General features: G+C 39.4%; 4 protein-coding genes across 5 annotated transcripts; 2 read left to right on the top strand and 2 right to left on the bottom strand.

Moving 5' to 3' along the window:
* The first annotated feature begins 15,951 nt into the window (after positions 1-15,951).
* TMC3 (transmembrane channel like 3) lies at positions 15,952-36,578 on the top strand. The gene is made up of 22 exons (XM_066558725.1): positions 15,952-16,079; positions 17,344-17,487; positions 18,766-18,841; positions 21,381-21,462; positions 21,856-21,962; positions 22,874-22,972; positions 23,065-23,207; positions 24,666-24,813; positions 26,094-26,137; positions 26,275-26,422; positions 27,180-27,289; positions 27,445-27,523; positions 27,981-28,208; positions 29,761-29,889; positions 30,554-30,621; positions 30,915-31,043; positions 31,886-31,996; positions 32,377-32,502; positions 33,840-33,918; positions 34,116-34,158; positions 34,399-34,696; positions 35,419-36,578. Exons 1-22 carry the CDS (start codon positions 15,970-15,972, stop codon positions 36,257-36,259), a joined length of 3,342 nt encoding a protein of 1,113 aa, XP_066414822.1. The 5' UTR covers positions 15,952-15,969; the 3' UTR covers positions 36,260-36,578.
* A 695-nt stretch (positions 36,579-37,273) lies between these two features.
* STARD5 (StAR related lipid transfer domain containing 5) lies at positions 37,274-42,284 on the top strand. Its single transcript, XM_066558922.1, has 6 exons — positions 37,274-37,400; positions 37,495-37,544; positions 37,646-37,778; positions 39,136-39,253; positions 40,252-40,345; positions 40,872-42,284. The coding sequence occupies exons 1-6, from the start codon at positions 37,311-37,313 to the stop codon at positions 41,017-41,019; spliced, it is 633 nt and encodes a 210-aa protein (XP_066415019.1). The 5' UTR covers positions 37,274-37,310; the 3' UTR covers positions 41,020-42,284.
* Positions 42,285-44,163: 1,879 nt separating this feature from the next.
* On the bottom strand, positions 44,164-70,263 carry IL16 (interleukin 16). Of its 2 annotated transcripts, none has more exons than XM_066558752.1 (20): positions 69,918-70,263; positions 62,176-62,312; positions 61,400-61,508; positions 59,814-59,907; positions 59,219-59,361; positions 57,348-57,458; positions 56,832-56,946; positions 56,554-56,627; positions 56,247-56,460; positions 55,084-55,201; positions 53,798-53,930; positions 52,983-53,070; positions 51,801-52,276; positions 50,113-50,254; positions 47,791-48,880; positions 47,110-47,293; positions 46,815-46,916; positions 45,874-46,126; positions 44,868-44,993; positions 44,164-44,622 (listed from the first exon to the last, which is right to left on the bottom strand). In XM_066558752.1, the coding sequence occupies exons 1-20, from the start codon at positions 70,227-70,229 to the stop codon at positions 44,429-44,431; spliced, it is 4,215 nt and encodes a 1,404-aa protein (XP_066414849.1). In that variant the 5' UTR covers positions 70,230-70,263; the 3' UTR covers positions 44,164-44,428. The 2 variants fall into 2 exon arrangements, with proteins under 2 accessions (XP_066414849.1, XP_066414848.1); XM_066558751.1 differs by having other exon boundaries at positions 61,376-61,508.
* Positions 70,264-94,861: 24,598 nt separating this feature from the next.
* CFAP161 (cilia and flagella associated protein 161) lies at positions 94,862-101,337 on the bottom strand. The gene is made up of 7 exons (XM_066558622.1): positions 101,240-101,337; positions 101,039-101,128; positions 100,635-100,870; positions 99,941-100,025; positions 98,925-99,083; positions 98,188-98,261; positions 94,862-97,262 (listed from the first exon to the last, which is right to left on the bottom strand). The coding sequence occupies exons 1-7, from the start codon at positions 101,300-101,302 to the stop codon at positions 97,085-97,087; spliced, it is 885 nt and encodes a 294-aa protein (XP_066414719.1). The 5' UTR covers positions 101,303-101,337; the 3' UTR covers positions 94,862-97,084.
* Between the last annotated feature and the right edge of the window lie 42,842 nt (positions 101,338-144,179).

The following is a 144,179-nucleotide window of genomic DNA, read 5'->3' on the forward strand; positions in this document are numbered from 1 at the left end:
CCATCATTTTGAAGATGAATAGCATGAAGTTTTTCTTTTTCACAATAAACAGTGCAACTCCTGGTTAAACCTGGAACATACAGTTATTTGTACAGAATGTAGACACATGAAAATATTTGTAGAGGAAGGGGGAAGATTTTTATTCTTTTGCTGATTTGTTGGCAATCTCTTCCTGGCTTTTTTTTTTTTTTAATGCAACTAAGGTTGACAAGAAAAACAGCCTTTTGTAGCTGAGGAGGCAGCAGGAAAAGGAGTTGCCAAAAGAGCCATCAAAAGTCTCCAAGTAATTGGATGTGTGGAGAAAATATGTCAAAATTATTGCAACTGCATATAGTACAAGTTTTTTAGAAGGAAGTTAGATGCTCCACTATGCCTGGGATGCCCATAGAGACCACTCTGGCCTTATCACTGTTTTTTTGGAAAAGAGTGAAGATGAATGGTGGGAAAGTGAGGACACTTCTTGACTTCTTCTCTTCTCTGCTTGTAGTGGAAATCAGCCAAAACTCCAGCTCATATGCCAAGAAAGCCCAAATGAAGAGATGAGTGGAAAATACCAGATGCTTAAATTTGTCTTGGATTTTCTCAAAACTGCTAAGACTGGTTTTCTCCTTAATTAGCCAAATAAGGGATGGAGTGCATTTCTTTTTCATGTACAGATATTTCTTGCATCCGATGAGTTAACCACCTCTAGGGCACGGCTGTCCCTGTCAGAGGAGGTGACCAATGTGGCTACAACCTGAAGAGATGAGTGCTGCAGAGGACATCCCATCCTCCCCACCCACAGCACTGCCACCCTGCCAGGATTCCCCCAAGACTGAGATTCCTGGGAATGCCGTTGCCTGGAAGTCAGTTTACATTTCTGTCCTGAGAAGGAATTACTCTCAATACATGATTTTTTTCCCAACTAGTCAAGATTTATTTTTGGTCCGAGAGTTGTCTTTTGTTCAGTGCTTATTTTGTTGTGTCACTTGAAATGACTTCAGTAATGTCTGGAAAAAGAGATAACTAGAAAAGCCTACAGCACTTGATTATTCTGCTCAGAATATCTGATACAGCCCCTTCAGACAACAGATGTAAGTGGTATGAATGCATACAATTTCATAGTAATCTTAATATTCCAGTTATTTCCATAATTTTATACAATATACAGATACATTCATATTAATGTCACACTTAGAAAAATGAAATACTTGCAGGGTATTTTATGGTTTAAAACAAATTATTTTAAAGGTAATGTTTATATTCATAATATATTTTAATAATCATTTCCTGCTAATATTTAAAATCCATGTGTCATCATTTGGAAAAGAAATCCTACTCCAGAATGTAAAATATTCTAAAAATTTTTGGTTCATCACTGATTGAAAATGCTTGTTATGTATTTTATATATATATACATATATATATAATATATGTATGTACGTATACATATATATGTATGTGTGTATATACATATATATAAAATAAAATTGTTTCTCAGCAGGTTTTTTTAAACTCTCCAGTCAACCACTACAGAACCTCAGTGAAAGGGAGAAAACAGTACTTTTTTGAGCAGGGGAAGTAAATCTTTTTTTATCCATCATCTGCTGTTACAATTTCTTCATATCTGTGTGCTTAGTGATAAATTTTTCTTTTACAGCTTCCTTTGTTTCCAAGACTGGAAAAAAAATTATAACTGCTTTGAAAAATCTTAGAATGTTGCAGCACACTTTGTTTCACCTCAAAAGCTGATTTTTGAATTGCACATGAAAGTGCTCCATGTTTTCATATTAGTTTTTTAAGATTTAAAGTTTCCACAAATATTTACAACTACCTACTCTTTTCTCACAACTAAGAAGTATAGATATAAAAAAAACACCCCTTCTGTTTTCACACTCTTTATCACATATTGAATTAAATTAGAAGGGAAAATGGAAAAGAGATTAAATTGCAATTATATTACTTTCTTCAAATGATCATAATTTGATTTAATTTCAAATAAAATATTAATAAAGTGCTAACTTGGTGGGAAATGCCATTAATGGAACAGTTTCCCAGGGAAACAGAAGCAAAGTGATTAACTGTCCTTTCTGCTTCAGTAATGAGATCTTTCTAAAATAAACAGTTTTGCCTGGTTTAGCATTTGTCTTATACATTTATGCCCAGTTCTAGAACCTCAACCTATACATGGCATTGTATAGGTTCTGGACCTTGTTTGAGGGTTTCTGTCTTAATTGTCTTAATTGTCACACTTTTTAGAGGTTGTAAATAGCAAGCTGCAAGAGAATCCTTTTTAGATTCTATAATTAAAAATAGGGGAACAAATCGTGTACATGTCTAATACATGTCTAATTTCAATGACCCAATGACTGAAAGTATTTTTAAACAATAAATGTGAAAGATGTCTATGTGCAAGTTCTCATGAAAAGATTCAGAGGCTCAAAATTAGATAATTTTAATGTACTCTTATGGTTGGTTTTCAGTTAGAAAATTGAACCCCAGAAATGTCCCCCTGGCTAAATGAGGCTTTTGCAATGTTGATATTAATCAATCAACTCTCCAATAAGAGCCAAGCCTCAAATCCACAAGCATGAAACAACAGCTAGTAATGGCCACGTGAATTGATTTCAGAAGGTTAAATGTGCACATTTGGGCTTAGAACAAAGTCTTTGTGGCCTTATCCAGAGGGGATATCTGTGTGACTCACATACTTTGCATACACTGTAATAATGAAAATTAAGGGACTGGGTTTAGATGAGGCCATGAAGGTTTATTCATGGTCAAAATTTAGACCAGAGTTTTTTTTTTTTTTTCCCTGATGAACAAGGTCCATAGAAGTCTGACACTGAATAATTTTGTTCCCTCTAGGGGCAGAAAAAAAAGGATGTAAAAAACCCCAATGTACTAAATATATGTGTGATGGCAGATTTCTTTTTTAATTGGTTAATGGTTGGGCACATTCAAAGGATAAAATTGGTTGTTGGCTTCTATGCTGTGGTTGTGGCTGAGGCTGGCATCAATTGTTTGTTTAAACTTAAGAAGAACAGTTAAAAAAATGGTTTCATGGTAAAAATGGGGATGTAAATCTGTAAGTGATCATGCCTAAAGATGGGCTGGGTAGAAGTAGGTAGGCTTTGGTTTACTGTTTAGCCAAAATTTTCTCCAACATTGGCATAATTAATGGATTTGAACAAGTATAGCTATTCTGAACAGCAGAGAAACCTGACAATGAGCCAGGGTTCAACCAAGGGTGGGATAGAGATGGATTTGGAGAAATCATATGTAGGTTTTTACTGTGGGACTTTCCAAACTAAGGCTGTTATTAGATATGGGCTAAGAAAGGGATTCTGGGTTGACATTTAATACCCATTACAGAAGAGGTTTCCAGGCTAAAATCAGCACTGTGTCCTTCAGACCCCAGAAAATTACAATTCTCATAAGGGCATGTATCTGTCCCTGGACTAAAGTGTTTGTGTAACCCATCTGTCTGTTTCAGACAGATGAGGTAGAACTTGGATTTCAGCTGCTCACACTCACAGGGAGTGGGAGTCCTTGGCTGAGGCTGCTGTTTAGGTGCTGTTGATCTTCCTTGTCAGGGCAACATTTCCAGGGCTAGGTGACCAGCCAAGCTTTTCCTGCTCAAGCTTGTATTTAGAATTATGCATATGTTCCTCGGCTGAATTGGAGCTTAAGACCCACAGCTGGTGTCAAGCCAGGAAATGGCATGGCCAGTTAGCAAAAAATCCAAAATGAAAAGGAATGGGGGGTGGTGTGAACAGGCACCATGAGCAGGGAATGGCAGCCAAGCATGGGGGAGACGGAAGGTTTGGCAATCATTGTAATTAACACAAAAAGCCTAATTGCTGAAAACAGAGATGCAGAAGCTTCAAAAGAAGTTCCCAAAAAAGGATTGATTTCAAAAAAGCAGAAAGAAAAAATAATCTGATGCTAATTATTTGAATTGTGTGGAGGATATAACCAAAAAATGAGCAGAACAAAATGCCAAACAGGAAGGGGAAAAAAAAATCTAAAAACCAGAAAATTTATTAAATGCAGGTTGTTGGGTTTTTTTAAATCATTTTTAATGATGTTTTGACAAATGTCTCAAGGATTTGCATTTTTGAAAGAGGAACTTCTTGCAGTGCCACATGCATTTGAGGTACTTTGAGCCCTGCAGCTGCGGGCTGTGCGTGCTCGCTGCGATGCCACAGGCTCTGCAGCCATCTCGTGGGGACACTGTGCCTGGCCACCCAGCAGAGCCAGCCTGGCACACTGAGCTGGGCAGCAGCACAGCCTGCCTGGCACAGGCTCATCTCCAGGCTTTGCTTCCTTGTCACAATCAATTTTTTCTGGGGCACAGTAGGCAGAGTCCTACAGCACACACTGGTGAGTAGTGACTGCACGTACTGGTGGGTGATTTCTCACCTGCATTCAAATCCTGGGCACTTTCCCCCTCCCTCATCATCACAGACTTACTACAGCATGCAGAGCCTGGGGCACTGGCTGCAAAGCAGGAAAGGTCCCTTTCAGGCTGAAGTTCCATCTCTTGTGTCCTGGCAGAGCACACAACTTCCCAAAGGAGCTGTGGAAGGGCTGGCTGTGTCTGACAGCAGCACCAATAGGCTGCAAGGCTGAACAATCTATTTCTGTTTCCTCTTCCAGTCGGCTCAGATGCATTCTGTTCTCTCTGATTATACCCTTTCTGATCCCATCCTGCCAAGTCAACCAGCCAAATTCAACTTGGGGATGGTATTTCCTTTTTCATAACTGTTTGGCTGTCTTCCTCTCTCTATCTTCTTGGCAGTTTTTTGCTTGGCAAATCAGTGAAAGAAAGACTGCTCATTTCACTGGAAATAGCAATTGTTTTCCTGAGGGTTTTGTTTATTCAGCTTACAGAAAGGCAGAGACCAAGCAAGCTGATTTGTCCTGACAGGATGAAGTGATGGAGGTAGAGACCATTCACTTCATGGATTCCTCTCCAAGGACTATTAATGCCTTTTGACTATGCTCATCCCACTGCCAGCAGTCAGCCTGTAGCTCCAGAAGGTGCTCTTAAATATTCCAGGAGAAGCTTCCCCTTCTGCTTCCAGTGATTCACCAGCAGCTTGGGACACAAAGCTATCAAAGATTGTCCACCCAGCCAGGTAGAAATATGTTCACCACACTGAATACAATGTCTTTGAATCCTCAGGGGAGGTTTCTGCAGATTCTAGCAAGCTGGCCCACCACCACCATTCCCAGGTGAGCTGACCATGTTTAGCCATCCACTCTACAATGGGAGGATTCCAGTCCTCACATTTGGTTCTTAATGACCTTGTTTCCTTGGCCTGGTGGGCAGAGTGGAAATGATTTCTTGGTGACAAGTGGCTGTGTTCTAAATGTATGGGAGGCCATGGCAAAAGGCTTTGTGAAGAGCTGAGTAGCTGTAGAAGCTGTAGCCTTTACTGCCTTTCTAAAGTCTCTGGCCTTGGTCCCCCACTGAAGTTTTTCTCTCAACTGTGCTTCAGTTGAAAAAAAAACCCCAAAACTAAAACTAGTTTTCTTGCAGTTTGATCAGGGAATTGCAGTTTATTGTAGCACTCATTTAAATGCTCAGAGACTATTATCCCCAACAGATGCATGAAAAGGATTAAACAGCCAAACCACCTATGTTTGTGTAAAAATCACCAAAAATTGATTAAGCAGTTGTCTACCAGATCTGATATGTGGGATGAGTTATGAGAGCAAAATAGAAGTGTAATTTCCAGAGGTGTAGTAACTAATGATGTGGCTACCTGGGTTCTCAAAAATGTTCATTACTAAAAGAAAATCTTCAGACATTTCAATGTTCCCCCTATAACTTCTGTTCCTAGAAATCTCTCAAGAATTTTCCTAACCTGATAATTTCTCTTTATGTGTCACTCATGTTGTTTGCTGAACCACACATGGTCCATGAACAACCAGTGAAACTCATTGCTAAATGATCTTTCACATATTCTGAGATCTGGACATTTGGACAGCATCTGTTTATCCCAGCAGTGTGTCAGAAGAATCCCTGTCAGCCTGGTTTGGATGTGGGGTGACTCAGAGCATCCTGGGTTCCAGCACTGGGTCTGATGAAACCTGTTCCCCTCAGTCCCTCCTGTTGCTGTCTGGTTGTTGCCCTGCTACATTTCCCACTTCTGTCAAGTTGTATTTTGCAGACACTTCCCCTAATCAGGGGACAAATGTTTTAGGCTTTGCTTCCATGCCTTGGTTTTTCTTTCCACTATGGAATTTCTTGGAAGGTGCTGCACTGGCCACAGGGAGGATGTGGCCTTCAGGAATGGGTGCTTGAGAATTTTCACCTTCTAAAATTGAGATTTATGATCCAGTGACTTGAACCTTTCCCCTTCAGGTAGTCTTGGTTTCTAATTGATCTGCAGCAAATCACATTGATGTTAAATGTTCCAGGAAATCAGTGTATGTCATCTCAAATGATAGAATCTTGTTTAGCTACATTCATCTCAGATTCCAGTTGTTTTGTTTCTGTGCATGTCTGTGGATTTATTCTGTTGGGGATTTTTTCCTCAAAGAAGTACAGGTTCCTAATCTCATTGATTTGGTTTCTTCATTTTAGGTTATGTTACAAATTTCAAATCAGGTTACAAGAAAATCAGATTAGTTTCTTGTGCTTAAACAGAGCACTTAAATGTCTGGACTTGGTACTTAAAAACTTATGTTTTACAGAATTTGTCTGTTGTGGGTGTGCAGGAGGAGCAGAGCACTCAGTATTGAATGCACCACCCTTTGATTTTATTTCAAAGAGCCTTTTCACAATAAGTAAACAGTGGATTATACTAATAGTCTGAGAAAGTAATTTTCAGAATTATGCTCTGGCAGTTGAAATATCAGTGCTGTTTCAACTGTTTCATTTACCTTCTACAAAAAGCACCATGAATGTGACAAATGACATATTCTGCACTCCAAGCTTGTTTTATGTTCTGACACTTCCAATATATTGATTTTATTATTCCTCATTATGAGAAGAAGAGATTAGTTTTATGAAAATTAGAAAATGGAGCCACATTTCTGGGAAACATTACTCATTAGCATCAAATGCCTCCCTTCACTATCAAAACCATCTAATTATTTAGGAGAACTTCACCTTTCAGCAGATGTTATTTCTCTAAATGGGAGCCTAAATATCCCTTCTTTTTGATTGTTTTGTTGATAAATGTTAATACCAATAATATTTATTTTTCTAGTCACCTGTGGATATTCAGCACTTAATGTGGCACTGAATATTTATGCTATATGGAAGAAGCAGTGCTTAAAAAGTTCACTAAAGAATTAATTAAAAAGGTTAAAGTAAAAAAACATTCTATTCTTAATGCTTCTTATATTAAAAAGTAAAGAAAAAAAACCAACCAACTCTAAGTGAAAAAGTGGTGCAGTTTGTATATCTGATAGAGGAAGAAGGATGATAGCATTTTGCATAATATATAGGAAGATCTTTTTCCTGATTAGTTGCTCACACCCTATTAACAAATGGAAAGAATGGTCTTTGATTTTTAAACTCTGATATGGACTTTGAGTGGAGATTTAACTTTTACATCATTTTCCCATGACTTTAGTGCTCATTGGATTGTAGAGCCGTCCAGTGCTCTGCAATTGAACCAGATACATGTGACTGTATCTGGAGAATTTACTTGAGGGGTATTTTTTTAGCTGAAAACACCTTCTTTCTGATGTTTTGCTTCTTTCCCAAGAATTAATCTAAATTTTCTTGGCGGTAAAGCACCATTCCCAATGCAGCCGTGTAGAGGGAGCAGCTTGGCCACACGGTGGAGCGTTCGGATCTCTCTGCAGGGAAAAATCCAAACGCTGCCTGCCTGCCCGGATCCTCCAGCACAGAGGGAGGTTGCAGGTCCTGTGGGTTCTCCTGGGAGCACCGATCTTTATGGTGATTTATGTTCATAGGTGCAATAAGGATGGTGGGAATGGCTTTTGCCCCCGCCCAGGTCTGGAAGCAGCACCTAATGGTGAAATTAATTCCCAGGGTGTTTAATTCCGGCAGCAAATCCAGTTTGCCTTCAGCATCAGGACTGCAGCATCTTATCCTCCTGTCACACGCAGGGGTTCATTTGATGTCCTCCTGCAGGTGAAGGGGTTCTCATCCAACTGATCACCCCTGGATGCACCAAATTGTTCCCACAACCACATTTATGGTACAGACAGGGGCAGGGTGCTGTCCTCACCCTGCTCCCCTACAAAGCTCACGATGTGCTTTGCCTTCCTGCAGGCTCATCTTGGGCCGTGCTTGACTTGGACCACACAGAGGGGACAGGCTAAGGACAGGCAGCAGATGCAGGAACTTTGCTTAATAAATTGTTAATGCACCCTCATTAACATAGAAGCCCTCCCAGAGTGGATATTAAGACAAAGATTTTGGCATTTGTGCAGAGTTAAGGGAACATCTGTGTTTGTGGTGGCAGAAGATTCATTGTGTGATAATAGAAACGGAGCCTCGAAGGAAAATCCTTTTATTCATAAAAAGTAAGACTTTTTATAAGGCCTTTCACTCATGTTCTTTTTGGGGTTTTTTCCCAGTTGTCACCACTTTCATAACTTTTCTTTCCTATTGATAGACATGTTATCTATTTAAAAACAAGTGCACATCCTGAAAGGACTAATTAAACCATAAACCAATATTTTCAGTAGTTTTTTCTTGTTCACCTTTATGTGCTTTGAAATAGAATACAAATCTAAAGGTCTGCACAGGCTGAATTAAATAGCTTCCTATTTTGGAGCTAGTTTAGTTTAGTCCTTTGAGCATTTAAACCAGTTACCCAATTAAACAAATCAGGATTAGTTACAGCTAAGATGATTTACAAGTTGCAAAGAGATTGCACTCATTTAATTAAACCTAAACAAATTTATTCAATTCTTGTGATATGTTTTCTGCATTTAGGTGTCACCTTAGAAATATTTTTAAATAGTGAAGAACTGCACATCTTAAAACCTTGAGAAGAATATATGGTGTTGTTTAGAAGTATGAAAATTAAACACTGTAAAGAGAACTTAATGATTATACCATGAGCAGGAAATACAAGAAAGTGGAGAGAAAAAAAAGAAATCAGACTTAGTTTGTTGTGTAATAATAATAAAAAGCTAAATATTAATGATAGGTTGTGAGTCATAATTTTCTTATTAAGATTTAAACTGTTTTGCTTGAGCTGAGCCTTAGAGGCTGCTCATATGCATCTTCATAACACATCTCAGATCTTAGATGGGTTAATTTAGCAAAGCCCATGCTGGCTATTAAAGAGCTTTCTCAAAACATTCCACCTACAGAGGAAATAAAATGTACCATGAGACCAGTGAACACAATAGATGAACTTCCAAAAACCAGCATGTGTTTAATGTGTGCTGGCAGGAAGGAGATCATTACCACAGTGACTAAGAAAGTCTCTTCACTGCTTTATGATTTGAGGCTTTTCTTGTAACTTTTGGCCTCAAACACGTGATGTCCATAAGCTCAGTGATTATTAATTCAGCAGCAGATAAAGGTATTTGCATGGTGAGATTCTGGGAAGAAAGGACTGTTTGAAATATATATATATCAAGATTTTGTTAGTGTTTACCTAATGTTTGTAAACTGCATTTTGTATTGTTTTTTAATGCTTTTGCACTGAGGGTAGCACCCATAAAAGCCCCCCAAATGCAAGCAACAAAAACATCCAAGATCCTCACTTTAAAAAGTGGGTTAGGAAGGGATCCTCCCTTGAAGATGTGAGCGTTCCATGTGGTCCCCTGGGACCTGGGCTATGAGCAGTTAATGCAAAGGCTGTGGGGCTGACTTACCATCCACTGAAGGCAGGGGGAAAAATGTGATTTTATTCATCATTGCAGTGTTCCCACTGTTCAGCTGAATCCCATCAATCCAGAACTCTCAGAAGTTCCATAGCTGTATCTTTTCCTTTTGAGACTGAAAAGCCATTATGAGAACACTTGTTATATTGAAAAACCAAGGGTGCTAATGGATTATTAAATGTCTGGGTTAACCTTACTAGAGATGTTTTCATTGGGATAACTCAATTTAATATAATATAATAGAATTTTCTAGTATATGTGAAAGTCCAAATGGTGATGTGTAAAAGCAAAGATGAAAAGTCCCTTTGAGAAATCTGTTTGAAAGCTGATTATTTGAAATTGCTGTAACCTTCTAACTGCTTGTCCTAGTGATGAGATAATGATATAATTTAGAAGTGGGAGGCTTAGTGATATATGTTTCATTTAGATTCCTCCTAATAGGTGACATTTGTTGAAAGCTGACTCTTGAACTGTGCTGCATGCCTTTGCTATCTATCTGCCTTGGAGCTGTTGGAGAATGTAATTGCATTTTGCTTCATTTCCTGTATAATTTATGTGAAAATCCCTCAGTGGTAGGAAAGTACAAAGCCCAGATAATGAGTAGGTGATGATGTATAAGATTTAGGATGGTTGTTTAGGCTGCAGCTTGAACTGCCCATGACTCAGGCACTTTCAAGGTCATCTGATATTCAGTAAGCTCAGGCAGCACAGTGCTTCTGAGACTGCATAAAATTAATAATATTTTGCCTACTTTTAATAAACATCAGTTTGAACATCATTTTTTTAAGCTTCTGAGGTGTGTCTTTGGGGTAGGGTAAGAAGAAATGACCAATTTTATTGCATTGAGTTATTGCAGTATTTAGAGCACACTTTTTTTGTGAAGAATATATAAAGTAATTTTCTGCAAGGGTGTAATATTTTGAGGTCTCCAAGTCTTTTCTTTATGTTTTTTTACCCTTTCAGAGTTTTTTCCTCATAGTTTCTTGATCTATTTCTAGATCTTTTTTTTTAACTGATGTGTTAGGTGCTGAATTCAGGTGATCATGTATCCACAGCCTGGTACTCCCAGCTTTCCCAAGCACGGTGTTGATGCAATATCCTGGAGAGCAAGAGGAATAAGCTCATCTCTTTGCAGACAGTAATTTGAGGAGCTGCATTTGTGTGTTTTTTCTTGGACAAATGATGATTACTGTTTGCTAATGAGTTAAGTATTGTGTACCTAAACAACCTCCTAGGTTTTAATAGAATTACTAACATTCTTTATGCAGTGAATTAGGCTTATTTGAATTTCCTTGCCTATTTTTATGAACATCTCCTTTGTAAAGATGTTAGCCAATAAATGTAGTATTAGTATTAGTATTCCAATGCCAAACCCTTTAAAATTAGGGTGGGATTCTAGCCTGGGAAATTGAATGGATGTTACAAAACCCAAGGAAACCAAAAATAGGTTTTTATGGCTGTCTGCTCCAGATACATCCCACCTCTTCCAGGCTTTTGACTAACAAGGTTGTCCCAAATATCACCACTCTGGAAAGTCCTGGCTATTCACTTACTTTCTGCCATTGCCAGTTCCTGGAATTTTTCCTCTCCTCTTCTAAAATGAGAAATTTCTTCTTTTTTTTTTTTAATTGATTTATTAAATAGTCTAAAATTATCTTCTTTTTCACTGACTCCTAGGTCTGGCTTGTAAGGACTCATGCAAGTCTGGAAAATAATTTGGTTACAGGGCTTTCAAAAAGGTCTCTGGTGAAATGCACACGTCCGTGGGATGCACGTCAGACTGCTGGCAAAGAAAATACTGATTTCATCATTAGGCTAAGAAAATACTGATTTCCTCATAGCAGAAGAAGCTGCAGATCATGTATTATTCTTGAAAAATCAGTTTTCTGATGGCATCCAATTGCTTTTTTGCCACCTGAAAGTACGAGTCACAAGTCCCAGGGGCAGTGAGCCAGGCATGAAGCCAAGGCATCAGCTGAACTGGCTGTAAAAGCTTTAATGCCTGTTCTGCCCCTCCTTGGGTGTTTGGCTTGGCATGGGGCTGTTTCTGTTTGTCTTCAGCCCCTTTTCTTCCCCTGGTTTTCTTCCTTACCCTGTCTTAGCACTGTTCTCTAAAACACTCCTGAAAATTTCCTGATTTCAATATATTTTCTTTTGAGTTGTACTGTCACAGAAATGTATATTTTAATAGTCATGAAACTCATCCAAGAATAAAAATAGTCATCTCATGATGCTGTGAGATCAGTTAACTGCACAGGAGGAGCTTTTTAAATGGAATATTTTTTTATGTGGGATGTGAATTCACAAAGAAAATTGAACTACAATGGGAGCATTCCCCTTGATCCAAGTGTGATAAATGTCAGCAAGAGTTATGAACATGCTGAAATTGAAGAGCAGAACCTACTGTATGAAATTAGGCTGTCCAAACAATCTTAGGAGGAGAGAATGATTTACCAGAGCTCAGTAGATCAATTTTATTCTCAGTAAGTGAAAGCAATGGCTTTGGCACTGTTACCCTGGAAATCCCATAACTGCTCTTATGTCCAGCTGCATATCTGGGGACTAAACAGGTGAACTGAGATTGCAATTTGAGAATTAAATGTTTGTCTTTGAAGTCTAAGTGAAGTCTGACTTTTGGTCTTAGTTCTTTCAGCTCTACAAGTCAAGGTCCTCTAGCTATGAGGAGCTTCAATGTTTTCACACAAACCTGGATGCTCTACAGCATCATTACCTATCACTGGGGTCTGTGAATGTTTTCAGCACTACTGATAATTACTTCACTTAAAAAGCTGTCTTGGTCAGTGTTTCCAAATGCTTTTCCCCCCCTTGGTTTTCTGTACTTTAGGATGTGGAGGGATAATATTCTCTTTTTCTTACAAAGATGATTGGAAAACTTGTCCCTTTCTTAATTTTTTTACCTTGAAATTGATGTCAGGAATGTTCTGAATCTCCCAAGCAGAGAGATTTTGAAAAGGTCCTGAGTTGAACTGCAGTGCTGGACTGATGGGTAAAATTTAAACTCTACCTCGATGGGAATAGAGCATATGGGAAAGAATAAAGCCCACTGTTTCCTTGAATTGTCAGTAAGCAGAGTTCACCAGCCCAGCTCTTTCCTGGGTAAGCATTTGAAAATGCAAAATGATCCTATGGATCAAATGTGAGTCTTCCTATTACACACAGAGAGCTGAAAGTTTTGCAGTAAAAGGCTAATGTCCTGTTTTACATCCTGTTAGTAGCAATTGAAATCAAATCTGTAACCCCTGTAGTATTCACTCAGACTAAAACAAACCCAAGCAGGTTTCTGGATTCAATAGAGCAGATTGAAATGGGCAGCTGGGTGTTCTGGTTGCTGAACTGCTGGCTGAGTTGAAAAGCAAAACCAAAACCCTCTTTGCGGTCTGAGTTAACACTTGAATTCTTGAGAGGCTGTTGCAGGGACCATGGACAACAGAGGATATTGCCAACTTCAAGGCTAAGCCCTTGGAGCCTGTTTTCCATTTTCCCTGCATCCTTCTCTCAGATGGGCTTGGAATTCATAAGTCTCTTGCTGCTCATTGTGCTTTTAGTGTTTGGTAGTAACTTCTCATGATGTATGTGCCTCAAGCACTGGCACTATTAGAGCTGTATAAATGTCAGCATTAAATTGTCCCTTTGTTTTTTTTTAGACTCTCAGCTTTCTTCTAACAAAGGGGAACAAAATTTGTCTGCCTCGTTGACACATTAACATACACTAGCCAATTAAATCCATGTAAATCAGCAATGTTAGTGTTTTAATGGGTTTGGTAGTGCTGTAACACCATGACATGGAAGGATACTGCTTTATTTGTGAAATATCTCTAGGAACTATAGATGATAGATTTTGATCTCTCCACTGTGATTCCTTCAGATGAAAAGTAGAACATCTAAAATCTCAGGGGAAAACTATGAGGCAGGACTGGTAGTACAGAATGAGAGATATCTGTGTTTCTCTCCTGCAGAGTCTGGAGGTCTAGCTTATGTCTTCAGGGGAATTGAGGCTGTTACTGTGTCAAAACCTGCCTTTTGGGGCATTTGGCTGAGTGTTTATCTGCAACATGAGATTAACATTTATGCACATAGCTGGAATAAGCAGGGAGCTGATGGACTGTGGTAGAGTGGCCTGGCACTCATCTTCATGAGCTAAGGCAGCAGAGCCTGCCCCCAGTGCCACTGGCTGAGATGCAAAAGGAAAACAACTACAGCCAAGGAAGGACATTTGAACTAACATATTCCTGCTTTTAATTATATAATTGAAAATATATATCTTGTGGCATGTCAGAAAAAGTGGTGATGTGGGTGTGTTTGCAGTTCTGTGAGCATCAAAGCTCTAAAGGGCGTTCCTGGAATCCAGAATAGTTCTTTTGTTTTTCCAGCTAGGAAGAGGTGATAAGACTTCTAATAGAGATGTGCTTCTGGGCTGATATCTGTTCCTTTTGGCTGTTTGCTTTCACTTGATGAATGGTCTGACAGAGAGAGGGTAGTGCTATGGTTTTTTTTGTCATATAAACTGGAAGCCAAATAGGAAAGCCATTCAGAGGTTTGTGGATTTAGGAATGGTACAGAAAGACTGAGATGTCAAAGCTCTAACAGCCTTTGTTCTGCAGACTTCAAATGGAAAAAAAAAATCACAGTACAGAAAAAAGTAGATTTCTCTGTGATGCATCCATGGTAAGCTGCAAACTGGAGTCCAGAGGCTTTAGTCTCTGTTTGGGCTAAAAGAGGTGGGTGCAAGAGATGCTCAGAGTGAAGCTGGGACTAGAGAGTTCAGTTGACAGAAAAAGCCCCACACAGTAAGTGGGTTTCAGCAGGCTTAAATAGTCATGCCTATGACACATTCTGTGGTGCAGAATACAGCTGAACTCTGAATTGAGGCATTTTTTTACCATTCTGATTTGTGCTAATGGATTCCCAGATTTTGAGGGAAGCTTCACCCAGCAAGAAAACTCTAGGCTTTATTGTGAGGTACATTTTGGAAATGCAGACTCATATTTATCTGGTCCTTACTTGTCATCTCAGAAATTCAGTGAATTACACCAAATGAATTTACTCTTTCAATACTGTAACAAAAGATAAGGCTTGTGACCACTTAGCCCTTCAGTTATTTAACTGAATAAGTCTGGGACAATAGACAGTAAAAAAGTAAAACTTTTCAGCAAGTGGCAGTATTTTAGATTAATTCAGGATGGAGAGAAAAAGCAGCCTGTGCTATTCTCTACAGGAAATTTAGAAGCAAGAACTAAATGTTCTTTTTGTCGGACGCTGCAAGCGAAAGTTAACTACAACAGACCATTGATTTATGCAATCAAAATTGTTGCTGCACTGTGTGCAGAACTATTAAGGAGAGAAAATACCAAGTTAGGAACAAGTAAAAACTCTCTTCAAACTCTTCCTTTCACACCCACTTTCTGAGCATCAAATTATGGCTGCAGGAACTATTAATATATTGTATTTTTGGTCTGTTTTGCTGTGTTTTAATAATGGCACCAGAATATCTGTAACTTCTATGATGGAGAAAAGCACTAAAAATTCACTTTCCTGGCCCCAGCAGAATGTGGAGCAGTTTATTCTATCCTGGCAACCAAGGCCAGCATCACAAAGATGCTGACAGAAGTTGTGTCAATGCTGACCATAGAAAGGGTGTGAGGGGACTCTCCACCACTAAAACTGGAAGCCCTGTGGGGCAATGACATTGCATGGTTCTCTGTTGCTAAAGGCCCAAACACAAACCATTTTGCTTTTCCTGAGCAAGAACCTTGTGTCAAGCACAGGAAGCAGAAACATCAACAGCACCTCCAGTGTTGGAAACACCACCCAGAGCCAGCGCGGTGCTCTGGGGGCACTCAGAGGCACGTCCCTCATCCACAACAAGGCAAATTTGGCTGTGAATTAAGCTGGGCTTTCTTTGAACTCTGCTTCCCACCTTGATCTGGCCTTGGAGGGGCAGTGGTGGGGCTGCAGTGTGCTGTGGCTTTAAGGCACTGCCAGGCAGCAGCAGCTTCTCCAGGCTGGAGCACCGGGCAATGATCCTCTGCTCCACAGGGCTCGCTGCTCTCTGCTTAATAACATTTGGCTGCTGCTGAGACGCCTGCCCAGCGAGCTGCAGGCTGCCTCCAGCCCTGCAGAGTCCCAGCTGGCTCCATGGCAGCAGCTCCAGGCTCCCCTGCACCCAGAGCTGCCAAGTCCTGCAAGAAGCAGCGCACGGTGAAGCGGCAAACTGGCATCTACACCTACCAGGAGCCTCCCCACAGGTAAGGGACCCATCCTCTCCTCAAGGGACAGTCTGCTTTGTCCAGCACAGCAGTGGGAGCTTGTCTTTTCACTTCCATGCAGACAGAGTGTGTGTCAGGCTGGGGAAGGTAGTCTGGTTTGAGTAACAGTGTGGTAGCATGGAAATGAGCCTGAGAAAAATCCTTCTCTGTATTTTAAGATGTATTTCAAACCTCTTTGTTTTTCTTTATTTTGTCAAAGACACATTTCATACTGAAACATAAACACAGTAAGTAAAGCAAAGTAACTCCAAAGAGTTCAGGGTATAGCGTGGTAAGAAGTCTCTTATTCTTTTCCTGTGTAACTATAAATTTCCCTTGAATGTCCCCTGTGACTGAAGGGACAGGACTGCAGACTAACAGATTAGTGGTCTGATGAATTATGTCCCCCAAATACTATTCCATGGCATGTTTTAGGTTATGATTTATTTCTAAATGATTAAAATTTCCCAGCAAGTACATAGCCATACAATTGGGAAGGTTCCTGGCTGGTGGTTGCTGCAGTACTTCAGATCCCTTTGTGTCATTCAGGGAGAAACAGTCACTACAGACTTTTAGACCTAAGCCTCTGTAAGAATGAATATTACTGCTGTTTCATAGACCAACAGGGAACTGCAAGAGCTGTAACTTAGCAAATGTGGTGACAGCATCAGAAAAGATGATTTAATAATCATCCACAGAAATCGGCATCAAAGCACAGGAATCTTTTCACAGGGACAAGTAATTCTTGGTATGTGGGGTCCACACCCCTGTACCCCTCAGCAGGGAACAGGATTAAATGTTGACCATGACTCAATCACCTGCTCCCCTCATTCTAACAATAATCATTATTTATCATTATTGAAATAAAAATAATGGGTATGATGAATAAATTAATGTTATCTGCTCTTTCTGGAAATGTTTAGACAGCACTGTGTTCCAGAAAAATCTACAGAGAGTCTTGTTAGCATGATGTATAAGCTGAATGGCTGGAAATGCTTGAATAAGGAAGGCTGGGATTCATGGTCAGGAGTGGGGAAAATTTATGACTGACCAGCAAGTAGCGGGGAGGGAAAGAGGTATGTCCTGGAGATGGAGAAACCACCCAAATTATTAATTAACTTTCAAACAACAAGGTCGTGTGAGTTCCCTCGTTCCTACAATGCTCTAAGAGGTTGGATCCTGCGCGAATCTGTGCTTTGCTGGGAATCCCACAGCAATAACTTGTCTCCTTTTTGCTTTTGTGGGGTGTGTGCTGGGCTGCCAGCAACTCAGAAGATGATGCTGGTGAAGAGAAGGCTGAGAGCCATGACCCAGAGCAGATCTTTCAGAACATCCAGTACCAGAAGGAGATTATGTCCAACATCCGCTGCCGGCCGTGGCCCATGAGGCAGAAGCTGAGGGCGCTCAGGTAAAGGTGCCTGTGCAGAGCTTTTCAGGCTCACTGACTGTCACAGTGCTTCCAGCCTCGGGAGGGAGCACAGGAATGATTTAGAGCTGCTAGGAAAATGTTCCATGAGGATGCTCTGGGAAGATCTGAGGGCTGGCTGAACACAGCAGCCTCTGGGTGGACAGTCTGTAAGTGAAGTTGTCTCTGGTGCATGCCTGTGGCTCCCTTTAGAAAGTCACAGCACAAAAGATAGCAAGAAATCATGCTTTGGCTATTAACTACTAAAAGAGACTGTCAGCTATTCAGTGGTCTCAAGGAAGGCTGTTGGTAATGCTCCATAATATGTTTTTAAGGTAAATTGTTTCACTGTGTCCCAAAAAGGAGAACCAGCCTGCCTTTTTAAGGTCATTACATGGTATTAGAACAGAAGCTGGTCATAGCTTCAGAGAGCATATTGTAAATGCAGCAAATACTGGACACTTGTAAGTTTAAAAAACATGGTCAGTGTAGTAAAAACATGTTTCACAGTTTAAGATTTCAATTAATATAATTCCAGATTTCCAATGAAAGAGCATGTGACTAACTCTTCGGGCCACCTGTCTAAACTGTGACAGGTCTTTCACCTCATGATCAGTGTGATGCTTGGGGTTTTTTTTTGCCCTTTTCATCTGGCATTTTTTCTCCAAACCCCGTATGGTGCTCAGATGGCAATGCAGCCATGAGGAATCCCTACCCTACCAAGAGCCCTTGTGTTATCTGGGAAGCAAAGAGAGGTTTTTCTCTCTTAGGCAGAGTCTGTAACTTCCCGTTTTCCTGTTCCTTTTAATCAGATCTTGGTGGTCCCAATCCACCTTCTACTGGGGTCAAAGACTGTGTATGACCAGATGAACATGTATGTACCTCTCACAGGACCATACCTGCAGAAGAGGTGCCAGTATCCACAGGAAATTGCCAAACTGTAAAGGGGATCTTGCTATTTTACTCATTTGGGTTCTACCATTTTAAAAGCAAGACTTTGAAACAAAAGGACAGAGAAATAAAGTAGAGGAACAGAAAGCTCTCCCTGCAGTCAAACTCTTGAATGCCGAGTTCTCTCAGACAAAAGTCTAAGTGGTTTTAAACGATCAGTAAAAAGCTCAATAGTCAGAGAAAAAAAGCATTGCCTGGGTTGGGGGCTGATGGTGGGACAGCCCATGGCTGTATTTCAGAGCACTGGAGCCCTCTGGTAGATGCTGCTTGTGCAGAAGGAGAGATGTGAGCAATGGATCATGGAGAGACTGACCTCCCCCTCTCACACAGGCAGGCCAAGGAGATCGTGCTCAAGTACGAGGGGAGGCTCACCAGAACGAGAGGGTACCAGGCTGCTGGGGCAGAGGTAAGGCTGCTTGGTCTCAAACCTCTGAAATTTCTGCTTCCCACCAATAGCCATTTGCAGTTCTGCTTCAGAGAAGTGTGTGTTTGCTCTGCACTCCTGATACTTCAGCTTGGGAGTGTAGAGGGAGAAAAAAGCAGTTAAAAGCTTCTTTATTTTTTTTCTTCTTCTCTTTTCCATTGTAATTTTAGTAATTACATTTTTGCAGACTAATTTCATGTGTTGAGGGATGAATATCCTTCTGTTAATGCAGTATAAGCTTTCTTTTCAGACAGCCTACAAATATTGATGCCTGTTAGAGGGGGTGATGTGAAAGGGATAACAACAAACATCATGCAGTATCCTCTGAAGAGCAATTTCAACAAACTGGGGCCACAGTTCAATAGCTTAGTATGAAAAATGTGTCTAGCTTTTAGTTTGGAAAACAATCCTACAATAGCTTATGTTAAATACATTATTAACGAAGGGGTTTTTCTTGCATTATACTCAGACAATTTCAATCAAATCTTAGCAAATCTATTTACACCACTGAAAATAGACACTGGCCTGAGTTTCTGCAAATTTATAATATGCAGGAAATTGTATTTAATAAGCAACCAAGAGAAGAATTCTTTAGTCATCTAAGCAGTCAAGAATACTTTTGTCATCATAACAAGTAGACTTTTAATTACTAATTTATCTTAATTCAAAAAGGCAGGGTTAGGCCAATAGAACGCCGTGTGTTTTATTCATGTGAACAAGTGAAGAGCTGCACAGCTATCTGGTGCTCTGAGATGCTGGCCCCCAGAGGCCCTTTCCAATGTTGAAAGAGCAAGTTTTCCTTGTTCTGCCTTTGCATGTGTGGCAAATGCAGTGAAGCAAAAATGCAGGTAAAATAAACACTATTTTTTGCCTTTGATATGAGTGGAATTTGGACTTTAGCTAGAAAGAAAGTGCTAAATCAAAATATCAGTAAATCAGAGATTGGGCTCGGTGCTTGCTCATATAATTCTTCCTATACAAACACAAAAGCCTTTATCTTAGAGTTCACAGTGAATAAAAGTTTATGTCCAATCTAATTGCCTCTGTTGTATTTGCTTGAAGACATTCAGCACAGGGCTGTAATTCAGCAGTTAATTAGTAGCACTCATTATGTGTAGGGATCTGTATTCTTTTATCCTAGCACAAATTAGAGGAATAGTCTTTACATTAGGGCTAAATTCAGCAACAGCAACAGAATGAGCTGCCTTTTTTGGTGTGGGTCTTTTTTTTGTTGTTTTTGTTTTTTGTTTTTTTTTTAACTGGAAGAGATTTTTTTTCCCCACGTATTTTCTTACAGAATAACATGGTGACCAAGGAGACAAAAACTGTAGCACAGCAAAACAAGCACTACATCATCAAAATTAGGAACTCAGTGGTTGAACATGTGCTAAGAAAAAAATGCAGCTACTAGGTGTATTTACATAAGATTTTTAAATTTACAGAATATATGGTGTTCATGATTGGACAGTCCACTCATGACATTATTTATGAAAATTGAAGTTAAAATACATTTTTACTATCTTGGCACTGAACGCCATTTTCTTTTTTCAATTCAATTATTTTACATTTTCTTTGTAGCTGTTTTTTGGATTTTTTTTCCCCCCTGTTAAAGCCAGATGCCCATACTCTGTGTTCTAAGAGTGTAAATTATCCATTCAACTACATAGTAGGAGGAAAAGAGATGATAGCTATCAAATGATATTTTAGTAAATTTTGCTTCACTGTGGACATCTTGTTATTATTATTTGTAATAAATTTGTAGTGCAGCTGGCACAAGGTGCTTGAGTCCTTTCTCAGCTCTGTGAACCCTGTACTGAAAGTTGCAATCCCAGCAATTCCCTTGCAGTTCCCAACATCTAAATGTCTTCAATTAAAATACTTCCCATTTGTGCAATTAAATGTCCATATCGTCATAAATATTAATTAACTTTGGCCAAAGAGACTGATTACATTTTCAGTACTTAAAATTTTATTTACTCCTCTTTAATTTTAGGAGATCAAATTATATGATAGAATATTGACACTGCTATTAAAAATGCCTAAAATATAAGGGAGATTTTAATATCTAGCTGTATTTTATAATGCCTGGAATACAATTTTTTTTCCCGTTGACGCTGTGAAGTTATCGCTCTAACTCAATAACTCAAAAACTTCTCTCACTTTTGTACAGATGGATTTTACTTTTTCTCCCCCATGTGTACAGTGCAGGAAGACCATCTGACCATGCAAAAATAGAGGTTGAATAAAGACTCTACAAAATATAACCACAGGATTTCTGTGTTGGCTGCACAACATAGAGCTGAGAATAAAGTAGTTAAATTTGCTGCTGTTGAATAAAAAAGCATATTTTTCCTCTAAGAGAATTTCCTTTGAGGCATTATGCTCCTAATAAGACCTTAGTCATCAATGTTTGCAGCAATTCTTGTGATAAAAGATAAGACACGAGAAAAATACTCAGCACTTCATTTTTAGTTTTTTTTTTCATGTGAAGAAATGTCATATTTCTCTGCTCTTTTCTCAGCTTTGGAAGAAGTTTATTCGACTTGCATACAATTTTGTGGTAATCTTTATTCCTTGGGAAATGAGAATAAAGAAAATTGAGAGTAAGTATAAAGATTTAATGGTATTTGTAAAACACTTGCTAAAATGCTGAGTCTTTTGATGTATTTTTTTAATATACTGAATTAAATATTTGGGAGGGAGTTAAATTCATATTTTCAGCAGTGAATTCTTTATTTAAAATTTTGCTTCTTCATCTTTTCCTGGTGCCTCAGAAACTGCACAGTTCTCATTGATGGTCTTAGTTGGGGGGTAACTTTTGAAAAAGTCAATTTTGTCCCTTTGGGATTCTAAAACTGAAAAAAATTCTCTAGTTTGCTGAATGCCCTCCATAAGAGAGGTTTTTCTTTTTGCCCTGTTATTCAAGTACTTCATGGATAAATGATACAAGCTTTTATAGACTATGCAGGTCACATAATGGTTTTTTGTGGTTTAAGGTCATTTTGGATCTGGAGTTGCCTCTTACTTCATCTTCCTGAGATGGCTGTTTGGAATCAATATTGTCCTTACCATAATGACAGGAGCCTTTGTAGTCCTACCAGAGGTAAGAACACACTGTTCATATTTACAGAGAAGCACTTACTGTTGAACTTCCCTTTCTCAATGGAACAAACACCACACTTCAAGTCATGCATCAGTTTGAAATGTACACTGTAAAATGAATTATTTAAAATAAATTCCCCTATGAAGAGGTTTTTCTCTGTCAAAGGACAACAGACTTTTTCTATTAGTGTTAGAGATAGTATTTTGTCAACATGGTACTAAAGTTTTTAGAGAGTATATTTTTATCTGATTACTAAAAGAACCCATTCTTAAAAGATGTAGTGGGTGTTGAGTACACTTAAGTCCTATTAGTGTCATTTCCACTAATGAGAAGTTTAAATGACACTAAGAAAAACAAAGCATCCCTCTCCAGACTCTGGATTATTGTCCATTAGAAAGCATTTCCTACAAGTTCTGAACAGCCACAACTTTGTTTAGTTCTTGCATATGAGTAAGGCAATTTGTTAACTTTGTTAAATTATTCATACATATTATTTTGCCTCACCTACCCTGTGCTTTAATAGTGTTATCTGAAAACATGGGAATACCTGATTTTATTCTCACTGCACAAAATAAAAAAGTAAACATCCCTTGAACAAATAAAAAGTAAACCAGAAAAAAAAAAAGGTATTCACATTCACTTTTTAATTTTTAAGGAAAAGTAAATTTAATCCTGAACTATCATTTTGAGATCAAACACTGCCGCATTTAATTTAAAAATGCTCACCTTGAAAGCATGGCTTTTAAAACTGGCCCAGTGCTGACACAGCACTTGCTACCCTGAGAGCACCACCCATGTGGGCAGCTCTTGATGGGTTCCACTGTGCAGCCCTGGCTCAGATGGGCTCGTGGAGCTCCTGAGACCTTCTCTCTCTTTCCCCCACGTCCTGAGACCTCCTCTCTCTCCCGCAGCTCCTGGCCGGAGCCCCGTTCGGCAGCACGCTCAGCAAGACCATTCCCAAGGAGCACATTGCATCTGCTCAAGACCTGGACACCATCTGGTCCCTCGGGGCAAGGCTCAAACTACTCCTTGTTATTTTGCTGTCACTGTTCTGTTGTAATTGTTGGTCACTGCTCTTACTGACAGGCTCTGGTCTTTGCAGGGCTACCTCCAGTACTCTGTTCTGTTTTATGGCTATTATGGCCGGGACAGGAAGATTGGGAAAGCTGGATACAGGCTGCCTCTTGCCTACTTCCTTGTTGGAATGGCTGTGTTTGCTTACAGCTTCATCATTCTTCTAAAAAAGTAAGACTGCCCATTTACTACTATTCATAAACTTGTGTGCTCAGGCAATCAGCTATGGTATTTACTCCACTTCCTCTGTATTTATTCTGTGTAGTTCTATTAACACATTCACCTCTGCTATTATCATGGAGGCAGAATGAGTTCAACCCTAGACAGCCTTTTACCTTGCTGTAATCCTCACTCTCTGTTCCATTTCCCAGCCTTTAAAAGAAGGGCAGCACAGATCATCTCTAAGCTTTGTCTTTGTGCAGTTTAAGGCCCAATACCCGTGGAAGTCCTTTCCCCTCTTTTCTGTTATAAATATTCTTATGACAGAAATTTATATTTGAAATATAATGCTTTCAGCATTATTAATATTCCCCTCTATTGAAATACAAATATAAAAGTGTCATCCTAGGTGTAATATCATTTGCATTGCTTTAGTGGGTACGTGGCATCCCATTGGAATGTAAGCTCAATTTCTTTGCTGTGGAAGGGAAGGAGTAGGAGTTACTTAGCAGAGAGAGCAAGACTGCCTGAGCTGGCCATAAATCCAGGGATGTGCAATGCTTGGAGAAGGGGCAAGGTCACTCTATCCTCTCCTGATTTGCTTTCTCTTCCCTTCTGGACACCTATTTATCTGGCACAGTGCAGTCCAGGGATGTTTTCAGTGCTGTCTGTAATAGCTCTCAGTTTTGAGGTCAAACCTTCCCTTTTCATTTATTTTTAATCTACCTACTTGTTTGTGCCAAGGGTCACTGGTATATTTGACACTGATCTACACATCTGCAATTTCTAGATAGGATCAGCTTTTCTTCTGACTTAGCTCAGTGATCCTTTGCTTAGCTGTGTACATCTCCCCTTTAACATTGTCCCTTCAGATGCCCTTTCTTTCATAAGCTATTAATCTTAATTTCATTTCCTATGTTTTGCAGTATTCTGCCACCTTGCTCACCTGACATGAGTAAAAGGGGTGTTCTTTCTTTTTCCCAAGGTCTGTAAAATGGCCCTGGGTTTCTATTTGACAGCAATATATATTTTGAGGTCTAAAATAGTACAGCAAACAAACAGACCTTGTGCACAATCACTAGTTATGCCAAACTAGATTTAATTCCTGTAACAGTGATCTTAGTGATTATATATTTCAGCTGGATCCTACCTAGAAGTTGTAAAACTGAAATAGGTGTAAGCCCACATTTAGTAAGATTTATTTGCTTTATTTGTCAGTTGTAAAGACTGTAAATATTTAAATGCTTTTCCACAGTGAGTCATTGCTCTCTAAATGTAAAGTCAAGTTCATGAGCTGCACCTCACCCTGTTTTATGTTCTTCAGAAAGCTCCCAACAGTGATACTAATTTCTGCAACCTTTGGTAGTTCTAAATGTGTAAACATCTGAAAACCATTAACCTAACCAGTGTCTTCCTTTATTACCATCTTCACACACCAGAAGCAGTCAAATACCTGTTGTTTTTTTACAGAATGGCAAAGAACTCAAGAATGAGTTTAGCAAGTGCCTCTGATGAAAATTACACTTTCTGCTGGAGACTGTTCTGTGCTTGGGACTATTTGATAGGAAACCCTGAGGCTGCAGAGAGCAAAGCTGCAGCCATAGTCAACAGCATCAGGGTGAGCAACTGACCTTTGAATTATTTCAAGTTGATTAACTTGTTAAACTGTAAGCCATGTAAGTTTTTCCAGTCATCCCCTTGCACTTCCTATTGGTTTTTTGTATTTATTTGCATACCTATTTGCTTAGGGGAGGGCTAGTATCACATCTGTGTGGTATTAGAGGCACATCATATTTGCTGACATCCCAGCAAGGCCATTGTGTCCTTCCTTGGGAGAGTTTTATTTAATGTGCCTGTATGTGTGACAAGAAGTTAGATAACTAGAAACAAATCTGCTAGTGATGAAATTCCATTGAGTGTTGGAATCAAATTGATTTGGCAGGAAAATAAAGAAATTTATAGAATGTATAATTGTTTTTATGCAAAGGAAGTGTTTTATGCCTCAGGGAATCCATCTACAACAGCTCATATTTTAGAAGATGCTTTTTTACATGATAATAATTTTTATATCTCTCTCTTTGGTTTATAACTTTCTGCACACAATTTATTGTTCTTTCTTTCTTTATTTTATCAGCTATTAATCAGGCTCCCCAGGGAAGTGGTCATGGCATCAAACCTGCTGGAGTCCAAGGAGCATCTGGATGATGCTTTTTAGTGAAATGGTTTAGTTTTAAGTATTCCTCTGAGTATCAGGAAGCTGGACTCGATGGTCTTTATGGCTCCTTTCCAACCTGAGATATTCGATGATTCTATGCTTTATTTCATCTCTCCATAACAAATGGAGGCACTTATTAGAAGTCTCTCAATATTAGAAAAATGTTAAAAATATAGATATTTTGCATCTAGAATTTAAGAGCATATGTGGTTTTATCAAAAGTAACTTATTCCCCAAATTTGGTGTACTCTCATTATCATTGAACAAAAATTACTTCAAATTGTGCCAAGGGTAAATTAATAATATTAATTTACTATGATATTTAGTTATTTCAATGACTGAGGATAACCTTTGACAGTACTGTATTATATTAGTGATGCCCAGATTTTAAAAGTACATCCTGCCAAAAAATCTGGAAGAGTAACATTCTTGCTGTATTTCCTTAAGCATGGATGGCTGAAAGTGCCCAAGTATCTGATTACTGTGTAATTGTTTCTCAGAAATCTCCCTCAGTTTTTAATATCACATATCAGTGCTACAAATCAATGAGGACCGTGGTATTTATCTGCCTACACCTCCAGGATGTGATGGTTTTTTTATTAGTATACTTTAATTTCTGTGAAAGATATGTGCATTATTTTCACTGAACATTATTAAAATGGTAATGCTGTGTTTCTTTCAAGGAAGCTATATTGGAAGAGCAGGAAAAGAAGAAAAGCAAAAACTTGTATGTATATGAGATAAGAGATACTTTTCAAAGCACTGTTTCAATGCCGATATCAGTGCTAATCTGCTTGTCTTGTGCTTCCAAACCCTGTTAGAAATTACCAAGGTGTCATAAGACTGTATAAATTTTTTTCCTAGGGCAGTGACCATAAGCTTAAGAATTATTGCCAACATCCTCGTGCTTCTGTCCCTTGCTGGAAGTATTTACATCATCTACTTTGTCGTGGATCGATCCCAAAGGCTGGAGCGCACCAAGAAGGAATTGACCCTTTGGGAAAAAAATGAGGTACACTGTCTTTATGCCACCTCTGTGTCAGAAGCAGGATTGCTGTCTGGGGGCTTTCTGTAGCAATTGTGGGCACAGAGGTGTAAATAGCAAGAGATAAGCCCAGAGAAATGAGGAATGAATGGGCAGAGTGGATCTGCCTTGGTGGACTCTACTCCCTCAGCTCTGCAGCCAGGTGTTAGTGCAGCTGAGCTGGGCAGAGTGGGGTGCAGGTGCTCCTTCCACAGACACTGCAGTTCTAGCAGGTCCCTATTTTATGAGCAAAAAACTTAATCTCTCCTGTCACTTAGAAATCTACTTTTACATCCAGGGACAGAGCTGAGCAAACACTGGGCTGATGGACTAGAAAGGAATTGATTTTGATAACAGTAACTGATTCAGTATCAGGGGATACTGCATGTTCTGTGACTATTTCCATTCAGAGGAATGAGCAAGAGTAGGAAGCGAATAGGCATGAAAAAGCCACTCACCGATTCCAGAGGAAGATGCTAGCACCATATTTCCTACATGATAACTTTTAATTTCAATTAATAAAGTAGAACTTGGAAGCTACAATATCTGGAGTAAGGATTCCTGAATGGTATTCTAATCTATAATTTTTGATCATAACTACTGTTATTACTAATGTCAAGAATAACTCTTTAAAGCATCTCCTCCAAGAAAAGCAATCACCAAAGCATGTGCCTCAGCAGTATTTCAGTCAGCCCAAGATTCCACAGAAGACCATCATCAAAGACTGCATGTTTCTGTTCCACAGGTCAGTGTAGTTGTGTCACTGATCACAATGATTGCACCCTCTGCTTTTGAACTTGTGGCAGCTCTGGAGATGTATCATCCAAGGACCACCCTTCGCTTCCAGCTTGCCAGGTATGGGCATTATTCAGTGTAAAAAAAATATGTAGAGAGAAAAGGAGGAAAGGAGAGGTGTGTTCTGGTTCATGTTTTAGTACAGCCAAACCAGAGAACATATGAGAAGTCAATGGTTACCAGTGCTGGTAATCTGTATTTCATTCTCTTTTCAGGGTTCTTGTCCTATACCTGGGAAACCTCTACAGTTTAATCATTGCCCTACTGGATAAAGTGGACAGTATGAGTGTCACTGTAAGTTTAACTTGATGTTTTCTGACATGTAATGCTAGTAGACTTCATAGACAGAATTCTGTTTATTGTAAAGTATATGAAGTTAGATAAAAATTTGTTTGAAATTTATTAAAATATTATGGGTTGATAGTTTAGATAGTAATGTTTATTTACAACTACTTATAGGGTCTTTTTGATTGTTGATATTATGAGATAAATAGATTTCTGTGCATTGCTGAACTATTAAAAAAAACCCCTCATCACTAAAGGTCAAATATTTCCACCTACCTAAATTAGCTTTTATTCCTGCCCCCTCTGGTGTTCCATCTGACTCTGTCCATTGACAGCTGTTTAACAGTTGCCTAACTGCTGCTTGGAAATATATGAAAAAATGTGTGTGTGTGTATGCTGTAGAAGATGCAGACATCTGCACTTATGAACAGTTAAAAAGTAGCTTTTGGGACATTTATTATTTCAGGACTCTGATATGAACAACAATGCAAGTAATTCTACCACCTCCTTGGCAACAAACACTCTTTCTAAGGATGACAATGTAACCATTCCTAATGTACAAATTAAGAGAAATGGCTTTGTCATGTCAGAAGAGCATCGCACCCAAGGCCTGACAGACTCACTGGTTAACCAAACAATTTCCTTTAACACCCAGAACCCACAGGATCAGTGCTGGGAGACATATGTTGGTCAAGTATGTAATTGTTTTATTGTCATCAACTTATTCCACTTAATTCACATTTGACAAAAAATTAAAATTGTGTTGTGCTGTGTTTAATTTTAGAACTTTTCTTTGTATAAATTCCAGAAATTAGCTAAGGATCATGTAGGAAGAGTAAAGACTGTGCAAAGTGCTATGGCCACAGATACAAGTTTTGGGTTTTGTTCAGTATCCACAGTATGTTTCGTGCTGTCCAAGTGTTCTTTTGCCAGGTTTGGTCTCTGTCTTCAGCTCTGCACAGGCAGATCTGTACAGATCTGTGATATGGAACCTATTTTAACAGGGTGCATCCTTCTGACCCCTACAGAGAAACAAGACTATACAGACATATAAGCAGCAACATGCACTGTGCTCAGATTCAGATTGCTGCCTCAAGAGATGGAGATGCAGACCTGAAACAAGTTGAGACTGCGCTCTTGGTCATTTGAACAGTATAAGATGTCTCTGCCCCAGTAAATCTCTAGACAATCAAGTGCTCTTCACTTTTTCAGAGGGAGGGAGAACAACAAAAGGTTTAAAAATCCCATCAGTTTATGGGAATGGGGACAGTTGGATGGCAGTACCATGTTCCCACATTTGGGGTGCAGAAAATCTGCAGATTTAATATGACACCTCTTGCTTCCCTACATGTGAAGGGTACATTGCTTGTGACTTCCAGGGGCTCTAATACATTCAGAGAGAAATTTTAATCACAAAAATGCAGATGTCACTGTGGTCTCTGACAGTGTCACAGTCATGTCTAGGCCACTGGATTAAGAACCATGTTAGTGTGCTTCTGATTTTCTGAGCTTCTTGTTCCAGAATGAGGAATATTAAAGGTCTTGTTTAAACATCAGGAGGAAAAGACCCCCTCTGAGGTTTATTAATTTCTGTTCTTGTATATCCTTTCTGCACAATCTAATAGAACATAGAGGGTTTGAATGTTTGGGGTTTTTTTTTTCCCAGAATGGCCTAGAGATGTATAGAACTGAATTTTTCTTATTTTAATTGTATATTTTTAAAGCTCAATTAAATATCAGATAACCACATTCTTTCATAAGCATGAAACAACTATTTTTTTATGGTTTGATGATCCTATGCCATTGGGTTGTGGGTTTGTCTGAATAATAAGATTTTTCTCATGGTGAAACACTTTGCAAATATGTCTTAAAAGAGTCAGCTTAATAAAAGAATGGGTGCAATACATAAAACAAACCATTTCAGTTTAGCTAGATACATTTTTTTGGACACTAAAAAGAAAGTCATTAAAAAGAAAGTTTGATACCATCATGACCAGAATTTTACTGCTGCAAGCAATAAAAAGCACCCTGGAAGCTTGATTATATTTATTCTCTTTAACAGAACAAAGACAAGTAAGGGAAAAGTCAAAGAGGAAAATTTTAAAAGGATATTATTCATATAATCAATTCATATTTTATCAGAATACTGAGCTTGAGCCAAAAATACAATTACAAATGCAAAAGAGCCATATGCAGTCCATTTGCTTTCAGAATGTCTCAGTATGTGTGAACAATGTGTATTTCAGGAGATGCTCAAGCTTTCAATCATCGACATGATTTTCACAGTCGCAAGCATCCTGCTAATTGATTTTTTCCGTGGACTGTGTGTCCGGTATCTGAGTGATTGCTGGTGCTGGGATCTAGAAAGCAAGTTTGTAAGTACAATCCTTATTTTATCAAGCTAAGATGTTGAAGATTGGTAGGCTCCTTCCCTCAGTACTAAATGTTCTTAAAGCCTTTCCACAGATGAATAATTTCTCAGTAGCACACATCTGGAAAGGAACAGCTCATACTGAGTTTAAATTGGAGGGTACAGGATAAACATTGAGATGAATGTTTTTCTCAAGCCTACTCACATGGCTCTGATGTAAAAGTTTTTGGTTTTCACAAAATAACATCATAGAGCAGTTCCCACAGTCTAAGGTGACACGTAGGGCACTTAGTTGTCGACCACATCCTCTTTTCTGCCGCTGTAATATCTTTACCTAATGTAGATAGTGGTCCAAGAAACAGTAACCAACACCACAGAGCCCTCTAAGAAAATTACAGTAGGTAATATTTGGTTAGCAAGAAGCTGTTGGCATGAAAGGCTGTGGCTGTTTCTCCTTAAAGATGTGAAGTAAACTAGAGAGGAATAAATTTGTTTAATCCCTTGCTGCAGAGATTGCTGTGTTCCCACTGCCTGCCAGCAGTTGGTATTTGATCTGGATGTTTCAGGCCATGTACTATCTGCAAAATGCTTCAGTCAAATGTGCCTTATAAATGGCCTGAAAATGAGATTAAGACAAAGGTATTCATCTTACACTGTGTTTCTTGTAGCCAGAATATGGAGAATTCAAAATTGCAGAGAACGTATTGCATTTGGTCTACAACCAAGGAATGATCTGGTATGTAGTCCTTATGTGTTTTTTCTTGTCCTTTGTTGGCTGATTGCTAAGTAAATCTGATTATTTAAATGAAACCTCTTAATATAAAAGACTACCATGTCAATGTCCTAATTAAATAGATCATCTGTTAATAGTGAGCTATTAATCTGTTTAGCTGGTGTGAGGTTTGGGGTTTTTTTTAGTCTATTCTATTGTTATGAAAATGGCTTCTGGCAACACTGAGCTCTGCCATGATATGATATGATATGATATGATATGATATGATATGATATGATATGATATGATTTTTCCAGGATGGGAGCTTTCTTTTCACCTTGCTTACCAGCATTCAATGTACTCAAGTTGATTGGACTCATGTACCTGAGGAGCTGGGCTGTGCTCACATGCAATGTACCCCATCAGCAGGTTTTCAGAGCATCTCGGTGAGTCAAAATGAGAACAAAAGATAAGGAAAAAAATCAAATGCAGGCAATGGAAATATCTTCCATCAATATGAAGAAAGTTCCAGGAGATTTTAGCTCTAAAAGCTGACAATCAAATTTCACACTACCACTGATAGCAAAGGTCTGAGGAAAAAAGACATAGTTACTGAGAAACTGAGGGTTTGTGAAGCAAGGTAGTTGAAGATGTGCAAGAATTAAAAAATATGTCAGGGAATGTTCCTAGATAGCTATTATGGCCTAACAGAAATGCTTTATTTCCATACAAATCTGACAGAGCACAATACCCTACATGTGTCAACTGTTGCGAGTCCTATTTCTTGATGTTTCTCTCTTTAAAAGCTATGCAATAACTGCTTCTGTCCATTGCATTGCACAACACATTTCCTCTTTTTTTTTTATCATGATGAGTATTTTAATTGTTTTTTTTCAAAATGAAAATAAATTTGGGCATCTTTAATTCTTAATAATCAGTTATTTCTAACATTTATTTAAGATTAATTGACTTGTGATGTTGCTTTTTTTCTCCCCCAACATGACTGGGCAGTAAGGGCAGCTTTTGTCAAAGAGTGCAGTAACCAGTTCTCTGGCTGCAGCAGTGGTATCTGGAAAGCAGTGCAAATAGAATTTTGATCATTAGGAGTCTGTTGAAGCCATCTCTGTTCAGACTTTCTAATTATAGCAGAATGATTTTAATCTTTCAGACATGTTCTTGAACATGTCCAGATCTTGAACTGGATAGGTAGATTCTGACTTGCACCTTTTATGTTGTCGCTTGTTTTCTCTGACAAGTATAATCTGAAACATGTTACACCTTCTTGCAGATCCAATAATTTCTACTTGGCCATGTTGCTGTTTATGCTGTTCTTGTGCATGTTGCCAACAATTTTTGCTATTGCCCGATATAAGCCATCCTTAAGCTGCGGCCCCTTCAGGTAAGGTATAATGGACAATGAAAATTGCAAAGATTTTATTTCACCTTCTTACAATAAACTTAGTATCATTCATAATACACAAATTACAGATGTAAATTCAAAACAAGTTGAGAGGACAATGCTTTTATGCTACCAATATTTTATTGTTTATAGTTTAATAAGGTGAATAGGTCAAAGTTCCGAGTTTATTTGCTTTATATACATAATTTAATTAGTTTCTATTTACATAATGTGCCACTGAGAAATCTCCCAAACATCACTGTCTTGTGTCTGCATTCAAGCACCCTCCACGTTTGTTTATTATTTAGTGCAACACTGCTTTAAAAATATACTCAGGATTCCTTACAACTTAATTTTTTTTCCTCCCACATCTCCTATAGTGGCCAAGAAAAAATATATGATATTGTTTCTGAAACAATTCAAAATGATTTTCCCACATGGTTCAACACAGTGATTACTTACATCAGCAGTCCTGTGGTTGTCCTCCCTGCACTACTACTGTTATTGTAAGTACTTTGGTTTTTGTAGGCAGGTTAAATTGATTGTATTAATACTGGCCTTATCTCTGGAGAGTCAAATGTAGATACTGAGGAACAAACATTGCACTGTTGTAGTTCCATTAAGCACAACTGAAACAACAGTTCCAACACTGAATGTGTGGTATATGGACCAGACAGGAATGGAAGTATGTTAAAAAAACTTTCAAAAGGTATTTCTCCTTCTGGGATACTTTGTTAGAGCACTGCATTGTGTCAAGGCTTGCAGTGCTGATGGTGCCAGGAAGTTTAAGAACCTCTTCCCTCTTAAGAGCTCCTCAGAAATAAATTTTCCATTTCTTCATGGTCATTAGTTCAGCTTCTGACAGTGAACAGGGCTCAGCCTGTTGTTTAAAGAAGCTACTCTGTCATCCAGATTTATAACAAGATGAATCAATTATGATGGTCTGCTCTTAAGTGTTAATTTAATATAACTTGCTGCAGACTCTCCAGTGGAAGTCTTTTCTTATTTGGGTTATAAATAATTGTTCACAGCTGGGAAATAATATTGATTTTGAGCTGTTTGAAATTCACTTTGCTTCTCTGAAAAGTTCTATTTTGCTTTGCTTGTATCTTTGTACCATTTTCTTCTTGTGTAAACTGCAGACAAAGGCAGAGTTTGTCCCACTGCTGGCTTTTCAAATTAGAAAGACCAAAGCAACACTTCTTACTTGTAACTTTTTCCTCTAAGGTCCCAGCCATGTAATATTTACAAATTTAAGTATTCCTTTTGACTGCTTCAAACTGACAGCTAAGCGCATATGTAATTGTTTCTGGTATGAGATCTAGCTACAAGACTTTGTCTGAAAGCCACTGCAATCCATTTTGTCAGGCCCTAATCTGCCAGGATCTGATCTCATCTGTGCCAGGGTAAACAAGGTGTTATTTCAGCCAGCCAACAAAATTGCATCGGTATGGTTGTGCAAACTCAGCTGTAACTATGGTGTCCCTGTTCTGTAACCTTGGACTGGGAAAAAAAACCACAAAACAATGTCTGTCAAAATTATTTGTCTAGAAGTAAAAAAACCAAAACAAATAAAACCAATTGGAAATGCATCCCAGGTTACACACGCAATGAAAATACCTGCAAAAAACACAGGTGAAAATTAGAACTGCTGTTAAATGTGTTTTCAGTGTCATTTCCTTCATCTATGTTTGCTTGAAAGAAGGCTTTAATCCATTATTACAATACAAGGAAATGCTACAGAGCAGCAGCTGAACTTGTACATCATTTTGACCTACAAACCCTCAAAAGAAAAACTGTGAACAATATCTGAAGTGACTCATACCACCCCTTTCACTTCTAGCATGCTAATCTACTACCTACAAAGTATTGCAAGATCATTAAAATTCACCAACAATCAACTGAGAATGAAGATACAAACAGTAAGTATGGTGAAAAGCACTTTTACATGTAGTTTGAGGGGTCTTCAGTAAAGCATGAGCCTAATTAAATCTCTAAAGTCACTTCTAGTCTTTCACAACATAAAACAAATCCTGTATTTTTCATCCATACAGAGCAGGGGATTTATTCTCTAATCCATAATAATTTAAAAATTCTCATTCTTCTGAATGTATTTTAGGAAAGAACTGAAGATAAGAAAAAGGTGGTTCAGATGGCAGTAGGTAAGTTGTGACCTTTAGAAATGCCACTATTAATAAAGCATTTGGATGTAGATGAAGTATGAAGATCTACCCCTTTATCACCAAGTCTCCCAGCATGACACCACTTTCTCTTTTATGAACACAGGGGGGTTTATTGGCCTTGGGTCCCTGACTGAAGGGGGAATTCAAGCCACTGAATTTGCACAACAGTTTCTAAATGTAGAGACCTGGAAAGTTCCTATAATAATTTCTGTTTTCCAGCCAGAATCCAAAATCTGGATGCTAATGACAAAAGACCAGAGCAAGAAACTGATATTATCAGCCAGGAGTCTTCTGCTCGCTCCTCAACACCCCGAAAGAATGGCAGTGTCTTGAACTTTGAATCTCCTGTGAGCAAAGGCACCAGAATACAAACCATTTCCCAGTCTGTGCCCCAAGGTGTGCCAACAACTGATGTTGTGAGACCTGCCAATGCAACTCCCACAACTTCGACCTCTTTAACACCAGCTCCCTCTGTGTCAAGTGTACAGAAACCAAGAAATGATCATATCACAAACAGGTAAAACTGCTTTGGTTTTGAAATGGTATTTATTCCAGCAGCTCCATGCCATACCTGTTTACAAAACAGCTGTACGTTCAGACTGTCTGGAGCTGTAAGACAGCAGAGGAATTTTTCAAAAGCAGATTCATTCACGGGTACTATTGATAGAGTTGGTGACACCACATCCTTAACTCTCCCTTAACAGAGAGGGGATTATAAACCTTTTAAAATGATGTAGCTGATGGAGTTTACACACAGCTCAAGCAAAGGTAAATACTAGACTTGCCCTCAGGCGCATAACTAAAATACTTTGTGCAGGATACCATCTCCATGAACAAAACAAATACAGAGTGAAGGAACTCTCTGCAGAATATCTGTGCAACTTTAGTTGCAAAACAACCAGTCTGGCATATCAATATATGGATGCTTTAAAATATTTGTTGAGTTTTTTTCCAAGTGGATAAAGAACAATTCTCAGAACAATAAGAAAACAGAAAGGGAATATAACTTGAGAGGACAATTGTGTTATCCTTTCCTAGAGAAGAACAAATATATCTCCTAATTTCTAGGATATGTTTCTCAAAATGGTTCTAAAAATTTGCAACAGTGGAGATATGATAATCTCCACTTTTTCAACCTAGTCTTTGACTTCCAGAGCAGTGAATTCTTTTATATGTTTCAATTCCACTGATTGATAAGCGTATATATCAGTATTCCTCTCTTTTTCTTCCTTCCTAAAGATACCCAAGTGTTGTTCATAGGAGTGCGAGTGAGCTGTGCAAAACAAAGCCCTACACACCAGTGACTTTCAAAAAGCACACTGAAGATGTTCATTCTGACCCCCTCTTCAGAAAAGCCATTCGGCAGGTAAATTCAGACGCCCTTGGGGCAGGGGCTCCTGTATTTTTGGGATGCAGACCGTATGCTACCAGGTATTTTCTGGTTAATGAAAACGAGTCCCGCAAAAAATCGCTCCGTTCTACCTCCCGACTCCAAAGACATTTCAGAAAGGAGGAAGCAGGAGACATTATTGAGTTGTATCCACGCCATGTCAGAAGATACGTGGTTCGGACACCACACCAGATGTATTCCCCTCATCCCAGTGAAGATGAGGAGGATGAAGAAGAACTTGAGAAAGAATTCATGAACAGATCCCATCGCCCTCGCTCGCTGTCTGACCTTCGGCCAGCATCACGGTTTTACATTGGGGATCGTGCTGATGGCCACATTCTAATGAGCAAAGATCTAGGCAGAGTGCATTACAAATCCTGGGATGACAGTTTTGAGCTGGACCTGGACAGGCCTCCATATGCTTACAAGAAAGTACACCTGAACTATCCTGAGCCACGCATGAAACCAAAATCAAAGCAAAAGCTGGAGCAATCTCTAACAGAGTCTGATTCCATTTCCATTGAATCCAGCAGTGATCCGCAGAACAGCAGCAATGACCAGTACATCCAGGTCATTCATACCAAGGACAAGTATCCAAAAACTGGGGCAAAACTCACCAAAAAGAAATCTAAAAACAGTGTTGATCTAAGTATGTCTGAGCCTAGTGAACTGGTGTGCTCAAATGTCTGAGAAAGTGCCCCAGCATCATTGTGTTTTGAGCTGGTGTATGTGCAGTTCTATTTTATTTGATGTTGGAGGGTCTGTCAGAGTAACTGCAATGCAGGTTTTGTAAAAACTGTGTATGCAGCCACTCAAACTGGGAAAAGTCTTGTGTTTTACTCTTTATTGTACCTTGCTTTAATATCACAACTGATACATCGCAAATTTTAGAAAAGAAGGTTACTTATTCCCTAATGTTATGCTGTCAAAACCCCTAATCTCTGCCTACTGGAAAATCAAAAGCCATGTACTTGGGGCACTTCAATTAAAACAGTACAGAAATACATCAGATGAGCCTCTTTTTATCTTGATGCAGGCAGAGCTGAAGATGCTTCCTGAATAAATTCAGCAGGGAATCAGCTTCCTGCAAACCGAGTTGCTACTTAGAGTAGATCTTGCTGTGCCTTGTTTGAATATGCTGTGGCTCAAACAAATCAGGAAAAAATGTTAACTAGAGAAAGTAGCGAGTTTCTTTAGAGTGTATCACATGGGCAGGGGAGTTATTTGAAAACGTGAGTCAGACTTCTGGATTAAATCCTAGATCCTCTATTAATTTTCTGGTGAACCTCAGACCAGCCTGGTAAGCTTCTCAGTGGTAAACTTTCGATCCGTGGCCTTTAAAAGACTCCCTTCATTACTCGTAGTTTCCAAATTCTATCCCATTTTTCACCACTCCAATTTCGCACTTCCTTTAGATACTGAAGATTCCTTGGTTGGTTTTTCGCTCGTTTCTGTCCGCGTCACGGGGATTGGGATTACACCAGTGACGAGCGCGGGGCGGCCCCATCTCTGAGGCAGCACCGCTCCGCCTCCCATCCCACACACGGTCCCACATCCCCGCTGTGCCTTCCTTCCCCTCTGTCCGGGCTCTGCCGCTCCCCAGCCCCGCGCTCGCTGCCCCGTGAGGCGCGACCGGGCCGGGCCGGCGTCACCCTCAGGTGAGGGGCGGCGCCGCCATCGGCCCAGGGGCGGCGCGGCGCGGGCGCTCAAAGCGGCGCCGCAGCGGGCCCGCCCGCCCGCCATGGACTGCGCGGAGCGCGCTGAGGCGGCGGCCGAGCAGCTGCGGCTCTACCGGCGGGACCCCGACGGCTGGCGGGGCTGCCGCAGCACGGTGGGTCAGGGGCTGCCGCAGCACGGTGGGTCGGGGGGCTGCGGCGGGGACGGGCGGGAGCCGGCCCGGGGACTGAACGCTTCCCGTCCCGCAGGGTGAGGTGGCGGTGTCCTGGAGACCCTCGGCGGAGTTCGCTGGCAATCTGTGAGTATTGCTCGTTCCCGGGGCGCGGTGTCCTGCCCGCGGTGCTGCCGGGGCCAGGCAGGGTAGAGCAGCGCCGTTCGGTTTCGTTTTATGCCCCGCAGGTACAAGGGAGAGGGCATCGTGCCCGCCAGCCCACAGAACGTCTGGGAGTGCATAAAGCCGGTGGCCGGCGGGCTCAGGACCAAGTGGGACCAAAACGTGAAGGACTTCGAGGTCATCGAAGCCGTAAGTGATGTAAGTTCCTTAAAAACTGTTCTGGGTAGATTTGTGCTGCGTTTGGGCCTTATGAGACAGCCGATGTTATGTGCAGGGAGGTAGCGAGTCTTAAGTTGTACTGTGTTTCTGGCTGGATCAGCTGAACGATGCTGGGTTAAGAAACCTTTTTTCCTTTAGTTTTGTTTCTTTTTTTCTTTATCCTTTTCCATAAATTTTATACATTTTATTAACATAATATATATATATACACAATAGCTTAGCCTTCTGGAAGAAAAGGAAAATCATTATTGGCTAAAAATATGCACATGCATAACATATATATATATATACATATATGTATGTGTGTTTGTATAACGTTAAATATAGAACATTAAAGATTCCTGCACTGCATTGTCATTAATGCTGCAAATCAAGCTAATCACGACTGTTTTTAGCAAGCTCAGTGTGATGTAAGAGGGGGTTTAGAGAGTACTCAGACTTAGCTAAACAGTGAGGCATTCACGTCATCAGCCGTCAATTCAGGCCCCATCTTTCACCATGGCAGCAGTGACGCTCTGCCCTGCACATCACACCCTGCCTTTAGCTGGCCTCAGCACCCAGTGCTTTGCATCTGTCATTAAAATGGAGATGCTGCAATTTGAGCAGATAGATGAGCAGGGCTGTGTATGAGCAGCAGCTTCTGCTGGCACGCTTGTACAGTCTAATTCCTTTTTTTTAAAATAGGAAAATAAAAAGGGTGTTGATTTAGATCCCCAATCTGAAGTGGTTGTATGTGCTTAGAGGCAGCCAGGTGCAAACACAACCAGTCCCAGAAATGTTTGTGGAAGTTCCAGGAAGTTTATTTTTCTTTGAAAAATCCTGTAGGCATTTAGTATTCATTATAGACAAGCTCAGGAATACTGCAGCCTGCCACTTGAAATTCACAGACTTGCCAGCACCTACCAGTGTGGTAGAAACTTCTGTTTTGGGAGCCAATCAGGGAAGCAGATGGTAGCATTAATATTTGTGCAGGGTAACAGACTGGGTTATCAAGCTGTATCCTGTGTATATTACACAAAGAAGTTGTCTTTGCTAGTGTCCTGGGGAGGACAAGGGTTTTAGCTGTCCTGGGAGCACAGATGTGCCAGATATGCATTTCAGCATCGCTTGTGGTATCTGTCCACTCTAAACATGGAAGGAAGGCCTTGTCACTCTGTTTTTTTCCTGTCCTTGATTGACCATGGTGTTGCCTTTTAACATGTTTTACATCAACAAAGGATGTAGAACACCTTGATGGAGTTTAGAAAGTATAACTGAAGGATTGCCAGAGATTGTACAGAGATTTTTCTGTACTTTTGAAAACATAACTACCATAACTCTATTCTGTGATTTCCAGACTGTCTCTATATGCAGAACCACAACCCCTTCAGCTTGCATGAGGATTATTTCACCAAGGGAATTTGTGGATGTAGTAGTGATGAAGCAATACGAAGATGGGACAATGCTGTCTGCTGGTGAGGCACTTGTGTTCTGAACAGGTTCATGTTACATTTGGAGATAACCAACAGCTACCAGAAACAACTATAAAATAAAAGCTACAGAAATAAACATAAAACTAAGTAACAAGCTGTTCAGTAGTTGTTGACGGGATCTTGATCAGAAGAGAAAATAGTAATCTCTCTACATTGTTGTTCCCAGAGTATGTAAATCATCTTCACACTCAGATAATGGTAAGACTGGCTGTCCTTTGAGATGGAATAAGTATTTAATTTAGTGTTAAATTCTGGAGTATTTTGAGTGTGGGTTTTTTTTTGTTTTAAGAGTTTACAGAACTTCCTAAAAGCAATCTCATTTAGGCTAAATCCTGTTTTAACGTTTTCTGCACAGGTTTTAGTGAAGCCATTGAATAAAGGTACCAGTCCTATATGTGAAAATAATTGGTTTTATGAAAAAAATAGTGCTAATTTTTAAGGGGCTGCTACTGTATAGAAGGATGTTTATTTGGTTTTTCACTTTCATTCTGTTGTTTAACTGTTACAGGTCTGAGCTTTTCTTGGCCCGCTGTTCACATGTCCCATTTTCCTATCCTGTTCAGAAAAGCCTTGTCAGGAATTTGTTTGCTAGAGTGCAGCTTTTCAGCAGCCAAGTGATGTATCTGTGTGATGTGGATCTGTTGGAAGCAGCCCAAATGACCTCTTAAGAAAAGCAGTGCCCTCACACAACATGGCCTTGATGAAACTGTGTCAAATGTCAATGCTTCCTCCTTCAGAGCTCAGTAACAATTGCTTCTAAATTCAGCACTTCTTTGATTTCCCCATTCTAAGGCCACAGTGGTTCCTTTTAATGGTCCTCTCTGGCCACTTGTCAGCCCCACACTGAAGTGGTTGTACTGAAGTTCTTTTTAAATACATTTTGAATAGTGGGTTTGCTTCCCATCTGGAGTTTTGCCTGCCAAGGACTCTTTCCTGTCTGCTGGAAGAATGATACTTTCCTTCAATGCTTTTTCTTTCAGCCACCAATGTGGAACATCCGCTGTGTCCTCCTCAACCAAATCTTGTGAGAGGTTTTAATTATCCTTGTGGCTGTTTCTGCATACCTGTTCCAGGGTAAGAAACATCCTGCTTGAATGTTATAAACTCTAAAGCCCTCCTTATCCATTGTGTGGTGTGTTTATGTGGCCACATGTGACCTGCAACCTCTTGGCAATGGTATATTTCTGCCTTCCCAGTAATCATTATGACTGAGTGCCCTTCTTGTTCTCAGTTTTGTGCAATGAATTAGTTTATCTTCATTTCCTAGAGGGAAGTCTTTAATGTTACAGAACTGTTATCATGGTGCAATTCTCTCTGACCTCTTGAAATTCAGAAAGTCAGCAAAACGTACAAGTATGGTCTTAATTTTTGGTAAATGAGTATCTGGCTGATTTGCCATAATTTATTTCTAGACAATCATGTAGCTAATTAGGGCCTGGATAAATTTAAATTTTGTAGCTACATTCACTGAAAATTGTCTGCTTTGTTTAAAAAAAGAAAAGCTTTTGCAAGTATCTATTCTAATCCAAGTAAGAGTCACTGAAAAATTCTTGATGCTCCTAAACCACTGTCTATAAAATCACTTTCATTGTCTTTGCAGGGAGCCAGACAGGACTGAGCTCCTCACCTTCTTTCAGACGGATCTTGGTGGCTATCTTCCCCAGACAGTGGTGGATTCCTTTTTTCCATCTAGCATATCTGGATTTTACAGCAACCTGACCAAAGCTGTTAAGGCATTAAAAGCATGACAAGATGAGTTGTTGTTTCATCACCAGCTGAGGGTAGGAAAGAACCTGTCAGCTCGTGGGTAAAAATACAAAGTTGGTCTCAGGGCTTTTCTATTTCTGACTCATTGCAGAACAATGCATTCTTATGTAATATGAAAATCTTCACTTTAATGATTAGAAAAATACCACATCTGAGGCTGGAAGACTCCTGGAGGCAGCAGTGGTGACCGTGCAGGAAGACAGACATACTGGATCTGTTCTTGCCCACCCTTTGTCAGTGTCTGTGAGGTGAAGCATTGCTAAAATCCACTTAGCACCACAGCCAGGTGCAGGTCAGCTCTGTTTGGTCTCTGAAACTCCCTGTAGATTCCTGTGGAAAAATGTTTCTCCCCCAAAAGAAGATGTATCCCTCCTGCTGCCAGGACTCCTAGAGCTGCTAAGAAGCCTCAGTGGGTCCAGCCAGCACATTGTGAAAGCCAGAACAAATGGGATTATGTAGAGGATTTCCCTTGTTTGTTCCAGCAGACAGCAATATTGATGGTAAATATGCCTTAAGTGCTTTTTTGTAAGTAAAGGTCCAGCAGTGCTAATCAGTGCACAGGTGTGTGGGCTGGCAGATGGACACTCTCCCTTTCCCCTCTCTGGTACCAAAACCAGTGGTTTCACAGTGTCATGACACAAACTGAACTAAATAGAGGCAATAAAATAAGAGGATTAAGCACTTTAATTGCCATTTTTTTTAAAGGCTTATGAAATGACCTTTTTGAACTGCATTTGAATGGTTTTTGCATTCCTGTGGGGAGAGGTTTTAACGGTAAATAATCTTTTCATTAGCTTTGCCTTGACAAGGCCATAAGGACATTGCATTTTTGTAAGACTGGTTTGCCTCCCAACATTACATTGGGAAATCAGCACCTGAGTTTTGTGCCAAGGTGTGTCCATTTTAAGAGATATCTATGGGGCTGGTTGCTGCAGGAACGTCAGACATTACTGTGGATTACATATAATTACAAAAGTAGAAATAATTGCTGAGTGAGGAAGTTAAATGCAGGTTGTGATTTTACTGTGGTGACTCGATTATTTTACAAGGTTTATATGCTCTGCTTTCTGCCCCTGTATTTTTTTATCTTTGGTATAAGGCATGGACTTGCACAATATGTTTCCCACTGTAAACCTCACCCTATGGACTAGTTTTTCAAGGAAATAGTTTTTAGTCCAGTCTCCTTTGTATACAAAGATGTAAAAACCTGTGTGAGTGTGGTGAAATAAATATTTTTTGTGCTATATCTTACTGTTTTTCCTGAATCATCCTTTGAAATGGTTCCTCATACACTGTTCTGCCATCAGGGAAGCTGAACAGCTGCTTAGACCTCCAGCATCTCTCTGAATTTAGGGCAAAGAGAGGGGAAAAGCCTTCCCTGATGACATCCACTACCTAGGGAAGAGGTATTTTGGTAAGAACACCATAAAGTGTTTACCCTCAAAGTTCTCTGCCCTTGGTTGGTCTTTATTTCCAATTGCTGCTTTCTATACTTAGGAAGAGTAACAAGTTCACAAGAGAAGAGATGTGGGTCTTGATACTACAGAGGCTTATAAATATTTTTGTAAATGTACCAAAGCTTTTAGGCATGAATTATAATATCTTGGCAAGTCTTGCCAGGATTATCATAAATTTAATTAGCAGAAAGTTCAAGAAGCACAGCTGAGGTTGCCACTCATTATTCTGCAAGTAATGTGTATTATTTTTGCAATAATTTGATTTTATTAGCTATTTATAATTTATTTTTTATTGCTTTGAGCAATAAAGGTGGTGAGACACTTCATGGAATAATCTAAGAACCCCTTTTCTGAGTGCCCATCACCTTCTGTCCAGAAATTATCAGCCCTTCATATTCAACCTTCTGCCCTGCCAAAGTGGAATTGGAAATGTTTTGGCAAAGACTTTTATGTAGGTACCAATTCAAAAAAGTGTAAGAAGATTTACTCTCACATTGTTCTCTTATTTTGGTTTCTAACCAACTAATAAAATTTTTGTTTTGAGATAGAGGTTATCTTTTGGGAAAGAGAGCTCAGCTGAGTAAGTGTTTGGAAGTGTGGGGACAGATGGCTTGTCAAGAATGTTCTTTCAAGGATAAATTTACAGTTGTCATGTGAGAAAAGGCCACAGCAAGTTCAATACCTGGATTTAATTAATAACTTCTGCCTATTCTCCTTCCCTTTCTCTTAACTGCTGTTTTTGAGGCATTGTGTTAAGTGTATGGAAGACAGCTCCTGAGCTCCTCAACTTCTTCCTGGTGAAATTAGGTAACCAAAGAAGAGTACAGAAAATTCCCATCTCCCTGAAGGTGAGCAGCCAAGGACAATAACCAGATCAGCCATCTGGCTCTCAGCTGGGGAGTCCCTTCTTCCATCCTGCCCTTGAATCTCTCTCTCCCTTTAATGAAGCAGGTCAGGGAAGACCAAGTGGGTGCATGAGACCATCTTGCCGTAGGTACCTGTGCTGCTGGTAGAATCCCTTACAGTGCATATAGGAAGCAGTGTTTGAAGCATAGATTTGTCTCCCAAGTTATTTAGCCTTTCCAGAGTAAACATTTCAGTTCAGAAGTACTTGGATTCACAATTATTCCTGCTGGTACTTTCCCTTGCAAAATTAACATGGACATTTAAAAGAAAAAAGTATTGTTACAAGGTAAGATTTGTTCTGAATGGCATTGTTATTCTCCTGCAGTGGTCCTCTTGACTCTTCTGGCCAGAGGAAGGTTAGGAAAACTTCCACTACATTACCCTCATCTTCCTGCCTCCCCCTTGGAATACCATGAGAACTCCTTTCCACCCTGTGTTTGCCTGCTGCAGTAGAGAGGGCTCTGTCAGCTGCTAGTAGAAAGTCACTTTTACAGGTTTTGGCTGTCCTGAATGTTCTATGTTTTTATAGGAAAGCTGGAATTTTCTAGGGGATGTTTTGACACACAAAACTGCAACCCCTTTCTCTGCCCTACCCATTCTCTAAGGCAGTGTTTAATTTTAGGCTCATAGATTCATTTTTTGTTGCTGGGATGGTAAGGTAAGGAGCAGGACTTGGAGAGTAGCACTCAAAATTCAGCACAGGATCTGCTTCTGCTACTCATTAAGTTAATAGCTCAAAATAGGAGAGTACTATAGCTGTGATGGATTTTATTACAACCACTATATTATTAACAAAGTCATTATTTTATAATTATACACTTTGTAACATCTGTTTCTGAAGTTTGAAATAAGAATCATGCCCGTTTCCTGCACGTTTTAGTTAATCCCAGACAGCTTTCTCTGTAACTGGCAGTAAGCTCCAGTGTACTCCTTGTGGGTGCTTTCTGAGTATCTTGCTGAGGCAGCCAAGTGCCTGCAAGTAATAAAATCCTTTCTTTGAATATTGGCAGTAGTCTAATCCCTCCTCTTACAAAGTTTTGGATGACTTGCTGGTAACAGAGCTGTGATTCTTCCTCTTGATGATGGCTGTGATGGGCCCGTCAGGTAATGCCTTGATTACATTCCACGCCTCAAAACGAGTGAGTCCTTGCATGGCAGTTGTGTGCACTTGTAGGAGCTCATCACCAGGCTGAACAGGGCTGCTCTGTTCCAGTGCAGTCCCTGGGGACAGAAAATGAATTTCCTTTAATTCTTTCTGTGGAGGAAACTTTAATGGATCTTTCACTTACTAGTGAATGGATCACTAGGATGTTTGCTAAAAACCACCTGGTCCCAGCAGGCAAATTACTGGCACCAAGCAATATAATGCTGCATTTGAAAAAATAACATTTCCACAGTTATAAATCAGCAGTCAGTTATGAACCCCACAAGGCTGCCTGAGTTGGGAACATGTTAAGTGTGTTTACCTTTAAATATCCTGTTGATGATGATGGGTTTATCTCCCTGAATAGAGCCTTTCCCTCCTTCCAGACTGAATCCTAAACCAGCAGATGTTTTTTCTAGAGTTACAGTGCAGATTGTATCCCCAGTGGCTGAAAACAAATGGAAAGTTACCACATGGACTGCGCACAGTCTAAAAAGCTCAAACATCTGTTACAAAAAATTAACTTTTGGATTGTTTGTAAAGGTCCTATAAACTGCCAAATGAAAGAGAAAACTAAAGCTTTTAATTTCTCATTATGTCATTTTAAGGCCCTCTGGGAAGCTGGGGAAAGAAAGTTATGTTTGAATTAATGGGAGAATGGAAATGCAGAATATTTACTAGAATTATAAAAATCTATTAAATGAACGAAATCTAAGGAAAATATTTGACTTCATATTAGCTATGAAGTTGTTATTGACTACTAGGCTGCTAATTTGCAGTATGGAAATAAAGCTACAGATCTCCAGTTCATGCTTTAGAAATAAAACCAAAACCAAATCAAAACACAAAACTATTCTGAAAGTGAAATATTTTGCAAAACTCTGACCTTGCTGTGTTTCAGATGTAGCCACCTGCTATATCAAACAATAGCATATTGTTGGTTCAAACTGAAATTCTCTTTCATGGAGAACAAGTCATGTAACAATATTAGAATAAAGAATCACTGTTCACTGAGTTGTCATTATACCTTCAATTAGATGGTGTGCTACAATAGCCATCTTTGTACATCTACAGAAATTCACATAGAGAATCATGCTTGGGTTTTTTAGGAGTTCTTTTATTTTAGAAATCCATTAATTCTTTCCCTTTTCAGTAAAGTTATTTCAAATATTTCAATATCTGTTTCAGTAATGTTTTATTAACTGTTCTGTCTTTAATCAGGGTTCACAGATTTATACAGCCACTGCTGGTTTTATGAACACCTGGATTTCAGGTGATGAGTAAACTCTTATCAAGTGGGGGCTGCAAGATAATGCCACTAAACTTACCAGATTCTTGTGAGGCATCACTTGCTACTGATGATGTACTAGAGCTGATGGAAGCGTTGAGATTTTTTTCTCCATCTTTGGGTTTTCTGGTGACAACAACAGCTTGTCTGGCTTGCCGGGCCTGTCGCATGATTGCTGAGGCGTCGCTGTGAGTTGCACCTTTCAGACACTTCCCATTGATGGAGAGCACTTCATCTCCTTTCTGAATAGTTCCTTCCTGACAGGCCAGGCCATTGGGAAATACTTTGTGAACCTATTGAAGAGCCCAGTCACCACACACACACAGAAGGGAAGAGGAAAAGAGGACATCACTAAATCCCTTGGTTAACGCTTTACACCATTTGCATTTTTCATTCTTTGTCAGGAATAAGTTGCTTCTATCACATTTCAGGATGGAGGATGAATAAATTTGCACTGAGAAGCTTTCCTGTGCACATCCCTCCTCAAGCAGCCAGTGGAGCAGTTTGGCCCTGGTACCAGATGGCTAAAACTGTGCTACCTGTGCTATGTACCTTGCATATTCTACTTCCTGACCCTCTTGCTGCTTGTGAGAGGAAGGAGGTGTGACACTTACCTCTAGCTTCCAGACCCCTGATGTATTTTACCCACCCCATTCCTCCAGACCATCCTGCATGGTCTTCTATAAGCAGGTGAGTAAGGTGTTGGTTATTTCCTGCTGAGGGCTGTGTGTTCTGTTCTGCCTCATCTTTCAGAGCTGCTGGGGAGGAGGTGTCCAAGGCAACAGGACACTGCTACCAGACACCTGGAGAGGCAGCTCTGTGCAGAAGGAACCTGTTTTCACCCACTGTGGTCCTTCCAACCTTATCAATACAGCTGCCTGCTTTGATTATCTAAAAGCCAAAAACTGTAGTAGAAAACCAGTAAGGTATATATTTTTAGATAGAGGTTGATTTGAGAGTATTTTTTAAGATGCTACTTACTGTTACCACTTTGTTTTCTAGATCAATGCCCCCTGCCAGGCTGAATCCAAGCCCAGTATCTTCTTCTTTATGCAAAACTGTAACATGAATATCATCAAGTTCCTAGGCAGAGAAAGGAATATAGTCAAGAACTTCCCAGAAGATATGTCTTAATGATTGGAAAGTTTGTTATACATTTTTTAATGAGACTTAGTGGCATAAGCATAATATTAAGTTGCAAAGTTTACCAGACACATTCATTCTACAGCTTTCTGAACATCATGCATGAAAAAAGAAAAATAAAAAGCAAGTTTACCTTTAAAGTTTCTTCATCTAGGGCTTTGACTTCCTCTATAAGCTTTGCCAGCTCCTCAGGGGAAAGCAGAGAGATGACTGACTGCCCCAACACACCGGATGCTTGAGGTGAGCCCTGTTCCTGTTTGTCTTCCTCCTTCCCTTTGTCTGCCAGGCTCACTGTGTATTCTCTCAGCTCTGAGAGGCTGTCCCATTGTAAAAAGAACAAAAAAGAAACATTGAGCTATGAGAGAACATACCCACTAAAGCAAAAGGCAATTTTGGAGCAGTCATCTTTTCATCTTATTAGCATGTAATTTGGGAGGTAACTCCTACAACTATTATAAATACAGGCAAATGGAAATTAATCGTGTTCACTTAAAGGAAGTACAATCCATTGCATAAAAGAATGAGAAAAATTTCATGGCCTCAGGCAAATGCACTTAAATCTGCTTTATCGTGGAGATACTAGAAATAATGCTCCTTAAATAGGAGGATGTTTGAAATATCTATGTATGGATATAATACAAATCAAAAACAAGATTAGCAGTCAGGAGTCATTTAACCTTCATGCTCTAAAAAGTTCTTAGTCTGTGCTTTACTTCTCTGTGCTGCTACTTTAGAACTTTAATCTGTCAGTGAATCAGTGCAGCTGCTCACCAGTGCTGATCTGTAAATCTGAGTTTTAAATATGGTATCTTACTTTAGGGAAAAGCCAGTGTCCAGGTGGTGGTTCTCACTTGCAGGTGAGGTGGAAGGCCCATCCTCCTCCATGGAGGACTGAGACACTGTGTCCAGAGTTTCCCATGCACTGTTTCCAGAAGAGGCTGGGGACTGAGGAAGGCAAAGCAATGATTTCATTAAAGCAGATGACACCTGGCTGCTGATGGAATAGATTTTGCTACACTTCTCATCAAATGGCTTCATTATCTCACAAGCCTGGGCAGCGGTGAGAGGGAAGCTTCGTGACCTCAGGCTGTGTGCTTTCGCTACTGACACAAGATGGGAGTTAACAGCCTCTGGAGTGAGGAGACTTGATGAACTTTCAGTGCTGGCATTGTTGCTTTCCTCTGAGCTGGTTTTCTCTGGTCTGGCAATGCTCTCCCGGCGAGAGGAAGATCTATCCAGGCTCTTTGTAGCCATGGCCACAGGTGGCTGTTGGTTGCTGTTTTCACAATGCGGGAGGAGGGGTTGGTTTGAACAGGCTGGAGCTGCCTCTGCCCCTGCTGCAGGGCGAGAAGGTTCTTTCTGCACCGATGGTTTTAGGCTCAACCTTCGGGGGGTTTTTTCAGGTGACTGTGGAGCACTCAAGGATTCAAATGAGCTTATTCTTTGTTTTATTGATGATCCTCCAGGAGACACACGTGAGAAGCTGGATTGCTGTTTTTTGTTGGAAACACTGTCATGGTTGGGAGGACTTTGATCTGCCTGTGGTTTTAGATCTGAATTTGCTTTCCTCAATCCTTTCAGACTTTGGCGGAACCAGGTGGGCTTTGGTGCAACAGGAGGACCCTTCTTCACACTGTCATTTTCATCTGATTTTAGCACTTTGGAACCCTCTGATTCTGATTTCTTCAGAACTGTCTCTGAGCTGCTTCGATTTTGATTCTCCTTTTTTTTGTCTATGCCAGGCTGCAAATCTAAGTGGACGTTGTTTTCACTCATGGTAGGATTAAATAAGCTTTTTATGCAGTCAGAAATTTTAACCCAGGGGTCTTCTGTTGTATCAAGACTATAATCTACTCGTGCTTGTCTTTTAAGTACAGGTCTTTGAATTGATGAAAGTGGATTCCCTGTAAAAAAAAAGACATAGATTATAAACAACCATCCATCTACTTCTTGCTGCATCATTATTAATTCATTAACCTTGAATTTCATTCAAGCCTCTGATAATTTTTTTTGAAGTTTCTAAAAAGTTTCAGCTTTTAAAAATTCATAATTCTTGATCCATAAGTTCTGAATTCAGACAGTGAAATTAACTGAAAAAAAAGCTCTTGCACACTTAAATACGTGATTGTTTTTTTAGAGGGTTTACAAATACTGAAATTCTAGGGTGCTGAAATCTTGATACAGGATGTAACAGCTAAAATAGAAAGTTAAAATTGCAATGTTTTTTGCAGCCTAGAGAAAAATCTGGTGTTACAGTAAATTCTTTTGAAAACCATTTATTTTCTACATTTGTAAGTATATCCTACTCTAAAAAGAGTAGGATCATAGGAAGATCTTCTATATTTATGCTTCCTCAAATTTCCTCAGGCATTTCCAGTTGATTTTTTCTGATAAGTAAAAACTTGATTCTAATATGTGAATATTTTTTACTTCATGGAGCAATTGAGCATTTTAATGTTAGACATGGTGGAGCTGAATGGCAGCAAAGTTCTGTTTGTGCAGCTGCACAGGTACTGTTTTCTGCTTCAGTGTGAACTTTTTTTAAGGCAACATTTTTACTTTTTTTAATGATCTGAGCCATAACTTTACATAAGCCTGTATGTTGTAAGAGACCTCTTGAGATTGTCTTGTTCCCTTAACACTAAGTTTCCTTAATTCTAACTAGCACAGCAAAAAAGTAACTTTTCAGTGGTTTGTACCATTGCAACACTAGGGTCTTGAAATTGTGCATAAAAATATCCGTTAGAAATGCTAAAACTAAGCTTTAATATGAGATGTTCAGAATAACTAAGCAGTTTCATCTGAAGAAATACAGAAATACTGTACCTGTCCATGAACAATTTTTACAATAAATCATCTCTTATGCTGCTTTTGATCTATTTTCTCTTTTGACAAAGATTAATAATTTTTTAAAATTACAATAAATCATCTCTTATGCTGATTTTGATCTACTTTCCCTTTCTTTACAGAGATTAATCAATAATTTGAAATTTCATCTGTTCATCCCAAAATTTAGAGATATGGTTTGAAGACTATATTTAAAGAGAAAGTGAAGTCAGCTCAATACCCATTTTGGAATCCAAACTAAATACTATAGATTTAGCTGGGGGAAACAAGTTAATTAAATTAAACATACCTAATTTTTCTTTTCTTTCTTGATCTCTGCCCACTGGAGCAGCAGCTGTGTGCTCCTTATCACATGCAGTAGGAGAAGTGGTGAAGACACTGTGGGTTACATCGGTTTGATGTCCCTCTAGCATTGCTTCTCCAACTTCCTGCTGAACAAACAGGAAAGAGAAGTGTGTCAGAATGCAATTATGCAAACCACACTATATATGAATCTGAAAAAATATATGAATCTGCAAAAAAAACTAGAAACCCCATTTAAAATTGTGGTATGCAGGCCTCAGACATACTAATACAAAATTTGTGGGAAATAAGGGTTGAAAAAAAATTTCAAGCACTAATAAAACCTTTTCTTAATGATCTAAAATACATTCTGACCAGAAACTTTCTCTCTTGGGTATATGCAGATATAAAGACAATCTTAATAGAGGAAGTTGTCTTCCTGAACAGATCTTGATTTTTCATGGATTTTATTGATCTTAAGATTTAGGGTTTTCTCACTTAGAATGACTAAGTACGAAGAATAAGAAGTTGCAGGGAGTGGTAAGTTTAACAAGTACTTATTGCCCTTAATTTAACTTCTGAAAGTTGATTTTCTAGCAGTGGTTTCTACTTAGGGGATGGTAAAAATGACCTTACCTAAGAAGCTTAACTGAAATTTCTTTGGATATTAACATTATATGTGGACTTCAGTTTGCTCTGTATAATTTTGTATTGATCTTTGCAGCTTGGGAACTGGTTAGGGGGGGCAGTTTGTGTTTTTTGTGTTTGGTTTGGTTATTTGTTGTTTTGGTTTGGTTTTTTCTGTGTTTTGTTTTTTGTATTTTTCCTTTGCATTGCATTGAGAGCAGTTCATTTCTACTGCCATATTGCTAAACCTGAGGAAAAGAAGTTTCGGTTTTAAACAAACCACAATTTTGTTTCAACATGCAGATCTCACAATCCTTCACACTCATGCAAAAGTGAAACACTCTCTGTTGTCCTAGATGAGAGAGGGAACTGAAATTTAGAAATATACAAATGTACACTGTTTTCAAATACTGTAGCTCATCAACAAAGATGTATGTGCACCACAATTTAAATGGTTTTATTTAATACCTCCTGGTTTCAAGAAAGGTATCTGAGCCCAAGATTCCCTGCTGCACATAATGTTAGTGCTTTCTTCCAATAAAAATCCACTGCTGAAACAAAGAAATTATTGTTTTATGACTACTACTATAAATGATATGACTCTGTGACACAGGGAGTTGGGGTGAACCACACCAAGCTGGCATCAGAAGCTGTGTAAACACCTCCAGGCCCAGCCTAGGGCATAACCCTGGGAGCAGAGCATGCTTGATTACCACCAAAGGCACATGCTCGTGAGGAGAGGCAGGGACTCCGATTCGTTCTTGCAGCTGCTCTCACTGGGATTTTAACTCAGATACCTTAGTATGGAAGATTTTCTTCAGACAATTCTCTGCCTTCCGACCTTACTTTGAACATAACATTTTGTGCTATACTGGCTTCACTAAGATACACACCTTATTTTCAAAACAGAAGAGACTCATCTTCTTCCCCCCATTCTCACATGTATATATATTTTCCTCCTTCTTTCCTACTCTTCTTCCTGCTGCCATGCAAAGCCACTTTGCCTTCCTTTTTCCCCTGCCTCAAAAATATGCACACACAAGAAAAATGTTGTAAATTTTACTTTACCTGCACACTTGCAGAAGGTAATGCAGCCACTTCTGATACAAGCTTTTCTTTTCTGTCTGCATTACCCTGGTCATCACATGTGCAGTCCTGCTTGAAGTATTTCCTTGGTGGAGGTTTGGGCTTTGATGATTTAGGTTTTCTAACGAGGATCTCTGATGACTTCTTAGTGTTTTGCAAGGCTCGACCACCTTCACTACAGGTGGGAGGGGAATTTCTCCCTGAATTATTGGCAGAGAATGAGTAGAGCAGCCCAGGCTGCTGGGTAATTGGTACATCTATGCTGTGTACTCTTGCTTTCAAGTCTGTGAGCTGGGGCACAGCAGCAGGGGCACAGGAGGCCCGGGGGTTGTAGCTGCTGTCGCTGCTGGAGCGGGTCATGAGCCGCTGAGCCCTGCGGCTGCAGCAGCCCACGCTCCTGTCCGAGTGCTTCTCACAGGGCTGCCTCCCGTGCCAGCTCATCTCCAGCCTCTTCGCACCTGTACCAGGAACACGGACAAAATGTCTGCTCAGTACATGCAGAGTGCTCGCTTCTAAGATTCAGCTGATGAAATCTGCCCCTAAGTACCATCCTTGGTGGATGCAAAGGCGTGATTTATGCATTGAAGGCTTGTAGGGTCAAGAGTCAACAGCTAAGTTCCTGAATGACCAAATAATATTCTCCTTATATATAGGTATGTCAGCACTATCATTTTACTGATAACTGTTACCTGTTGGTTCTTTAGAAGACACTCAAAGCAGTATCATTACTGGAAGAGGTTATCATACCTGAGCTGGGCAAATAGCTCAAGCCATGACTGCATTTCCTCACAAAAAAAGGAATTAACAAGGTTTAGCCCTAGGGCATCACCTTCATAGTTCCTTGTTGTCATAGTCCTGTCACCTACAGACAGTGGTTTGAAAAACTCTAAGCAGAGCTTGTGAATTGGAGAGGATGAGCAACTGTGAGAGGAAGTTTGCACAAGAAATTTTTGTTGGTAATCAGACAGACTTGGTCTGTTCTCATCACTCTGGTAATGTATCATTGGAGACATGTTAGGGGGGCTGTCCTGTAAGCTTTCCTCCTCTTTCTTTCTGCTTTGGGTTACCTGACTGTTTTCAAGGATTCTAATACAGCATGTACTCATCCTTGGCATCTTTTAAGTCAAAATTACCATGTCTCAGTGAATGCATTTATTTCCTTACCTTCAGTACTCCATTGGTGTCTCTCCTTTCCAAATCTGTTGCTTTCCACAGCTTGTGCAACAGCTTCTTTTAGCTGTTGCTCAGACACCTAGGAAATATCATGCCATTTTATTCTCATGAGGTGAGTTAATTGCACACCATTATATTTGTATAAATCCTAGTGTATATGAAGTATATATATGGATATGCTCTTTTTAGTGGCTATTTAGGTAAAGTGGGACCTTTTAAAGGTAAACATTCTTTTGCAGATTTCACTAGAAGTGGAGTCCTGGATCTACCAGTATAAGGTAACTCAATACACCATAGTTTATGTAACAATTTAAACTTAATAATAATTTATACAGTATTTGGTGCTAGGAAGGATTTTGTTGAAAAACCTTGCAGGAATAAAACTTTATACTTCAATATTAATTTAATTATAAATATTGGCAGAGCAAGACCTAAATTTTAATTACTGAAAGATAGTGTATAAACATTTCTTCTTGGGGAGGTATGTTCCCTCTTTCAAATTATTTACTTATCATTGTCAATTCTTTCTTACATAAGAATTATGTTTTGGGTTATTCCTTAAATGTTATTTCTGTAGCTTCTTTATTCACTGCATAGAACCTCATGTAAGACTGTCACCAGTGATCTTCAAATCTTAAATAATTCTACTTAAGAGAATGCATATCTCAGATTTTTTTGTGTGTGCACAGTGATCATCATAAAGAGATCAGCATCTTTGTAGTCAACATTTTTCCACCTGTATTAGATCAGCACTTCCTCCCTCTTAGTTCTATCTTGAAATTCAGAAAGAATACAGACTGTGCTACCTGTGGTTCAGGGTGTCTGCTAACAATGATTTGTACTGCACCAGGATCACAATGGCTCAGCACAGCATAAACTTCATTAAGGGTTGTATTTTGTACTGAAGTTTCATTAATTTCAAGAATTTCATCTCCACACCTAGAGAGATATTAAAAAAAAAAAGAGAGAATGTAAACAAAGATTTTTCTCCTGACCTCATCTCACTCATGTGAAAATATAAAAAAAGCAAATTCATAAAGTCGACCTAATTAATTTTCTTACAGATTAAATCTGTCTTTCTGTCCTGTTACAGAGAATGTAATGGGAATGAGTTGGATGCCAAGGGGTTTTGATCTGCCATGTTGCATGCAACCTCTGAGCTTTCTGCATGTTCAGCTGTGCACACTTGGTGTTCTTTCTGCTGTCTGCAGCTCAGCTGCTGCTTCCACCTACACCTTACTTCCTTCCTTTCCAGTTAGCACTTCACTTTTCATGTCTTTATATTATGTTAGTGGTTTTTAAGTTCAGAAAGGATGTTATGTTTCTGCTACATACGTGAATAACCCATTAAGAGAAAAATTCCAATGACAAACTATCAAAATCTGCTAAACTCGATCTTTACAGATGAAATCCAAATTTGGCTCATATGGAAACTGAGATTGCCTTGCTCTGCTCTAGTTCTCACACACATTAAGAGCCTGACTGAAGGTAGTGACTTGTATCATGCAAATATTCAAATAATTTAAGACTACAGTTCTTTCAGCTAAAGTATTAGAGAGGAGAATTACAGAACACCTTCACTTTGATCAAAAACACTGAAACTGCTGTGGTCTGTTCAATTCTCAATATGTTCAACACTACTAGTTGGTCAAAAATCTCTGAAAGTGAATTTCTACACTCTCACTTAAGCTCATTTCAGCAAATCTGTTTTTCTATTGGGCAAGAAGAGATAGAATTTGAGGAGCTTGTATTAGGAAAAAAATCTAGTGCTCAAACAAGCCAAATTATGCCATATGTTTAGATTTTTCCAAATACTTTCTCATTTGGAGGTCTCCTCCAGTAGCCATGCTACAAGCTTGTCTAATACCTTCAAAGTTAGCCCAGCTTGGACAAGAGGCAGAGATTTCCCTGGGTTACTGTATTTCTGAAAATCTCACATATCCCGAAGACATGCTCCAACCCTGAGAATAGCACATGTGCTTTAAACACCAAATTCCCAAATTTCTTCCTGCCCAAATAGGTCAAAAATAAACCCATAAAACAGATCAATGAGAAATTTGTAACCTAAGATATCCAGCCTTTCTCATCCTACCTGAGTCTCCCATCCATATGTGCCACTGATCCTGGCGAGAGGGTGTGAATAAAGATCCCTGAAATACACTGGAAGTAAGGGATGCTACACAGCCCAATTCCAAGGCCAACACCTGGCTCTGAAAGAATCAATAATAATTTTAAAAAGTCCATAAGAAACAGTCAAAGCAAACTATTGAAGAACCTTCTTAAAAATTAATTAAATTTAATTCTTTTTTTCTGCACAAGCCAGAACCAAAGTCTTGTGCTCATGAGTGTTGCACATTCAGTATTTGTTGCTGCTTCCACTGCATTTTTCTGTACCTTTCTATTGTTTTATTGTGGGGTTGTTATGGGGGCTTTTGTCCTCCTCATGATTAAAATGTTACAGACACAATGGACTGCAGGTTTATTTTGCAAAATATCTGTCATTACAGAAGAATTCAAATGACTTTACAAGGAGACAAAATAGAAAGAAAATTAAGGAGCTAAAATTAAGAGGGGGGAAAAAAGCTAAAATTAAGGATATATGGCTACTGTTACATCATTTCAGTTTTCTTTCTGTTTTATATAATAGAGCTGAAGACTTCTGTGAGTTTACCCTCTCTGCTGTGGACAGTCACTGATGTCAGATCCCATCCTGTGTGTTTGGTAAGTCGTGGTACCTCATAGAGGCTTTGCTTTGTTTGTTGCTCTGATGTTCCCATATTTAAAAGTTTATTTCATTGTGCCAGTGGTTGTTTCTAAATAGAAGATGATGACAGTTGGAGAGGAGGTGAAAGAACTACAAGAAGATGTAGATAGTTATTTTATTTGGTTTAAAGCCTTTTCAAGAGTGAAATTAACTGCTTGCCTAATTATGGGTAAGAGCTGCACAGTCTGCTTAATAAGAGGCATTTGTTGGCAAGAGCTTTACTCTTTCAAATGAAGGATATGCATGTGACTCTAATGCTTGAGAGCAAAAAATCCTCTGTGATTGGCTCTTGAGGACAGATGGTGTTCAAAATCCAGTTGTTGATAGATACTTGTTAGTACTGACAGGCACCAAGATCTAATTTAGTGTATTAAAAAAAAACAGTTCAGGAAAAGAATCAGGTTTGTGAGGAAAGACATTCAAGGAGCAAATGAACAGTGGTTTGTCAGTCAGTGCTTTGTTGGCAGCGCTCAGTTAATGTCAACACTCACCTTTGTTTAGGGTAACTTCCATTATGACCCTGTCATTGGGCTTTGTAGGATTTAAGGAGAATGCTCCATTTTCTGAGCTGAAAGAGCTGTTTTCCTTGGTTATGCATGTACTGGAGCTCAGTGACTGACACAGGAGGGGTGACTGACAGCTGGAAGCAGAATGAGGTGTGCTGAAGCTTGTTCTGACTGTAAGTGTCAGAAGACCCTTTTTGGCCTGCTGGAAAGAACAGAGAGTGAGTGAATGGGTTGAGCTCACATGCACATTGTGTCTAAAACCAGAGGTTGTTCTGGAGGGAGAATACATAACCTTAAATTTCTGCAAAGCATCATAATGTGTTAATCCATGCATGGATTCTCCATTCAGTTCCAGGATTTCATCACCTGTTTCGAAAGAGAAAAAATTATATCACTATTACTGTATTGTGCAATAAGTTACGTGATAACATGCATAAACTCCAAAGGACTCTTGCAAATACAAAAATGGATGCAGGTGTAAAAGTCACTTATGACTCATTTCAGCTTCAATCTGACTTTCAGTGTCATTTTTTGGGAAGTGGGAAAAAGGAGAGAAGAGGTATTTCCCACCTTCTTGTAGCCTTCCATCAGCAGCAGCAGCTCCACCAGGAAAGATGGTTTTGACATAGATGCCTATTGGTCCATAGATGCTGTCTTTACCACCAACGATACTGAAGCCCAAACCCTAATTTATGGAAGAACAAGTGTGTGAGAATCCACGTTCAGTTCTCATAATAGTTCATTTGCAGTTTCTTCTGCATTACCTACATGGGCAGTATTGTCAGTGGAGCAATATAACACATGGAAAAATAGTCAATCACATTCCTGTAGAAGGAGTAAAGGGAAATTTCAGCAGAAATTTCAGCAGATTCAGCAGAATCCTCTCACATTTTGCTTTTTGTTTGTTCCAATCAATTAATTCACATTGTATGCACATAGGAAGATGTCTAAATTATTTTTTAAATTTTTTCTTGGATATGAACTGGCAGCCCAAAAGTAGCAACGTGCAGTCACCTCTCTGCACATTGCAGATCACATTTGTGACAAGAAGTAAAACTCATGGTAAATCAACAGAGCCAGTCTTACCTTCCCTTGTCCTTTCATCAATACAATGTTTGAAATCACTGAAGCCTGTGAGCCACAGGACGTGTGCACTAGTTGTGCTGTACTTAGGGATCTGGATGGCCTCGAAATTGCCTGTGAACATTAAAAAACCAACAAAACCAACAATTTTCTTTTATGCATAAACAGACATTCTTGAACATACATTGCAGCAACTTGTTTATTTGAAATTTTTTTCCTTATAACTGATTGTACAAAGAATTCTTTAAAAAAAAATCCTTGTAATTTTCATAAGCCATTTGTTATTCAGAAAATCTCTGCTCACTGAATTTGTCCTGTAGGGACTAAATTGGAGAAAAATTAGGATGTTGGGTCTTGAAGGGGTGAAATGGTGTAGAAAGATATATTTGTGCTCTGGCTTGAGTCCCTATGCCAAAACCCCATTTGTGGTCATTAGGGGACATGAACAAGTATTATCATTTTTGCCTTCAAGAACTGAACTAGAATCAAGACATTCAAAATCATTCCTTCATCTTGTGACTAAAAACTTTATCTTGGCACATACCAAACCTGTTTTCAGCATTTTCCCCAAAATATGAATTTGTGCTGGATTTCCTAAATTCAGCCTCTGAGATTTGCCCCATTTTAATAAAGTTTTAATGAAATATTTAGTGAAATGTTTAATGAAAACCTCCTATTTCAACACGGAATTAGGTATTACAAGATAATTTAAGCACTGACAGAAGTCATTACCCAAAGCTAGCTATGCATGAAGTTCAGCAGGGTCAGAGTTAATTGCACTCATTACACATCTGAGAGAGTTCAACGCTTTTTTTTTTGCTTTTTTTTAATGCAGCAAAGTGAAACTAACAGGTGTTGAAGAGTGAAGAATCGGCCAAAATTATGGTTTCTGCATATGCGAGAATCTCAATTTTGACATGAAAACCAGCTTATCTATTCAACATGGGATTTGGAATGGGACTAAGAGGTGAACAGGTATGCAACACCAAAAACACAGTCTCCAAAATGCATTCCTCTGTCTGACCAGGGTGACTGTTTATTCTGGTCTGGGTCTTCTGAATCTGAAACAGGAAATTTTCAAATTTCCTTTGTTTCTGTGTGAGGTGTATTTTTTAATTTCTGTTTGTGGTGGGTAGCAATACCCAAAGCCAGTATGCTGCCAAGGAACCTCTTCAAATGGGCAGCCATGCAGGAGCTTTGAGGAGAAGGAATCCCAGTGAATCCTTGAGGACCTCTCTGTGCACTCGGGTGTGGTTTGGTAGGGTTTGTGCTCTGGTTTGCAGCCTCCTTATTCCTGTTAAAGCCTTGGGTCCCTCAGGGTTGATGGTGGGCCAGGAGAAGGCAGGGTACAGCAGGGAGGGAGGTGGGAGCTGAGTGTGAGGATCTTTGCCGCCATCTCCTCCTCCAGGTCTGAGTCTGGGGACCATAAATGCCCGAAACATTTCCCAGCATCTCATGGATCAGTTGGCATCTATCTGGAGAGCACCTGAGCCAGTCTCCAGCCTCCTTTAACAGGTCTTTAAATCTGTCTCTTTCAGTGGGGGCCATGGTCAGTCCATATCCACTTGTAGCCATGGCTGGGCCAGCGCAGCACTGGGGCTCAGAGCGGGGTGGTGTAAACCATCCTTGGGAATTTAGCCACACCAAAGAACCTGCTGGGCAATGGGAAGGAGAACATGGAGAAATGGCACGGTGCCTTTTCTGCTCTCCCACCCCTCACAGAGGAAATGTCGGGGGCAGAAAGGAGGCAGAGTGACCATCACCCTGGCAGGGCCTGTGGGGCAGAGGGGATCTGTCAGGACGCGCCTCGGTCATGCGGAGAGCCCTGTTGGGGACAGCACTGTGTGTTCCTCAGGTGTCTCTGTGGCACTCACCGGGGCTCTCCCTGCAGGGCAGTCCAGCTGCTGTGACAGCGATTTTCGGCCGGCGTGGAGGCCGTGGGGCGGGCGCTCCCTGAGGGGCCCAGCTCTGCGCGGCGCCGGGCCCTCCACAGCCCCGGCCCAGAGCGGGCTCGCACCTGCCGGGTGGGCAGAGAGCCCAGTTACTGCACAAGGCTTGGACAAACAGCACAGGCGTTTTAGGCAAACGTTACCCAGAAATGGTTTTCCCTTTGTAAATCTCGATGTGAAGGGATTGATGTTTTCAGTTGTCACTTTGACGACAGTAATTAATGTTAAATATAGTAAAAAGCATGAATTCCCTACCAAAAAAGTGTTGGCCTATTTAGAATACACCATAAAAAAAAAGGCCCAAACCATAAAATGCAAACCTTATGCACCAAACCTAGCTGCAGGATGTTGTGAATACAGCAGCTGATGATTCTATGCATCAGCAATTCTTAGCTAAGGATCCCAGAATAAGTTTGGACAACATTCAACATTTCTTTTAGCACCATAGTACCATCACACAACGGGGTGATCTGCAGCCCTTGAGTATTGCAAGAAAACAGATTATTGCTCTGCAACTTACTGGTGGAGTTACTGCGAGTCCGCTGGCATGCAGCCTTACCGTGCAGAAAACCATTCTGTATTTCCAAAGGCCTTTCCTTACGTGTTGGTGTTTCCTAAAACAGACAAAAACCCAACAAACAAAGCCCATTGCTATGCAGAAAACTTCCAAAGTGATCTATTCTTAAAAAATAAATTTCTTCTAATTTGTCTTGCATGGATTTCAGCCTGAATCAAAAAAAACATGGAGCAAAATTCATTATTTAATCTACAAGTTTTTAAATGCTAGAATTAGGGACCGTATTCTCAAAAGCAACAGGAGATTCCAACTGGAAGGTACTGATTTTTTTGAAACTTCTTAAACTTAGTCCTCAGAGGTTTTTAAATGCTCAGATTGTATTTTGACTAAAAAACATGCCTCTGAATCAGAAGTTAGATACATATCCACCATTGCATAAAATGGGATTAAGAATTTTCCTCTTGATTGTAACACCTCCCTAAGGTGCTTGAGTACCTGAAAAATATCAGCTACCTCCAGAAATTAGATAAGCATGGCTATATCTTACCCATCCATCAATCTGTCTGGACGAACTGAGGGTGTCCAATTAATTTTCTGTTCATTTTGTCTAAGGACCTGAATCTATTGCTATCTTATTACTTTGTTACAATCATTTTTATAGCAAAATTTGGGCTGCATTCTCCTTTATTCTCCTATTTGTTTTAAATAATGAATTTTGCTCCATTCAGCTTTCTAAATGCAGGTTTTTAGAACTGTTGGAAATAAGTACGTGATCACATCTGAATAACAGTAGATCTTAGGAATAATTTCTGGGTGGTTCCTGCTAGTCCTGATTCTGATCCTGTTTCTGTGGCACAATTATTTTGATCCTGAGGGAATCTCAGTTAAAGGAAGAACATTACTAAATACAGACACCATATGGAAACTGATATAAATAAAACAAAATGCCAAATTTTTGCTCAGTGTTATTCTACAGGAGCTGAGACAGGAGCAGTGTCAGAGCACTTACGGAATGCTAATTTTCCTCTTGGACAGCAGGTGGGGGTATTGCCAAGTAGCAAAATCCTACTAGGGCTTTTCCCTTGGGGAACTCCTCAGAATTAGAAACACGGAGAAGATCCTTGAAGATGAATTTTGAAAGTGATTTTGCAGTGTTTCTCTTGCCAAGCTAGCTAGCTTGAAAAGCATTTGCTATTAACTATGGATCCTAGATTCACAGAACTACTTTGTTACAGGGCCTGCTCTCTGGCTTCTCTGGGATGCGTGGATCTTCCCTTAAATACGTTTCTGCCTTTCTTCAACTTCTAAATGGAAAATTAATATTGGCAAGCTGTGTGTTTCTAAAAGAAGGGTTTGAACAGCCCTTGCTAGAGTTTCCCAGAGCCTCAGCCTCCCCACAGCCTCTGTTTATCTGGGAAAAAGCTATGCTGATAGTCACCAGAGTCTGACCACAGGAGGTTTTGGGTTTTGTCATGAAAGGCAAAACCATCTTCAAATGTCTGATGAACAAATTCCCCTCCTCTCTAAAGTAAATGTCCCATCACCCCACAGTTGCTCATGCTTACTTTGTGAGCCATCATGATGTTCACCAGCTGTGTTGGTGGGGGAATGAGAGACTCAGCCTCCTTTCTGGACAAGTCTTTGAGTGATTGTACATTTAGTGCCAACAGTTCATCCCTTGGGGTCAGGCAACCATCCCTTAAAGGAAAAAAAAGAAACATTTGTATATTATTTCACACAGAATAATATATCCCTGTTCCATGTGCTACCTGTCTCACTATCTGAGGAGTCAGCTTCAGTTCTCCCTTTGCCTTGACCTGGGCTGCCATGAGGTGCCTGGGTGTGTGATACCCCCATCCCCTGCTAGGATTTTTCCCCATTGCTGCTCTCTTCTGCCTAGTCCTGGTGATCACTGGCTGCCTGGTGATCTCACAGCTGACATTCAGGCAAGACATTCCTCCCTTCTCACTGTCTTGTACTGAAAAGTTGTTCAAAGACTACATTTACTTCCTGTCACACTAGCTCACATTGCTTTCCAGTGGCCTTGTGGGACAGATGCCAGCCTACACTGCCCTTTGACAAGGAATCACCATTTGAAAACCTGATGTTATGTACACTCTCTCTTTTTCAAGGTTTTATTTCTTGGTGTAATTGAGCAACAGAGATCCCTGAGTGGCCACAGTTTTATTTTTCTACAATCTTCCAATGTCTCCAACTGGAAGCAATGTAAGGAATGATTCCCAGACATCATTTCTTTTCTCTGGAACTGAGCTTCAAGGCATAGTTTGTCACAAAAAGCTGGTTGTGCAAACTCTGTGCAAACAAATGTCTCTGTAATAACTAGCTAACTCCACATGTACTGTACCTGTTTGCTGGGCCCTCAGCAGGCACATGGCTGCCTGTTAACCCTTTCCAGAAAGATGCACATCTCGGACTCCGGGAGAGCTTGATTCCTGAGCTGCCTGTCCCTGATGTTGAGCACAGCCTGCAGATGCAGCTATCCTGATCCAGAAGATAAAAGTTTGCATGAGCAAAAATGTACTTAAACTGTTAAAATTACTTACACTTATTCTGAACCTTTTTAAGAAAGGCTTTAGAACCCAGTTGCCTCCCAGGAGAACAGGAGCCTTTAACACTGTCCTTTTGAGAAAAAACAATGGTGTTATAGAGTCAGTGTTTTACAGAAGTTATTTTCCTTAGGACTTCAGTGGCTTCTGGCTACAAGAAGGAAGAATTACAATATAGTGTCCCTTTGCATGAAGGGAAGAGAGCAAATAGCAGACTTTTCATAGTAACTGGGTAAACTTTGCCTATGCTAGCTATTGTAAGAATAGACAGGGAGGAAAATAAACACACGCCAGAAAATTAAATGCTCTGGAAAACAGAAGAGGTCTGAATGGAAAATAAGTAAAATAAGTGTATACAAAACACTAGATGCTCCACCCCTGCTGCTGACTTGTTAAGTGGGGGCAGGGGACCAGAGAGGTCTGCAGCATTGGAAAATTTTTTGTCCACTCCAGACTGGTTGAAATTGCTGTAGTCTGCATTGCATCTGGAGGACTAATTTTAAGCATATCTTTAATGCAGTTATGAATCATTAACACAGGGCCATTCAGAAGGAGAAGTAGTGCTTTGAGACATGTATGGAAAGCAAAGAATGGAGCAACTAAGCACATGAAGCACAACACATTTGACTAGGAAATACTCTCCTGTGGCACAAATGTGAACACCTAAAAATTTTAAAGAGATGAGGAAAGCTGGAAAGTTAGCGCACAATTTCTTTTCCACTTGTTTAGTATTTCTCCTGATTCAAGAGAATCATTCATTTCTCACTTATTCTGCTCCCAGCTGAACCCACCTCCTCTGCCCTCGCCAGCCTCTCCATACTCCACAAAGTGAAGAGGGCACTCAGTGTGTCCTGGATCCAGGCTTGTTCCCAAGAGATTTGTATGACTGAGGTATAGATTTCTGAAGGGGAGGCAAATTTCATATGTTAGGACAGGCCACAAAGCATAACAGTGGTCAACTGTCTGTGTTGCTCCCAGGGCCCCTGGTCAAAGTGCATAAACTATTTCCAGTAATCTGTAGTCCTCTGAGAGCACAAGGAAAGCTGTGTAGCCACTTTCACCACCAGCAGGGCTTCATTTCCTCCCTAGGCAGAGTTCATCCAGCCCTGAGGATGAGAATCATTGTGCTGCTTCACCAAAAATCAATAGGTATTGCATCATTCGTAACTGACAGCAAACACAAAATGCAAATTACAGCAATGTCAATAAAGGTGGTTATCTTTCAGGCTGACTGCCGAAGCCTGGCTCCCATTCTGAAACCTGCCAGAGTAAATCTGTGAATGAATGAAATACTTAACTTGGGGCCCTGGGCTGAATTCAGTAGGTAATGGATAAGGGCTATACTTGTATTGACTGACTCGTTAACTCTGTGGGTTTGCTTACATTCCAGATTGTCTGCCTTTGATGAGGAGTGTCTGAATTTTACGAAGCCTTTTTTTGTTCGTTAAGAATTTTTCTGGTGAGTAATATGTTGGTAAGGATATAAGCATGGACAGAGTTCTATCTTAAACCAGTTGGCTTGAGCTCTAATATTAGTTTTGGAGCTTTTATATTTACTTTTCACCCAAGATAAATATCTTGGGAAATGCTTACTTGAAATCAGGATTACATTATGTTCCTTTTTTTTAATGATCTTATGGCAGTTCTTTGAAGTCTTCGGCATGGTAACAAAATAAAGATTAACATTCTGATGCTTTAAAATTTGAGATCTTGAGTAGCAAAAAATGTGAGTTCCCTTTTCTGTTTGTTTGCACTGTCCTTTATTTCAGGCATGATTATGACATTAGAGGTCAGATTCTGCATACATGGAGCATCCATTGAAACTCACAGGGTTTTCAATAAGGTGATGTGCTTGTTGTAAAACATGAGAGATGTGAGATAGATATTAAAGGCAGGAAATTATGCTGCCATTTGGCTGAGTATTTCTGAGATGTCAGCTGCTTGTCGATTGGGGCTGTTGTGAAAGAATAATGGTATTTAAAACTCAGTGTTTAAAAGAGTAATTTTCTTTCTTTTTCCTGTAGTCAGAATTCAAGTTTGGACTTGCCAGCTTATCTTCTTAGGAATCCCTACTCTTGTGAAATGCTCTCTTGAAAGATACACATATCTTCTCACAGACACCTGTCAGACACACACACAACTTTGCACAGCTGTTCTCCACACTTCATTTTATTGATTTTCATGGGCCTTTTCAGACTGTCCCCAACTCATCCCTGTTAAAAGCGAGTCCTGCCTTTCCTATAACTTGTTCACAGTATATAGCTACCGTGTTCATCATATTTCTAAATACCCTCCTAATTAATTGTCCAAAAGTGTTGTGTCTCTGCCCAGTTTCACAGGACATCACAGAGAGCAGTGGGTTTGGCTCTGAGGTTTTTCAGTGCAGCACCATGAAAGTCTTTTGGGGAAGAGATTGTATTCTGTACAATGGGACACGTGCCAGGCTGGAAATTCTGGGTTTTTTTGGGACATCCATGAGAAACATCACCAAACCAAATCTGATAGGAAGATTTTTCCAAAAACTGTAAGTTGCATGCATTTAGTCACTAGAAAAGTAGAGGTTAAATCCCTTGTACACAGCAGAAAAATCTTGGGAAAAATTTTTGTTTAGATTTGTAGTCATATTACCCAGTTGGGCTACATTTCAAAATAGCTCCATGTCTCAGTCATTGCTGCAATTCATTTAGGTGAATTACTTAAAAAAAGAAGTTTTTATTGGTCTATGGACATGTGGCAAATATCTGTATGTTGTCAACATCTGTATTTTTTGGGTCCTGGATATAGATCATTATATTCATATCCAAGTTATTGCAACATGACATAAAATTAATAAAAGCTGTTCTTCAGAAAAATAAATGTTTGACCAATTCTTGTGCCCACAGTCAATTTGCTTTGGGTTTAGTTCTTTAATTTTTTTTTTCCTGTCTCTGATTATTTTATGCATAGAGATACTGCTGATGGTTCCAAGAGTAAAGACAGTATTTATTTTTACATTCTTTTCCTTTTTAAAGTGTTCTGTTTGTTTTGAAAGGGGATTTGTAGATCTGAATACAGTGAGTACTGAAAATTTGCTAAAAGAAGGTTGTCAGCTTTGAGGTGGGGGCAGATGGATCCTAGGTCAGCCTTGTCTCTTCATTATTAGAATATATATTTAAACGTATATTTTCTGCCAGTGAATAAACTCTCTTCTTTGTCTTCCAGCACTTCAGGACTCTGAGGAAACTTTTATCTGCATTGTACGTTCCACTCAAATCAAAATTTGTATTTAAACTGAGTCTGCTTGGCTGAAAGATAAAAAGTAAAGGACTTTAAGAGCCTTCTTGAATGTTACACAGGTGAGAATAGATTAACTTTTCTTGTGTTTTTTCTGGAAAAATAATTGGTACATCCAGGCCTACTCTCTCTTCTTGTTCCCATTTTTTGTCATCCAAAATGCAAAGCTTCTGAGGATGTTTTTTATCTGTCGTTTAAAAGATTCTTTTTTCCTTCATGCTTTCATTAGACATTTCTAACCCAGAGTCCCATCTCAAAACATCTAATTCCAGATGTTGTTTAGAAATAAGGGTAACCATGGCATCTGTGGAAAACTGAAAAACTTTTGTGCGCTCTTAAAGTAAGACACAGTAGTTAGATTGTCTGAATTGAAATGTTATACAAGGCTAGTTCAAGTAAGGTCTTGGACTCAGTTAACCAAGTGCATGACAATGAGCTAATTGACTGCTGGTTTAAAAAAAAAAAGGAAAAAATAAAAGGAAAAATATATCTAACAGCAGTACAATAATTTATTAAAATATTTTGTTTTTCTGGTCTTTCACAGTTCTTATGACTGTGAAATGGCTGGGATTTCTGAGAGAATACGGTCTTTGGGGATTTTCTTCAAGGATTAATTTTTTTCTGCATCAGTTCTGACAGAAAGGGCCAGAGTCTCTCTGGCATAAACTCACTCAACCGGCTCTGATGTACCCTAGCCCAATGCCTTGGTCTTTTACAAGTATTTATAGTAGGTGTAATTCATTTTCCCAGCAGCATATTCCCTTTGAAACCAGTAAAATGGCAGAAGCTGGAAAGCCAGGATGATGCAAGGAGCAGGGCATGAGATCAAGCTTTGCCCTAGATTGACACTTCAGCACATCAGATGTTACAGAAGGACCTTTCCCCTGCCATCTGCGCTTTGGTGTTTTTTCCTGGGAGCCTTTGCTGGCCTGCATTTTGCACCACATGCTGTATTAATGGAACAGCTCCTCTCCCAGCTGGCTCTGAGGATGACCTGGTGATGTACACCAAAAGCAAGAAGGCTGGGCAGACAGAAAGAGAGAAGTATGAAAACTGAGGAGAACACATAAATATCTAAATAAATGCAGTCTCTTCTCCTGGCTTTGGTTTTACATCCCGCCCATGGGTTTGTGTTTGAGACATTACAGTGTGTTGCCATAGCACTTGTCCTGGTACCAAAGGGCCAGCTAACTGGTGTTTGCATCAAGGCAAGTTAATAAATTATATTCTGCTGATGACCAAAGGAGAAAAATTACCTTTTGCCTTTTCTCTTCTTCAAGCAGAGAGTTAGGGACTAAAGGAAGAAAGGGTGCAGAAGTTTCTAGAACCAAGTAGAGCCATGCAGTCAGGTCAACTTAGTTCCTGTATTTATTTCATCAGAATCCAACCCTTTTCTATTCTAGTTTATTCTAGATGCTATTTCAACCCTGCTACCGGCCCCACTGTAGCTCTCAGCACTTCCCAGGGTTTTGGGAGTGTTGGGAAGATGTAATGAAATGCTTCTTGGAGTAGCAGAAGTGCTTCTTGCAGCAGCTCTCACACTCAGCAGAGCCTGCTGTTCTCTGAAGGAGCTGATATCATCTGTTCCTGTCCAGCTCTCCAACAACTGGAGTGATTTCAGTCTGAGCAGGCAAAGACATCTTCCACAGTGCCTGCTGTGTCCGTGCTCAGGGTATCAGATACTGCTTACCATTTCTTTGGTTTCTTTTCTTTCAGGCCATGTGAAAATTGCTGATTTTGTGAGAGGCACACTGTAAAGGAGATCTGCTTGTTTATACATAGACCAGCTGGCAGTCCACCATACCAGACCAAGCACACCTCATCTCATAAAGTGTCTGGACAAGTGACAAGTGACAAGGAATAGCCAGTTTAAGTGAATAGTGGGTCACTGAAGCCAAATGAATTAAAAGACAGTTCATCTGCTCTCACTGCTGACAGAATACTAGAGAAGGAAAAAAAAATCTGTTATTTAGTCCTGCAACACTGATTTGCTAATAACTTATTGCTTATGGTATATCCCATGTTGTCAGTAGAGTATGGCTCAGAGAGGCACTTAAGGTTTTCAACAGAAAAAAAGGAATTTGAACTTTGAATACTGATGTTACAGGTTCCCCCTTACTCTGGAGAAGAAATGTACAGGGAGCATTAAATCATGCAGCACTTTTAGGCATTCTTCTCTCCTTCCTTGTGACAGCAATATTAAGTTGTTCAGTTCTGTGGGAGTTATTAACACCTTCAGAGTCACGCTCAGGGCTGGAGGTGCTGGAAAGGAGAAGAATAGTGGAATATTCTCAAGAACACCACAGAAAGAATGGAATCAATTTTCTCGAACAAAGACAAGGATTCTTCAGCTCTGAGTCACACAGCATGAATTTCTGAAGTGTCACATTTAGATGGAGGAGAGAGAATTACACTGGGACATGAAAAAATGCCTGTTTGACTTCTTGAAGAGAAGGCTTAAGCTTTGTAAGACATGTGGTACAGAAGATTGTTCTGACAGGCTTCTGCCATATGGAAGGTAGAGATCACTGCTTTCATACTCCAGGGGGAAAGCCTCAGCAGCACAGGAAAGGGTTGTGTGGCTGTTACCAATGTTCATCTTACTTAGCAAGCCAAGATAAGACTTTAGAATCACTCATTGATCCATGACTCTGAAAGGTATGGAAGATTAGCAAGTAGCATTTGAAGAGGTTTAGATTGCTATGAGAGCTCTGGAGTGGGAATTTAATGGTACTCATAGTCTACAGCAGCACTAAGCAACCCAAATGCTGCTGTGAGGGACTGAGCTGCTGACTAATTTATGTCAGCATCCGACACATGTTCTTCAGTGACACTGATGCTTCAGCCTAAGAGTGGATTTATATCCTTAGCAGTTCTATTTTTATATGTGCGAAGGCATTGTGGGACTTACTCTGTTCCTCAGATCCCTGTTTTAGCTGCTTGCCAGCTATAAAAGCAAACAATCTAAACTTCCAGTCTGAGATGAGATACTGAGGAGTTGCATGTGGGGATGGATCACAGCAGTTATTGGAGCCCTGCACACTTGAGAGATGTGCAAGGAAATAGACTGTGGCAGCTGACACACACCCACCTAAGTGCTTCAGCTTTTGAAAAGAAAAGATGGGGGAGTGCACAGAGGCCAGCTCCTTCTTCACTCACAGAGACATCAGCAGGGTGCATAACGACTGTTTCCAAAAAGGAGGAGTTGGCATGGTTTTGCAGGGGACTGAGTGAATTTTGGGACTTGGGTCTTGTTTTCTGTCAGAATGCAATAGCAAGTTGGTTTGGTTTTGTCTTCCTGCTGGGGCTTTGCCAAGGGTGGAAACACTTGCATTCATCCTGCTGCAGTCTTTGTGATGCTGGGCATGCTGTGGTCATCATCAAGGGTAAGGGGAGATTCTGATTTTCAGTACCACTTGTGCCACTGTGTGTTTAGACATAGATGTCTAATTTTAGCCAATATATATTTTATTTTATATAAAATAAATTAGAATATACAAGGAAAACTATTTAGGTGAAAGAATCGGTTCTTTCAGATAAGCATGTATCTGCATAGATAAAAGGCATAAGGTAACAAAGGAGGTGCCAGGATGACACTTGCAGTGAGGTCCCTTTTACACATCACAGCAACAGGTAGAGAGAAAGTGGAAAAATTAGGCTATCCTACTGAAAGAACTTTCTAAAGCCATCTAAAATATCTTGCTCAGACTGAAAAATTGTTCAGAATGTTTGGGTTCACATAGCTGATTAAAGAATAACATTGTAATATGAGACTCTTAGACTTTTCACATCTCTAGGAAATGTGACATCTCTGGTGGTTTTAGAGCCACCACTACCTTCTTCCTGAATCAGAGGGAAAGAGCATCTGCCTACTGAATCTCGTGTGTCTGACACAATATTAATATAATCCAGGCTTGCCTGGCTTGTGAGATACCAAGGTATCACACTACAAGAACACTTTGCTACAGTGACAGGTTTATATTTTGAGCTGGAGTCTCTTGCAGATAGAACACACCAGCTGTACTTGTCTGAACACTGATAGTGGCCTAGAGGCACACTGATTTCAGCAGACTGTGCATCAGCAGAGTGCAACAGCACAGCAGGGAAGCCAGGATGTTTTCATGCCTTTTATGCAGAGCAGGAACATTGCAGGTTCGTAGGCTCTGAAACAGCCAAGTAGAACCCTAAGTTCCTGGGAAATATTAATTAATCCATTTGGGAATTACTGCAGTGGGAAACATTACAATGCCCAGCACGAATTGCCTACCTTGGTGAGGAACTTTCTTCTCGTGTTGTTGCAGTTCTCATTTGCTGCAGCTTTGGACTGGAGGATGCTGGTGACCACACATGGAGGATCAGGTGGGCTGTCCCCTGCCTCTGCTGTGTATGGCAGCTGAGTTCTGGGACAGCAGTCAAAATCCTCTTGACCCCAGCTGGTAGAGTTCTCAAAGGGATCAGGGCATTTCTCATCGGGACTTGACCCATCGTCGCTGGTTTTGGCATTGCAGAGTATGAGGGATCTTGAAATGGAGCGAAACTTTCTTGACTTCCTGTTCCCAGCATTGCTCTTTTGATCCATCTTCAGAGAGCTGCTGCTCTTTTTCCTATCATTCTCCCATTTATGTGGCATGGTACCTTCAGTAGTTTTCTCTGCTTCTGTGGTGCTAAATATCCTCCAGGAAAGGAAATATAAAAGTAAGTTGTAATATACCCTACTTTCTCCCACTTAATAACCTACGCTACTGGAAAGCCCTAATGAATAAATCGAATCAACAGAGCCTTTCAGTCTGAGAACAGCCACGTGATATCTCATGACTTGCTAATTCTGCTTCTGTGCAGAGCTCTCCTAGATCCTCCTTCACCTTTTCATTCTCTTGCCATGTTACCCAAGCAGAGTGGAGTGTTTTTAATAAATGTTTGTGATGCTGCCATTGTCTGCTTGCTTTGGGCATCTGCTGAATTTGCATGTTGAAATCCCAAATTGAAAAGGAAGATACTTTAAAAGCATTACTCTATCCTCCTAATATTATTTGGAAAGAAGAAGCTCCTTCTGAAGTTTGATTCATGAAACCACTATAATTCAAAGAAGATTAATCAAATTGTCAACTCTAAATTCTCTGCCTGGCACATCCGAGTTGTAAGTGGTTTAGCAAAAGTCGATCTTAGCCTTGAGAGAGTCAGGAATGTCAGGCTGCCATAAAACTTCCACCTTTGCAAACCAGAACTCACTTCAGACTGTGCATTTAAGAGTAATGGAGGGATCCAGTGAAGCACTTAAGATGTGAATATCTGATTAGGGATTGAGTTCTATAAAGGAATACAGCTCCAGTACATCAATCAAAAAGTGTCCTATTACAGAAATGGTTTATTTCAACATTTTATCTTAATTTTATATGATTCAACATATAAAATTAAGATAAATTGGAAAAAATATATACAATCAAAATATAGCAAAATTTGGAGCTTTTGTAAAATGAGTAACGTAATGAGCATTTTAAGATAACAAAGTGGTTAAAACTCTCTCAGAAGAAGCTTTCTGGAAATGCCATGGTAGGTATGTGTCAGCACTAAAAATTCAATGAGAGGACGTCTAAATTAATTACTTTGACTCTCTCACTTAAGTTTTATCTACACAAATTTTTCTCTTCTCCTCACAGAACCTCACTGATGCCAATGTTGCCATTCTAGAGAACATGCCAATTGAAACTAAGTACTTGCATAAATCAAACATGCTGTAGGTGTTATACACAAAACTGAAAATCAATGTAGTTTGAAAAGCACTTTCAGGTATCCTATTGAGAGAAAAGGTTTGTCCATCGTGTTCTAAACTGGGTTGTTGCATTTGGTTTGGGTTTTTTTTCCCCCTGTTTTTATGCAGAATTTAGTAGATATATACAATTTATCTGAAGTTCCATTGGTGATACAGAAATAAAGAAGGCAGATTTTCTAAAGGCTCCTTACAGCCACCACAATAAACACAGACCAAGCCAGGATAATAAATCCAAGTCAGCATGGTAATAAAGCTGCAGGATTCTTTTTCTTGGGGTTTTTTTTCTTATACAATTAAACAGGAGAAACAAAAGCAGATGATAAACACTATGCCACTGAGCATCTGCCTAAAGGAGCTATATGGCATTGCTGGAGAAATCCACAGTTCAGCATGAATCTGAATTTGCTTGAATTTGTAAAAATAAAACAATTTTCAGGTGCAGCAGTGATGTCCCAGGGAGAAGGATGTTTATTTGTGCAGTCTTTTCTGGTGTTTTTGGATAGTTAATGCTTCTACAGCTTTCCATCATATTTTCTATCGCACCAGTCCTATTATTACTCAGCCCTTATGTCTTTTTTCCCAAAACAAAATCCCTAATGCTTCAGAAACTTGTTCCCTGGTTATTGGAACTCCAGGGATTTCCTAGCAAGACACTATTTCAGGGCAAAGTTTGAAAGTAGCCAGAATATGTCAAGTTCCCCAAAGGTGTGTGAGGGTGTGTTTCTGCCCCTCTCTGTGTGTCTTGGGGATCCTCTCTGCTCCTGTGGGAGTCTGACCCCACTGGATTGGAACAGGGGAATGGAGGTCACTGGGCTCCCAGCCTTCCTGACATTGGCATGATGGAAGCTTTCAGGGTCAAACTGGAATTGCATATTCTCCATCCCCTTCAATTCACAGAACATTCCACTTTTTTTCTTTTTTTCAGAGTAGCCTCTCTTATGAATGATGAGTTTGGTGTGATTGAGAGCTGCCCAGCAGCACAACCATGCTCTCTTCCTGAGACACAGAGCACACAAATGTAAGGTTTGGAGATCTTGTTTGTGACTTTTTAAAAATGCACTTTTTAGTGTTTTGATAAGCCTAAAGTCTTAGTCTACCATCATATACACGAACTAAATTTTTGAACTCGGAAATCCCTGTTAGCATCTCCACTGTATAAGGAAATTAATCTTGTTAAAGCCTATGATGTTGTGTTTCCTGTATGTCTAAATGTAAAAATGCAATCTGGCCCATTAGACCAGCACGTGGAGTTGAAAAAGAAAGAATGGCTGGGGTGAAGGGAATTTCTGCAAGTCTCTACTCTCAGCACCTGCTAGGAAGCAACAGAGCTGGAGGTGAGTGGAATGTGCATCACTTGAAAATCTACTATAGGGATCAGTGATACTGGCAATTGCTATTAGACACTGCTAGCACCATCACAAATGTACCCAAGCTGCACATTCACACTTACACAATCCTGCCTATGTGGGGAAACTAAAAGAAAGAACACTTTTCATTCAAGTATTTCAATTTTGTACAAACATTAAACACACTCCTACTTTTCTCAAAGAGGAAGAATTTTAAAAGAGCTGTTAAGCATTTGGATAAGCAGAGGACTTGATAGTTTAATGGTCAGAATGCAGCTCTCTGGAGACTGGCAGGCTAGAATGAAGTCTTTTCTTGCTCTGCCTGAAGCTAGTGGGCTTAAGGGAGAACTGCCATCAGTGCTAAACATCCAAGAGGTGCCTCTCTGGCTCTGCTACACATCTGGGATGCAGGGACGATGGAAGCACCTGTTGAAACAGTGAAGGAAACACGGGTCTAAGTGCATCCTGCTTTCCCATCCCCCTGTAATCCTCCTGAGGAATTTTATCTTATGCAGAGAGAACTCTTTGCCCTGCTCCATCAGCTGTTTCCTCCTCCCCTGCCCCCATGAGAGCTCCATCCACTCAAAGGCCAAGTTTAACCCTAAATGACTTACCCAATCCCACAGTGATGCAGGGGCTGACGTGAAAATAAACCCACTAGACCTGAAGACTTCCATTTAACTAGTTGCTCTTGCTATAAGTATTAGATCACAAGTCCTAACTAAGGCAACATTCTTTCCAGAGCCGCTGATTCAGGGTTGCATAAGTGACAGAAATATAGGAGGTACCAAAAACATAGTCTATAAGTTTTCTAATAAAAATAACCAGAAATCTATTTTACACAGCATACAATATCACAAGTCCCAGAGAAGATTTATGATTCATTGCCATCTTCCACTAAATTTAATTTGAGATATTGATGGCCATGGACAATTACTTCAAAGTCAATTCTCCAAACCATTCATCTTTTTCTCCAGTGTACTCACTGCTTGTCATTTTCTTTTGCCATTCTTATACCTCCAGCTTGCCTGATGGAAGCTGTCTGTGGTTTGTAATGCAAACCAAATGTTCCTTCTATGTTTCTTTTTTTTTTTTCCCAAGCTTTATTTTTCCAGCCTTAAATCTTAAAAGCCCAAACTCAGACTGTCTTCTGCAAACAAAATACATGATCTGAGCTGTAGCCATTTGGTTCAAATTTTTGGTTGGATATTAAACCAAGCATTTACAAGATACAAATAATTTGGTGTAGCTCCCAGATTGAATGCGAATGCTCTGCTGTTAACCAGACAGTAGGAAATACAGAACTTTACTATTAAGAACAAGATGAGTTTTACATTACCAAGTGCTAGCAGCATCCTCTTTTAATCTAGATCTTGCATCCTAATTTAATCTAGATCTTGTGATCTTACTCAGATTCATTGCTGCGCAGTACTATTAGCACTGAAATGTTGCAGATGCCTAGGGTTTCCCCACAGCAGGTAGAGCAAAAGATTTGGAAGTTTTCTAATAAAGAGTAAGAAACTCTAAGAGAGTAGAATTAAAAAATGACAATTAAAAACACCCTAATGGTAAAATAAAAATTTAAAAGGAGGAACTTACAACAGCGAGGCAGACAAACCTGACTCCTGCAGAAGGCTGTTCCTCTTCATAGGCCTGGCAAAAAAAGACAGAGTGAATAATTGAAAACACACTCTCCTGGTGCCACGTGACTCAGTTTCAGTAATTGTGCTCAGTACATTGGAACGGAGCTATTGTTTCCTAATTGAAGAAAATGTCAGCAAGGCTAGATAAACAAAAGCAATGGGATGCACTATTGGGGAAGTTGTTTCCAGGAGGCTCCCAGCTACCCGGACATGGCAGCATTTAAGGAGTTTGTGTCATTTGTTTTCACCCATCGCTCTCTGGTCCAAGGTTTGATGGGGTTCAGGCATGTTAAACCCACCTGAGAGGAGCTGGGGCGACAGAAGAATCTGTGCTAATCCAGTGGAGGTTTTCTGTTGGAAGCTGAGATGGCAAACATACTTCTAGCATTTTTCAGCTGATATTTTAATGTTAAGCTAGTAAGAGTTTCATAGACAAATTCTGTTCTAGGAGCAAAACATAAGAGATGCCGCTTTTGAATGCCAGACCCCTGTATTGTTCACCATGAACACAATCTCTTTAACCTACAAGTTCTTAAATAATTTTCTCTTTATGGGCTAGACTGCAACTTTGTGATCCCACCTGATCAAGGACTCATAAAATTGTTTATCACACAGATCATGTCAGTCCCCACCTGTTGATCCTCAGTTGTGCCCAGACAGACAGGTAACAAAATTGCTGCAAAAACTTGCTTGCTCTCAATGAATTAGTATGATAAGATTCATAGGGTGTTTGTTAATTTGAACAAAAATCTATAGAAGAAAACATTGTATCTGAAACAGTTAATGTTAGTTTATTGAAATGGTCAGGTCTCTCTAGACCATAAATCTCATGCTTTTCAGGAAAATGTAATCATAAACATGGCCCTGTCTGGTCATGGAAATGGTCAATATGAAAGTGCTTAGATCCCTGCTGCCCTCTGTGTTCTGTGTCTTGAATGTTCTGGTTTTATTGCTCTGTCACTAACCTTGAAAGGGAGAGAGAGGAATTAAAGAAGAGGTTTAAAATATTGCACAGATAGGGGCTCATGTTTAGTGATCCTGTGGCTTCTAGGTAAAACATAGACTGTAAAGACAAACACCTGTCCCATGAGAATGGTTCCATACTGGGAGAAAAAGGGAACATGAAATCTCTGCTCTGTACAGTGTCTACAAGAATCCTGGAATACTCTGTCCATGATAATACAATTTTGAGCATTCTTTGTTTTAAACATGTGTCAAGAGAATTTGACATAATTTTCCTAACATCTATGTCATTGGGATATACATTCCCCAAAGAAATCTTCTCTAAAGGACAGAGGTTTTACCTGACTCACTGGTTAACAAATGACATGGAATATTACCCAACTCTTTCAGAAGAACAAAGCTTTGGCACTGGGTAGTGATCAACATTATGAAGTAGCTTTCCTGGAAAGGAGGAGAAATAGGGAGCTGATTTTTTATTTTGGGAAAGAGTTTTTTCACTGTATTTGAAGAGAGAGCACAGTGGCCTTGTACATAAAATGGGGTTTTATATGTAGTGCTAGTACTGTAAAAAAGAAATATCAACAAGGAAGCAAAGCCACAGACTGTTTACCACTTTACTGTCTTTAACTACAACACACACATGTTTTTGTTTAGCAATAGAGAACTCATTCACACAAAATCTGAACAGTCCCTGAGTTCTGATCCAAGCTGATTGAGTTGGAAGCTCAAAAGCATTGGAAAGCTTGCTTTATTTCTTCCCATTGTCACATGCTTTTGCATTTCCTGACTATGGGCTGAATAACGTAGTCCCTAAGCCACTGGGAGTTTTGTTCATTCCAAATCTGGGCTTCTGCCAGGGCCAGCAGCAGAAACATAAATATCACAAGGAGGGGCTGTTTTTTCATGTTGCTTTACTCTAACCTTTTCAGTTTTTTCCATCTTCTCTGTACAGTAATTGTTCAGTGCCCAGTGGTGAACAGAAAAGCAGTTTTTTAGAAGCTATGAGGAAAAGGAGAGGGAGAAGCTCTACTGTGCCTGCCTCTTGCATTAATGGTATGCTTTGATATTGGATACTGTGGTCAATCTTCATTACTTAGCTCAAAGGTATTGTAACAGGAAAAGGGCAATGAACACTGATCAGAGGCTGGAATTTTGTATTAAAAGATTGAAATTATGTGGACTCCCCTATGCAGAAAGGAACTACATTGATAAAAGTTTATGAAATAATAGGAAATATAAGGCAAATCAGTGTGGTTTCTTTATTTCCTTCTCACGTGAGGTACAGGAAAAGAATGTGGTAAAATAAAGAGTGTTCAAACAAATAAAAGGAAATACTTAAAATCTAAACCATAATGAATGTGTGGAACAAGAAGGCAGCAGAAATCATGAGCACTTTGAAGTTAGCTGTTTTGTCTTTGATTTCAGTCAAACAGAGATTTTACCTCCATAGGTGAATTGATGAAAATATATATCTGTAGTTAAAGGGAATAGCATACAGAAGGGGCATCAACTAACTCCTGCTCCAGAATGAAAGTCAAACAATGCAGTTTACATGTAGAATGATACTCCTGCCATGGGATAGTTACCATAAAATGGAGTAACTCTTCTGATGTCTGGAGTTAGGATCTATTGGCAGTGGGAAAAGGCATGAGAAGAGCCACTGCACTTAATAATTATGGCAATTCTTCTCTTTTGCATGACCAAAATCTGGATGTGTCTGGAACTATAGCAGATACAGAAGCTGATCCCTCTTTTCTCCAAATTATTTTCCACATACACAGGTTTGGGTTCTAGAGGACAAATATGCAGACTATTCAGTACTAAATATTTTGCCTGTTGCTACTGGTGATAACCTTTTCCAAAAAGGAATGTATAAATTTAAACAGGACATTAGTACTGGGCAAAGCAGATTTAAGAAATGATGGAACATCCTCAGTCCTGATCTCCACCCAACCCCAAATACTGCTTGTGTTCATATGAAAGCAAGCCAATGGTTTGCAGTGTTCAAGTTTTTATCCTGTCCTTACATTGTTCAGCAAACTGATAATTTACTTTTGCCTTAATCAAAGCCACAATTTTCACATTTGCCATGTTCCAGACTACAGCTATGTTGCAAAGGACAATCCATCCCCTCACTGCTGCTAAGCCAGGCTGGATTAGTCATCTCTGTCTTGGGTTTCATGACTTTCCCACTGCCCTTCCACCCATGAAAACATAGCTACATGACATGTTGAGTCACCATATTAGCCCAGCTAATCCAGTGTCCTTCTCCAGCAATAACTGATAGCAATTCTTTTAAAGGGGTTAATTAAAAAAAAAATTAAGATAGAGCTTGCTTTCAGGAACAGTTTCTGAGTAGCTTGGTAGAGTAGGGTGAGGTTTTGTGTATTATTCCAAAATGCTTGGATATATCATGATATGATATGATATGGTATGTTAGTCTTGTTTTAGCAGAAGTTACAGCTGTCCCATCCTGGATAAGTATTGCATAATGTCAAATTAGGTAAATCTCTTTTTAATTCCTTTCATTACTTAGTACCTAACTTATGCCAGGAAGCACAAAGATATTTTTTCCCTTCTACACATGAAATGAATCCTCTGTAATAGAACTGTAATTTATCTATTTCTGGTTCCCATTAAGCTTTTGATTTCAAGAGTATGCACAGGCAATGAGTTTCATGTGTTACATATAAATGTACTTCCTTGTAATTGTGTGAAATTTGTTGCCTCTAAGATTTGTTCAGCTCTTGTACTAGGAGAAATATTCTGATCTTTACATCTCCATGGAATACTTTTCTCATTGACCTCTGTACTGATGTCATCCTCTATCTTCTGCATACTTTTATCTTTGTCTTCTGCCCCTCCTTTCAGCTTCAAACTGCTTTTATATGTTTGGGACTCTTCCTTTTGCTTCAGATCCTTTTTGAGAAAACTCACTTCCTTTTGTGATCTTTATTACCTGACTATTTTATGGTGGTATCCAGCTCTGCAACCTCCTAGACTATTTTCAAGTGAATTGCTTTCCTGTGAATTAATAAAAGTTCCTAGACCTTGTCTTGCCAGAAACATTTGTGTTTCATGACTTGCACTCCCACTCTGTGATTACTAACCTCTCTTGCTGCAGTGCCCCAGAGGTGAGCAGTAAAATACTGCTTATGTAGTTCCATGCAAAAGGGTCTAATACTAAGTGTACACCCATAAAAAGTATTTTTACCTCATCTTGAGAACCTATCCTTGAACTCCATGAAGAATATGTTACTTTATGCATACAATGCTTTGTTTACAAAGTAGCCCATGTGATTTACGTAAGTGATTGTGTTAAGAGTGTGTGATTGAAAAAGTCCAGCACTATGAGTGTAAAGTTTGTTTGCTGTAGCCATGGAGGGCTGCATGAGGCAAAAATTGTACCCTTTCAGCTAAGTGTTGTGCACTGTATTTTTATTTTAATATTTTTATAGTGTGTGCATAGACTATGTGTGACATTATGCTGGGCTTTGAGAAACACTAAATATTTATGTCAGCTATGAAGCTGCTAAATATCTAGTACTGAAGGAAAGGTCCATCTCTTTTTTTTAAACCATTGACCAATACACTATTTATAACTTAATACAGCACCAGAGTAGTAAAAGCATTATGTGAGCTCTCCTGTATGGTGTCATTTAAATTTAAACAAGTATTTTTAAAAGTTATGATTTTACCTTCTTTCCACATAATGCTCCTTTTTCATCTGACTTAGTATTTCCTTTAATTTATAGTTCCCTAAACTGTAGGCATACATAAAGGCCCCTTTAGGCTGAATGAAAGGAGAATTATCAATAACCAAACTATGATTTATAAGGAAAAAAACATAAATGGCAAAAGAAAACTGAATTTACTCTACCTACAAAAATGATTTAAAAATTTCTCTTTATTTTTCATGAGTTCAGTTAAAATTAAAAGGGGATTTAGACCTGCCCTTTTCTTTTTTGACCTGTTATTGTGAATTCACGTTGGATTTTGTCATATTTGTTGCTGGCCCTTCTTTACTCCTTGAACAGATGTGAATGAATGGAAGTACTGAAAAGGTGAATATACTTAGTCCACCTGAGAACCAGTGCAGAATTTGCTCCGTATTTCACACTCTGGTCCAGGCACCACTTGCTCCAGCAGTCTGATCTCAGGCTCACCAGAGCCAAGGGCTCGTCATCCCTTAGCATTTCCCCGGTAACATGCATGGTCCTCTCTGGGTGGCTGGGTGGGTTGGTTGGGTTGGGTTGTCTGTGAGGGTTTTTTGAGGGGTAGAAGGTATTGCAGAGTGTTTTGGGGTGCTATGGTTTGGTTTGGGCTTTTTTGTTTGTTTGTTTCTTTTTTTTTTCAGTTAGCTTTGTCAGTGATTGGTGATGAATTACACAATCTCTTCTCTTGGATATTAGTGTATGAAGAAAATGACTTTACCACATTTGTAGAGTTGTCACTTTAAGCACAAGGCTTAAGCAGTAGCTATTTCTGAGTATTTGTCATCCCTGGAGCTTGGCAGAGGCAAAGCTACTTAACACAGGCTGCTTCTTAACTCTGCCTTAGAAAAGTCTTGCAGACCCTTCACATTTCTGCTGCTGTACCTTATCTCTAAGGCTGTGACAATCAGAATGAAGCTGAGCAGACAGGATTTGTTTGTGGTGTCCAAGATAAAAGTATAAAGTTCCAATGGCAGCTCTCTTTTTTTTTTTTGGCAATACTTTAACTTTTAACACTGACTTTAGTCACAGTGCACACCACATACATCACTCACCAGCATTACAGAAAAATCAGGGTATTTTACAGGTTTCCCATGAGGGAAACAGCATAATCTGTCACATAAATAGGTCCCTGGTAAGGCACAAAACAATGTTTTTGGTGCTTCATGAGATCTGATGGTCACAGGTGTGATAAATGGCGCTGGGGTCAGCTGCACCATCGCAACATAGGTCTGGGATTCAGTGTCTGTGGGAGATTACTTTGCTTCCACATTTTGAAATCAGCCTACACCTCCAGAGCAGAGCTTATCTAATGTTAAGCAGTTTAGAGCTAGTGGCTGAGAGATCTCAGCTGATTCCTGGTATTGGGTTTTGATTTTTCTACAGAATCAGTTCTCAAGCCCAGCAGTTGTTGTTCTAATTAGCTAGTATGATTAACCTGTTGAAGATAAAATGTTAACCTGTAATTTGTACTGATAAAAAGAATTCCTACTCCAGCTAAAGCTTATCTTTTAAAATAAGCACCAAATCTGAATGTAAAGGCATTATTACACCAGTCTTGAAAACTTGCTATACACTCAGACAGATTGTTATGCTGCTTAGTTACCATTTCTTTTAAACATCACTGTGTCCTCATTTGCCTTTATTCTGTGTTGGCCCAAAAGAGTTTGACTATTGCTGTTATGGCACAGTGAATACTTATGATCCTTCCCCAGAATGTTTTATGACAATCAGTAGGAGGACCATGGAGTGAGAGTTGTCATGGAAGAGCAGCTACAAACTGGATTGTGGGACAGACTTTCTGCCTCCAGGCCCAGGGCTGACTTGTGAACTGACTCTCTGGAAAGGCTGGAGACATTCAGAGAGCTGGTGTGAAACAGTGTGCTGAGGTTCAGCACAATCCATCTCCTAGAGCAGCCTTGGTGCACCTGGCCACTGAATGACCCCGACCCTGCAGCACAGATGTGCTCAGGGAAACAAATTTTTCAGGTGTCCTTCTCTTATGTAGGCTCATTTTTGATCCTGAGAATAATTTCCATAAGAACTGATGCTATATTCTTTGTCTCATTTGGATTTCCCAAAAGAAGCAGTCTCTTCTGGGATTTAACTCCCAAGTAATTGTCCAAAATCATGTTCCAATACAAAAATATGACCACCAATATTACTTTCTCTGGTCTTTCTTTTTTATTTCAACACTTTTTAAACTGATCATAAATGTTGTCCTTTTATTCATTGACTGAATCTTTAAAGACTCAAATAAACACTCAAGAATACCCAGACCTTTGAGGGTTGCATAAGCTGAGGGGTTTTTTTCTTATTTCTGTCTTAAGGAAAGGACCCTAAATACATAAAATTGGTATCAGAAAAATGTTAAGACTTTGACAATATCAGTTTAGGCTCAGCATTAATCTTGGGCAAAGAAGCAAACTACCCATAACTGAATCTTACCAACCATATCTAATGCACTATAAAGCAGTAAAAATCTGCCCCAGCTCATTTTTGACTGAATGCTCTAATTGAGTCTGGATATCTCCTTCCAGTCTGATGGTGAGCTGGTTTGACTCAAGGTTTGCTTTCCTCACTTCTGAATCCTTGTCCTCATCAAAGAAAGAGGGTTATGGCCTTGTGGTCACCTTCTTTTCTGGATGTGTGGGGTGAGAATTTCTCTGATGAAAAGTACTGGAAGACAATTAAGTGTTTGTTTTTTTAAAGGGGTGATGCACAAAATAGTTAATAGCTACTCTTAGAAAACAACAAGAATTTGCTGTTGTCAAGTAATGATATCCTTTCAACCCACCTCCTATTAAGCAGAATCTATTGCATACAAAGCTTATTCCATATGATAAGGCATGCAAGCTATCTCACAGGGTGCAGTATGTGCCACACTGTAATATTATAAGAGCAGGAGGCAAATAAAGCAGCAGATCACAGCCCTGGTCCTCTCTGACATGCAGGAGCTGTAAAAGCAGCAAAGAGGCCTCTCTTTTCAGGTCAGTCCTTCAGCACAAATGGAGGCAATTTGGCAGCCCCACAGCTTTCTGCCAGGCTGGTACAGTGGGGGAAGAGGGGAAGGTTTTGTCCCCATTCCACCCCGGGAGCAGTCCTGCTCCAAAGCCCTGCAGTGACTTCTCCCAAGGCTCTGCTGGCCAGGAGCTGGGTGCCAGGTCTGGGCTCCCAAATCTGGGCTCCCCAGCTGCACCGAGCAGGCTGCGCTGGCAGCAGGGACAGCACAGCACCAACACCCTGTGCTGCACCAGCCTGCACCTCTTTCTGTGGGCTCACACTGCCTCAATCAGTTACTAATGAGGTGCAAAATCACGGATCCGATTAAGTGAACACTGCATTAATAATGCTGGCAGGGTTTCAGGTCTACAGATGTTATTTATAATACATGACTAAACAAATACGTAGTCCCTTTGAGACTCAGACTCAGGAGCAATTTACTGATTTCCTGTATAGGCTAGTTCATACAGAGATTTGAGTAAATACTGCACTTGAATGTCTTGCTTGGATCTATGCTCTGGAACTGTAGTAGACAATCATATTAATGTGCAATTTTAAAATTATTAGAAAATTTGTTTTAGGATTATTAGATACTGGCCCTATCTAGTTCTCGTGGAGGAATACATTTTTCTGTATTGCTTCTTTAAAGAAAAAGAAAATATTCAAAGAACATAGCCTTCAGTTACACAGCACAATGGAAATGAGTAGAAAGGTTAAAGAATATTCTGGAAAAAAAGGACTTAGCTGAAGCTAAAAAAAATTAATTAAAACCTCCTATCCTCTCCTTTCCATCTAGTTTTGAAATTAATTAATCTTATTTATGAAATTTAATTGCCAATGAGATATTTTGTAGTTTTAAAAATGTTTCTGAGTAATCATTTGATCTTGATGTGATTTTGTTTCTTTTCTGCCTCTTATAATCTTGCAGGTATACAGGGCCTTCAAAACTGAAGAAAGCTGTGAACTCACAGAGGTCTCTGGTCCACTCTGCAGGCTTTTATATACATCAAGAGAAAGAGGAGAAATATTTTACAGCAAACCAGAAGTGTCCTAAATTAAGGTACTCCATGAAGAGGATCTTTGTTTAATTCATAATGCTGATCATTGAACAATAATAATTTGCTTCAAATTTCTCAGACAATTTAAAGACAAAGCAGTGATAACAGAGAATAAACAGACGAAAATGTAATTTGTGACATACCTCTTATCTGCTTATTCTTCTCTTTCAAATTCTGAAATTAAAGTAGTTGAAAATAGCACATACTGACATGTAAAAAGAGTTGACTGCATGATGACTAAATAATTTGCTATAAAAATATCACTTACCATTGACATTGCCAAGTATCTTCTTATTTAAATCTGCTATTATCATGCCTTCTTGGATATGAAATACGCAGCAGAGTCCATTCCCAGTGTGTTAAATACTTGAGAAAATAATAAATGCAGTGTAACTCCACAGTGTTTGGATATTTGACTGTAACTCCTAAGCATTCAAAGTGACTACTCAATATAACAACTTTTCCTCTGCAGAAAATGCCTTGCTATTTGCCAGCAAATCTTTAATGCTTTAGATTGGGTATTTCCAACTACCGCCCTACTTGCTAGGCAGATGTGTATAAAAGAGATGTTATTTCACTGAATCAACCACTGAGATCGTAACCCTTTTCCTGTACCACAAACAGAAATATAAAACCTCAGACTTTCCTTTTGGACTTTTACTGACTTGTGTCTGTTGTAAGAAAGCAAAACACAACTAATCCAAGCGCCAGTGTATGGAAAATGTGTTAAAACGTTTTAGATCATCTCCCTGCTTCTCATTCCTGCAATTCATTGGTTAACTGGCTCCTTCTGTGTTTATGTAGTTGCATGGTACAAATACAACACCTAAACTTCTCGCCCAAAGTTGAAATGATTCATTTATTACTTTTTACGCCACCCCCAGGAAAAAAAAAAAAAAGGAAGAAAGAAAACACACAGTGGTCATTTAACCCAAGTGAGTGAAAACGTCTTTCATAAGGTCTGTAAGGGCTTTGGGAGGTTTTTCTTTGGTGAATAAAGTCTGTGTAGTGGAGGGAAGAGTTTTGTCTGAGGATGGTAGAATTTAGGCTACAGCAAACAGACAAACTAGGATCCTCTTGCTGTGAGAAAATAGGATAATAGTAAAGGAGGTGCAAATGTTATTTATTCATATGAGATCAATTGAGATGGAGTCATTGTTTTGAGTGGAGGCAGGATCAAGAGAGGAGGTATTTTTGTGAGTGTAGTGAGTGCCTTGCTCTCTGAAATTGTATCAATATTTATTTAGGTCCTTTAGTGAGGTAATTACCCTAAATAGATAATACATAGGCTTTCCATCTTCTGGGTGTCTATAAATATTAGTTAACCACATTAATTATAACCACAATGGGGAAAGCACAAGCAGAACAATAAGTGAGTGCCATACTAAGAAGTGGAAAAAAGGATTAAATGAAGACATTTCTCTGCTTCTTTTTCTATAATGCAGAGAATGTGGCTATGTGATAAGGCACTCTTCCATAGGATGTAGCACCCTGATTTCTGATGCTGCCTGTGGATGCAGCCCCTGTTGGACAGAAGGGATTACAGTGGGTAGCCCTTGTTCTTCCAACAGCTCTGATGGCACAGTTACTCTGCCTTCATTCATCATCCTCTCCAGATGGACATTAGAATTAATCAGGTTCTAGCCCTAACAGCTTGTTTCAGGACCACAGCTGGAATCAGCATGTCTAGACTGATTTATTCCTGGCTCTCAGACCTATGTGCATGCTACTATTCCATATGCTTCCTGTTAAAGAGGTAATAGTGCCATTTCACAGCATAACTTCAGTTTTTCTTTCTTCCTCCCCTTTTTTATTGCAATTAGATATTATTTTGCTTATGTAGGAAAAATGCCCTGCCCCTGCTCTGAAACAGGTCAAACTTCCAGACAAACAAAATAAAGTTCACAAAGGAAACAGTTAAATTTTCTGACTGCCTTCACTGTCACAGAAAATGCTAAACACATTTGTAAGTTATATAAAACTGTGTAAGTTCATATTTTCCTCTCCTGGTTTCACAGCCCAGCAAAAGGACCTTGTGACATCTCTAGGCTCTCAAGAGTTTAGTAATAAAAATAAAAATAATCCTGGGCAGAAAACAACACTCCACACCCTGCTACTACTGAGCAAATGAGTTTCCCATTTTCCTCACTTATCCTCAGACTAAACAATGTTAAATTTACAATTCTAACATCTATTTATAGCAGGCACTCTTCCCTAGGAACCACAGAGGTTGCTGTATATCATTGTCCTTAATCCACAGGCCAGCTTTCAACTTGGCTTGTCACGTAATTAGTAGAGAAATCTCCTGCCTTAATTAATATCTAAGCAATTTATGCACTGAGGCATGATAAAGCCCCAAGGTGGGTGGTGTGTGTAGGGGTGGAAGGGGGTGTTCATCTGCTGTGAATTGATGTCTGATTGTAGTTTGTCATGTTTACTGTGAAGAGTAACTGATAACATTAACAGCACCCTGGGCTTCTGCTGGGGGTCTGCAGAGCCTGGGAAGTTCCTGTGGGTACTGCAGGGGAGGGAATTCCTGGGGTAATTCCCAGAGCTGGTAATCCTGACAGCACTCACTGGGGGAACTAAGCTGGGAACGCACCTGAGGAGGGGAAAGTGGGCTAAAAAGCCATGGGGGGAGCAGGGGGTGACTGGTGTGGGACTCTGGAAGCAGCAGAGGGTAATTTGGGAATATAAGTGCAGGAGCTGAGGCGAAAGAAGGGATTAAAGGAGGACAGAATTCAGTTAGGGTGCCACAAGGTGCTGGGTATAGGCATCAGGTGAGCCTAAGCTGGGTAAGACCCAGCACTGGGTTGGGCTCTGCAGACTGGGCTTAGCAGAGCAGGGAGGTTCTGACCCTTTGCAGTTTTCTCTAGAGCAGCATGGAAATTACATTCAGGCCTCGTGCTCAAAGGAAGCTCATCCACAGTCTGCATGTCACTTATCTCAGTAGATATGACAAAGGGACAGATATGCTCCTGCTAACATTTTTTGCAAACTCAAGGACTGAGAAATAGAGAAGTTGTTCAGGAAAAAAAAAAACCCTTAATTTGAAGGATGTCATAATTTTGATACCTTTTAAATATCTTTCATTTTGTACTTTATCAATGCCCCTAAATCCCATTTAATTTCTTTTTCTAGGTGATTCCCATTTCTTTTCATACAATGAAAGCAAAATAACCTAATCTTAAAATGAAGAATACTTTGTTGATGTATTTGGTGGCATTGTTGTTCTTTCCAGTATTATTCTTCAATCCATCTTTAATATAGTTTGACATTTTGTTTGCTTTTTTTGACCACTAGTGTGCCCTGAGTAGAAGTTTCCATTAAGCTGTCTGCAGTAACGCCTAGATCTTTTTCTTGAGTGATTTTGCAAACCATCAAGTGTATACGAGTAGTTCAAGTTGTTCCTTTTAGTACACATTACCTCATGCTTGCCTACACTGAATTTCAGCTACCATCTTTTTTGGTCCCCTCTTCTAGGCTTTTCTTTTGTTTTGTTTGCTCTTGGGGCTTTTTTTAAGTCATGGCTTTTTTAAATGATCACATAATTCCCAATTATGCTGTCTCTGCTACTGAATGCTTCCTTTCCAGATGAGTAGCATATAGTTTAAATTAACCCATTTTTGGTGTGGGTCTTAGGACTCTACTTGTTAATATACTTCCCAGCTCAAAATAACCATTGACTTGTATTTTTTTCTTTAATCTTTACAATTTTCTGTCATAATATATTTCTTAGTCCTCTGCTATTCTTTATCCTTAGACATTTTATGACATTTAAAATAAACAACTAGGTTATACCCCTAAGATTATACTTTTATCCATTATTCTAATGTCTTTTTAAAAGAATTTAATCATAATTGGCTGTTAAAGCTTGGCAGGGACAAGTACAGCCAGCGTAGCTAAAGTCAAAGCTAGAGTTTACCTAGAAGAGCAGAATGGCAGGACAGAGGAAGTTAAAACCTCAATTTGCAAGAAGAGTCTCTGTCAGCCTCTCCAGAGCTGTGTGGAATAATCCTCTCACAGCTGAATTCAGAAAAGCAGCTCCCAGGTGCTCTTAGTCTAACTACAGAGCTCAAGCCTGCTCTTCTGTGCACCAAATGTCCCCTCTCCATCTTCCCCTCCCTGCCTCCTTGGCCGCAGTGGAACAGCTTGTTTTGCTCTCAAACTGCTCAAGCAAAGAGAAGTGGGAAGTGGAGTGGGGTGTGAGGATGTAACTCTTTTCTCCAGCTATCTCCAGGCCACCCACCCTCACTGAGGTCTTGGATGCAGCCTTGAAAATGGATGCATGTGCCAAAAAGCATCAAAGAAGAACAGGATCCTTACTGCTGAATAAAGCATTAAATGAGCACTCCATGTCCAATTCTGGCATCCACTCATTTTAACACAGATGGCAACAAGGTGGGAAGAGTTCAGAAAACCATCATAAGAAGTCTAAGGACTGTGTTTTGCAGTAAGAACTAAAGAATTTGTTTTATTTTCTTCCAGCAGATTGTTGCAATGTGATGCCTTTGCACTCTGTGTACATACCAGCATGAGGCAGAATTCAGAGCATGGGAACATGAGGGCAGATGCATTTGAATCACAAATGTGGTTACACAGGAGTTCATCATTAAGGTAATTAGAACTTCCTGGAATGTTTATTCTGCTCTATGCAAGTTATCACAGCAGTGATATACTGGTTTTGGAAAAGTGGCTGATCTCATCTCAACATTTAATATCCTCCTAATCAATTTTGGGAGCTACCTTTCTGTTTAGCTCTTTTTTCAAAAGCCTGCTCAGTCATTCATATTTTGCATTAATGACTGGAAGAATGCAATGTAGTAATTGTTAAGATCAGGTGAAATGAATTCACCTCACTAATGGTTTGTTCTCTTTACCTAAGTGAAGTTATTAATTGTTACTTACTATGTGTTGTCCTGATTGTATTCAACATACAAATGTTACACAGCTTAATGAAATGTGAGACTTAAACCCAATACACTTTTATTGCATAACCAGTGACTTTATCATACCAGTATTTTTTCTGCAGTAACAGGAACTGTATGAGACAAACTGTTTTTAACTGCAGCAAAGGTGAATCCTCTTTGATCTTTAAAATGCTCTTTCAAGCAAACTTTTTAGCTTCAATGAACAAGGCAGAAATATATCAACACAGAACTTTGTAGACTGTTTTTGAAGAATATAACTGTGGCTATATTTGTCTACTAAGTTGTAATCATCTTTCTTTTACTTCTGTGGGGAAAATAACCTAGGTTCACCTGTAGAAGCTTAATATCATATTGGATTCTCCACAGGGAGAGGCAGTCCTGAAAGTTTAAATATATTTTGAAGAGTTTTAGTTTGTGCTCTCTTTCTCTGTAAATTTGGTTTCATGGATGGTTTCTGAACTCTTTAAGAACTCCGTTATTGCTTTTCATTTCAGTTTCAACTTCATTGTCCCACCCTCAGGAAACTTACCAAATATGCTGTTATGTTGAAGCACATAGAATTCCAGGTGATGAATATTCTCTTCATGACAATTACACAGGAGGACTGTTCTCACTTAATTACACAGCTCATTTGCAAAAACTGGTGAACTACCCTGGCATGATAAAAAGTTCTCTTTGGTAGAATATGTTCAAATAGATCTGAATAATTATTGTAGAGCATTTATACCAATTCTGACATATTTTCTTATAACAATAACATGATAATATTGCAAAAAACCTAAGATTATAATAGATTACATGGGTTGACCAAAATCCTTCACCATTTGTTGGATTTTATGTAGTGCTTAACTTCTAAAATCAAACAGCAAATGGTTGTGTCATGTAACAGGCTAAATGTATGGTATAAATTGACTTTGCCTCAATTCTTTCCATGATGAATGAACATTCTGTTCTCAGAAATAATTGCTTGGACGAAAAGGTCGCACACATCAACCGTGGAGTGCAAATAGTTACTCCCCAAATCCTTGTTAAGCTAATTTCATAGGAAGCAGGAATTTGTGTTGGTGTTTCTGAATGCTGTATAAAGCCCAGTGTTCAGAAGAAACCATTCAGTAGTCCCAAAGTGTGGCACTGTTTAAAATCAGTTAACACATACAGACAAAATTCCATAACCGCCCAACACGGCACAATCAGTTGATATATGGTTAGATATTAATTAGCAAGGGGCAGATAAAAATGTTGAATTTCAAGTGCTTCTGGAAGCACCAAAATTTCAACAAGCAATGAGAACAATAAGCTATGTTGTATCAAAGGTCATGCATGTGATGCCATACAGGGGTCATGTAATTATTGAGATAGCTACATGCATTCCTTTTAAACAAATTGTAATTTGTTTCTGAAAAGCAAATGTGGATTAAAAAAATACGACATCCAGGGAACTTGTGTCTGGATAAATTGATAACTTAATCAAAATTATTAATTTGATTCATTCAACCTGTGGAATTTGGTGCCATTTGAGAGCAAGTATAGGCAGACATATTTTATGGAAAACTTTGCAATGCCAACATACTTAAGAGCAATGAAAAAATTTTCTTTGTAATATTTCTTTGTTTTTCTTATTAGCCCCTAATAAACTTCCACAATCTACTTCTTACTACCTTTATGAAATGCCTATGCCCAGTAGGAGTAGTGGTGCACAGATATAGTAAATGAAGGAAGAGAGGGCACGTGATAGACACATAAGGAAATGCAGAGCAGAACACCATTACCTGTGATGGACAGGGAAATGGAAAGAGGTTTGTCTTCCTTTGAAACAGTGACTGGAGATACAAAGCTCAAGCAGAGGGGATTTTTGGCTTGGCTGGTCTCTGTTTTTTATCTCTAGCATGATCACTGAGTTCCAGCATTGCCATAAAAATAAAAGACAAAGTTAACTACTGCTCCTTACCTGAGCTACAGCAATTTACCATCTATGTAAGAAATGAGCCCACTCCCATATTTGTAATTATTATCTATTGGACATTCTATTTCACAGCAGGGATAAGCATGAATTTGTAATGCCATGCAGCTGTGGGTGGCTGTCTAGGTGACTACCATGGCTGACTGCTTTCCTCAAGGGCTTGCCAGGCCACAGCTAGCTGCATTAAGACTCTAAGATTTGCAGTTTCATACTCAGCCCTTCCCTTTTATCCTGATTGGCTTCCCCTTCCAAGGCAACAAAGCAGGAGGCATTCTTTAGCTGCCTTTCAAGCTGCCATTCTGTCCAAGAGTTTGAATGCTGATGGCTTCAACTGTGCCTGCTTGAGACACCTGAAATGTATTCAGCTAATACCACAGCAACCTGACTAAATTATTAATGTAAGTTACTTTGATTCAAGAACTAAAAATGTTTTAATGGTCATAAACATTTCTTATAATATGGTGATTTCTGGCAGAATTCCTGATTTGATCCAAAGCTGGTGTTTCAGAAAGTCTTAAAAGTAAATTTCAGCTGCCATTTTTGGCAGCAAATTCACAAAACACAGTAAAATAAATTGGGAGCTTATCACAGAAATTATGCCAACAAGGTTAAAAGTTGCTTTTGTTGTAATTATGAATTATTGACCACAAAGTGATCTAGGTCCTCTGCTCAATATGCTCTGGAGAGAATTATCACCCTGACTGGCTTAGGATGGACAAAGAGCACAGCTCAATATGCTGAGCCATCTTAAGGCAAATTTTTAGTTTCTCTGTAAGACTGTGAGTAGAACCTGAGAAAGCAGAAAGGGGAATGAAAACAGAAAGGAAAAAGGGTGCATAGTGAAACAATAGCTAGAGTGTTGTTCTGGATCACCATGTGATGCCATGGAGCCATTCATAACCAGACCTGAATATGTCCCCAACCACTGTAGGTTACACTGAAAGAACTAATTATTTCAGGTAGCTTCAAAGAAACCAGTTAATTGTCTTACATGAGGGAAGATTGTTTTCCTGCCTATGCTGAACTGGATGTGATTTCCATGTTAGCATAAAAGTTCCCAGAGTGTGTATGTGTATATAGCAGAAATTCATTTATATTTCTCTAAGTGTTTATTTTCATGGCACAGTTACATTCACTGGTTATTTTTCAGACTATAATACATCTTGGGTGTTCTGGCTAAACTGATGCTGCCAAAATTGTCAGCAAAAAGACCGGAAAAGCTGATGAACCTTAAACTTTTCCCCAAACAACTGCCCAGTTGTTTCTTCAGGATATGGAAGAGGCAGAAAGTCTAAGCAAGAGGAGCGGTAGGAAACCAGGGAGGAAGCATAGAAGTTTCTGTCTGACATGGATTTCAAAAACCTCTGTGTTTGATCTTTTAGAGACCCTAAAACAATTATCCACAGTTATTAGCATTTCAGGATTTATAAGAGATTTGAACATAAAGGAAAAGTAATTCAAACTTCAGTTCAGTGCTCTGCTTATTCACTAGTTTCTTGCTTTCATTTTGCTTAGGAATTTAATATCTTTATAAATTGTACCAGTAATGTTTACAGGAACATCTAAATACGATTTTTGAAAATTATCTTAGACCAAGATCTCCAAGGGTATGTGCAACATAATATCTGGAAATTTTAACATGAAAAAAACTGAAGAAACAGTTCTTCAGTCTCTCAGGACTGGTGTCTCTGTTGCAAATGGGACTTGTGCTAAGAGTTGGTTAGGTATTTTTAACTTGTATGCCATATAATTAAAAAACCTAAATATATGCATAAAAATAAATACTGCCATGGATAATTCTTATTCCCCTCTGTGGGTTTGTCAGACCCATAGGGACAGCACTGTGGTTTGTGGGATGTTCTCCTAGCAACTCCTACTAACATCAGAATTACTTGGGCAGCTGAATCTTTTTACCCCACACTAAGAGTTTGCTACTTGGCATTACTTTATGTGCAGATTTCATGTGCCCATATCTCTGGTTATTTGCACCAGGTTTATTTCAGTTTCTTGTCATCTTACAAAATCTTTTCATAACAGCTTTATGCTATTACTTACTGAGCTTCTCTGCTGAAGTTCTTTGTATTTGGAAAAAAATGATGAAGATGAAGATATGGTCCCTGCCCCAAGGAGGCTATAATTAAAACAAGACCAGCATTATAGAAACATATATTCTAGCTGGCCTCTAACTGGATGGTCTGTTTAGTTTTGTTTTGACGTATTGTATGAAGCAGCATTTAACAGATGTTGGGAAATCAGCTCTCTGAGTTTCTTGTATAAACTCAGAGCAGAGATTCATGTGTATGAATTAATTTCATCACTGAACGTGGGCATTAATGTCATCAGGCATTTTTAAATGTTTGGACCTATTCTGCTGTACTTTGAGTACTCCTTGCCAGAAAATATAGAAACTTTTCAAGAGAAGGTGCTTCAGTTGTAGCAATACTTTCTAGCACCATACTGACAATTTTCTTCTGTTGAGTGAATGTTGCCTTTTACAAGCCCAGCAGTGGAAAAATAAGGGAAGAAAAGTGTCAATTGTTTCATTACATACCCTCTGCACACAGTGTTGACCAAAAAAATCCCCCAAAACCCCAAAGTGGAAGGGTCTCCCTGTGTCTTTATGCCAAGTTATCCCTCTTCTTGTCAGTAATGCTAATTTATCATGCAAATCCTGCAGTTTATATCCTTATGGCTGCTCATATCCCTGCTGTCACAGCAAGGTGACAGATTTTCCCACTCCTCCTCTTTGCCAGGAGAATGGAGCATTGAGGATTATATTCTCTTTTACAGCTTGCAGGGCAAAGTCAAACCAGCATGAAGGGGAGAGCTGACAGAGCAAGGTTTGCTCCTCTGTGCTGTGTTCAGGCAAGGAAACAAGGCAGGTCAGGCAGAGAGTGGATACAAGATCTGGGACAAAGCCTAAAATAGAATATAGTTAGAAGTGTAGCTGACAAACTGACACAGAGATTTCATAATTTTCACACAAGTATTTTGCATATCACATCTGTATTTTTTTTTCTTTTGTGGCCTCCTTAGTTTAATTCTCATACATTAAAGTCTTAAGTGTTTCTAAAACAGCAGCTATGGTTTTAAAAGATCATTTCACACCCACCCCACTCAAATTACAACAGACATGCAATATTAATTTAGGGTGAGTGGGCACAGATGTTATCAAAATCACCCTCTTACCTGCCAACTCCACCAAATTTTCCAGTGCTTGGATATTTTCTTCCACTGATGTGTAGAATTTTACTGTAATGCTCTCTGTGTCTTTTTTTCCCCTCAGATGTTTTATTTAGTTACTAAACCTGCATATGGCTTCCTCCTCTATCAGCTGTCTGAGCTAAAACAATACTTTGTGACAATCACTGAACAGAAAAGCAGCTCTGGAGATACTGATGTGATTAGGTGTGAGGCCAAGAACTTGTGCTGAGTGCTGAAGAGCACTTTATAACCACAGTAAATCAGTACATTTGGGCTAGACAACATGGCAGAGAAGTGATGTGATGTGAAATATGAGCTGGGGAAGAATGTGCAAGAGAGGGAAGTGAAAAGGCATATTTTAACTGGATTTTCATTTTCCAGTGTTAAGTGTGAGTTAACCAGTCAGCTTTTCTTTGCTGACTCTGAGTTCTCTTTAATTCAATATTGTGCTGCTAACACCCAACTGCACAGCAAAACGTGCAGATATGAGCACTCTCTGTGCCTCAGGCCTGTGAAAAGCTGTTGTAACACAGCACTAAATTTGGACTAATGCACCCTGGCCCTCAGCAAGGACTAATAGCTCAGGATCAGCTTCATCCTAACAGCTCTTGAGCTGTCTGGGATGGAGGCAAAGTGAGTTTTATCTTCCCACAATGTACTTTGTGGAGCTATCCATATTGGGTGGAATTTGGAAGAAGTATTAAAAGGTTTTTAAATACATACACCTACAAAAAACAAAGTGCATTTTAAAGGAGAGAAACATCACTGCCCTTATTTCATCATACACAGTATTAGGACAAGAAAAACCAACACAGTGGTCAGGTCTGGGGTGTGGTTCAGGTCTCCATTGCCTTATCCAGCAGAAATATTGTGATTCTAACTGGAAATAGCAGGATTGTTCATACTCTCCACTAATATTCAATCCCATCATTCTTTATAATAAATCCTGTGTTTGTCAGCAAATGGATAAATTACAAACCCTACAGTGCACTCTACACAGCTTGATTGTTTTCCTAGTTTAATACCTACAGAATCAAAGCAGAATTATGTCAATCTGTTGTGAAAATGGGAATAATTTTAATTTCTGTAAATTGGCAAAAGCAATAACAGTAGCCCTATAAAAATATGCATTGCTTGTCACGCACCAAGTTTCATATCTTTACACAGAAAGTGAAAGAAAAAGCTCCTAAGTTCCTCTAATTACACTTTTGTTACAAATTACTTAATGTTCCAATTAATATAAAGAAGTTGATTGTGTGCAATGTGTCTACCTTTGTGCTTAACTTTATTTTCCAGAAAGATTATATAACACTAATGACATACCCTAGCCTAGAATTCAAGTCTGTTTTAACTCGGTTTCCTTCTGTGGCATTGTTTCAGGGACTCGTTTGGATTTTAACATCTCAGGCTGTTTTACAGACACGGCAGGAATTGTGCTGTTTAGAAATTGTGCTGCCATCGTGTGGACAATATTAAAAAGTGCAAAAACCAGCTTTAAAAAAAATTGGGAATCAGTAAGTGTCTGTTATCGTGAGTTAGATGAATTATAAATATGTACTGTATGATATAAGAGCTATGTAAAAATCTGTGGGTTTAACACTGCTAATGGAATCAGGAGTATTGATTCAATCCTGTTTATTTTCAGCTCAAGAAATCCTTTCAAATGAGCACAATGATCAAAACACACAAGTCTCCAAGCTACTTTTAATCAGCACCAAATTCCAACATTAACTGCTTTTTTACTCATTTCTGCATCTGTTTATCTTTTTTTTTTCCTCTAAGTCTTTGCAAAGCTTGTTTTTGTACAGGGTGCATTGCTTTTCTTCCACTCACACACACAAACACTCCTACCCAAAACATCAGCCAGCCCAGGCACCCTGCCCACACAGTCCTCATTCCTGCATGAGTTTACACGAAGCTTCCTTTCAGAAATGGCTTCTTCTTGTTTCCTACATTTGACCCAGAGTTAAGAGACTTAGATTTGAAATTGCTGCATCTAATACCAGTAAAAGTCCAATGGGCAAATTAGAAACACTACAGTGCATTCCTGCAGTTTAAGTCTTACTAAAATTAAATATCTACAAAACTTTATCTACTAAACTTTAATATCTACAAAATATAAGCAGACTTAGGTCAATCCATTGTGAAAATGTGCATATTTTTACCTCTGAATGTTGGATTATGAACAGACCCTCTAGAAAAACATCACAAATCATGGTAATTATGCTTACATAGAAAATGAAAGGAAAAAGTGAAAGTTCCTAAAGATAATTTCCTCTGTAACAGCCCATCTGTAATAGGTAAAGGTTTGCACACAAGGAGTGTGATTCTAAAGCTGTCCTCTGCTGTACAGTCCCTCAAAGCAAAGCAGGATGTCACAGCAGCATGATCTGCCTGCTGCTCTGAGATCCTGCATGCCAAATGCCAGATGCTGCAGCCTGCTGACTTAATTTATATTGAATAAAGGTAAAGCTTTGTAGGCCTTACTTGTGGGCTTCAAACAGATTATTTGGGAATAAGAGCTTAAAAATATGTTTGGACCAATCCCTTCTTTTGTGGAAGTTTAGTGGGTTTGTTTTGGAAAACTTAGAAAGTTTTAATTGACCTTTATGATCACTGAAGATCTTTGGAATCTTTTATAAATGGATATCAGTGTAGCATTTTACTTGGGTTGTCACTTATTTGTGCAGAAAGAGCCTGCTCTTGTGGTACAGTAGGAGATGAAATAAATATATGTTTAACTAAATAGATATAATGGAATGCCATACAGTAGAAGGTTCTCTGTGATGCTTTTTCAGCTTCTATAGAAAGACAGGTAAATCTATGCAGTAATGACCTCTGTTTTCCAGGTATTTGCATTTTATACTTGGTTGATTTTGTTTTCAAGTAAATGTGAGTTTCAGCTGAAATTTCTACCCTCAAAGGCCTTATTTTTTTTTTATGTGGATATTCCATTGTCTAATTAGGTAGGAACATAGACTACAGTCTTTTTCTTACTGGATAAACTTACAGCATATCATATTTGTTTTCTGCTTTGGCATTTACTATCATGAAACTTGTGGGAGCCTGATTTTCTTTGACAATTTTACCTTACTCTCAAACTTGTTAGAAATTACTATGGATTGAAAAATGCTGTGGGTGAGAGGTAAATGGAACATGGTGATGCATGGAAAAGGCTGTTCTAAGTCTCTAGTCTGTATCACTGTGCTCAAGCTCTCGATTACTTTAGATATTAAAGTGTTTAAAATACATGGGAAAACATTAAAAACTCAATTTATATCCATGAATTAGAAGATAAACTCTAGGTAAAAAAAGGCTGACTTGTAATTTAATAATTGGCAATGTTGTGCTGGAAGGAGGGTGGAACAAACTCAACAACCAACTTTCTTTCAGATGAACTTTAAATGTCAAAGCATCCCATGATAACTTTGCGTGTGTTTGGTTTTCAGTGTTTTGGAAACTGTCCACTCACCCTTTTAAAAACTGTGACACTGGTTTGGCTTTGGAAGAATTGGTTAAGTATACTCTGAGAGGCAGTAATTTAATGAAAATCTGTTAGATTTCCAGAGTTCTGACAACTTTTGCCATCAGTGAATGTGAAAATGGGAAAAGGAACCTTTCCTGATTTACAATTTTTTCATGTTGTTCATCAAATTTTAAGAGTTTTTTGCCCATTATAACCTTGATGAGTTTACGAGATTATGCAATATTACTAATGGCAGACTTTAATTTCCATTTTTAAAATAAACATCTCTAAAACTGAAATATAAACAGAAAGAAACAATAATCAGTCTCATCAACCTCTCCTGGCTGTGGTCTTGGGCTTTTATATCCTCTGTCTTTTCATGAAGCTAATTTATTCTCATACCCTTCTGGGAGTGCTTTGGGTCTTTCAGGCCTTGTACCATCTTCAGGACCAGGATTTCCTGTTATTATCTCCCAGTAATTCTTATCTTCTTCAACTCTGCAGGCGTCAAGATAATTGTGACAAATTACTTCAAATTCTCTTCCAAAACAAGACCTGCAAAGTCAAAAGAGATGGAATGGGCAAGGAGAATTAACATATACACAAATTCAGCAAATCTTCATTACTTGGGAATTGTGTGAGATTTTCTCATTTTTCTCTTGGCATACTCAGAAATATCACCATGCACTTTCAGATACCAGACACTTAAAAGAAACAAAATAACCCACTTTGTTTCCTATGAATAATTTAGGAATCTGAAATCCAAAATAAATGACATCTTGCTAGCCCCAGCAGAAAGAGGCCCTGATAGAACAACTACATTTGTAAAAGCTGGTTATGCCCTCATCCCCACTTCTCTCTGACTGAGGAGGATTCTGGCTACTTAATAACTTCTTCAGCCTCAAACTTTCAGACCTTTTTCATCCTCAAAAACCTGACACAAATCCTCAGTCAGATCTTGCTAACAAGTTAATGGGAAACATTGGTGTACTCCTTAGCAGTGCCTAATCAATATTAATTTAATGCATGTATATTAACTGAATTGAGAGATTAACTTTGATTTGTTGAGACATTTATTCAGATGGACATAAGCATCTAGAATTTTATGCACTGTGATTTTATTAAGTTCCCTTGTTCTTTACACTTCTAAGTATATAATTTTTTTCCTCCAAAAGTAACCCAAACAACTGACATTGCTCCAGATATTCAAAGGGAGAACCACTAATAAACTAGAGAACTCTAAAAGAATGATATGATAATGAAAAAAAAATCCAAACAACAAAGACTGAACCAACTGTCTGCAGCAACCCAGCAGCACATGTTACAGCCAAGAAGTAAAATAAGGGAAAGGAGAATGGCATTTTCTATTATTTTCCATTTCCTGCTTAAGTGTTCTTAAAGCAATCCTCTTGTTCCTCACAGTAATTCTTGCTGTTGGCCCATCACTGTGCACACCCTGCCAGTTGTAAGTTACTCTTACCACACACAGAAGGTCCTTGGAACAGCTAAGTTGCGATTGGTGTAGCAATGAGTAATAATAATTTTAGTTTCTGTCTGGAAAAAAAAGAGCAAGGGAAGAACTTGACAAACATTTTTAAACCAGTACTGTGAATAAAGACTGTCTTTAACAATTAGTTAATTTTGACTGTGTTTGTTAGTGAGCTTATTCATGTAAATGTGTTTTAGTTCAAGGCTATGAAGGAACAATTGTATTTGTGATACTCTCTTGTACACCAGCACTTCAGGAAGCCTAGCAGTTATCTGGTACAGGAAAATACTGTATTTACAAAAGGTTGAAAACATTTGGAAAATCATCCACTTATTCAGATGCCTTGAGAATTTTATTAGGCATTTAATGTATAGGACCTCTTAGTTAATCCCATCTCCAAATATTGGAAATGGAATTTACTGTCCCAAAAGGCCTGAAAAACAGCTAAGTAATGCACACCCACAACATTATAATGTCAAGCTTTGAAAATTTCTGATGAGAAAAACTGAACAAGTCAACTTCAAAATGAACAGTAGAAACAAATATTTTTATTAGCAGATCCCTAGTTAAAGAGATGGTTCCTTCCCTCTCCCCTTCCTAAAAGTAGAGGTTAGAACTGGCATAACTCACATAAATATGTGAATAAAACCAACATAACATTTTTTTCTCAGTAGTCCACCTGTTTCAATTAAATTTTCATAACATTTCCTACAGTTTTAATGTCTTACAGGAACTGGACATCCTTCATGTTCAAGACGCAGTTGTGGATCCAAGGACTTTGCTTGCCAGAAAGTCAAATAGGAAATCTCACCTGTCAGAAATACTTTCTGAAGGCGAGATTTTTTAGCAAAATCTCTAAATGTTTTGTGGTCACTTGCCAGATAAAACTGTAAAAAAAAAGTATAGTAAGGACAGTATTAATGTAAAAGAAACAAGATATGTAATTTTGAAACATATTTTTGAACAAAAGAACTTTTCTCTAGGCTCCTGATAGATCAGTCTTCACAGCTAAAACTATGCAGGCAAAACCCATAGGATAGATTCAATACTGTTGATAAACCCATTAAGTAGTTATTCTATATGCAGATTTGTGAATACTAATTTAAAATTGAATTTACATTCCAAATATTTTTATTTCACCAAAGTGATTGTTGAGAAGGAAAAATTTTTCAAAGTTGTGGTGATTTATTTTGAGTGCATACGTAAGTGTAATGCCTTATTTGCTTTTAATTTGCAGAGGGAAAGAATGATTCCATTTAATAGAAGTCTGCTTCCTCAGAATGATGGAATAGTGCATGACATTCTATTCCTACTATGGATTATCTTCATAAGAAAGGAAATCTTCTCATTTTGGAGTTTCACAGAATATTCTGAGTTGGAAGAGACCCACGAGGACCATCAAGTCCAACACCTAAGTGAGTTGTTCAAAGTAAAAAAACCCTAAAATCTCCTTGAAGAATTCTTTCATGATTCACAATCCAATTGTGATTTCTTTTTCTTTCACTTTTAGATTTCCTTTATTCAGTCATTCTGGCTAACAGCCCCCTTGGTCTGCACACCTGACCTCTGGCAAGTAGCATAAACTTGCTTTTCTTATCTTGACCTATGCATGATTCTGAGCCTGTTCTGTAAAACGAAGATGTTGCACCAGTGTACAGCTTTATATATCTATTCTTAGAGAGGGATTCAATGCACATTATGAGCCTATATGTTACCACTGCCATTTGTAACTTTGGTGCCTTACCAGTTTGTCAGAAACCCCTCCTTTTGTCCCAAGAAGAAAATTCTGCCCATATCGAAGTGGTTCACCCACTGCACTTCCATCAACACTGTTAAAATTGTAAAAAGGAAGAAAAAGTACATTCAAATATCAGTTTTACTATTGTTTAGGGGTTTTATCTGTTTTGGTCTACAGTTAGATGTTGCTTTGTGACAAAATTTTGTATTGTTTACCTTTTAAAATAGGTAAAATATCTTAACCTAAGGCAGAGCCTTTGACTATTGAGCAGGACCCTGTTCTTTTGTTCTATGTATTTGAGAGAGAGAATATGCTGGGTTTTTTAGAACAGAACCATGTCCACTTCATGGAAAGCAAAAGCAATGACACATTTCTGCTTGCAGGAGAGGGAATATTAATACTAGTGATATTTGGACATGCTTTGTCTGCAACTGGAATAAAAACAGCTGCAGAATTTATCAAATGATACAGTGAACTTGATTCTGTCTTCACACCTAAGCTGATTTAGAGGTCATTGGAATTAATCACAGTAATATGCAGTATAGAATTCAGCTTTCTGCATGATTGAAGACTCTTTCTTAATAAATTAAATTTACTCCTATTCCTTTGTATATTAAGCAAACTTCATTGTGTATTTCTCAAAACAAGATACCTAAAGGTAAACTAATAATTGAAAACAACTCAGAATAAAGTAGCAGACCTTACAATACAGAAAGCATTTCGACCTATGGGGTCCACCCTCTTGACTGCACTGAGTCCACGTGAGATCTGCAGGGGCTCATCTGAGTACAGGGACACTTCTTCCATGTCAACAGCCAGAGTGACATCGCCACGCAGCTCGGGGTCCCTCTCCTCCGGGGATGTGCAGTCTGGGTTCACAAGCAACACGGTGTCTCCAAAGTGAACAAATCCATCAGTGGATACAGACAGCTCTACCTGAATTAGAATTTACATGGTACTTTACAGAATTATCTGAACCTAACATCAGAAGTATTTTAGTGTATAATTTCCGTAGCTTTCTTAGTGCATGCAGAACAATAATAGGAGTTATGCCAGTCTGTGGGGGTCATGGGGAGGTGGACACAACCCTCTTCAAAAAATTACCTTCTTGAAAATATTCTCTTTAATTCTGGCTAATCTCTGTACAAAAAGTTGTCCTTTCTCTCTCTTACGGATAAAATCCCTCAGCAGGTCCTGTTGGCAAAGGAGAGAGGAGCAGATATGTTATCCAGCACCCAGGATCTCGGGTTTAAAGTGGATTTAGCGAGCCGGGGGGGAGGCGGCGGTGCCCGAGGGTGGCGGTACCTGCTGCGCGATCTCGTCCTCCAGCCAGTTCCCGATGCGGACCCCGAGGCGGTAGGAAGCCATGGCCAGGCCGGGCCGCGTCCCGCGTCGCCATAGCGACCGAGCCGGGCCGCGATTGGCCAGTCCCGAGAGGGAGGGGCCGCGATTGGCCAGCCCGGAGAGCCTGGAGCCGCGATTGGCCAGTCCCGGGAGGGCGGAGCCGCGATTGGCCGGGGCGGGGCTAGGGGCGGGGCCTGAGCAGCGCTGAGGGCGGAGCGGGGCCGTGAGGGGCCGTGGGGTCGTGGAGTATTTGACAGGACGCGAGAGAGTTTAGATCGTCCTGTCCCACTTTAAATCCAACACTGCCAGGTCCTCCCGGAGCCATGTCCCCAAGTGCACGCCTCTTTTCAATACCCCCGGGGTTGGTGGCTCCAGCACTGCCCTGGCAGCTCGTTCCAGTGCTGGCCAGTCCTTTCGGTGCAGCGGTTCCCAGTGTGAGCTCGACCAAGGCAGCTTGAGGCTGTTCGCTCCTGTTCTGCCCTTACCGTGTCGGTCTGTCCTCCAGAGCAGTGAGAGCAGCTCAGGCCAGAGCCTCCTCGGGCACTCACCTTTTACACTCCATGTTAAACAGAGATGTGCACCAGTCTAACACAACAAATCAGTTCATTATCACTGCGCTGTGTGTGAATACTGTCAATCATAGAATAGTTTGGGTTGAAATCACCTTAGAATCACCTCGTTTCAGCCCTCCCCTGCCGTGGACAGGGAGCCCTTCACCAGAGCACGGAGCTCCGAGCCCCATCCAAGGTGACCTTGAGCAGCGACAACCTCTCTGAGCAACCTGTGCAAGTTTTTACCACCCTCATTGTGAAAAACTTCCCAGCGTTTAGAGGGAGTGAATGTATTAGGTGAATGTTTCGATTGTAAATGTTTTGCTTTGTTATTATCTTGGTTTGAAATCTACATGGCAAGTTAAGCTAAGTGACTATGCCCATGCCCTGTGTTTATTTTCCAGATAGGCTAAGTCAATGATCTTCAGAGAAGATTTTAATCCTTGCACAACACATTTAATCCCTTTACCACTGTCACGGTTTTCTTGCAAGCTTGCTATCATAAAGTTTCAATGCTGGACAACTTAAAAAGATTAAAAGAAAATTGTTTTTTGAATGGGCAGCTGGGCTACATCTTATCAGGCACTTTTGACAATAATTCACGTCAAACTTGGCTCTTTCCTGTTTGTTTTTTAACCCAAAAAATTATCACTCAAAAAGTTATTTAGCACATCCCAAACTTTTAATGACCAAATTCTATCCATTTTTGTTCAAATAGCACCACTCAGTGTTCAGTTCTGGTAAGTGGCACCTAGCTCTACTGTCAGCAATGGTGAAACTTGTAATTAAAATAAGGAAGAAACTTTGTTCATCTTAGCTGAATGTCAAAAGCCAAACACCTTTTTCTTATTTCAGAATTAAGCCACTTAAATCAAAATTCAGTAATAAATCATTATTATGAAAATAATGTTATAAATATATTATGAATATAATGTTATAAAATCATCTGTTAAGCTTAGCTGTGTCATTAAGAGCAGGTGCACTGTCTTGCTGTTGCATGTAGCTAATATTCAGAATTCACAGCAAGCTTCCATAGTTTTGTAGCCTTTTGCACTGTCTGTACTTATTTACTTACACATTCTGATGCAGAGAGAAATATTTGTACTAAAATGTAGCTGTGTACAAAAATATCTCCAAGCATCTCTTAGCAGGATTATGCTGAGTATCCTTCTCACCTGGAAGGATTTGATTTCTGATTACATAGTATTTCCTGTAAACAAACAAAAAGAGTTCCCTATAAAAATGTTGGAAAATTGAACATCCTCCATGCAGGAAAGGTTACAGGCTGTTCAACTCAGTTTCCTTATGTGCAGATAAAATCTGTGTTTACTCCTAACAGTTGTTTGCTTTATTAAATGGTGTGAAGAAAAGCTGTGCTTGTAAAAGAATTGACCTATGTTTGTGTGTCAAGTTATGCCAGAATACAAATAGACCAGAATTAAAGGTCTATGTGATTTACTGAATACAATAATATTGCAGGGGTTTTTTTGTATTGTTTTGGTTTTTTTTAAGTCATTATTAAGTAAAATTTTAATCTGCTACTTTCAGAGACTGTTCTGCTCTCTGGAGTCGCAGATCTTTTACCCTTTTTATCTTCTCTTTTTGCTTTTTTAATGAAAGATAACTAGATTGTTGAGAAGACCCCAAATAACACATAGAGCTATCTATGCCATTAGTTTACATAAAATGCTGGGCTGGTTAGACTTTTAATTGCCCCAAGCTTGTCAGAAATATGTGAGCTAGAACATGTTTTAAATACCTGAAATTATAAATGCATTGTAAATATCAGTACTACAATTATCGTGTGTGGTCCAGTCTGGCTAAAAGGGCAGGGTCTGAATGGGTGTGAATGTATATTAAGTTCATGAAAAATGAATGTGATCTTACTTTGAGAAGAGCAAAGAATACTAAAACTAAGTCATCAAATCATACATGTGTTGGATGGGAATGTTTTTAATTCCTGCCTTTTCTACCTTGGGAGTGTGGCTATGGGGTTTTTTTCCTGTTTTCATTTTCCTTTTGAAATTTGTGAGTATGCCAAATTACCAGGAGTAAAACATTCTCTGGGACAATTTGTTTCCTTTCATGTTATTATTTTACACTAGCATTATTCTGACACATGCTATGAATCAGTTTTCTTTGCTGTTATTAGGGTTCTGGCTATTAAAGTGATTAATCTACTTGTTAATAATATAACTACAGTTTCTTATTCTAACCTGTGCCCCAAACACTCCTCTGTTCACAGAACAAATAAAAGGAATGAAGTAGTTCATGTGATATGATTTAAGGATTGTTGTTTTGCCACTTGTGGGGATGCCTCCCATTTTGGCTGTGAATTCAGTGTGGAGTTTTTCTGTAATGATTTTTGCTGGGAAGCAGTGAACCTGTTCATGGTACATTATTTTCTGAAATGTAGCAATCCATTAAACTGACCTTTCAGTCTACCTTTTACAAGGAAAAGGAGCAGGATTCTTGTGTGCCATATTGGCAGTAAGTTTGCTGATACAGGTATATGAGTGGAAATTTACTCATTTATGGGATCTGGTTAAAGACATTCAAAATGGATATTATTGTTAATTTGTTGGTTTATAACAAAGGATTCTGCTGGAGAAGGAGGGAAGGGCAAGGGAATAATTTTCAATGTGTCTAAGACTAATAATAATAATAATAATAATAATAATAATAATAATAATAATAATAATAATAATAATAATAATAATAATAATAATAATACTTGCCAGATAGTTTGGATTGAGTTATCCACATCTCCATGGTGTTTTCTACTGATTTCTAATTTAGATTTGTACAGAGCATTCCCTTTAGAGAAATTGTATAATGAATATTTTCTCTTCAAATTGATCTGTTCCATCATGACTGACTGTGCCAGCTATTTGAAGATTTTCTCCTCTTCCTGGCTGAATTGCGTTCAGCAGATGGACTTGAAAAACCACTAGAGTTCTGTATCTCTCAGAAAAATATTGTCACACCAGAAACAGTAATTTATGAAAAGAATATAGAAATTTTAAATGTATGTCTCCAAGAAATAACATGTATTTTTCAGAGATCTGTATTAACTTTGAATCAGCTAAAAGACTTTCATCAGCAATAAATAGTTCAGTGTGAGCAGAAACACCATTAACAAAGCTCCATCGCTTCTTACATTTATCTCTTCACAGGACTGTGCATCATGTATGTCTACCCTTAGGCCATTTGAAAATGCTTCTTTGCCAAGCTGTGGAGTATTTCTCCAAGGTGTCTGACCAGAACAATGAGACTGGCCATGCCATTGGCTAAGAAGAAGTCTCAGCTGACTTCTTTTAAGAACTGCTTGCTGGGGACCTACCTGAAGAGACTTGTGATGTTCACGCACTTCCAAGGTATGGAGTGCATTTGCATGTGCTGAGCTGCAGAGTTCTGTCCTCAGAACAGGCACTGACACAAAATCACTGTGGCTGAGGTGTGGTCCTATTATAATGGGTGGAAATCAGCTCACTGATCTGTTTAAACTTTAGTCTCCATGAATACTCATGCTTGAGATTTTGAAATTTGCTTTCTCTTAGCAATTTTTGTATGTAAAAAGCAACGGCATGATTATCTGTAGAGAAAAATAAATAACCCTAACCTCCATGACTTAAGCTGCCTTTGACTGTGTGGGTTATTCAGGCAGAAAGTCCTGCCAATGTGGACATACTGCTCCTGAAACTGGAAGGCAACATTTCTGCACGACCTCTTGTGACCCAGATCATTCTGTTAGTTCCCACTTTAGGGCTATCTATAGATAGTGCCCAGGGTTGTCTTTGCTTCCTTTTTTAGCCTTGCCTGCAGCATGATTCCTCTCCTTTATTGTGAATTGCATATTTGATCAATCATTGCCCTGTGATGTCACTTGGCACAAGTGATGTCACTTTCCTCCTTTTGGGTTTTCCTTCCCTGTGAGGATAGTGCTAAAAAAGAGACCAGTCTGTTCCCCTCATTTTCCATGGTGCAAATATATCCTCCAGTGTTGAAGCAAAGTAATGATGTACACAAATAACACTGGAGATATGGGATAGTCTATCTTCAAACCTTTCCTAAATTTGTTTGCTAGAAACTGTATCCTACTGGCCCCCATGAGAAACTTATTTGTGGTAGTTAAGGTTTAGAGATAAGGAAATTAAAGAGATCAGAATACTTTAGTTCACATGAATCTGTGTTACATAAAATGAGCTGTCTAGAAACAGGAACAGAAACTGATTTATGTATTTATACCACAAAACATGAATCAGTTAAATATTTCTGGCAGAGCAAAAAGGAACGTGAGGAGACTCTTTTGTCCTAAGGGGGAAAGAACATGTGTATTGTAATTGTTTTTAACATTTTCTGCCACCATTCTGCTATTTATGGTTTTGAATTGGCTGACCCTACTCTGGCAGTGTATTTATGTCAGACATCACGGCCTACAGAAAATATTTTATATGTCTGAAGACCCTGGCAACTGTTCTAATTTGAGGCTCAGAAGATTTTGGCATTTCTATGTAACAATGGGCTTGTAAATTAGTGCTGCTTAGCTGGTGGCTTTTATTCGAGCTGTGGGAGAGAAACTGTTGCAATGTAATGCTGAGGATGCAACAAATGGATGGAGCACAAATAATGGAATAAATAAGAAAATTGCTAAAATGGTCATTGCAATGTACAATAATTGACAAAGTTTATTTGCCAGTCCAAACTGAAAATCTAGACCATTCATTCCGTGAACACCTGTTCTGCAGAGAAATAACTTTCTTGCTGAAATAACTTTTAATTATTAGAAAGAGTCATCCTATATGTACTTTTCAGTGGACTGGAATGATACAGAATGGGCCATTTTTAATCCGAGTTTTAACCGAAGCCTCCTAAAACCAAGCAAGGAAAATGGATTAGTGTAAAAGCAAGGGCTGAGCTCTTTACAAAGCAAGCAGAGTATCTGGTCTATGTGCAGGAACAGTATTTTTGTGCTGCTCCCCTGGGGTCTCTGTGATCACACAGAGCATGGAGGGGCCTGTGCTCTTCTCTTAGGGGAGATCCTGGAGGCAGCTCAGAATTGCACTGGCATCTCATAAGTACAGGGAACTCTTGGTTAAAGTTCAGAATAAATTGTGTTTAAAATGTGTTATATATGTTCGTTAAGGTAATCAAAGAGCAGCTTTCCCCTCTCCCTGCTTGTGGCAGCAGAAAGCATTTTCAATAATATATCAGAACTAATTATGAAGATCACCAGACCATAAGCATTGCTATTATTTAAACTTTTGAGAATCCATCTTGGAGGGAGGAAGCAGACAAACAAAAGAATGCATAGAGTCATCATAATCCATACAATTTGTTCATATCTTACTCCCTAAGAAAGTTTATGATACTCTCTATCATCTTGATAGGAGTTACTGAGGAGCAAGGAATATCAAATAAATGTCAAGGTTATTTAGCTTTTTAACTAGGGCTTTCACATGGAAAGAGAAACCCCAAATACGTTTGAGCAATCTTAAGTAGTAGTAGCTACAGCAAACAAGAAATTAAAGAAGAAATTCGTGATATAAAAACTAATGAATTATATTTAATAAGAGAAAAGCTTAGATTGATTTTCTTCTTGTTGCAGGGTACACCACTGATGTAAGTGGACTGATATTTGCATAAGATGATTATCAAAAAGGAAATGCATTTGCATTTATATCTCCATTTTGTGTAGTCTTTTGGCATCAAAAACTGTTCTCTCTCTTAAAAAATCATGTGGTGATAGAGTTCTCTGTGGAGAACAATCACTAAATCCACAAAGAACTTTTTAATCTCTGTTGATCCTGGCAGCAGTCTTTGGCAAAACTTAAAAAAGCAATGGTGTCTTACAGAAGACTTGCTTGATTTCCCATGATGTGACAGGCTATGTAAATGATTCAGTAGAGTCAACTTTGAGATAAAAAAATTCTGAATGGAGATGTTCATGCAGGGACTCAAGTTCCAAGGCTTAAGAGTACAGATGTGCAATTAGTGGGACAATGCAGGATTTTATGTCAAAATATTAGTGAAAATGTAAAATAAGAAACATCAGGAAACTGGTTACAATAGCAAAGAAGTTTCATGTGGAAATTTAGGCCATTCGTATATCATATGACTTAGGAAAAGAGAGAATAAATTCAGAAAGGAAAAAGGTGAATTAACCTTGGGAGACCAGCTAGATCTGAACACTAGCTGTAAGGAGAGAGAAAAGTTTGCCTCTTAGTGGCTGGATGGGGAAATAAGTGGCATTCTCCTGATTCTTTCAGACCTGAAGCATGAAGAAAGAATCAAAGCTGACCATCAGGTTCTGGTTGATAAGGAATGCTATGGTGACACTATGGCAGAGAAGGAATCATAAAATCAGAATATCCTAAGTTGGGAGGGTTCCACTGGGATCACTGAGTCCAGCTCCTAGCCCTGCACTCCAAAATCACACCATGTGCCCGAGGGTGTTGTCCAAGAGCTTCTTGAGCTCTGTCAGGCTTGGTGCTGTGACCAATTCCCTGGCTAGGCTGTTCCAGTGCCCAGCCACTCTCTGGTGGGCAGCCCAGTCACCTTTTCCCTTATATTCAACCTGAGCCTCCCCCGACTCAGCCTCACGCTGCTCCCTCAGGTCTGTCACTGTCACCAGAGAGAAGAGAACAGTGCCTGCCCCTCCTCTGCCCCTTGTGGGGAAGCTGTAGACAGCTGCATTCTAAAGGAAGCCTTAAAAAGAACATAATTTTGTTCCTCCTCCTGCTCTCTTATCTTTCATGATTCTGCACTCTCAAATTCCATTTATTTTGCTACCTCTCAAGTTGTTTTCTTCATTCATTTTGGGGTTTTCTTTTCCCGATCCTCGAGTTCATAGAATCTGTCAGGGCTGCTTGGTCTTTTGGGAATTCATAGGCACTTCTACTGTTATAGGTAGTTTTGCTGATATGAATTCCTGTAGGTACTTTCTGAGTATCATAGATATTGTGTGTTAATTTATCCATTATTTTTTGTAAGCACCTTTCCCTTTTCTTCTCTTGTGTTTGTTTGTTAAATCCTGAGTAAAATGTACACCACAGTATAATTGAAGAGCAGCACCTTGCTCTGTTCTGCAAGTTACATTGAAAATCCTATGGCTTTTTACGTATTTTTTATAACTGTATCTTATTTGGGAGTGCTTTTGTAACACAATTCTTATAGCAAGCATCTTCTGTTGGCTGCATCCTTCCATATTATGGAGTATGAAAGAGACTAAAAGCAGCAATGATTTGTGGAAATTAGACACGCCCTTTCCCAAGTTGCAGGTACCTGGCATAGTTGTGTGAAGTTTGGCTGCTTTTTTTCATAACAAGATTATATGCTTTCCTACTTTCAGTAAAAGTCTTTCTATTATACAGTCTTGTATTGACTTATAATAATGATTTTTGAATCTGTTTTTGTTCCTCAGAAATGTGTGTGAAGTCTTGCCAAGGAATAAAAAAAAAAATATGAGAAAGCAAACAAACTGAATAAACACATATCTACAGAAGAAATGGTTGCAGCTGAGAATGGCTGATTCTTCTCTCTGTGAAATGTCAAACCAAGTCCTGCAAACCAAATTGTTAGAAATAGCCCTGGCTATTGCAAACTCATAGCCTAAACTGATCAAAGTGTTGAGCTTCTGTCTGTAATCATGAGGGATGATTCTGTTCCCTACTGCAGGAAAAAATACTGGAAGCCTGGCAATACCTGGTGCTTCTTAATTTTTATTGTATGGCATCTTTTGTGCTGTTATGAATCCTGCACAATCCTAGTTAAATTTAGAAAGCTGGAGGACAGCTTTGCTGCTTTAATAACTTCTGCTGCTCCTGTAAGAGGTTTATATTTGCATGCCAATTTAGCATGCTTAATTTGCTGCTAAGGTTCACTGTTCTCATTGTTTCACATATCCTGGCATGAACTCATTTAATTTATTCCTTTGTTAGCCTGTGTCCAGCTGATGAACTGCTAATCCCAGCAGAGGTTATCAAATGTAACAAAAATTGAACTAGATTTTTTTTCAGGAAATACTAAAGGGGATATTTGACTGTGATATCCTTCTCACTGTAATGGCAGATAAATACAACCATAATCTGCTTATAGTGCATAGCTGTGTTTGCTTCAAAGAACTGAAATTAGAAAATATCATCCTTATAGTTATTGATGTGGTCCAGAATGCATCTCTACCAAACTCCAATGAGTGTTCTCTCAGCTTTCATCCAGGAGAAGATGAAAGCTAAGAGACCTGTCCTGTGAGGAAAGGCTGAGAGAATTGGGATTGTTCAGCCTGGAAAAGAGAAGCCTTTCAGGCTCCCCTTCCAACCATTCTATGATTCTGTGATTTTGATGTTTTCAAACTGAGATTGGGCAGCATAGAGGACCAATTCTGAATTGTCATCTGTACATTATAATGTCAGCTCTTAGAGCTGTAACAACTTCCAGCTCATGCTTCAGAGTTCCTCACATCTTGGAGAAAACCAGAGTGATGGGTACCCTGGATAGCACACAATATGCCTGGGAGACATTTGAAAAGATTCACTTTACTGATTTTTGTTGGCAATTTTTACAATGATTGTTGAGACAGGCCAGGAAAGTTTTCTCTTTTTTGCCAGGTATAATAAATTCACTTATTTTGTGTTATCATTTTCAGCACTAGGATTACTTCCAGGCTTGGAAAGAGAAATGGGCTTCTGAGAAAAAAATATTTTAAGGACAGTTTTCTTTGAGTAGAATTAATAATCAGTGAATTATTTAAGACAGGCATTTCAGTGCAGCATGGATAGGTGATATGGTGTCCAGATATTTTCTGTTTAACTGGAGTAAGATTGCTTATATGCTTATGACCAATCATTAGTGCAAAAAGGAGAAAAGGCAATTCAAAGCACTGAAATTAAAAACATCCTTATGGTAGTTCTTGTTGTCCAGACTCCTATCTGTAATGTTTTAATGCTTGTCACTAGAAGCAGCTTGTTGGTAGCAGATGTAATTTTTTAGTGGCTTTACCATTCTTTTCAGCAGCAAGTTATTATCATATATTTCTGTGTTGTCCTAATCCTCAGGTTTTGCCACAGTAGTATCCTGAATACTATATTTGTTTGTTGTTTTTTTTTTTTTAAAGTACTGAGGTGCAGTTTTTACCTCAGCTGTCTGGGCAGCACAAGGATCCAGAGTCAGAGCAGACACTGGAGGTGATGCTGTGTAGACATGAAGGGTAAAGACAGGAAGTTTGGAGGGGGAAGTTGAAACCTGTAAATGAGATTCAAGGAGGGAATGAAACATGATGAGTGTCAGGCAAAGCAAATGATAATTCCAGCAACCTTGTGGATACAATGGAGAACAAGGCTGGAACTTCAGGAAGGAAGAGGAGGCAGTGAGACTGAATGATTTTTCTCAGTGTGGTCAAGAGCAAATAGTACCTCAGTGCTTTTTTGTTTTTAGTGGTAGATATGCCAAAGTACTCTGACCCTTGGAAATTGATTTGTTCTGCTTATTACACTGATTATTTCTAGAAATTTGCTGAAGGAAGGAACAGGAAAATGTTTTTCAGTGGCAGTCAGTCCTGCAAATAAGTGTTATGGTACCACAATGTAATTAATGCCAAATGTGTCATCATGCCTTAGTCTGAAAGGAATTTAGAATGGATGCCTGTTTTCTTAGTGAACAAAATACCATTTCACCCTAATTAGACTAATTTTTTACTAAGGACAGTGTTTAAGTTGTAGTAGCTATACCTTTCTCTTCAATATTCCTGCAGTCTGTACCAGTGACTGATCCTTTGGCTGATGTAAAACTGTGCATGTGGGAGACATTTAATCTGGGGGCAGGACCAAATCTAGTCCAAAGAGAAAAACCTAGAAAAGTACATTGTGTAAGCATAAAGGCCTGAGAATAAATTGTTTTGATGTACTGATACATTCCTATTGTGCCCAAATTACTAATGCAGGCCTAACATATGTTGACAAACCAACAATTATTCAAATCTATTTTTATCTTTTATTCTGAGAATTACTCCAAACCTGTGCTTTAGTACCTTATAGTAGAAAAGAAACAGCTACTTTTGGTTTTGTAAACTGGATTTATTCTTTAGCAGAAAGTCTCCAGTAGAAAGATTTCTGAATCCTCACCAGCCATAGATTCAGAGAAAGACATAGCAAACCTGCCCTAAAATCCTGAACTGAACTGTTTTGTAACCTTACAGCTGGAAAGATTTACACTGCAAAGGCACAATGGAAGTGTGTCATCCTTGAGATTCCCATACACATCAGTCATTCCCCTACTCATCATTTTCCTTCACATTTTATGCTGTAAAGGTGATTCATTTACACAGAACAAATACCACTGGCCAGAAATCAATGTCTGCACAGAAGCTATTTTTAATGCTGTTTAGAATAGCACACACTTTTTCCTGAAATGTGTTCAAAGATCATCATTCATATGACAACATTGTGTGTTTGCTCATGTAATTTCTGTTGGATATTTTGGATTTCAGAGAAAACAGGAGCTGATTGAGAGCAAAGAATTGCTAAAATGATAAACATGTTACCATTTGAACTCTTGAAAGTGCCCATAAAAATTGACACGTCAGTAGTGGATTAACATTAAAAACTCTGGTATACAACAGGAAGCAGGGTTTAAATCTGGGGAAAACAATAGGCAGTAAGAGCCTTTGTATCTGGGAAGGATTTCCTTGTTTTAAATTTGCTTGTAAACATGGCATGAATTCTGCTGAAACATGCTGGGGCAGTTTTAGTGATTTACATGTCTGAGAACTTTCCCTGGTGACAAAAATAGCAGGGATTTTATTTTTAAAACTTAAATAAAATGCTACCTAATCGGATTGCAGGGGGCACAAAGCCTCTATTTCTACCTACTGCATTCAGAGCTGTTAAACTGTAATATTCCCAGTCAGATGTGTAACAATGCTTCTCGTTTTCAAAGCCAAATTAATCATACAGAGATGCCACACCAAGGAGGTCTTATTCTTTCTTACTTCTAATGAAAGTTAATGATTTTTTAAACCTGATTTCCAAATCTTCTGGGTGTGTAATCTGTCCTGAGCAAATTTCTGATTGTTAAATCTTAATTCCCTGGCTTTCTTTTTGCCATATTTGTAAAAAGAAAATTGACCTGATGTTTTAAATTTTTCAGAATTGATGTTTGGTCACCCAGTGGCACAAGCACTTTTAGCCTTTTCAAACTTCTTTGAGCTTCTAAATTAGTTTCAAGAAAGTGATTTATTTATTAATGATTGGAGATATTTAATAATGCAGGATTTCTATGATCTTTTCTAGCTTGGATCCTACCACCTCATATAGCAAGATGTTATACAATATGAAGAAACAATGCTTTGCAACAAGTGCTTGAAATGAATTAATGATCTGTATTTCAAGGTCAGTGGTACTGTTTGTGCCAAGATGGTTATTGTTGCTTGGCCCTGCAGGCCAGAAAGGGCTTTAAAAAACCAGCCAGTTAAAAAACCAAAGTATTGCTTAATGACATACACATGGTGACTGAAGACATGGTGCTACTGGGAAATTAATCAATTTCTTTAGTCCTCTCATAATTAGGTTTACAGCCTTTAGGGAAGAGCTATGGTTAGGAAGATAGAGAACAAATGTTTCACGGGGAAAAAGGGGGGGTATAGGGAGAGAAGAGAAACTCTTTCCAAAATATGGACAAATGAAAAATAGTCATTATTATGTCAACTGAATTAATATCTCAATCTAGATGCCAATCAGACCTCTCATTTTACTGTATTTTTTTTCTCTAGAAATAAGAGCTGGAGGCCATGGAAGCAGCTTCTAGACAGGCATTTTCATGCCACTATTTCCTGGGGAGTGCTAGTTTGCCTAATAGAATCCTAAAGGTCCAAAAAATGTCTGCTTCCATGTTGTGCTTTGGCATGGGAGTTCAAAAGCCCAGAAAATAATTACATAAAATGCCAAAATTATAAACCTAAAGCTGGATATAAGATCATGAGAGGAGTGGTGGATCTCTTATGCCATTTCACAGACCAGCTTCAAAGGATTTGTGCAAGCCAAGGAAGGACTGATTAGCTCAGGATGCAGCACAGAGCAGGGTGATTTGCCTTGTTCCAGCAGCCCAGGGTCAGCAGCCTTGCAAGCTTGCCAGGCAGTATTTTCTTTTCCCAAATTAGAAGTTGTGTGTGCCAATAGTAGATTTCCTGGTTAATTCTGAGCTGTAAATTGAGGGAGAGCCAGGTGCCCTGGCCTCATCCAGAGTCAGGATAGAGCTAGTGAGTCCAGAGGATCTCACTGCCCTGAAATTCAGCAGGAGCTGTGAGCCCCTGGTTGCCATGCAAGGGGTACTTGTGAAAGGACCCTAGAAAGCAACTCCTCTATTGCAGCATCCTGGTATAAGAAGAAAGTTATGATTTTCAAGAATCTAGCAGATTTAAATAAAATGGGAAAACAAACCATCACTATGGGGATGCACTATAATTGCACCATGTGCAATATCAAGACAGGAAAACATATGCCATAGTTAAAAGGATTTTCTCACTTTGAGACCTTATTTCAATTATGAAAAAAGCAGGAAATTGATTCTGACACTCTTCTACCATTGGGTTGAAACATCAGTAAAGTTTCTTTTTCAGTTCTTGATAGTCTTTCAGTGCTCATGTGGCAGATGTTCCTCAGCCCAATCACTGTCAAACACTCCTTCGTTTTGTGCGTGCGTAAAGTGATGGCTGACAGCACTGGGGGTATGGAGTGAGTGTTCCCTGCTGCACTGGTGCAGGCTGCTGCTAATATTAGAACAGAATGAAAGCTCACTTCCTGGAGGCATCAGCAAGCTTTATTTGCAAATTTTTTTCAGTTGCATCAGACATGTGGAATAAATTATCATAAACTGCTTGTGATTAAATGTAAAGTACCAGGAGGATTTGCAATAGTTAATCCCTTTATTTCTGGAGACTATGAAGAGCAAGTTAAGCTGAAGACTGATACATAACTGGTTTTCATTAAACTAATGCTCTTATATTATGGAATTGTTTGGTTTAATTATGGAACATAATTTTAGAAATTATAAGCTTTAGAAATAAGGCAGTCAGCAATGTATACTAGTCTGTAACTGATGTTATTATGCATGAACCACAAGTTTATACTGTGATACTTCTAAAGTGACATTAGAGGTACTAAAACTTGCTCCTACATTTCATAATGAACTAGATCTTATTTTGTACCAATATATTACATGGCTATGATCAAAAGCAGATTTCCCCCCTAAATTCTGCTGAAAGAAAATCTTCTATTTCCATATATTTTAATTTCAACAAACTTTTGGGAGACAGTCTTGCTTTCCATTTAACGAAAATAGATGAAATTCTGACATCTGAAAGGATTTACCTCAGCAAATGTGACTCCATGTTTTAAAAAAAAAACACAAAACCACCTCAAACAATTAAGTCAAATTTTGTTAACAAGCAAGAGGAATTAACCTCTGGACTGGGAAAGTGTGTGAATAACAAAGAAAGCAAGCAGAGAATAGTAAATGCATTTGGTTTCTCATTCAGTTCCTTCTCTCTTTCTCCTTCTTTCCCCTTTATATATCTACCAAAGGAGCAGTCCCCACTGATGTTTGTGGTGTAAATGCAGCTGGACTAGAAGAAGGAGTTCTCATCCTTCAGTGGCAGAACAGGGAGCTCTGGGTTGCTGGAGAGCTCTCTAGGTGCAGACAGCAGCACGATCCTGTTGGCTGAGCACGTTCTTTGCCCAGCAAAGACACCAGATTAAATGGATTATGTGCAGGGCTCCAGGTGTGGAGGTAAACCTCAACCTCTAAGCCTGTGGTTTCATCAGGCGAGGTGAGCTGATCTAGTAGTTTACCACTGCTGAAAGGATAATCTTGTTCCTTTGCTCCCAGCCAACACACCCAGCACTTTCTGTGTGTTATCTAGCCCTTCAGAGTGTCCACTTTAACCTATTCACCCTGCAGGACAAGGACAGGATTCTCTTGAGTTAATAAATGGAATTGATTAATGAAAATAGGTGATTACTGCTGAGATTTGGGCAAGTAGCAAGGGTGGGACCATAACAAAGAAGGGAGGAATGGCATAAAAGAGAATGGAAACAGAATCTTACCCTTTTTGGGTTCTTTTTGTTTTCCCCGGGTTCTTGTGAAACTACACCATGAGATGCAGCCCTGATTTATCTGAGAAGGTAAATAGAAGCATTTATTTAGGTAACTGGAAAATACTTCCTTGTTAGAGGCAAAGCAGTAGGTAGTGGAAGAGCATGGAGAGATTTTTGTGTTGGTATGTGTGTTTCTTGTTTGCCCTATTTATAGCAAACATTATTTTTAAATATGTGCTGAGTTAATTAGGTAAGGACTTGTCTTCAACTAAATGGCTTTTTTGTGTGTCACATGATACCTTTGAAACACTGACTTCTGACTGTAACAGAAAAAGAGGAGACTGTGTGTACACATCCTTCTTGACAATGGAAAGCAAAGGCATCTCTAAATAAGGTCTGATTGGTGTGATTTTCTTGTGCATATCTTCTTTTTCCATCTGGAAATTTATTTTTTGGAGGAATTTGAGCCATTTCTACATTTGTCCAGGATTTATGGATGTTCAGTAGCTTAGGCAGAGACACTGCGCAGTTTGGAGATTCCAGATTTGTCCATGTTACATTTTCAGAACAGACACAGAGTGCATTTGCAGTAAGTCAGATGTTTTTTGGGCAGTAGCACAGAAACCTCCTGTGGATCTAATATGAGTAGTCTCGATAATTCCAACACAAACCAGAAGCACTGAAATATTTTATAATAAGCATGTAGTTTTCACTGTCCATGAAATCTTGCAAAGTATGGCAGCCAAGCCCTGCTGTAGGGAATTGTGGGGCTGTAACATGCAGGAATAGAAAAGAATGGAAACAAAAGTGTAATATCAGTATGTGCAGTGATCCTGGCTGAAACACAAAACATATTGCCTTTTGTATATAGAACTTGCCAGGGCTATACTGAAGGTTGTGAACAACAATTCCGAGAATGCAACTTTTCCTGGAGGGTAAGAATTTTTTTTCTGATTTTCTACAAATTTTGCCCAATTGGATGTCCTCTCTGTTCAGCGGGTACACTGCATTCTCAAGCACTGACATGGAGTTCAGTGAGTTTAAACCCTGGGGAACAATATTCCTTCAAGTTTTGGCTGCAGGCTTTCTGTTCCAAAGCACTTCAAACATCCTTCCCCCCAGGACCCACCCTGACTTACTGTTGGAGGTGGTGCACAATCAGTAGCAGTCTCCTTCAGTCACATGGGTGTGCTAATAAGCTAAAGACAACATGCAAAGGAAATACTATTCAGAGGTCCTGAGGTCCCAGGGGCTATGACTCAGATTTGGGACAGGGTGCGAGGAATTGCTTTATTTGGTATCTGCTGCCTTCTGCAGCGCCGTGTCATTGTTAAAAGTGAAAGACTCACGCACCCAACTCTTTTCTCATTGTTTATAAGGGTGAGATATGTGGATCATACTGCTGTTAAACAAACAGAGGCATACAAGGTTTTCCATGTTCTAGGTGTAACTTGGCTAAGGCTGAGGAATCCAGAGTTAAGGCTGCTGTTGCAGACATAATTAACTCCAGCACCATTACGTGTAATACAGCTATGCAGCTCCATGTGGGCCATCCACTGCCTACCCAGTTCCATGTCACAGGCTCTGGATACTTGTTCAAGTGTATAACTATATAAAGACCTCAACATCTGAAAAATTTCTAAGAATGGGCTGTTTACAAGATAAGAAGGTACAGGTGGGTGCCCTAACTGCAACTGTAGCAGCAATTATCAGTGTAATGTGGCATGAGAGGAATAATCATAGTAAATTACAATTATAATCCTCTGACCTGGCATTGATTTACAGAAGTGTTGTGGCTGTAGTTTCTGAATGCTTGGCAGAGAATTTTGAGCATTCTAAAACTATTCCTTCAACCAGATACCACATACTTTAAGTTTTAGGTTATTTAAAAAACTTCTTTGTTTGATTCAGGCTTGGGTTAATTTTATAATGAAGGAGACAAGAGCTCATTAACAAAAAAACTGATGCTTGTATACTCTGTGGTTTTGCAGCTAGTAGCTGTTATTTGAGGTAAATCACTTATATGAATGCACTAATATCCACCACTGAGCTTGTTACCCACAGCAAGTTTTGGTACAAAATAAATTTTAGCTTTCCTCTGACTGCAGTCAGGACCGAGGTTTGCTCATGTCAGGAACCACATGTGTTCCTGTACTGCTGGTGATTGTGAGGAGTTACTGAACAAACCCAAGGCAGGGACCGTGCATTCAGTTTCTTATATTGCTGTCATGCCCTAATGACCAAAATGGAATACTGGGAATGCTGCATTTAAACCAAGTCTGACAGCAAGGATTAAGTGGGACAAGCACTGATTTGAACTTGACTGTGAATGTTTCTGAAATATTCAAGCAGGAAAAGGTAAATATTGAATGTGAGGGACATCCTGATCCTTTTATGTGAGCTCACTACTTAGTAGGGAGAGGGAGAAGTTACTTTTGCATTTTATGAATGCCTAAGGATCTGAGCATGCTCTGTCAAGCAGGATACAGAGCAGACTGCAGCTCTGTTCTGTGTCTGTTAAGGAAATGAGCCCCACCTCTGCTAAAATGGGCAAAACATCCTTGGTAAACAGAGCATTGGGCAGAGCTTACACAATTAGCAATTACTCCATGAACCCAGGCTGGCCACTGCCCAACTTCAACTGAACTTTTATCCTCCTACAACATTCTGTTTAGAAACTATTTTTAAACAATAATACTCTCTAGCAACACCCATCCTAGAGGACATCAACTGCTCTGACTGTCATCTCAACTCCTGCTTAAATTGGGAACAGGAGATGCCACCTCTAACAGAAATGATGAAAACTCAGTGACCAGTACTTCATGTCTTATATATCTTAATTAATGAGAAGGAAACAAATTACTCCCACAATGCTGTATTGTTACACTCAGTCCTGCACAAAGCCTTCCTTAGAGTTATTGTGCCAGCATGTTCTTCATGACAGAAAGTGAATATGTTGGAAAGCTGTCAGTCAGGGAACCTGAAATCATCTCTGCCCTCAGTTTGGATTCAAACTGTGCCAGAGACAAGGAGTATTTTGCTGATTCCAGGTTATGCAAGCAAGATTATGCCTTAGTTACCTTTCAACAGTCGATGTCATTTTGTAATTTGACAAAAAATTTGAATCTTTAGTCATCTGCTACTTCCAATAATGTCCTAGAGCACGTCCTGGAAAGTGTTGGCAAAATAACCACTGCTCTACAACTATTTTTGAGTCCAAATAGATGGGAACTTGCCCAGAATTACTTGAAACAGTATTAACCACTGATGTTTTCCCAAATCAAGTATCTCCTTCCTTTCCTACCAGCATATTCAGCTCTCCACAGCTTCTCAGCACTATTAACTGGCTGGTTACACTCCAAGCATAGTTATATTGCAGCCATGGTCTCTTTTTGAAAATAGAATTGAAAGCAGCACATGCAAGGAGGAAGTGATGTAGAGAAAACAGGAGGACAGAATTTACTTTTGTTTCCTAATCCAATTGCTTTGGACACACTGAATCAATGGGGCTATTCCAGCTTTGAGAATAAGGCCTGCTCATGTGACTACGTGCTTGGAATCCCAAACTCTGCCAATTCATGCTGGCATAGCTAAAGAGATTCCTGCCTCCAGCTCTGCCTGTTCTCCTAGATGCTGTCAGGCCACTGGGAGGGGTGGCAGCTGGGCAGTGTTCTTGCCCTGAGACACCCAGTCTGGGGTAGCAGACAAGCAGCCATAAAATTCAGTTTTTACTGTCCTGTGAGCAGCAGTTGCTGAAGGCTCCTATTCACAGACCTTTATGGATTTTGACTTGAGCAGCTGAAAAAGTCACTATCCTGCTAACACTCATTACTCCAGCAAAAATTGTAATAGGAGCCTCCAAACTAATCACAGGGGGTTGAACCCTGTTCTTCAGAGCTGTCACCAGTATGGATCTGTCAAAATCATTGCTTGCATCCAAGGTCAGTGAAGTCAACTAGCCAATGTGTATTTGTGTGCATGTACACACGTGCTTTTAAATACACTTCTGCCTGTTAACTACAATCTCCTGGTGAGAGTTTGATTCCTCTATGGTTCTGAAATGAAGCTGGTTTTGTCAGCAGTTTGTCAAATCATATACTGTGAGATTTTCCCACCAAGAGGAGTAGTAGCAGAGCAGCACTGTGGGAAAAGTGATTTATTGCACACATGTTATAAGGGAAGTTGCTCTGAAGAATATTTATATTTATGATTTAAATGAGATCATCTGGGGATTTTTCTCAAGAAAGGAGTAAGAAAAATTTAAACGGATGCATTGAATGGTGTGAGCAGTGGCCATGACTTTTTGTGGGAATATATGAAAAAAACCTCAGAACTCTTGCTCTGATTTTGAAAAATAATGTAAGAGTTATTTTGGGAGTATAGCCTCCAAATTCCTACCCTTTGGGTGTAAAGCAGGCAAATGTCTGGATTTTCAGAATAAAAATGCTGCCAGTAGATAAATGTTTGGAATTATTTTGACTGCAGCCAGAAAATATATCTCATCACTATGGTTGCAAAAACAAACACCCACCAAAGAACTGTATCTGACACAGGGAAAATAATTAAGGGAAATGGAACAATTTGCAGCTTGTATTAAATTCTTTGCATTCCCTCACACAAATCAGTAGTTAGAGGGGTGAACTGTGACCTTGATGTGAATATTCTGTTTGAGTTCTTGCCATTCTGACAGTAGCAAATAGGGCAAACACTTAAAAATAGAAAGGAACTTGAGATGTAACCTCCTACTCTGAACCATTTTCCGTCCCACATTTTTGATAATTGATGTGAATTCAAAAACATGGTTTTGCTTTTGAGTCCAAACTGAAAATAATTTGTTTTTTTACCTCTGGTTTGGATGTAGTTAAAGACAACAGAACTTCCCAGAAGCACCTTACTGTTAGGAGTTCTGCCAGCTCAAGTGCAATGGGATCAGTCCATAGTTAAGCAAGCAATGCAGTTCTGTACCACTAACAAAAATAATTTCTTATTAAATATATTAATATGTTTTAAACCTCAAGTATTTTAATTAAAAAAAACAATAAAAGGAAGAAAACAAAGGATTGTATATCCATGGTTAGATAGCCATAAAGGAATATAAAATTCATCATAGATTTTGGTACTTGGAGCACAGCTCACATTGGAATGGCTGATGCCCTTCCATATTGATGTGTTGTGCAGCTGCTAAACCATCAGCATTTAGAACCAGCCTGAACATGAAATTTCTGCTGTGTTTTTATGAGCAGGTTATAAGTAGCCATGAAATATTGTCTCTTCCAGGACCTAAGGTGACACTTCTTAGTAGGGCATTCTTGGAGAGAGGAGGAGCCAGAGGAAGACACTGCAGGTACTGTAGAATTAAGTAATACCATGATTCACTTCCAAAATCTTTTTGACATCACCTTACTTAAAAGTAAACTTCCATTTTTAGACTGCAGTTCATGGATACCCACAAACCTTACAGCAAGTGATTCCAAGCTAGGAAAGGAGTGAAAAAGTTCTATCTTACCTCTTTTTAAGTATTTTGCACCGGAAAATGTACTGAAATTAAGAATTTTTAATTAGTTTATGTCATTTACCTATAAATTTTAGAAAAGTAAGTCATCAATCCATTCACCTCCCCCCCTCCCCAGGCAGCAGTAGGGTGACATCATATAAAGAGAATGAACACAATGCTGAAAGTGTCTCCTGCTGGTTTGTATTAGCCTCCCTGATCAGGCACATCCTGTGTAGCACCAGTTCAGCTTTACCAGTTTGAAAATAGACAGATAGTCTGTGTGAACAAAGAGTGAACCAAGAGTTCACTGTGTGGAGAAGCTACCCAGCAACCCAGCAGATAGAGAGCAAAGCTGTTGGGAACTTTTCAAAGGTCATTCCTCTTCAGACACAGCACACTTTCTGTACAGACCTAACATGTCCTCCTCCTTCAAAATACTAACACAGGAATGAGCAGGATGAGAGATAAAAGAGGTTAAAATTATTATAAGTAGTCTTCTAAGTGACACCCTTCATCCTTTCAGATATCAAAATGCTTTCTGAAATAGATGGAGCGACTAACCTGGAAACTAAGGAGCAAGTGGGTCTGTAGGCAAGGAAGGGAAGAATAAATCCTTGTTCATACAAGGATATGTATGAACATAATACCATGTTCAGGCCTGATAGCAGAGACTGCTTGCAAAGTTTGTTTTTGTGGGACTTTGATGAGGTAACAGCAGCTCCTGTTACACATGTAAACAGCAAACCCACCTATATCTTATTAATAGTTGTGAAAACTCATTCTGTGAGGATGGATTTGAGAACCTCTGTGCTGAGAAGGGAGGGTGGGGTGGCATTTCTTCCCTTGATACAAATTCAGACTCTGATACTCCTAATAACAGCTGTGTGTGTAACTGTGGAGCTGCTTAAGATGAAATGAAAGGCAACTTGAACATTTTTTCCTTCCTGAGTCCAACACCTATACAATCCCTTTTCCCCTTTTGTCTATTCATTCTGTGTGTGTTAAATTTGCCTATGTTCCAAAGTAGCTAACTTATTTTTGAATGCTGGACAGCCAAAAGAAATTTGTTTTCACTTATAGAATCCCTTCTTGAATCCTTTGATAAATTGTGTGAAAATCTTATCCTTAATTTTTAATTCTTTTGTGAAAAGCTTGAGTAACACAGTATTTATGTGTCTATGAGTAATGAAGGCAACAGCAATTTAATGGTAACTTATTTAGTGTGTGTGTTACTTATATCTCCACAGTGATCAGCTGAAATGGAGGTGATGTTCAGCTGCTAGTGATAATAAAGGTAGTTGTAATACTGTAGTTAATCAATGGATGCTTGGAAAATTAAGGTCCTAAGGAAGAGTAGAGAAAAGGAAGGAAAACACCAAACCTTGTGTTTGGCTGGGTATTTGCTGAAAGATCCCAGCCCACTGGTAGGAGGTGTATTGAGCAGATGGCTGGCAGAGATGGACAGACAGCTGCTTTTGTCTGGCATGCAGGTGTTTAACTTGGCTGCCTGCAGGTTAGCTGTGAGATGCCAGATTTTTGGAGGGAATCACATTGTTTAAGAAGAAGTGGCTCTTGTCCATTCCCATAGTGAGGTCAGTAAATGAGGCTGTGGCTGTTTTCACTTCCTATCTGCTCACCTCTTTGACACAGTCCAAGAACCCCAATCACCTGCTGTTGGATTTAGATGGAAGAAAAAACAGCTTTTGCAGGTATGGTACAGTGAGCTTGCCTTTTATTGTATTAGAAAGAAAGGATGTAACAAAACTAGATGTTGCTGTGATGTTTAATATTGAAACTACTGTTAATGTTATGTCATTCTTCTGAGAGTTCTTTTTGGTTTGATTTTGATAGACTGACAAACATTAGCTGAGCTCTGTGCGCTTGTATTTGAAATAATGTTTTTCAGTAGTTCCCAGATGAGCTAGAACTTGATTGTAAGTATTTTGGGATTCACTGCTGTGAAAGTTTTGGGGTCAATCCAAAAGTAAAACTGCAGAAATAGCTGTATAACATCAGCAAAGGCAGTTTGCTCCTTTCCAAGTTGTAGTAAGCTATAAAGTAAATGTAATGCACTGGTAATAGATGTCAACTGAGAATCTTCATGAATGGTGTCAGATACATATGATTAATGTGCTGTTTGCTAGAACAGAGTGTCAAATACAGACTTGTATAAGTAGGTTAAATAAGTTTGCCCTGAGCATAATGTTGTCATCAGTGCACTTTTTCCTCTGGTGCTAAGTGTGATTGCAGCCTGACTGATCTGTGAGTGCTGTTAAAGGCAAAGTTCTGCTGCATTTTCTCTTTTGTGACTTGACTGCCCTGTCAAGCAATCATTTGATTCCTCTTGCAATTTTTATGTTTCCTGCAGGGAATCAGACCTGTGAGAGTCCAGGCAACCTCTCTTAAAGTCAGACATAAATTTCTGATGTTGTAAAAGGAGAGTAGTTGAATGTTGTTCTGACTTTTTTATCTTTAATCAAGAAATATAAATATATGCAGAGTACGATATTTTGTTCTTGCTCCACAACAAAAGCTGCATTTCATTACTTAAACTTATAAAGTAATATAACTTATAAAGTTTTATAAGTATAACTTATAAAGTTTGCATTCTTTATGAATGCAGGTTGTGCAATCAGCCTCCCGAACATGGCACTGAAAATGGAATTCCCCCTTTCATAGCTGGTTATGCAGATTTACCCCACTGAAGTTCCTCAGAAGACCAGCAGGCTTGTGGAAAATGCACAGTTCTGGGATAAGGTGAGGAGAACCAGCTTCTCACCACAGTCCAGCACCCCAGAGAAGTTTGCAAAGGTCAATCACAGTTGGAGCCTCTACTCCTAACCTGAGGTAACCCATCAAATTTTGCTCCTGAAGGGTCATTTTGCTGAGTGCCTCTTAATCTGTTCTTGCAGTCATGCCAGAGAACAAGCTGACAGTCAGTCAGCTTAACTTAAAGAGAGGGTGCAAGCTTTGCTGTCCTCAGTCCTGTGAGGCTGCTCTGGAAGAGACAGTTGGGTGCTTCACCATTCTCCCCCGGGGTACTGCAGCTCCCTATAGGTTCTAACTGATGGCTGAGCAGCACAAATTACATGTCTGATTGTGTCATTACTGGTGTCTTACTGTAGTGACTGGTCTGTTATGCAAGTCTGTGCTTGCACTGGCATCAAAAATCCACATGGCTTGGGGAATACAGGATAGGATAACAATCATTAGTGTAAGGTCAGCTTGAACCCTTAGGTGTTGAGTTGTCACCAAAAATATTTGGTTTCCCTTTAATGTACTACACAGCAGATTGCCTTCTTATTGTAAGTGAAAAGCTGATATTGAATTAGACCTTGCTCTATATGAAGGAAACTCAGAATACTTAAAAGAGGGGAACATAAGTGCAGTCATATAGAATGTGAGATATGAAACAAGAGCCAAGTTAAAAAATGATTAGCTGTTTGCCAGCCAAAGAAAACAAATCTCTGTGAGACCTAACCTGCCTACTCCTCTCCTAAGGCTCATATACCAACTCATGGGAGCTCTGCAGTGGAAATGTACATTTAATTCTGATTTGTTTTACTTGGCAGTTATATTCCTCCAAGCTTACTGATTTCTGCATTCAATATTTTAATGATGCATCTCAATGAAAAATACCTAAGATCTTAGTCAATCAGTCCTGAAAAATATTACAAATATCACCTCTATTTAATGACATGTGGCATTATTCCCAACGATTGATTCAGACAAAGAACAACCAGAGGTGCATATATACTAAGGTATAGGTAAATAATGTATTTACACAGTGGCAAAAAGATATTTCTTGTTTTGTTCTCTATTCATTCCTGATTATTCTTTTTTAGGCTTTTCTGTGTGAATTTATTCTAAGAGATGTTGAGTGTTTTGGAAAGAAAAAGTTAAGGAAACTGGTCAGTATTTTGGGTCTACTTTGAAAAGCATAAACAACCAAACTAGGTTTACCTAGTTAGTGTATTTAAAAGTAGTAATTTAGAGAGCAAGTAATTACTGAATTTCACCAGCAAATCACAGATTTGACGAGTCCTTGAACAATCCTTAGCAGAAAAATTTAGGACTGGTGTGAGGTATGTCTACATAAAGCTCTGAAGGTATATTTGGATAGATTTTTCCACAGCTCTTTGAAAGTCTGGCCTCTGTTTTATGAAGTTTGTGATTTTTTTAGTTGTGAGAACAGGAGAAAATTATTTGCTATTTACCTTGCTCCTTCACATGCCAAACATCTCAAATTGAAGTCATTTCTGTATTGTTGTGACTCATTCAGTCAGAGAAACAATGCATTTTACTCACTTGAATATTTTCACCATCATAATACTTTTTTGAACTACTTAAGTGTTATTAACCTCGTTTTACAGCTGAAAAACACAGAGATAAGAGAGATGAGAAATGACACTTTCAAAAATGACCTCTAAAAACCTTAAGTGTAAAAATTCAGGAGCCCCTTTTGAATGCAGATATCAGTCATTTTACCAGTGTGTCCTAAGAAATTTAGCAATTTTGGCAATGCATCTTGTGACTCTTACTTTTGAATTTTATTTGCATTTTCACCATATTACTTCAAAATGAAAACAAATGTACACTTTATTCATCAGCCATCAGATCTGCTAAGAATAAAAAATATAATACTGACTTCACCATGCTGGTGAGTGCTGTGCTTCAGCTGTTTATTTAGTAGTGGTGCTATTTATAGAAAGCTCCTTCATGTGATGGTGTTGCCAGTAACACAGATGTCCCTTGAATGCACTCTATTTTAAACAGAGGTGAAAGGCTAAGGAAAAATAGAAAAGAACCCACCTTTAATATTTCAATTTAACAATAACAAGCAGGGTGTGGCCATACTGAAACTGCAGCTTGTCAAATGCTTGGGAGAAGGGAAGGGTGGGAAAGCTCTCTGCTTACCAGTTCCACAGTCCCGTTAGTAAAAACACATCTGACACCAGTGATTGTGGCCTGAGAGATACAGTGAGAATGGGTGGTGCTTTTAGTAATTGCTGTGAATAAACAGTCTTTCTAGCACGTAGAATGTAGCAGTTTTATGAGTGTTAATGTAGTTATATTTTAGAAGCTGTGAATGAAAACTCAAGAATTCTTGGCTGTTTAGAAAAAATATCTCTTTATAATACTGGTTTTGCCCCCAAGGACACTGTGAGACTCTGCACATAAAGTTTATGCAGAAAGTTTCTTCTTTGTGCTCAATTTGCTGTTCTTAAGCTGGGCACTGGGATATTTTCAGAGTTTAAAATGAGACTTACTGGCTGCAAATTACAGAAAATGCTGTTGCTCCTTTTTGATATTGGTTTAATAGTAAATGAAATTCATGAGAACATGGGAAGGTCAAAGACAGAAAATATGCCCATTCTACACATGGATAATCTTCCCTGGAAAAACTTGCTCTTCATATCCATTTGGTTTTGAGGTGTTCTTTTGTATGTGTGTGTTCTCATTGTTTGGGGGCAGTGTTGGGGTTTTTGTTGTGTATTTGTGGTTTGGTTTTGTTTGGTTTTAATTAGAGAGTAACTGAACTTTCTGTGAACTGAAAATTTAAGGCTTAAATAATATGTATTTACCTGGAATCAGTTTAGTAGAAGGTAAGCTAGCTTCATCCTAACCCTGGAGGAAAAAAAATCACATATATTTCCATCCAGAATAGACTTCCAGAAACCCACAGTTACCCAGAACTTGCTCTCCAACATATGAGGTCACCTGGAACAAGCACTTGATTTTTTTGAATTCTCCTTTTATTGAGATTTATTCATTTAGCTCTGATTTGAGAGGAGTTAGAAATGAAGAAAAAAATATGAGTGCTGTGTAAAATCAGAGCTAATGTGTTCTGCTATTCCAGAAGACTCTACCAAATAACTTCCACTCTGTTTTATCTAACTATGAAGGAATTTTATTCTGAGAAAAGGGAGTATTTTTCAGAGTGTGTAGCATGGTTGAGTGTCTGCCATAAAATAGACTGGTCATTCCTCCAAAAATGCTACAAGCAGGTTGTAGTGAGTCTAGTATCTAGACAGATTTTGTCTGGGCTCATTCAGCACATGGAAAAAATATTTCATCTCAATTCTTCCCAAACTGACACCACAAAGCCATTTCATTTATTTTTCCTGACATGTTGTTGTGTTGTTCAATACTTTGGAACAAGCTGGTAGGATTGAGCAAAACTCTTTCCTTTTCACAGAAGGAAAAATGAGATCATAAAAAAGAAAGTTAACTACAGAGCAGTGATTGGGCTCCTTGCACAGAAATGTCAAGAACACCTGAAGCAAATGACTCTGGTAAGGCTTGCTAGCCCCACACTGTACAGCTATTTTTGTTGCTTCCTACACCTTAAAGCCTCCTACAATAAATCCTCACCTAGTGAGAATCTAGTGGTAAATTTTTCAACTTGAACAAATTATAATTCTGCTGATGGCACAAAATAACCGTACTTTCCCATCTGGGTCATCTTCTAATCAAAGCAGGAAAAGATCAAACCCTTTCCAGTGATAAGCAGCACAAAAAAACTTGCAAGGAAATAAAATATTACAACTTTTTGCTCCTGCAACTTCCATTTGGGTGGGGGTGGAGGAGGAAGGGAGATCTGCAGCTAGCTCAGAGAAGGCTGTAGTGTTTCTGGAATGAATGGGAAGTGCAGGGGTGTAAAACTGAACTGCTGTCTTAGACAGGAGTCAGGCTTTACTTGAACAAGGGAGATCTCTTTCAGAGTTCACTATTGAACTGTGAAGGTAAAAGGAGAACAAGGTGCATTACAAAGATGTTCAAAAGGTGCAAAAAGCTTGACTTACCACTATTCTTTTGTGTCTGTGATTCTCTTCAATCTCATACCCATGTTAGCAGCTAGGAAGAAAGAAAAAACTTACTTTTACACTGATCCAGTTTGCTTAACACTTAGCTCAAATTGCTGCATAAGCAGCACCTGAGAAAAAAGTAAATCAATGGTGGGAAAATTTGGGAAATGCAATGATGGCAGAGGATCCTGATAAAATGAGAGCAGAAAATCTGCAAGTCCATCATAAAATTGGGACCACCATAGTGTCCCCCCTCCTACAGAGTCTACTTTAAAGGAGTTAGCAAATATTTTATTCTAGGACTATAGCTCTTATTCTAGTCAAGGGCTACTGCAAAAAGATCACAGTTTTCCCAAATTTCTAGCTGACAAATCAAAGGTCTTTTCATATAAATCTTATCAGAACTGGTATTGCTGCTTGCTCACAGTGGCTCAGATGAGTGGCAGGGAATTATCAGTTTTCTCTCGTGTCTTTTATCATCTTTTGTGAACCAAGATGTCTGCAGATGCTTCAATATCTGGGCCTCAAAAATAATTTTGACAAAAAAGAGTGCCAGTAAAATGTGACTTAAGCAGTCCTAGAAAATGTGAAGGGCAGAGGAGGTGGGTGATCCCTCCTGACTGAAATCCTAATTATCATTAATCAACCATGAGTTAACTGGGAGTCACAGCACATCAGGGGTGCAACCATGGGTCTCAGGAGATCTGAGCTTGTTTCCTGCTTTATGGCAGATCTCAGTCTCTGAAGCTGGATAAGTAATTTAATCACTGCTGGCCATCTCCAGCAGGGGTGATCAGCTCAGACCTTTTGCCTCTGTTGCCTCTGCAGGCTAAAGGCTCCCAAAATGTGGCAGTCTGTCACTGCAGTGCCTAAGCTCTGTACAGCCTGATTAGACAGGGGCCCCTTGCACAGTCATCTGGCAAACACCATAACACAGTTCATAAATAATCATGTTTTACAATAGCCCTTTTCTTCAGTTCCCTTCAGGAGAAGACGTAACACATTGTGTTAAAGCAACAACTCTCATCTGGTAATATTAAAAATGTTCTGAACTGCTCTCTAGTCACCTAAGAAGTCAGATGAAGTTATAAAATCCCTTTCAACAACTTGGTGTGATTTTAACCTGTCTTCAAGTCTGAGCTTGGAAATTCTTCCTTTGAAGAGAGTTCCTTTGAACAACTAAGATACAAAATTAATTTCTCAAAAAGTTCATGGTCTTTCAGGGTTCCAGGTTTTGTTCTGATATTTATCAGTGACTTTTGGCTTGCCAGAGCCTTCTTGGATTGAATTCATAATTTAAGAGAGGAGGATAAAGTCAGCTATGGCACGTACCTTTAATGCAAAGTGAGTTATTGTATGTGCACTGCAAAATGACAGCAATGACTGTCTGAACTATCCAGGCACAGAGAGCTGTTTCTGTCAAATACTTATGGTATGACTGAACACACGCTCAAAGTAAGATCTTTGTTTAGTAAATATTGAATATTCCCTAGTCCTTTATATCCTGTCGTCATTTCCTTTGTACAGCTTGCAGCTGTACTTTCAAGCCTTGTACAAAAGTAATTGGTTAGGCAGAGTTCAGAAGTGTGTTTAACTGTGTAGCAGAGATATTTTTGATGTTTTTCCCTCTCAACAAAATTCATGGAGTTCTGTATCCAAACTCTATCCTGCATCCAAACTGGCCTACACCAACATCTTCTGTGTATAAAACAGTAGATTCATTTATTATCCATTCTTTGGGTATAAATATACTGTAATGCACATATAAATCTATAAATATAAATATACACATATATGCATAAATATATATTAAAAAGTAAGGAACTTGGCTGCCATGAAGTCGCTTTGTGGTTTTGGAAAACACAGGCTTTAGGGTGGAGATAGCCATTGTATTGCATTAGCTATTTTCTCACAGTTTAAGAAGCAGCAGCTCAGAACTCTTTGGTCCAGCCAGTAAAACACCCAACAGGAAAGCAGTTCCTCCATGTAGACCCATGTGTTTCACCAGGCCTCTGAAAAGGGGTGGGTGGAAGGGATGATGGCTGATTCAGAGGTGGTCACAGGTTCCTGTGAATTGGGCAGGAATAGGAAAAGAGGGAAATTGTGTAGTGGTGAAGCCTTGCAGGGAGGAACATACACTGAGGAGGGTGAGGAGGGAAGGAGCACTGTTCACCCTCAGTGAAGTCCACAGGACTTGCTCCATGGCAATGCCTCTGTGTGTGTTGGGTTGCAGAACAAACATGGAAACCACAATATTGCAGGGTGGTTTTGTCAGTTTTGAGTTGTGGGCAGAGCCCACAGGTTTTGGATTGAAATCTTTGTTTTATTTTCTGCCCAATTCATATTGAAATGGGTTCATTTCTTAGCGATTTTTTTTCTGTTGTGTTGTCCACCCGGCATGTTTCCATTCTCTGAGTTGAATGTGCAGTGACTAACACTGACAGAGTTAATTAATCGAATAGTAAACATCTGTGTTAGGGCTGCTGCCTCTCTCAATTCTCACTCTTTTTAAGCTCTGCCAGAGGACTTGGGCTGTGTAGGGCTGGACAGAAGAGGAGTTTGGATGTTGTTAACAACTCTAAGCTAGGAAATGTATTGAAGGTGTAAGCACCACTCGAGTATGCTATGCTGCTGAACACTTACAAGGCACCATGATTCAGCTCAGTGGCCTACAGGTGGAAGGCAAAGCATTATTTTCACTTTTTATGCCTTGTAAGATTCATATGGGCTTCAAAGTCAGGGGATGAAAACCTGAAAATTCTGAAGATATTTAAACTCCTTACTTCCTGAGAGTTGTTCCATAAATGATAACAGAAAAGTCACAGAAAAAAATAAGTAATTAAAAAATTAAGTAATTAAAAAAAAAAAACCCAAACAAACTGACCAGCAACTTAGATGAGGAGGAATTCATGCTCAGTTCTCTGGAACGACTCCCAGCCTATGCACAGCAGTCCTAAATGGGTGTTCAGCAGGCAGCATCCATCCTATTTTCCATCCTTACCAACTCCAATTGTTGTGATTCATCCAGAGATATTTTTTTTCCAGTATTAAGATAATGGAACAGCAAAATCTTCCATGAATATGAAAGTCAGAGCCTGTGACTGAAATTGAAATTATTCTTTTGACAGAGTAGCAAAAGAAAGATGATAAATAACATTATCACACCAAGGGAAGCAATACATTTGCAATGTCAAGGGTATCAAACCAATGATTAGCATATTGAGTTTCAAAATTAACCTCATTATAAATTGTAACTATAAAATCTCTTTTGAAAAATTACTTCAAAACTGAGCCTTACTCCAGACAGATAGCTGGAATTTGACCTCTTTGTAATAGCTTTATTTTTTCCCTCTTTATTTTAATTCATTATGTTGTCACTAATAAATACAATAATCTGTGTCTTCTGCCAAAATACTTCACAAAATATTATTTGTCTCCCAGGAGAAGTGGGGAGATAAGTTTTGTTTGGGGTTTTTTAAAAGTGCATTTAAAAAGAAAAAAAAATATTATATAACATGTATTTTATGATTCAACAGTCTGAGGCCATGTTAAGAATTAACAATTGTTTTATTGGTGTTTCACTGCCAATTCATTTACATCACCAATTATGTTGCAGGAATAAAACTGCTTCAGGAAGGCTCAGAGCCTGGATCACAGCCCACAGTCCTATCCCCTGGTGGGAATTTAAACACAGTATTCCCCCAGGTGCTCCGGCTGGGGCAGCAGCTCTCCTGGGAGCTCAGGCAGAGATGGGGCTCTGTGGGAGCTGCCCAGCTCTAGCCCTGCCCACAGACACCATCCAGGGCCCAGGAAGGGAATATCTCCCCATTTTCTTCAGGCAGAATACAGAGTAGGAGCAGATCTGTGTAATGGCTTTTCTGCTGCACAGTTCCCCAAGGCTATTGCTCAGCTGGAAGCAAGGGTGGGTGAGTCAGCAGTCTGTCTCTGTCCTTAAGGTGTCCTTCTTCTGTGCTCTATTTAAGCAATAAAACTATTGGATTTTTCATTCAGATCCATGATCTGTGGTGGTGAACATACTGCACTGCTATTTGCAGAATAAAAAGTTGTCAGTGTAGCAAGAAGGGTGGCTCTAGCAGCACAGATTTTGAGGAGTAATTTTTTCTTTCTTTTCTTAAGACTCTGGATTAAGCTCTCTCAGTGTTATCTGCCTCTCTCACCTGTTCCAGCTGCACTAGCAGGGCTGTATTTAGTTTTCAAGGTTCAAGGTTACCTTGAGGTTGGACTCAGACCATGGTCAAGAAATGTAAACATGTGAAAGGCATGTGAGCACGTTTGGGAAATGCCATATGGTGTTCTTCCTCCTCCCCATCCTTGCTAGTGAAAGCCTGCTGACATTTTTGCCTTGAATTCTCTAGGAAAGAACAGATAAACACCAAGATGAAACTGCAGCTTAGCCAGGCTCAAGCTCAGATGAGACTTTATCCTTCCTCTGGCTTAGGCCAAGCTTACATGGGACTGGTGTTTGCTGACTTATTGTTCCTGCCTGTTCCTTGTGAATCATGGAGAGAGACAGATCCCAGTGCTGTCAGAGATGCATCCAGGCTGCTTTAACCTGTTTGTAGTGGCTCCTGGGGTATGTCTGCATTGCTCAGCACAGATACCTGTTTTGGCTACAAGCAAGTCTCCTCCAGAGCCTGAGCCAGCACAGCTGTGCCAGGGGGGCTTTGCATGAGACTAATTGTCATGTGCTGCTACTTCTGTGTGCCACCCTCTGGGCTGCACAGCCCCACTGTCTGCTGCAGGAGAATGGAGGTAACTCTCAAACTGTTCTGCCTTGTGGGGCACAAAGCTTTGCTGTCTTCATACATGCTCAGGATTTCTTCTCATTTAGTCTCGTTTTCTTCTCGTTTTAGTCTCTGTAAATGCTTCAGGTTATTTTTGCCTATCCTTTTGACAAACTCACAGAGACAAACTCACAGAGACAAACTCACATCTTTCCCACCAGAGAAATCAGCTCTCATTGTTGCTAGCAGTGCTGAATTATGGCTGTGCAATGGGAAGAGTTGGGCATCTCCCAGTATTTTCCTTTCTGATACAAGAGACTGCCATCCAACAGCCAGGTATGATGCAGTGCTCCTGTTCTTGCTCTAGAGATCCTATTCTGGTGATCAAAAAGCCCAACGTTGTGCAGGATTGCCCTGGAAGCCCCAGTGCTTTCTGGGAATGGCTGCTCTCAGTCCTTTTCTCCCCAGCTCCCCTGCTAGCCCAGAACCTTCCCTTTTGCACCTCCCTGCTTTCCAGACAGCATCTGCTGCCCACCAAAAGTGGGTTCTGTGGGCTCTGAAGAGGGCAAGAGATACATGTTTCAGATGTAATAGAAGTACAGAATTCACAGGGCTATGGCTTTGTACATCTCCAGGGAATTCAGAGTTGCATTGCAGTGCCCAATTTCCATAGCTGATGCGCTGATTTAAGGGACTCAGTTCCACAACCAAGTCTCCTGTGCAGCATGTGACTGGCTGGATGGTACCCCACATATTGATTTTACTTTGAGGAACTGATCTCTCACCTGCAGCTTCTGAAAGTTTAAATTTAGTTTGCTATTATTTGGTTTCTCTTGTCTGAAAATTCCCCTGGTAAAAACATTTTGCTTGCTTTTATCTCCTTTCCTCCTTCCTCAGCTGCCTCCAGCCCATTTGAGCTGTACCTCTTGCCACCCTGGTTTATGTGAGTCAGTCACAGAGCTGACCCAGCATCACCTAAATCAAAGTTAAAATTTCTATCAAGGTTTCTATTTCTAAATTGTAGGCACATTTTCCAAGGTAAAGCTCATCTATTTCTTTTCCTTCATTCTTATCCTTGCTTCTTTTTTCACACTTTCAGGCACAGCTCTCTGAAGGCTGGTTTCAGTGTTGATGTGAAACTTTAACAGTTGGCATTTGGTCTCACTCCCACTCGGCATTTCTTTAGTTCTTTAGCTGTGATCCTACAACTGTGTGTGGGCTTGTGTTAGAAACCAGATTACTGAAATGGTACAACATTTATCGAGGCAGGGAGGGAGGGAGGGAGGAAGAACAAACTTGTTAAATTGACTTCACCAAGGTCTCTCAGAGGATTCATCTTCCTTCTCTCCCTGCATGGCTTTCTCTCCCTCCTTCTCTATCTTTGCCCACCTGAGCAGTCCCACCTGCCACTTGTAGATCACATTTCTTGCAATCAGCTCCTCACACCCTGTGTTTACAGAAGTTAACAAAGTTAACATCATGTTAACAAAGTCTTCTGTCTTTGTCTTGTGCACCTTTTCACCAATACAGAGAAAAGTGTATATGTACTACTGGGGCATGTGGCACACAGAAAACAGGGAGCACATCAGGTTAAACCAATTGCAGCTCTATATTGTAAGGAGGATGTGTTAATGGGGCTTTTCAGGGAAGTCTGTTTGCCTCTGAGTGCTCATGGGGGATGTTGGGTGGTATAATGATAGAATTTTCACATGACCAGAATTTCATTACATCATTTGTTAGCATATGGAATGCCACAAGGGAGTTCTACTTTATTTAACATAGTAACAATGAACAGCTGGCTGCATTACAGTCCTCTGTGTCAGAGAGGATACAGTCAAAATATATTAGTCTAGTTTAAAACATTCAAATTACTTTTTTGTAGGCTGGCCAGCATGCCCCGTGAGTTAGCAAAAACAAGGAAAAGACAATTCAATAGTGGAAATAAAATGTCAAACATAATGAGAGCCTGAGGTCCAAGCAGAAGAAATGTTGCCATGAAAGGTGTTAGAGGGATTTAACCTATTTAAGGGACATGGATTTTAAAGGTATCTAGTTTCCAGGACTGCTCTGTTGTCTACCAGGACTTTTAAGCCAGGAGTTATATATGATACAGTGTTGATATCACTATTCTGATAAAGTTATGATTTCACTTGCCTGAAAATTCCAGTGTTAAAATGTCAACTATTCGCTCCTTTTGTTGCTCTGTGAGTTTAGCAGGGACATTTGATCATTCCCAGCTCCTGGCATTGCCTTGTTTGTTAGGGTTGTTCTGAAGCACCTCTGCTCCCCTCCCCTGCAGCTATGTCAGGCAGCATCACTGCAGCTGCAGGGAGGGAACCAGACAGCTCTGACCATTTTGATAGGGAATTCTAGAACCTTCTGCACATTAGCTCTGTGTGATGTGTCCCAAAAGCTGGCATGTGCAGTTGCAGCCCCTGGAATGGCTCACAGACTGCTATGAGCTGCTTCTTTCTCTGTGCAGCCTTTATCAAGTTTCCTAGTTTTTCCAAGCTCACCAACTAGACAATTAGGATTAAGCATTCATTTTCTCATGTGTTTTGATGGATGTACAGAGTTCTGTCATCTATTCCACAGCAAGACCCTGCACAAACCCCCATTCCTGTTGGATTTTTAGTGAAGTTTACTTGAGTATATACAGTATTATACAAGTTAATAATAGGAAGAAAGATGTAACTTCTTGACAGTTTGTGGTATTACCCACAGACCTTTTCAGAGTGCTTTGCAAATGCAGTTTTAGAAGCTGAAAAGGACATTGTGTTCCCACAGTTGCTATAAAAGATCTTTTTGTAGTATTAAAACATGGGATTGACAGGAAGCTTTCTCTCATGATTGGCCTGATTATTTGTTGTTTTATATATTAGTTATACCTTGGCATTGGTATTTTCTAATAGTTAATAGAATAACACTGCCATTAGCTTTTCTTGCCACTAGGCACAGCTAGATATAGTCAGGAGCTGGTGTCTTTGGGCATTGGTGTTTGCATTTCTTTTTCCCCAGCTCACCTGCTATTCTGCTTTGGAGGCAGATGGCCAGAACAAAGAAAGGGTTTCCAGATCTGGCCTTACAAACTGCTGAATGAACAGCCACTTGAGGTTTCAGTGCACAATTAAATGTAACTTTGTCATACTTTAATGGCCAGATGAAAGGGATTCAAAATTGGGAAGGGAAAGAAAGAATAGAAAAATGCAGCAATAGTCTTGGGGTATCACCCTCAAAGGAGGTTTTCAACAAGATGTCCATGTTTAAGGTTGAACAATTGGATAAAAAATTGAATAATATCTTACAGATTTTTTTTTTCCTTCAGAAACATTTTTCTGATCTGTCCAAGACATTGAGAGGGAAACACTTTCCTCAGCCCCAAAGTGAAATGAAACAGAATTCATCTTTATAGTTTCTCTGAAACAAATACAAAGAGAATGACATTGTCTCTCATCTTAGAGTTACTGATGGGGAAAGGGAGGACTGAAGGTGGTCGGGGTGGGTGCAATCTGCTGCCAGGGTCCATAACAGACAAATACACTTTTGGAAATGGACTGGAAAATACAAAATGCAAAGGTTCTGCCAATCTGCAGCAAGAAAATTGCATTCCAGCTTTTCAAGCAAGAGATTTTGTCGAAACACAAAGCTGCTGCTCTTAAACACAGCTCCTTGTGCAGAGGTGTTAAATCAGTTTATTTACCTAAGACAAACATGACTAGGATCTGTGAGGAGGAAGGTGCCTGCCCCCTGCAGCATCCCAGCTGAGGAGACAGGCAGCAGGACCTGCAGGCAGTGCTGGTTAAGGGAGGGATGAAAACAGGGACTTGACTCAGCTCAGTCTTATGATGGGAACAAGTGAATTAGAGTAAGAGATGTAGAATTTCATGTTGACTTGAACATTTCAAATTACAGAAAGGACACAAATGTAATAAAAATTTTATTGCCTTCAGAATAATGGGGAGATTTATTGTGGTTTTTGTGTGACAGAAAATGCTGTAATTAAGACTGCACTATAAAAACAAGTGTGACAAGAGGTTCTCAAAATCTTTGACAAATTCTCCTTTTAAGCTTTCTTGCTTCCCCCAACAGTGGGGGAAAAAATCATATGATGTAACAAAAAATCAAAATTGCAAGCCCTTATAAAGCTTGTTTAAAAAAAGAAAAGTAGAAAATTAAATAAAATATATATTCTGATTCCCATTTGCATAATTTAACAAAAATAAGTTTAGAAGCACCACAGTAGAGCTCCATGGGAAAAAGTGGCTCTCATATAACATTTTCTATGCCTACATTTTTAGATATAGAATAGCTTGACACACTTGTTGGTCAAAAATATGCTTCCTAAATATTTCAGTACTGAAGAGCTAACATGTATTGCTTGATATTCCCCTTTTTGCAATTTAGCATTGTCCTTATAATAAGGCTTTCATGTATCATATCACTTTAAAAAGCCAGTAACTCTTCACTATTTGGTCAATGCCTGTTTTGCTATATAGGGATGAAACTAAGCAGTCCTTAATCGATTATTAGGTTTATCTATCTGCATTATTTCTGTAAATTATCCCAGGTGGGCTCTCCTACCTGCTGAGAGGACATTCAGTAGTAGAATTGTAGTGCTAAATATCCTGCAGGTAACACATTTTATAAACCAGACTGTATTTAGCCTCTGTGTTTTCATTATAGCTATTTTCCAGACACCAAAAGCTGAGTTTGTTTTTTGAAAGAGACTCCACAAGTATAAACTAGAGCTTAACTTTTTATTATTTGTAAATGTTACATGTTTTATTGCTGAAGAGCTGTATCAAAACTTTACACAGGACATTGAATTCAGTGCTGGTAAGGGAAAATGATCCATCCTCCCTATGCAGAAAGCATTACATCATGAAGGGATGGAAACAAAGAGCTCTGAGGGACTGGGATAGGCAAACTTCCCTCCACTCACAGGAAATGGGTGAAGCCTTTCTTGAAATTATTATTCAGACATTTTGTGCCGTGAAGGAAATGTCTCCTGATAGCACAAGCTATTGGTTTCCTGTTGTGAACTAACAATTTTGGCATAACCAAGAATGGACAGGAAGGGCAAATGATTGGGGGTCATTGGAAGAACTTATTTTAATGAAAAGACCAGACCAAGTAAGTGGGAAGAAGTTTGGCCTGAAAAAACCCTGAAATTAAAATGGGGCTGAGGGAAGGGGGAAGAAAAGGCCTCAGATGCTGATTTCTATAGTGGAATTAAACAATAATAACACCAAAAAATGTCCCCCATGAAATGTTCCCAGGGTTAGCAGGGGGAACTGTGTTGTTGGGCAGGAAGTATTGCAGGGGGAGAAAGCCCTTTATGTCCTACCTAATCAAGAGCCTAATTCAATAAATATATATCCGGCTTCTACACTGAGGAAAGCAATTTTTGGAAGGTTTCACAGATGTGGAATTGCTTGGGTTTTTTTTTTACAAGTAAGACCTTATAACAGAGGCACTTTCAAGTGTTTTTTCAAGCAGGGTGTATAAATAGCAGTGCCAGCAGGTCCCTGCACTGCCTGAGTGCTGGACCAGCTGAGTGTGAGCCTTCCAGGCAAAGGGAACACAGGCAAAGGCTCACACGACATGTTCCTTCCCAGCCTGCTGTGACAGCAGAGAGGAGGAGGCTTCCCTGGTCCCTCCTGAGGTCTTTGGGGACTTGTGTCACCTCCACAGCCTTGCTGAGGCCATGCCAGGACTGCCCTCCCACGTGTGCTGTTGGCTCTTCTCTGGAGGGGACAGTGCAGAGCTGCTCCCAGCTCCAGAGCCTTCCTCCTGCAGCATCATCACTCCAGCTCTTCTCTGGATGGGGACAGTGCAGAGCTGCTCCCAGCTCCAGAGCCTTCCTCCTGCAGCATCATCACTCCAGCTCTTCTCTGGAGGGGACAGGGCAGAGCTGCTCCCAGCTCCAGAGCCTTCCTCCTGCAGCATCATCACTCCAGCTCTTCTCTGGAGGGGACAGGGCAGAGCTGCTCCCAGCTCCAGAGCCTTCCTCCTGCAGCATCATCACTCCAGCTCTTCTCTGGAGGGGACAGGGCAGAGCTGCTCCCAGCTCCAGAGCCTTCCTCCTGCAGCATCATCACTCCAGCTCTTCTCTGGAGGGGACAGGGCAGAGCTGCTCCCAGCTCCAGAGCCTTCCTCCTGCAGCATCATCACTCCAGCTCTTCTCTGGAGGGGACAGGGCAGAGCTGCTCCCAGCTCCAGAGCCTTCCTCCTGCAGCATCATCACTCCAGCTCTTCCCTGGAGGGGACAGGGCAGAGCTGCTCCCAGCTCCAGAGCCTTCCTCCTGCAGCATCATCACTCCAGCTCTTCTCTGGAGGGGACAGGGCAGAGCTGCTCCCAGCTCCAGAGCCTTCCTCCTGCAGCATCATCACTCCAGCTCTTCTCTGGAGGGGACAGGGCAGAGCTGCTCCCAGCTCCAGAGCCTTCCTCCTGGACCCTCCCAGGGGCTGGAGGATGGAGGGCATGGCAGGAAGCACTCGCTGAGCTCTGCCCTGGCACTCACAAGGTTTCACTGCCAGCAGCAAAAAGTAAATCTAAAAATCTCTCCAGTGCTGCAGGCTTCTTTTTAAGATGGCAGCCTAAGTTTCACTTGAATCATTCCAAGTGCCTAAAGGCTATTTCTAAAAATCAATGAAATCTGCTTTGGACTTCTGTGTTATGTAGTTTTGGAGCAAGCATTTGCACCCTTGCAAAGATTATTTTGAGTGTATGGAAATTCAGGTTGTAGAAAATGGCTGCCTGGTTCAGAAAAACATGAAAAGAGTTACTTTGTTTCTGCAGATTCTTAAAAGGCTGCCTCTAAAGAGTCTTTTGTGATGCCAAACCCAAAAGAGTTTGTAAAAATGTCTGAAATTTGTATTTGGATTTAATTTATATAGAATTTTTAAACTCATATACAACATTTCTGCTTCCTACTCTTAGAAAAATACAAACTTCAGTCACATTGGAATAATGCTTTTTTTTAACATCTCCTTTTAAATATTTTTGTTTCCATTTAGGACTGCCAGCATTACCATGGAAACCCCCAAAAATAAAGACTTTCCCAGCCTTATGAGAGTACACCTGCAAGAGCAAGAACTGCCTATCAAAAGTGACTTCTTCATTATGGGTGTCACCTAAGGACATTTTGTGAGGTCAGTATGACTTTTTCTCTCAAAATTTATTGAAATTATATTCTTAGCATTGATACAATTTGGTATCTTGCCATGGACCAGTAACAAATGTCTGTTGCTATCCAATAGTGCTCTTTTTAATATACTATCTCAGTTTCAAGAGAGAAAACAGCTCTTGACAAACTGTAGAGTTGAGTTTGGAAGCTCTGAAATATTAAGATGAAATAAGCACTCATCTTAGTGAGACAAACACGTAAAATGCAGATCTAATAAGCTGTTTTAATATAAATCATTCCACTGGCTCCAGAAGGACTTGGATCAGAGTTACAAAGAGAATTGCAAGAATTCATCTGCTGCTTCCTAGTAGAAAAGTGGAGCATATTTACTAGTGAGCAGTTGGCTGCTATCAAAATGGACCTGGTAAGACTTTTCAACACTGCTAATTTTATATATTTTTTATTACAGAATTAAACAGTTTGACTGAAATTTTACAATTGCAATTAGTTCTGTGCAGTTTTCAAATTAACAACAATTTTTTTTTAGTTAATTGCAATGGCTTAGCATGTATTTTTTCCAAGAAGAAGGCAGCCATTGTGGTAGGACTGAATTCAGATAACCTGGCAGTATCTATGAATAATATTTCAAGACAATGTTCTTGTAATAACAAGCCCTCAAACCAATGAGATATTTCCATTCTTTTGGTGCCTACTCTCTGTTCTTAAGTATATGAATTGTATAGTCTGCTTGCCAAATTGTTAAAATTTCCAGTGTATGAAGGCTTTTGATTTGTGTACCTTTCTGCAGTGTAGTGGCAATTTGACAAGTCTGCATCTGTAATGAGCACCACTGGGAAAATAGAGATTTCTTTTTGTTTGTTTTTCTGTATTAAGGACATTCCAAGACTAATGAAAAACTGAATTTTAAATGAAGCTAGAAATACACCTTTGTGTTATTACCAATAGCATAGGAAAATCACCTGCATATTTTTTGCTGTTGTTTAAGCACACTTATTAAAGCATACTAACTTAAATGCACTCAGGTGCTACCAAGATTTGCTTTTCCCTGCTCTTTAATGAGCAAGGTCCTTGGCAGAACTGTTTTTCAGCATAGACAAACCAATGCTATCTGTAACCTCTCCATGGTATGTCTAATACCAAATAATCCTGTTCAAACCAATAGATACCTTGGGAAATTAGATGCTATTCCACATGAAGAGGAGCATCAGCTCTCTAGGAGTATTGAAGTATTAAAAGAAAGAACAAATTCAGTCCTCAAACCCAGTGTTTGCAGTACAGAGCTGAGTCTAGAGAGGGAGGGATTCATTCAAGCAGAACATTTAGCTGTACATGACAAATTAGTGTCATGACTATTGATTGCACTGTCTCTGACTGTACTCTCATCAGAATATTATCATTTTGCAGGACTGGAGCTTCCTGTTGTACAAATGAAAAAATTTCCCAAAGAAGGCTGGTGTTTGTAAGAAGAAATCTTTCCAAAAGTGCACAGGTACTATCAACAAGATACAAGAGTGCTGTAGTAATTTTTGCTGAATTTGCCGGCTTTAGGTACTGCACGATGAAATTTCTGGATGTTTGCAGTCAATAAGGTTTCTGTGTCACAAGAGAAATATTTCCCCAACAAATGCTGATTCAAATGTTATACATTCCCACTGCTTCAATTTTTGCTCTAGGCTAAGTAGATGATTATTTAGTGTTGCTACAAGCTGTCATATTACTTATGCTGCTCACCAAAGAGGTGGTTGTGTTTCAGCATTAGGCAGGGAATGTTCCCAGGTGTGCATTTGAGCCCAAAAGGACCATTTCAAAAGGTTGTTGCCTATGTTTGATTGTTGTTGCAGATGGCAGCAGAAGTTGAATTTCCCTGTGAAGGTGGCATTTCCCTGTGAAGGAGTGGCAATCAGATGGAACTGGGAAAAGGTTATAAGTGTTTTAAATTCTTCTGTGGCAAAAAGTGTGGAAACTGTGGATAGGTTAAAGAGTGATAGGTTACCATGCAGGGTTAATTTTTCAGGAATGAAGTGGAGAAATTATAATGAAATTAATTGTAGTGGAATTTGTAAACTGGCATAGAATTGAGGTCAGTCATTGTAAAATTATTCCTCTTCCTTTGGCTGGATGCTCTGCACAAGCTGCTATTCCCCCTCCTACAGTGTTAAAATCACTTCTTTTCATTTGTGTGTGCTTTCTGGAACTGATGAGATTAAAACAGCATAATACCACTTCAACTCAATAGGGAATGATTGCAACTGAAAAGCATTTATTTATTTGATGTGAATCATTCTGTAGCATATTTCAGTTCCATACTGGAGAGGAGTTTTTTTTGGTCTTTTAAATATTTACTTAAATAGGAAAAGAGAGAGGATGTCCCTGTCCCTGGCACCTTTACTTTGCTAATGCAGGTGACACACACCTCTCTTCATAGTGCTGATGTATTGCAAGGGGACATCTAGGATAGTTTCAATTATTCTAGTGTTCACTGTTACCACATCAAGTCTTTGCAGTTTTATATGAGGATGCTGGTCAGTGTAAAAAAAAATCATAACGTAATGTAAGTATTATAGAAAAGATTACAAACAAAACAAACCAAAGAGTGGGTTTTGTTGTAATGCCACTATCTGTTTTCTCCACCTTGCTAGTAGTTTTTGAAATGAAACATTAAATAGCCACAGTTTCATCTAAAAATAAAGTAGACGCTTTATGGAGAAAGTTTTGTCCTAATTAAAAGGACAGGTGAATTGTGGGGAGAATGACTTAATATTGTGGTAACCATAATATTTGACTTTTAATTGTATTAAAAAACACTGCCCCTTTAATGACAGCTTTCTTACACTAATGCATAGCTTTTTTATTTGTTTTTTAAACTTAGTTAACAGTTCAGATCAGATCCTTTTATTCCAATTTGCATACATGCCAATCATTCCAGGATGGAACTAACAATTGTAACATAGCAAGAGTGAAACAGAGTTTGTAGAAAAAGAACATTAAAAAAAAAATCTTTTTTTAGGCCAGTTAATATAATTGGAAAGAACAGGCAGGCTTTTGGACTCCAAGTCCTTTCTCTGGGTCTGAAAAGGAGTGGCAGAATCTAAGACAGAGATGAGATTAGGCCCAATTCCTCTTAGTTTAATCTAATTATGTTAGTTAGGGCACTTTGCTTAGCATGCATAGAGCAAAGCTCCCTCCCACGTTACAGCCATCATACTCTGCTGGGAAAAGTTGTGTTGCAGGAGAGCTGCACAAGCCTGTACATCAGTTTCCAGAGACCTCCTGGGGTCCCTAATTGCTGGCACGCACCCAGCCACACTGGCAGCACACACAGGCACGGGAATGCAGGGTCTGGAGTGGCTCTGGACAAGGCAAGTTAACATCACCATGCCAGGTTTGCACACAGAGCTCCCTGCAGCTTCCTCAGTGACTGTCTGGGGAGCCTGGGTCCCCGTGCCTGGGATGTTGGGAGCCCCTCTGGAGTGTCCCCTGAGCTGGTGTGTGGACAAGATTCCAACCAGGCTAATGGGTGGATTACCAATATTCCTTGGAGTCCTTGGCCATCTGGATGTACTGCTATGACCAGGCTTGTTTTTCAGTTTGATGAATGTAATGATTTTGGAAATGGCTGTGGCTGCTCCCAATCATTCTTTTAACAATTTCCATTACCCTGGCCAGTTATTTTCAGGGTCTTGGCCTTTTCCTTCAAAGCTATGTGTCTTTATGTTTCAAGATCTCTGAATAGCAACTTGTACAAATATGTCCCTTTGTGTCTACTCTTATCTTGGAGCAAATGCCTTTTGAATGGGCTTGTGACAAAGTGACTCAGGCAAATGCTGCTCTAAATGACCTTCCCACAGACACTGAGTAAAAAGGAGACAAGCATCAGCTCTGCATTTTGCTGGACAGGGCATACACACTAAGCAAACAGTCAGGTGGGAAGCAATGTGAGTTTCATAATGGTGTCAGTAGCAGACCCCAGCTGTTCCCTCTGATACAGCACACATAGGGACTCCCCAGACAAGGCTGGCTTCAGCTCCATTTTACTCTACAGTTTTGTCTATCTTCAGGGTTTT

The sequence above is a fragment of the Molothrus aeneus genome, chromosome 13 (assembly GCF_037042795.1).
Source record: "Molothrus aeneus isolate 106 chromosome 13, BPBGC_Maene_1.0, whole genome shotgun sequence".
In the NCBI taxonomy this organism is placed as follows: Eukaryota; Metazoa; Chordata; class Aves; order Passeriformes; family Icteridae; genus Molothrus; species Molothrus aeneus.

Coding starts and splice junctions, on each gene's coding strand:
- TMC3 (XM_066558725.1), top strand. CDS start 15,970: ATGGCAGCAGCTCCAGGCTCCCCTGCACCCAGAGCTGCCAAGTCCTGC. Junction 22,973..23,064: donor ACACCATCTGGTCCCTCGGG/GCAAGGCTCAAA, acceptor TGGTCTTTGCAG/GGCTACCTCCAGTACTCTGT. Junction 23,208..24,665: donor TTCATCATTCTTCTAAAAAA/GTAAGACTGCCC, acceptor GTTTTTTTACAG/AATGGCAAAGAACTCAAGAA.
- STARD5 (XM_066558922.1), top strand. CDS start 37,311: ATGGACTGCGCGGAGCGCGCTGAGGCGGCGGCCGAGCAGCTGCGGCTC. Junction 37,545..37,645: donor GCGGAGTTCGCTGGCAATCT/GTGAGTATTGCT, acceptor TATGCCCCGCAG/GTACAAGGGAGAGGGCATCG. Junction 40,346..40,871: donor TTCTGCATACCTGTTCCAGG/GTAAGAAACATC, acceptor TTGTCTTTGCAG/GGAGCCAGACAGGACTGAGC.
- IL16 (XM_066558751.1), bottom strand. CDS start 70,229: ATGGATCAAAAGAGCAATGCTGGGAACAGGAAGTCAAGAAAGTTTCGC. Junction 62,313..69,917: donor GAAGAAAGTTCCTCACCAAG/GTAGGCAATTCG, acceptor CTTCTGGATCAG/GATAGCTGCATCTGCAGGCT. Junction 57,459..59,218: donor GCCCTGCAGGGAGAGCCCCG/GTGAGTGCCACA, acceptor TAATGTTCACAG/GCAATTTCGAGGCCATCCAG.
- CFAP161 (XM_066558622.1), bottom strand. CDS start 101,302: ATGGCTTCCTACCGCCTCGGGGTCCGCATCGGGAACTGGCTGGAGGAC. Junction 99,084..99,940: donor GAGGGGTTTCTGACAAACTG/GTAAGGCACCAA, acceptor TTTTTTTTACAG/TTTTATCTGGCAAGTGACCA. Junction 98,262..98,924: donor ATGAAGGATGTCCAGTTCCT/GTAAGACATTAA, acceptor TTTTTTTTCCAG/ACAGAAACTAAAATTATTAT.